Genomic DNA, 144,179 nt, shown 5'->3' on the forward strand with positions numbered 1-144,179 from the left:
CGTGAACACGAAAATACGAACCAGAACACACAAATACCGCGATTTCTTTCCATGCAACTGAAATTGTCGCGTGGATTTATTACAATAACGGAGATTGAAAAGGTGTCTTTCGAAATATACCGCTAGCGAACCTTTGTTTTATGTGCACTAGCCATATTCCTTGATTTTGCTTGTCCTGGCTCATATTTCCTTGTTCCCATTTCATTCGTCCTTGACTGTACTTAAAGCGGCCATGCAGAGAAAACACAAATTTGGTTCATTCGAAAGATCGCCTCGTTAGAATCATACTGACACCACTTTTAACGCACACTTCGCTCAAATAAGCTATATAATTAAGAAAAAAAGGAATGGCCATGCGACCCACCAGCTCAGTTCCCGAAACAGAACATATGATGTCACGTGTGTCCAAATGTGCGATTGGCTGAGGTCGGCAACGTATAGGCACCGCTTATGAGCTTGCCCGAACGGCCTATTTGCGTTTGAATGTAACGAATATTCATTGTACAGCGGTGAGAATGGTGCTGTAAACAATGAAAGTTACAAAAATACACGTAAGTATAGACATACCGATGCGCACTGCTGTTGGTACTGTGCGCACTATGCTTGTTTTAGCTGCACAGCAGTCCGTCGCTTTGGAATTATCTTGCACGTCACTGGCTGATTGGCGTTGGCGACGTTGTCTTACGTGACCTTGTTTGTCGAGCATACCCCATGTTTCACGAAATTATTACTTTCTACCGTAACAAAAGCCAGGTGTAAATACCGTCATCAACAAAGCAACGGCGGATAACGGTCCGCGGCTGAGCATGGTAGCGCCATCTGGGAGGACTGACAGCAAGCAAGGTTGCAGAGCCGAATGACGCAGTGGAATTTAGTTTGAATACGCGCACTTATGACTTCATCGCTGACGTCCTGAAAACACAGGATTTGGTGGGAGCAAAAATTTAACCTAAACTGATCAATTTCTCAGTGAATATGGCATCATTTGCTGCAAGAAAAGCGCTGGGGGCACTACAAAATACGAAATCTTGTGAATAAAACAAACTTTCTATTTGTCTGCATGGCCCCTTTAAAGAAGGACATCCTTGTAACGAGGCTCACTTTCTCTGCCTCGTAGTGGTTTTCGCTTGCGGCGGTCTATCGGGGATCATTCGCTGAAGTTGCGGTTTTATGGGTTGCTGACTGGGTAATTGCTCAATTCCAAAAAGAGTCGAAGAGATGATCAACATAAAACCTGGCTGCAGCAAGGCCAGTCCTTTCGTACCGAGGCACGCACGTCACCTTAGCTCTGACGTAGAACAACAGCCAGAACTCGATCTAACGAAACCCAATCTTACGAATTTCACGATATAACGTACAAATTTCCCCGCAAGTGACTTGTTAACTCGAACTAACGAAATCGATTGAGCGTCATTTCATAGTTAACGACCCGCCGTGGTGGCTCAGTGGCTAAGGCGTTGCGCTGCTGAGCACGAGGTCGCGGGTTCGATTCCTGGCCGCGGCGGCCGCTTTTCTGATGGAGGCGAGAAGCAAAAACGCCCGTGTGTACGAGATTTCGGCGCACGTTAAAGATCCCCATGTGATCAAAATTAATCCGGAGCCTTCACTACGGCATGCCTCATCGCCTGTTAAGTGTCGGCGCGTTAAACCCCGCAATCAATATATCATATTTAGCAAAGTATTTCGAGGTCCGCAAGCGCTCAGAAGAGTAAGTCCAGCCCAGTTCCAGCTTTGTCGGCTTAACGAGGTGGCCACAGATGTGAGCTTCCACGACTAACTGAGTGGCGACGCAGACGCGACACGACGGAGGGTTTGAACGATAAAGAAGTCCTACAGTTAATTTCCGACGCACAAGAGGTGTCAGAGGATACTGACGAACCAGAAACTACTGAACCTGCTGTGCCCGGCTCCAGGCCAGGCGATGAACGCTACTGACTTGCTGAGGCGCTAAATGTACTGGGACACACGAGGGATTCGAGGGCGCGTTGAACGCGCTTGCATGCTACAAAAAGGCTGTCCGCCCAATGCTAACGAAGCGCACGCTGGCGAAAATCACGGGCTGTCATGCCCGGGAAATAAATTTGTTGACCCTAGCGTTTTAGTGGTATTGTTTTCACCACGAACCTTTAGCCCTTCGCTAAATTATCGGAAGGTGAGCGCGGGAGCCGTCGCAACTGGGGCAGCTATTGGGATGTGCCTCCCTTTAGAAAGAGAATTTATGAAGTGCTCGTTAAATCAAGCTTGTTAAATGGCCGCCCCAATTTTACGAAGTTCTCGATTTAACGAAATAATTCGCGGTTCCTGCTGACTTCGTTAGACCGGGTTTTAACTGCACATGCACCCCCACTGCGGCATAGTGGCTGATGCGCGGGCCTTACACGCAAGATAGTGCAATTTTGATACAGACGCGCAGAGGCTGTATATTCGACGGAGGAAGAAATGAAGCACCCGCTTCTATGGGCGGAACTTCAAGGGCCACAGAAGACTGAAGTGATTCGGATATGCCTTGTAGGGTGGTCTTGTAACGGATGTGAAGGGTCGCAAGAAAAAAAAAAAAGGAAGAATTTTAGCAACCGGTCAAAATGAATTTGAAAGCATGATAGCTGACGAGCGTGAGGGAGGCAGCCTCTCTCGCAGTGTATAAAATCTGTGGTCGGCGTTTTTTTAATTACGTTAACTCACGGGAAGCTTAGCTCGACATTTATTTCACGTGCTCAGCCACTCCGGGACTGTTTGTTTTAGGAAAAACATTTATGGATGCTTCTCCATCGAGCTCTCGCCGTGCACAAATATTGTGACGTCACAAACCGTAGTCCCCGAAAGCGTGCGGGGCGTCGGCACCCGTTTTCACGTCTCTGACATTTCCTGTCTTACTCAACAACTACGAGTGGCGACAATGGGGAATTTGGACCACTGGAACCTTAATCTGGAGATACAAGCCAACTTATCTCCACAATTTAGTGTCCCCTTAAATAATATCGCGGGAGCCTCGACCATGTCGCGCAATGAACGGGGGTTATTGCACGCCAGTGGAAGCATCAAGTTTAAAGTTTCAAGTTTATTGCAGTAATTTGCACATGTTTACAGTTGGGTTGTAGTAGAGAAAAAGGTCCCAAGACCGAAGCCGCACGCTGGACCTTCATTGAAATACACAAAATAGAGAATACGAACGACATAGCAAAAAAAAAACATGTACATAACTATGTAGATAACCATAAGATGCACAAAACTATAGATACAAACATAACAGTACGCGACAAATTAAAGACAACCGAAAGGTAAACAACAAGATAAAAGTACACACACACACACACAAAAACTAAGCAACCCTATTACACTAAAAGGAAAGATTAGACTTCAAGCAGGTAGTTACTAAGTAAACTTTGAAACTTGTAGAAGGATTTCGTTATTATATTGGTAAGCAAGGAATTCCAAAATGATATATCAGAAAATTGTATTGTGTCTTTCCCATAATTGGTTTGAACGATAGGTAGCAAAAATTGTTTTGACTCGAAGAACGTGTTATTCGTATTAGTAATTAAACGAATCGGAAAGATGTCTGCTAAGCCGTTCTTCCAATCACGTTCCATACGCATGTCCCTCCCGCTGTCAATCGGTCGGCGGCATTTATTGCCCGACAATGACAGCAACAATAGGAGTGAGCTTCTGCATGGAATGTGTGCGACCTCTCTGTTTTCTTTTCACGATCTGCCGTCGTCCAGATGAGCATGTGTGCACACGCGTACACGGCCAACCGGCATTCTTCCTTGCTTTGTGTCGCCGAAATGCGAAACCATACTACGAGTGTCACGACAGTGCAGCGAGATAACAACGAACAAGGCGCACTCGAAATCGCAGTCACGGTTGGGCGATAAACGGAGCTGGCTGATTAACAGTGGAACGGTATGTGTCGTTCTTGCACGAACCAGTCTAGCAGGCAACGCTCGCAATGGCGTGATCGTTATGGTCATGCGACTATTCTCCCCAATTTCATCGCTTTTCATTCTGATATCGCGTCTACCCACCGATTCGCCGGTCGAAGCTCCCGTGAGTGGCAGGCTGTGCGACACCTTGAAGGTCATTTTGAAGAGCTTCCGCTTTTCAAAATAATCTTAATCGCATACAACAATGGTGTAAGATTTGGCTGACGTCCCTGAATGTCTCTAAAACTAGGCTAAGGTCCTTTCAGCGTCGCCGTAATTACGTCTGACCGAAATATACTATTAATAATAATTTTATCGACAGTACCGATTCAGTAAAATATCTTGGCGACCGTATCTCATGTGATTTGAGTTGGTCCACTCACACTAATACCATAGCCAATTCCGCTAACCGGGTGCTTGAATATCTTCGCCGAAATCTTGCCTTGGCGTCTCCGTCTGTTAAACTATTCGCTCACACAACTTTTGTCCGACCCAAGCTTGAGTAGGCTACTGCCGTCTTTGATCCACACCAAATTAACTTGATCAATGTTCTTGAATCTGTACAAAAACGCGCAACAAGGTTTATACTTTCCGAGTACTCCTGTGGTTGCAGAATTTCCGCCCTCAAAACCAAGCTTAACCTTCCCACTCTTGTTTCCCGCCGTAGAATCTCACATCTTTGTGTTTATCATGTTTTTTTTCCTTTTTTTTTGTCCATAGAAAACCAGCTCATCAAGAGAGAACATCTTATTTCACGCACAACACACTTCAATGCAGTGTATCCTGAGCATGCCCGCACCACTACTTTTCAGCAATCGTTTTTTCTGCGCACTGGTCGTGAGTGGAATGACTTGCCTGCTGAAACTGCCGTTATCATCGATTCGCAGTGTTTTAAGCGGACTATTGAAGCACACGCATGATGTTTCGTGACATTGTCATGTACCATATGCCGCATGTACGCCTACCCCTCATGCAATGCCCTAGTCGGGGCCCTTGAGGAACCAATAAATAAAAATAAATAAAGAACGTTTCCGTTAAGATTATTGTTGCATAAGCAGTGATACCTTCGAGTGTGTTTAGGTACATAGGTAAAGTGTACAAAACACATTCCTAGCGTTTCGTGTGAGAAAGCGGCGATAACTGCGAGACAAGATGCATACTTTGTGAACAGGTACATGGCGCACAAACTGTAACATTGACGACATTGTTATCAACTTCGGCATTTTTGTCTGAATGCCTACATCGAAGTCACTTTCCAATAATAAACTCGCCGAAGTGTTGTCGAGTACGTGCAACCTATTCTGCATTAGTTATGAGTCTTGTTGCTCCTTTTTGATCAAAGAGTTTGCATTTATTCTGGTCAGGAGTTGTTCTCCAAATGTTAAGGCAATATATCTAACAACTTTCACTATACATACGGTGCAGATTTGAAATTTAATTCACCTATAAAGAGTGTATCGGTGTTGACGTATCACGCAATGTATCCTATTCATTTCGGTATATACGCTGTCGATTCTAACCTACCAGCTTTGTTGCCGAGAATGTGATGATCAGGTGTTTCACACTGTGTGATATAAATCCTGTTGTTTCCAACTGAATATTGGCAGCGACAATTTATTTTCTGTTTAAAGTTTTGCAGGGCGTAATATCAGCATATTAAAAGCATTTACCGGATTATAAATCTAGAAGATGCATATTGCAATAAGGAACTCGAGAAACATTGTTAAGGACATCACGAGGGTTCAACATCGCATCGAACAATAACTCCCTAAGCTGTATTTTAGTTTGCTCATTTGACGCAACGGGTTTTACGTTTTAAGTTTGGAGAAAATATATCTACATAACGTCTGTTGTGCTTACTGCAGTTTCTTCGAATCCGTTTTTTTTTGTCTGACTACAAATGAGGTAATACTGGCCTACTGTTCGAAACGTTTCACCGTTTATTATGTTTTGTAACGCCCTTAATAATACGCTCCAGTTGCTGTTAGAACACATTACAACCAAGCAACGAAGAAATGATCAGTGGTGCACACCGTTGCGGCGCAACTATTGACGAAGAGCAAGCTGGGTATGGGGGTAGCCTGCCCTAGCTCCTTCACGGCCGCCTTCTAAATAGTGTGCAAATAGATCGCTCATCTTCTACAACGGTTTCTGACATGTTTGCACTGACACCACGTAACATCATTGGTGGAAGTGCGGGGTCGATCCTTATCCTGGCCACCAGCTTAGCCCCCGATCCTTAAGTAGTCTTCTCCAAGACTCGGGTCGTGCCGGCATTCCACAGCCCCGGCTTGTCGGAGACGACCATCCACAGGCTCGTGTCACCAGCCTTTGACCAACCTTTGACCAGCCGAGATGTAAAGGGCCGCGCCCTCCTGCACCGTTCTGCGATGCATCTCTAAGGGCTCTGGATGGTGCTTCATAGCGTCGGCTGGCATTCCAGTTCCGGAGGCGGGTGTTCAGCTCATAATTGTCATTTGTGGCTGCAAGGACACCTTTATTGTATGTTCTCATGTCATCTTTCCTATCACCACACTTTTTCACGGTCGCCTTCGACGAGGGAGGAGATGGGTGGGTGGGCGGCTGCTTTGTCACGAGGTGACGATGAAATGAACTGTGGTACATACCGTCGTGGTTCAGCTATATTGGCGTAGAAGCTGGGTGTAGGCTTAGCCTGCGCGAGCTCCTACATGGCCAACTTGTAAGAAGTGCGTAAATACATCGCTTATCATCTACCATGGTCCCTGGCATCTTTGTCGTGCCGCCACGTTACACTACGTCAGTAATCATAAAATATTATCTGAAATCCGGTGGTATTTCAAAATATTGTACGTCTTGTAACAAAAAAAAATTGTGGTTTTTTCTGGCCTCAGCAGCTCCACTGACAACGTTAAAATAGTTGAAAGAAATGTGTAAAAATACTTACTCTAAGCCTAGAGGGCGATATAAGCAACCTAGATTTAAATACTTGAGCATTCAGTCCAGTTCAGTACATGATTATAAATGCACTTGTTCTAAAATGGAAGGTTATAAACATAATTGATGATTTTCGGTAGACTCTTTCGCTTCATTTTACTATTGCGGAATAGCAACGTTAACATTAGTACATATCGGTGGACGCATATTGATCTTAGTACAAAAAAAAATATGACATCATTTGATTTGCGAACACCTAGTAAAAGTTCATGAACTTTTTTCACTTTAAAGCGCATACAAAAAGTCGAAGAAAAGGTTGGTGCTGCAATCAGTCTAGTGAAGTTCCTCAAAAATATTTAAAAAATAAATTACGAGACTTTATGGGGGCCCATTCAGCTACGCAATCAATAACACGAGGAAGGTGTGAACACATCTCACTTTAATATATAAGCTCTGATGCGGTATCAAGGATATAAGGAAGAAATACGACTAACAACTTAAAAAGGACAGAAACCATCTATGCACGTCTTTCCCGGGACCCTTTCAGCAAAACATTCTATTGCGAAATGTCGAAAGCATATCTTGGAAGCTTATGTAAGCAGAAGAGGTCTTATCAATCTTGTTGTTTTTCGAAGAATACCCGCGACGACACTATCTCTTCTTCCGAGCAGAGAGCGACAACGTGGGTTTTACCTATACTTATAGGCCAGGTCAAGAGTGCGCGTACACGGGCACGCGCAAGCACCACACGAAACTTCAACAGCGAATATAGATAACAAGCAATGCCGAATATCCAAAGGCAGTTTACATCCCCGAAACCTAACCAACTGGGTCGTGGAGGTAACACACCTTATCATTCCAAACAATAGCTTCCTGGATAACAGGATAGCAACAAAAAAAGTCTGCGCCTTCACATAAGTGTTTCAAGGGTGAACGTCTTAGCAAATGTACAAATTTCGAGCTCTAAATATGTAGCTTCCTGCTGGACCTCTTGCCCTTGTTGCAAAACCACGGCTGAGGTTTGCGTGTAATTTGTTTGTGAAGCTTTATTGCGTAAGCCCATCGCTGCGAAGGCAAGCCCCATTACTTGGCACACTTTCAAAAAGGTGTGGGTCTACGCGTGCCGTGCACTATGCAAGCTTCGCAGCCTTTATCAGGCAACACACGGTGCGCGTAAAAGCGCTTCCTTATCCCTTTGCGAGAACTCTTCAAGGAGTAATTGTTTCCTAAGCAATTTTTTCTCTTGTTGTGTACCATAGTGACAGGAAAGCTAAATTCAAAGTGTGGACTGTCATTTCTTTTTACCGCTGTGACCGACACCGACACAGTGGTTGTGAGTGTGGGCCGATAGCACCGCTGTAACGGTGCTATCGGCTCTGAAACATGTTCAATGATAATGTACGACGTAGTGCAAGAAGAGGCTAATTTTTTGCTCTTCATTGCGCAACCTCTTTTGACATGCTGCCTATTGTTAGCTTGATGGGCGTGTGTGAGTTTTTTTGTTGTTGTGTCGCATCCAGTTCACGACTGGTTATCCACGTTGTTCAGAGTGCGTTGACAACTGTCCTTTTGCGTTGTTTTGTTGGCGGCTTGGATCGTGCCGTATAAGCCCAGTGTGGCTTTGACGGAACCAGCTTCGTGCTGTGTTTTACAGGGACTCTGCAACACTTGCGATAATGGCTCTTTGCTTCTCATCTGGAAGCACTGGGACAGCTATAGTTATCGCCAGCACTGAGCGGCACCCCATGATTTGCTCTCCGCAGCCGATACGCCTTAAGTTTCTGCTTTGCTTTGGTGGCTCTATTATTAAATTGGTTATAGAAGGCGTTAATTGCTGCAACTATAGGAAAGGTGGCCAATAGCCGCTATATCGCTGTAATGACGTTATTTCAACAGTCGAAAAACACCAAGACCGTGAAAGAGACATTAATCTACTAAACAATTTTAAAAGTTATGTTATGGTCATAAAGCAGTGATTTATGGGCCAAAGTACAAAGACACACAAATGTTTGGTTGTGCAGCCATGTCTTAACAGCGCCATTCAAACAGAGTTAAGACCGTTTGGTATATGGACTTGAACACATATTCTGTGGGAGAAAGCTTCGTGTTTTAACTGTCTTTCTCCTTAATTAAGCTAGGGACTGACTTTTGTCTTGTGTATTTCGTCACTGAAAAAAACCCACCTCCCCCACCAGGAACAGGGTTGTACACGATGCTTGTGCTACTGAGCCAAAGGACGCGGGTTCGATTCCCGGCCGCGGCGGCTGCTTTTCTGATGGAGGTGAGAAGCAACAACGCCCGTGTGTACCAGATTTCGGCGCACGTTAAAGATCCCCAGGTGGTCAAAATTAACCCGTAGCCCTCCACTACGGCGCGCCTCATCGCCTGCGTTGCATCGGCGCGTTAAACCCTACAATCAATGAATCGGTGTACACAAAGCTTGTCCATCCATGTGAAATTGTAAACCAACCGCTTGTGAAATCCCTGTCAAACAAAATGCTCTCCACCTGCTTGCGCAGCTTCATCAGCGGCTTGTAAAACATGGCGCTAAAGTGACATTTACGAAGAGGACGGACGGCGGAACACAAGATGCACACGTACGTCCTTTGTCTTCATCAGTGTAAATTTAGCGCAGTGTTTTACAAGTAGTAATGCACCAACTATTCCAGAAGTAAGATCTCATTGGCCGAAGCCTTCAGCGGCCCGCCGTTCTTCCGGCTTTGCAATTGCCTAAACTCGGGATTAGCTCGCCGAGCACACTCACATTTACGGGCCCGCTGCCGTTGTCGTTCTTTCAGGGCTGCCTGCCAGCGGACCAAGCGCGGCCTACTCATGGCGCAGCTGGCCTTAAACTAACGAGAGTAAGAGGAGGAGCGATTCGGAGTGAGGAAAGAACAAAAGAGGTGGACTGGGGCAATTTTGAAATCATCTGGGTGTTCACCAGCGTACTACAACCCATTCGTGTAGAGGGGGAGTAAAGGGGTATAGATGAGAGTGAAAGAGGGAAGAGAATAGAGGAAAGAACATCAGAGCAAGGCCACCGCAGCAGCAGTGGCATAAGGCTGGCTGGAAGTCGTCCGGCTACAGCCGGAGGACGAGGCCGGTCTCCTTCAGGAAGCCAATGACAAGCCGGAAGGCTTCCTTCGGGATGGCGTGAACTGGCGAGAAACGGTGTGCGCAGAGCGAGCTAACTTGTTTTTTTCTTCTCCGGACAGAAGGAGCGCCTGTGGTTGGCTGGCAGTATGGCGTGGTCCGACCGCCAGCCGATGGCAAGGAGGGGTTTCCGGCCGCCAGCTGCGGGTGAGCACGGTGTTCTGGCGAACGACGCCAACAGCAACACCGACGGCGCCACGAGTGGGGCAATACAAGCTTCGCTTGAAAACGGCGATGCACGCGATTTTTTACGGCACCATCATTAAACCGGACATTGTGCTCAAAGGCAGGCGTATGCTTCCGTCTGGGACGGAAAAACGACTCCTTGAGACAGCTTCCACTGACGTCGTCGTAGCTGTCGTGTTGGTGCATGAAGTGCCCGGTCGAAGGAAGGCTGTGGACTTATCTGCCTCTCTTCTCTAAAGAATAGCGGGCAAATGAGAAAGGGATGCACCGGCAAGGGCGGAGGTGTCGGCATGGGCGAGGCTACAGCGTTGGCAATAATAATAATAATAAATCAATCAATCAATCAATCAACCTTTATTTTTGGTGCCCAGGAACAACCCTAGGGTCTTGGTACTGGTACACCATATACAAGCATTCATAAAAACAAACTAAAATCAAGACAACACAACACAGAAAACCATATATATGAAAGAAACAATAAAGTAAAAATAGTTACAGAGATCCCAGAAAGCAAAACAGCAAAAAAAAAGGAAGCCTAGTGTTAGAAGCCATGACACCCGGCCAGCAAAACGTTGAGGGCACGTGAAAAATTGAAAATACACAAGCAAATACTCAATGAACATGACGGAGATAGATTATACACATAAAACAAAGGTTTTGTAACAAGATCTTAGGAAGTTTCAAAATGGAAAAACGAATTTCAGCGTTACAAGCACTGACACTTAAACCGACAGAAATTCAAGCAACACAAAATCAGGAAAAGTGAAAACAAACAAGCAAGATTATGATTTGCATAGAATAAATACGGAACAGAAATACGGCACATAAATGACATAAAGGCACTTAAGCTACAACAGTTTTCAATTCATTAGAGAACAAAGACAAAGAGCTCTGGAATATATCAAGACGATCGGAATATTCATTATATGCACATTGTATTCTGCAGATGCACGAGCGTCGTCTACTTAAAGCATCTGTTCTGAACGTTCGAAATCTTCGGAAATGTTTGTTCGGCAAGTTGACATTGATAAGTGCAACCAAGTCATCACACAAAATATCACCATGAAGAAGTTTACAAAGAAAGATAATGTCAGCTCTCATTCGTCGACACTAAAGGGAAGGAATAGTTTTGAGACTAGACATGCTGCCATTTGCGTCTTCTTGTACATGACGGAAACGGTGCCTAAAGATAGAAAGGAACTTATTTTGAACCCTTTCGATGCGGTCACTATTGGACTTGCAAGTTCCATTCCAAACAACAGAACCGTATTCGAGAAGATGTAAGCAGAGAGCTGAATACAACTTTAAGAAAGGAAGAGGACTTTTAAACTCTCTAGAATACCTGCAAACAGCACCCAGACATCGAAGAGAGCGTCCGGTAATTTGTGTAACGTGGGAAGAGAAAGTCAGAGAAGAATCAAATAGTACTCCCAAGTCCCGAATTTCGGTCTCCCTCGGCAGTGCAGTGCTTGCTATTTTATAGGAGTATTGCAGCTGTTGAGTTTTCCTACTATAGGAAACAACTTTAGTTTTTGAGGGGTTCAAAATTAAATCGTTTTTGGTGCACCAACGATGGAATGACACGATATCAGCCTGAAGAGAATTACAGTCCTGAACATTACGCACTTCTCTGAAGATTTTCATATCATCAGCATACAACAAAAAAGATGAATTTTGAATGGCAGAAGCAACATCGTTAATGAAAATGGAAAAAAGAAGGGGGCCCAGAACGGAGCCCTGGGGTACACCACTTGTTGCTTTGTATCTAAATGATGTTTGACCGTTAACACTTACATAGCAATATCGCTCCTGGAGATAGCAACGTATAAGACCCACTAAAGAAGCGTGAACATCTAACAGAATGAGCTTGGCAAGCAATAACGAGTGGTTGACTACATCAAAGGCCTTGCTCATGTCACAGTAGACCGCATCAAGCTGGCTTCTACCAATGACTGCTGGGACAGCCTGCTCCATGAAGCATGCGAGATTTGTGGAAGTTGAGCGACCACGCATGAAGCCATGTTGATTAGGAATGAGGACGTGTTTTAGTGAGAAAGACAAGACCGCATGAAGAGATAACTCGAATATTTTAGAGGCAGAACAAAGGAGCGACACTGGCCTATAGTTCATGGGGTCAGTTTTTGGGCCTGGCTTGAAAACAGGGAATACACGAGAAATTTTCCATGAGCGAGGGTACGTGCCAGACCGGAGACAGTTATTAAATATTGAGGTGAACTCAGGAACGAATATATTTGCATACGTTTTTAGAATTGCAGCAGGAATACCATCTGGCCCAGAAGACAATGAGGGCTTTAGCCGCTTGATGCTGGTCCGCACGATGTTCTCATCCAATTGGAAACAAGCGGAGTTACCGTCCTGGTGACAAGAGACGCTGCCGTCATCACTACCACCGCTAAGCCCAAACAAAGAAGAAAACTGACAAGCAAAGCAGTCGGCCGCATCTGCAACCTCATCGCCGTTGGAATCCAGAAGACGAATAGGTTCTTTCGTTGTACTAAATCTAGAATGAATGTTTTTCCAGAAGGCACCCGGCTGATGAGTTGCTTTAGCTTCAACTGACGCCAGGTACAAAGCATGATCACGCTTGTGCTATATTTTCCATAGGGCACGTAGGCGCCGGAACTCCTGAGCGAACTGATTCGCACCAGAGCGCTTCATCTTTCTGTGCGCACGTTCTTTGAGTTTCAGGGCATCTCGCAATTCAAAAGAAAACCAGTGTGGGAACTTGAACTTCTTTGGTAAATATCGCGGGATGTATTTCTTCATACCCAAAAGCACAATCTCAGTAAAACGGTCAACTTGTTCATTGACATCAGAGAGGTCAATGACTGTTGACCAAGGGGCAGCAGAAAAGTTGCCATACAGCCCAACGTAATCTCCCCGGGCGAAAGCGTAGCGAGGTTGCGCATTGCTTGAAATTACAGAACGGTGGAGTATTGTAGGAAGGCAACAGGAAATAGAAAGAGGAGGATGATATTTGTCGGGTATTACTAAAGCACAATCAGAACGCGACACACTAACACCATCGAAGTTTGAAAAGCACAGGTCCAGAATGTTTCCACTGCAGTTTTTTATGTGATTACGCTGTGCCATGGAAGTGAAAGACGAAAAATCTAGTAACCTATTACTCTTCTGTTGAAAGTGGTGGTTGTAGTGGGAACAGGTGAGGTGGCTCCACTGAACGCCAGGAGCGTTAAAATCTCCAAGGAGGAGGACCTTGAGGTCGCAATGAGTAGTGAGCACCTGTTCAATAGAGGAGACTAACTTATTTAACGCGTCAGGGACTACATCAGGAGGAACGTAAAAAACACCAACTAGAAGTTTTTCAGTTTTAGAGATATGAATTTCGACCCATAAAGACTCACCTGCGTTTTCAATATCGCTACGTAGCACACACGGGAGAGATTTGTTAACTGTGAGAAGTACCCCGCCCCCCTTTTGTTTGCATCCCGTTAAGGCACGATCATTACGATATACATGGTAATTTTGGGGAAAATAATCACTGGATAGAATATCAGGGCACAACCAAGTTTCAGATATAGCTATTAACGGAAAGCAAGATGCCAGAACATTACCAAAAAATTCAGTCGCCTTAGTTCGTAGACCTCGCACAATCTGATAAAAAACATCTAAACTAGTCATTATTCTTTTTCTGATGTGTTGCGCTCAGAGCTGTGAAGCATGCCTTCGCGAAACATGCCTCGAAACTCCTTAAAGAGGCAGTCTTTCGGCCAAACAGCGGGTCATTCAAGCGCTCGAAAAACTCTTCATTGACGGAAATATAAAAGGATGCGTACGTGTCATATTTAGTCTTCAGTCGTCGGCAGTTCAAGGGCGAGACACCTAAGGTTGTCAGATGGGCATAAAGACTAGCAGAGGTCGTGGACGGAGAAAGCTTTGAAACGAACATTGCTTTGGGGCGCTTCGGCTGCGGAACGACAATCAATCAATCAATCAATCAATCAATCAATCAATCAATCAATCAATCAATCAATCAATCAATCAATCAATCAATCAATCAATCAATCAATCAATCAATCAATCAATCAATCAATCAATCAATCAATCAATCAATCAATCATTTATTTAACGTGCCCAGGAACAACCCAGGGGTCTTGATGCTGGCGCACACAAAAAAAAGAATAACACAATAGAACAAGATGACTGTTCAGAAGAAAACTATCAGAGACACAATGCGCACAGAAATATTAGGACGACAGGACAAAAGTAGATTAATACAGTATGAGAAATAGCCAATGATAATGACGAAAAGTCAGATAATATACATACATACATACATACATACATACATACATACATACATACATACATACATACATACATACATACATACAACAATGCGCCAGATAAAGTAAAAGAGAAGGATAGAAACAAATTGCACATGTGATGTTATCTTATAACGGTAGAAACCTTGGAGGAAAACGATAACTGTGACCCATCAAAAACATCGAGGTCAAGGAAATAAAAATTATAAAGACTTTGTATCCTGTTGAGGGTTGAGTGCTGAGAGAGGCGGGTAGTTACAAGAAACGGCCTGCTCTCTCTTGTTTGCTTCCCCGGGATCCGAAAATTAATACTGTTGAGCAGTATAGGACAGGATATAGTACCGTGAAGAAGCTTGAAAAGAAAGAAGAGATCGGCGCGATTTCGCCGGCAGCGAAGTGAAGGCAGTGACAATAGTTCAACGGTGTTAGAACACGAGCCAGAGTCATTTTTAGCGAAGCGATGGTTGTAAACGCTTTGAAATTTTTTCTGGACACGCTCAACTACGTTACTTAAGGAATTAGAGATGCCATTCCAGATCACAGATGCATACTGAAGTTGAGGAAGACATATTGCGGTGTACAATTTGCGGAGTGGCATAGGAGAATTGAATTCTCTCGATATTCTACAAACACAGCCGAGAGAACGAAGACCCCGCATAGCAACACGCTTAGTATGAGCTGAAAAATGCAAGGTGCTATCAAAGAGAACGCCGAGATCATTGATCTCACAAACCCTACATAAAGACACAGAATTGACAGAGTATAAAAAAGATGCGCTAGATGATTTGCGAGTGAAACTCATGACTTTTGTCTTTGAGATATTGAGAGAAAGGTTATTGTTTTTACACCATTCTGAAAAAGAACACAAATCAGACTGCAAGAAGCGACAGTCGTTAAATGAATGAATTTCCCTAAATATCTTTATATCATCTGCATACAAAAGGAAAGAAGAATTGCGAATGGCAGAAGAAACGTCGTTAACATACATAAAAAGAGGAGTGGGCCTAATACCGAACCCTGAGGTACACCACTGGTCACTTTGTAAAAGGAGGACGTTTGGCCATTGACGGCAACATAACATGATCTGTCACGAAGGTAGCTATGCAATAGATTCACAACAGCGGTGTCAACATCAAAATGAGCAAGTTTAACCATAAGCATTGAGTGATTGACTACATCGAACGCTTTGCTGAGGTCACAGTAAATGGTGTCGACCTGTCCTCTCTGGAATACAGGTGTAGATGTTTGCGTCATGAAACTGGCAAGATTAGTGACGGTTGAGCGGCCAGAAACAAATCCATGTTGATTATTATTCAACGAGTTTTTCACATTAAAAGACAGTATGTGGTGAAGGGCCAGCTCAAAAATCTTTGACATGGCACAGAGAAGAGAAATCGGTCGATAATTCGAGACATCAGTTTTAGAGCCAGACTTAAATACTGGAAAAACACGAGCAATTTTCCACATGCTAGGAAATGTGGAAGTAATCAGACAGTTATTAAATATGCTAGTCAGTACTGGGACCAATATACTGCTATAAGCTTTTAGTATGGCTGAGGGGATACCATCTGGACCACATGATAAGGATGGTTTGAAGCGCTTAATGCATTCGCTGATGAGATTTTCATCTAGTGACAGAGCATTGGGTGTGTTGATTTCCAAATGTTGTTCGATAGTAGGGCTAGAGTCAGAGGCTTTATAAACGGAAGAGAACTGCGTGGCAAAACAGTCAGCGACGGCTTGTAGTTCTGTTCCATCGGAGTCCAGTAGTATTAAAGGCACTTCACTTTTGTTAGACCGTTTGCGTATACTTCCAGAACTCAGCCGGCCTGTCAGAGGCGCTTTTTTTTAAGTGTGCAATATATGAACTGTGATCCCGTTTGTATAGGCGTTTACAGAGAGTTCGAAAGCATCGGAATTATTCCTTGCGCTCGAGAGATGGAGTGCTTTTAAGCTTTCTATGTGCGCGATCTTTATGCTTTAGAGCACTTATAAGTTCAGACGAGAACCAGGGGGGATATTAATGTGGTTTAGGAGAATATTGTGGAATATATTTGCGCATACTGCTTAAGATAAGTTCCGTAAGCTGATCTACTTGGTCATCAACATTGGTTTTTTCAGTTACCATAGACCAGTCAATGGAGGATAAGTCACGGTGTAAGCCAACGTAGTCGCCTTTTTTGAAAGCAAATCTGGGCGATTTGTCGATGTTATTTTGAAAGCTCTGTTTTTCCCCATTAACCTCTGCGAAGGTGTATGACTACCCAAGTTTGTTAGCACGCGACATAGAGCTGACACACAATTAATGTAAAAGTTGTAAGCGAATCTTACTTCCCTTGAGTGTGGACCGCGGTAGTTCTTGAGGAAGGCACACGCACACACGCACACACACGGAAACTTTTATGTTGACTCAACTTACCCTGAATTGATAACTAACCAACTAAAATGCATATCAAACTGTTGATACGTATACACTTACGGATTATGTCTTGTTTTGACCATTAAAGAATACTTATTATTCACTGATCGACTCAGCATGCGTATTCCAGTGAAGAGACGGGTAAACTTGAGGTCACAGTCATGTTCTGAGCGGCGTACATCTTTCGCGGTGACCGCGAGCGGTTAGCACAAACCGTTGGAGGTTCACTTTCCAACGCCTCTAACGCTTCCAACGCCTTGCTTGTGCTAACGCCAGTGGACAAGTGAAACCTCGGGAGGTTTTTTTAACGATCAAGCCCTATAAACTTCGTTAAAAAAAAGCAAGCGATCGAAAGCCAACAAGCCGACGAGGAATTAGAGCGATTACAAGCGTGTTTAGTTTGCAGATGCGCGCACGCATCGATATGCACGCGCGCAAGTACGAAAATTTGAATATCTATCTTTCGCGGTTTAGCCTGACCAACACTTTTCCTGGACACGCGGCAAGCATAGGTCAAGAGTCCATCCGCCGGCAAGGAAACAATTTACCTCTTCTGAAGTGGACATTGCGTTGGGCAATAAAGTAGGTGGTATCATCGACGGTCTCTCTTGGCAGCGACGAAAACATCCGCGACTCGTGATAGTTCAAGTTTTGCATGAATATGTAGGGCTAGTTGGACCTTCGCCAGAGGCGCAATATTGCAGCATCTACACTACAAACAAGGAGGGCACAATACTTGTGCCGTGGAAGTGCGCCAGAAATCGCGTAAACAAGGAGGCAAAGGGCGCTGTAGGCCATCTTTGGAGCACCCAGGTGTTGTGTTTGTCTGACAGCATACTTAACTCATTCCAATGAAGCTCTGGAGCTGGTTTCGACAGAGCGCTGAGCCAGCACTGAACGCTGATATTATGCGCCATTTAGTTATTAATATATGTTCATATGTTCATGTCCTAATAAAATATAGGTCTGATTAATTTCGCTACAGCTGCATGGCTCTGTCATGCTAACACCCAGAGAACACGCGGAATTGTACGTTGTTTAGAAGTAGGGTTCAACGAATAACGTTTAACCGGCTTCGGAAGAAGGCGCTAAGGGTACGTTGCTTTTACGGTATAAACGCAGGAACGCAAACGTGTGCCTATGGGAGGAAGCGTGAATTTTCCTCCATGAAAAATTGGTTTTTTATTTCAGGGGCAGTGACCTGCTTACACTTCTGTGCGATCTTCAACGTTACTTTCTGGTGGCGTTTGAGTTGATCATCTGACGGCACATTCTCCGGATGGGATACGTTGGCGAACCCTCGTGGTATATCTAGCATGACTTTTTTTTTTTGAGTTGAGGTAGCATACCTCTCACAACCCCCGAACTTTTTGTTTCATTCGCGGAAAACCTAAGCCCCTTCCATGCTCATACCATTTACGCAATATACCCTTCGAAGGCATTGACTAGGAATCCTCTGACTCAGACTTGGGCAGGATACATGTGGTTGGTATTGACAATGTATAACAGAGGTTCGAGGAGACACGCGAAAAATTCCCCATTTTCTCTTATACATAATATTCTAACATGAACTGGATAAACCACTTCTTGATTGGTTTGGAAAAATCTGACGTTTAAGTCACCGCCGACTAAAACCAGGGCGTGTTGATAACCTTTCAACCAGGAAAGGTGCGCAAGCACGAAGTTCTTGATGCCGAGTTTGGATGCATACGGAAAAGATCAAGATTGCATGCTTTCGTCATTACATCACATAGATAAACACAGTAGATGGCATTATTAAAGATAAAGCTGTCTTAGTGGGCCTGATAAGATCTCCGTACACAGGGGGCATGTGTGAAACCCGGGCTTCCATTGTGTCAAAAGGGTTGCTTTGAAATCGCGAAAAAGCAACGGCTCTAGATAAGACAATACACGCACCGTTCATGAAGAAGGAAGTACAATAGTATATCTTTATCCCACAAATCACTTATCGGTATACATTTAGATCGTTCGTAGATCCATTTACTCAGTGCCCGAACAATCTTCGCATGGATTGGTTCTTCGTTCGTGATTTGTGTCTTTGAATGTTTGACGGTGGGCCGGACGCACTTTCAGCGAAGGTTGGACGCACTTATAGCTTCAGCGTTTCTCCCAAATTTCTTCAGGAAGGGATGCTAAAGTTTTCTTTAGTCTAGAAGTAATTCGTAGTAGACTCAATGAACCACTCTTCGTCTCGTTTTAGAGACATCCGCATTGCAGTAACCGACTACTCCCACCGCGAAACTTTCCATCGGCAGTGGGAATGTGTGGGATGTATCGACGAGTGACGGGGCCTTGATCGTTACGTCTGCTCAATTACCGCTCACTCGAAAGCGGACATTGAGAAGTTGTTGCTCGAGCATTTTGTATGGTTGAGCCACGTAGGTGACATCTGTCGTCTTATTTTACTGACTTCAATGTGGGATGTTTGTTGTGTTACAATGTCCCCGGTCAGCCAACCACAGTGGAAAGACAAGCTACAGCTGTGGCTCAAACTACGAGTGTGCACCATTGCGACCTCAAGTCCATTGCCACTGTGGTGACCGTGATTTACGCGGTTGCTGCAGTTATGGCCGGCTTCCTTAGTTCATGAAGCCGTGGCGCCAGCGGCGTTTGCTGCAGGGTAGCCAGAGCTGAGCGCACAGGGTGTCGTTGCACAGCAGGTCATACCAGGGCGGTAAAGAAGGTGGCAGCAGCCCGGAGCTTGTCTGGACGTGTTCGAGATCTGAGTACTATGCGTTACGGAGAATTCGGTTCACACTGGCAGTATTGCCGCTTGCTCTCATAGAGATTTGCGTATAATGCAGCTGTGGAGGTACGTGTTGGTTTGAAAGTGGCGCCAGATGCTAGACTGTTCGCGGTCGAGCTTGGGATGTGACGTCGGGAACTGCTGGCGTTTCTTCCGTTAGTGTTCGAAGAGAGGTTACAATGTGAGTTGGGTATCGCCCGTGTGCCCTGAGTCGCTGGGGCTGGAAAGCGGGGGCATGGACGCCAGATGTGCTTGCGCGAGGGCTGCGGCGTGGGCCGTTTGGTTTCCGGGTATACCTCCGCGTGTCCTGCTGTTCAGGCAAAGTTGGTGTCTTCTGGACGCCCATAATGCCACATGAGTGGGTGCAATGTGGCGATGGTAATGACCTCCTTTTCATTGCGTAGAACTTTAGGGGCCTGGTTTTTCGCCGTAGCTCGTCCGGCGTCATGCACCCAAAAAAAGCTTCGTCAAGAAAACCGTTTCCCCTTGTCGGGATAGAACCTGGATTCCTCGCGTTACGAAGCTGCTGTCTATCCTATTGCGCCGAAGAGACCCACGTTACTCATGTGCAAAACGTTGGGTGTGAATCTTTCGCTGCGCCGCTGCCACGGGTGCTGCCGTTGCTAGGCCGTAAAGAAGTACACAAACAATAAGGGAAACATCATGAAATAACGCGTTAATTACCCCGACGCCCCCCCCCCCCGCAAAAAAAAAAAAAAAACACTCGAGCCAGTGTCTCCTTACAGGCCTTTTCAAAGGCTGCGTCGCCCTCTTCTTACTACTCTCGGTGTCAACTCGAAGCTGATACTGAAACCAGTCGAGACAGGGTGCGACAGGCCCTTTTGGCGGACTTCGCACTACCCGACAACTTTAACGTTAAGGAGAACTGCTTTAATTTTTTATAATTGCGGCATCTTGTTGCGAGTCTGTGCCTATTGTCAGTGGTCAATTGGCATGGTCATTGCAACTGCAGTAGTAACCCATCCGCAGCCGTCCTTTTTCGGGCTCGGGGTACGCTACCGTGACCTTTTCGCAGCGGGTGTCATGCACGCTGAAGGCGTAGCTGTTGGGCTGTTGGGCTGTTGGGGTTTTCAACCTTCGTGTAGCCTGTGTCTGTGGTGTGTGGTGTCTTTAGCTGTCGCTGTAGAAATTCGGCTTTTCTGTCGCGTCGCTATTGTCGTATTTTTAGTAGCATATCTGCCTTGGTGCTAGACATGTATTCGCATTTCCTGGTGTGGGGTATGAGTCGTTTTGGTTGATGTGGATGACCTTATATGGTTAGCCCAGTCGGCTGAGTAGAGTTATGCCAGCGGGTGTTGTTTGTAATGGTTCATGTGACCGTACTTGCTGCGCTTCTACGAGATCTTCTCAGGAGTTTTGAAAGCCATATTTAAGGGATTTGTCAGTATATATGTTGGAAATTTTCAGGGTGAATTTACATGTCTTGCGAAAGAATTTTAATTGCTATTAAATAAAACAACGTTTGCATAGTGTATTTTTTACCACTTCGTAAAAGATGAGTGGTGGAGCTACGCGGCTCCACTGGCGATCGACGTTTGCACGTTGGGGTGGCTGTTACAGTTTTCGGTTAAATCTCAAATCATTCCAGGGGCTGCCGCGTGCGCACCGTTGTTGGCGATACCACCGCGGAACCAAGCATACCCGTAAACACTGTATTCGTGAGAAGCCTATGATATTCTTTTGGGCCGAAAAGGCAGTGGGGATGTTCTTAGTGGGGGTTTACTGGCTAAGACGGTGGGCTGGTGAGCGCAAGTCCGGGGCATGATCTCAGCATCGGCGATCATCTTCCCGACTTGGCCACGACATAAAAAAAGCCGTGTCAGACGTCAGCACACGTTAACAATCGTTGGTTGGTCTGAATTATTCCGAGCACCCTCTAGTGCCGCATGGCTTGTACGGGTGCAGATTCGGATAAACTCCTGTTTTTTTTTTCACACACGTCACGTCTATCTGGTTTCAAGAGATTAACCGTGATTCATCATCATCATCATCATCATCACCACCACCACCACCACGAACAGTTTATCCCGGCAAACTTCTTGATCTCATCTGCCCACCCAACTTTCTGCCGCCCCCTGCCACTCTTGCCTTCTCTAGGGATCCATTCTGTCACCCTTAACGACCAACGGTTATCTTGCCTTCGCATTATATGCCCTGCCCACGTCCATTTCTTCTTAATGTCTACTAATGCGTCCTTAACACGCGTTTGTTCCGTCACCCACTACACTCTCGTTTTGTCCCTTAATGTTACACCTATCGTCTTCCGTTCTATTGCTCGCTGAGTCGTCCTCAATTTAAGTTGAACCCTCTTAGTGAGCCTCCAAGTTTCTGCCCCGTAGGTGAGTACCGGTAAGATGCAGCTGTCATACACTTTAATCTTCAGGGGCAATGGTAGGCTGCCATTTATTATCTGAGAATGCCTGCCGAATGCACTCCACCCCATTCTTATCCTTGTAATTATCTCTGCCTCATGGTTGGGATCCAGGGTCACAACTTGGCCTAAGTAGATATATTCGCTTACCACTTCCTCTGCCTCGCCACCTTTCTCAAATCGCTGTGCTCTTCCGAGGCTATTTGAAATAATGGTCATTATTTCAAGCCACACATTCGCCCATGCTATGGGTAAGCGTAAAGCTGTTAGGTGGCCACATATGGCTGTAAGACTCTCCGTTACTAAGATGATACATATTTAGTAGCTTTTTTGGCGTCTGCTGCGGTCACACGAAATGATTCGGAGAGAGGAAAACTCGCGTTGGACATTTCTGTCCCTAGCTTCAACGCCACTTTTTGGGATATAAAAGAGCGCCCCACAAATCGTGAGTGAGCAGCGCTGCAGGCAAACCGCCATGGCAGATAGCGACACAGAAGGCGTCTAAGTTCTGGGTAGTAAGTACGGAAAAAAAGAGTTTCATGGTGCGGGTATCAAGACGTCTGTGGGGTTTTTATTGATTGATTGATTGTAGGGTTTAACGCGCCGACGCAACGTAGGCGATGAGGCGCGCCGTAGTGGAGGGCTCCGGATTAATTTTGACCACCTGGGGATCTTTAATGTGCGCCGAAATCTCGTACACACGGGCGTTTTTGCTTTTCGCCTCCATCAGAAAAGCGGCCGCCGCGGCCGGGAATCGAACCCGCGACCTCGTGCTCAGCAGCGCAACGCCTTAGCCACTGAGCCACCGCGGCGGGTATCTGTGGGGTTTTCATCATGATCATGATTGCTCTTAGCTCAATGACTACGATGAAGAAAATTTTGAAGGCGTATTTCTTGAACGCTACAGGCTGCGCTTATGTTTAGTATACACAACGCTCAGGGTTTCAGCCAACTTACTGCTTGCCTTGTTACGTAGCACTGTGCCACAGTTTACATGTGCTTCATCACTAACGACCAAACTCCGGTATCTTTACATGCCAGACTTGCAAAAGAACAGAAACTGCAAGAGGCAATTTGTTACATCGACGAGTTAAGTAACGCATGAGGACGATAAAAAAAAACAAAAACAAAAAGCAAGAAATATCATTGATTTGTTGTTCAAGCAGGCATTTGGTTTAATGCGACGCCAAGTCATGCCCGACATCCCCTCATAAACTGACAGATATGACACTATATTACCAGGAGAATGATCGAGTTAGAAAACGTTCTGCAAAATCTTGATATCAGCATAAAAATAAAGGAATAATGAGTTATAGAACCCAAAATAATATTACCAACTGCAAGACTAAAGGACGGAAAACAGACGACTGGAACACGTGCCATGAGGAGCAGGAACGATCAAATTTCTGGTCGTTAACACTATAGTGTTGAAGTTTCGATTTCTAAACAACGGCGTAAGTTAACCAGACCTCACGACAAGATGGTGGCGGGAGGCCTCAAGTGCAGACGTGACCATGTGGGCAGAGATTGGTGTGGAGTTCTTGTGCAGCGAAAAAATCAGCGCAGATGGCCAATTTTCGGTACATACACCATTCGAAAGAAAGAATTTGTGTTCTTTCCCGCGCTGCCTACCCGAGATGCGGAAGCGGGAGGAGCGCGCTATTACGAAGAGCGAAAGGCACGACTGCTACGTGGAAGAGTGCCCGCGTCCAAAGCAGACGCAAACAATGCGCCGCAACGTTTATCGTCGCTTGCGAGTGTGACCTTATCGTAGCGTAGTGCCTCTTTCGATAAGCGTTCTTGTAGCGCATGCGAATCACATTTTACTGGATAAACATGCCCCAAAGAACGGGTTCGGCGTGAGTTTTTAGAGTGGAGGTGTTGCAAGCTAGGTTTTGACCAAATTTTGTTGCGTCGACAGGGGGAACAGAACATTTGCGTCGACAAAATTGAATCTTGGGGCAAAGCCAACCATCATACCCTTGCTCGGAGATTTCTATTATCCAGCAATCAGCTGGCCGTTGCTCTCACGCCGAATGGGTATACTTAAGCTTATCCAAAGCAATTGCCAACCGAAGTACTTAATTTTAACTTTCCCGGGACCACAAGCTGCCTTACGGGGGGTAATGATACCCTTGACCTCCTCCTAGCTTCGCGCCTTGACGATATAAAAACCCTTCATTGGCTTAGTGGCCATACTGACCACAGTTGAAGCTGTAATTGCATCATCACGCTGCCCAGAAAGAGGCGCCGTACGAGAGAGGTAATCACGGACCGCCACAGAGAAAATTGTGATGCCATTATCCATAAAATTGCCCTTTTCTTAAATGACTTCTGTAGTATCGACACAAGTCGATCTGACAACACTAATTGGGAAATATATTAGAATATGTTGCTCAATCTAGGCAAAAAATAGGCATCCCATCACAATCGTGAATTGCGTTGTTATCTTATTCATTGCTGATTCGACACCCACCGCGGTGGCTCAGTGGCTAAGGCGTTGTGCTGCTGAGCACGAGGTCGTGGGTTCGATTCCCGGGGCCGCGGCGGTCGCTTTTCTGATGGAGGCGAAAAGCAAAAACGCGCGTGTGTACGAGATTTCACCGCACGTTAAAGATCCCCAGGTGGTCAAGATTAACCCGGAGCCCTCCACTACGGCGCGCCTCATCACCTGCGTTGCGTCAGCGCATTAAACCCTACAATCAATCAATCATTGCTGATTCGGCGTCCTCGTAAAAACTGCCTAGGGCCTCATCATGGTAGCTAGCTGTTGGCGCATAGGCTTGTGATATCTTTACTCTGTATCTCATGATAGCTTGATCACAACAGCTCTGCCCTTTTGTTGATACTGAAGAATTCCTCCATGTTTCCGGACTCTGTATCGCATGATAACGTGATCACAACAGCTCTGCCGTTCTGTTGATACTGAAGAATTCCTCCATGTTTCCGGATATCTCCCTGCGGACCGAAATTCCCACCGCCTGCCTTTTCTTTTCCTGAGGTCTTCGGAAGCGCAGAATGTGCCAGATAATAAACTCCGTGAAGCCTTCTACTGTTCTTTTACTCTCATTTGGGAAGGCTAACCACTCCTAAGATGTGTCAGAAGTTCGCTATTATCGGTTAAGAGGACAGCACCTCACCTAAGTTATTTATAGCATCTTCATAAGGAGTGCTTACACAGCTTCGTAGGGAGAAGCCAGGCGTACGGGTAAAGGCAGAATACTGGAGCAACCTGAGATTTGCTGTGACGTCTTACGGTTCTGTAAACCGGGAGAAGAGCTGCAAAGAATCTTTTAGAGAAGATTTGTCTAGGGACTGAAAGCTTTGTCTAGGGATAAAGACAAATACGAATCAGTAGAAAGTAGCGCTTCATAAACATGCAAGAAGCACTGCCTTAACCACGGCGAATTAAGTACGAGAAGAATGTCATGACTATAACTGTTTTTGAACAAGTCAGGACCTATACAAGCAGCGAGAAGGAGATGAGGCGTAGACCTGGTATGGGCTAAGGATTATTCGGCAAGAACTCTAAAAACGCATAGTTCTCTGTATCACTAAGACGAAGAGTAGTTCTACAAATGGTAGCCGCAGTGAGAACTGACGGGGCATAAACCTAAACTTATACATACGTATCAAAATAGCTGAAGTAGGCCCAAATAGGCACTGAGTCAAGAATAATAGGAGTGAAGTTCAGGGATTGGAAATAGGCGTCATGTATTAGTGCGCGGACTCAGATAAAAAAATCCTACTTTAAGGTAAGAGAAATACATTAGTAAGTGGAATAAACAAAATTTATTTTTTAAATCAGGAAATAAATCATCTGCAACAAAATGGCCACAAGTCTTATTGACGTATCGCGTACGTCGGAATTTTTTAGGCCACCAGTACATACTTGACCGTACTTGCAAAGCTTAAACCATCTCAATGAAGTTGTATGTTTGGTTTTTGTTGTGTTGTAGCCCACGGGTGACAGCGCGAGGCGGTATATGTCGCTTTATTTCGTGAGAGGGCGAGGCAGCATCTTGTTTTGTATCTTTAGTTTGTGTTCCGGTTTTATCTCGGCTCTGTTGAACGCCGATTTCGACCCTGGAAGTCTTACTTATTTTCGTTAGAACAAATCCGACATAAAGTTTAACTACAAGCATGCTGCCATTTTTGTCTATGCAGCTGTGTCTACCTTAAATCTGCGCAACGTTACCTGTGACCTATACAGTTTTGTTATGAATGAGCCGTGCTACGTGTCGTAGTCTGCAAATATGTTGCAAATATTCTCCGTCTTCATACTCGCTATAATGTACATAGAGGGTGATAGAGTTCTTTAAAGCAAAGCTTTTTACCTCTACCCCCAAGGGTTCTTTCCCGACCGTTCGTGTCATCAGAGAACTCCCGCAAGCAAATAAAATAATTTACTGCACCACCAGGAATCGAACCTGGAACTAACAGAGTAACATAGCAAGAGCCCGTGGTCTTACCGATTTAGCTACGAGCCCACTTTTTTTTCTTTAATACATGAAAATATTAGATAAATGTCAGCCAAGACAATTGACACACAATACACTAACCGACAGCAAAGAGTAAGCACGTCAGTCTAACAAAGGTCGGCACCAATTCAAAACTCAGGCAAGCAAACGCACGCATCCAAAAGATGCAGCCACTCTGGTGGATCACTCTGCGCGACATAAACGCTCCGTACCAATGCCGCCTGTTATCGAAAAATGCACTTGGTCGGCCTAGGTGGTTCAGCATGCCGATAAGTCATGCGGCACTTCCACAAGACAAACAAACCTAGGAGCACAAAAACGTCATATGGCACCCGATTAACGTCCTCAAATGGAAAGAAGCGAATGGTGTATGGGGTGATGTCAATGTCTAAAGTTTTGCAACGGACACTTTAGCTACGAGCCCACGCGGAGACGGGGAAGACAAGTGGTGCACTGAACAAGCATATCTACAGGTTTAACCCCTGCATTCTCGCTAAATGCCACGCGATAGCGATTAAAAGAAGCTCACACAAACCCATGGCATCTCACTTCTAGCACGCCAATGGGCCTATGGCTTCCAGTGTTCACATAAAAAATCTCAGTTTCTTGTCATCCGCCCTCACGTCAGACGATACCTCAAGGAACACATTTAAATACTCCTTGGTGGCCAGGCCATCACTCCAAGCCCCAGCATCAAAATCCTGGGCCTACAGCTTAGGCCAACACCAAGAGTAACGTATCCGTGCAGTGCCTCAAACACAGCATCAATAAATCATACACATGATCAGGCGAGTTGCCACCAAGAAGCGAGGCCTCAAGGAGTCCGATACCTTTCGATTATTTCAAGCTTTCGTCCTCTCTAGAATCACTTACGTCAACCCCCCGCCTTCTTCTCGGCAAGGAGGACATAAAGATGCTTTATATAATGATTCTAAAGATCGTTTAGCAAGCCATTAATCTTCCCACGAGTGCGCCACAGAGAGGCTGCTTGGCACGGGGCTCTACAATACGGTGGAGGAGCTGATAGAGGGTCATCTTTCTATCCAGAAGCTCCGAATAAGCAGAACTGCGGCGGGTCGCCGCATCTTTCACCAGATTGGCTGGGCAGCACAGAATGTGACTCTGCTTGATGTACATCTGGGCTTTTGGCGGCAAAAAATAAATATGCTCTCTTTGCTTAGAAATATGAACTCCTCAGACGACGAGTGTGGCCGACAAGCAAGGGCTCAAGCGCTCAACACCACCTTTGGCGGGGCTCATGCACTTATCTACACAGACGCCTCCCAACATCGAGAGCAGCAGTACCCCATCATCGTGGCTACCTCCAGAACCAACCTCCTTGCTTGTGCCTCACTCAAGACCGAAGACATGATGGCAGCAGAAGAGGCAGCCATCGCCTTGGCTCTCAACCAGGGGTTCGTGACGTAGTCACCAATTCCCAACAAGCCTACCGGAACTACCTGTCGGGTTTAGCGTCCCGGCCTTCACTGCGTGTGCTAAAAAACACTCCCCAAATTGTTCCATTCAGCTCATCTGGACACACGCTCATACTTCCATGGAAGGCAACGAATACGCCCACCAAGCCTGCACTTTCGCCCCCCGTGCTGTGGAGCTGCACGAGGACAGTCACCAGCTTTTCTCGTTCAAAGACATTACCCATAATTATCGCCTTCTGAGGCAGAGCCTACCTTCGCCTTACCCTGACCTTTCCATAGAACAACAAACTACCCTACGGCTCATACAATCCGGCTCCTTCCCACACCGGACGCGTCTTCACTTGATGCACCCGAATCGCTACGACGCTGAATGTAAATTTTGCTCATAAGTAGGAACACTCTGCCACATAATCGGTGTGTGCGACTTAAGCCAAGAGCACCCTCCTCTCTTTCCGTCAACTACCGAACAGAAGCAATGGGAGATGCTGCTGTCCAGCCCCTCTCTGCCTACCCAGCTTCAGCCGGTGGACAGAGCACAGGCGGCGGGGACTGAATATGGGCTACAGTGAGAAAGGAACCACTGCCCTGGGCCACACTCTGGGCCGTTCAGAATTTCAATAGAGGTATTTCCACCTCCTGCGCTTCTTCCTCCTGCTCCTGCTCCTGCTCCGTCTCTGCCGCCGATCTCGTCGCCTCCGTCCGCGAAGGCAGAGAAGGAGAAGTGAGATCGTCTGACACCGGATTTAAGCTTTAATTTTATAAAAAAAGGTTTCCACTCATGTACTACACGAATACAACTCAATCAACCACCGTTAATGAATCATGCATTAATTTAACCTGAGCAAGAATACCTCTTTGAAGGAATAGAGGATGTGGTTTAATGCATTTCACTTTTCTCTGGTTTCACGATTTGTAGAGCGACGTGAGTGAATTTATGTGAAGTCGCATGGGTAATCGTTGTGGGTGCCGTTTACAGCTTTGCTTTCCAACCACATTCACAGAGTGGATTGGAGCTAATCTTTTTCTTTTTTTGACTCACAGTGGAGCACAACAAGAACAGATGAAGTTTAGGCCGAACCCCCCATTATTAAAAATTAGTAACCGCCGAGCGGTAGGCAATAATTCCAGACTAAACTAATTTTTGCTTCGAGGCTTGCGTAAGTGAAGAAAAAAACGGAGAACATTAACTGGTTTGAGGCCACTCGAAAGCTGGAGTTATTTGATTACTCCTAGAGTCTCACATTCCAGCCTGAAACACGTACCCGCAATATTCCGCCTCTAGCTCCCTTCTGGTTTGTCCCAACAGAACGCCGCGGACAGCTCACACGTGGCGGTAACTCCTCGCAACGCAGTTTGAAAACACGACAGTTACGTCACAGAGACGCCTTCCCAGCCACTTCCGCCCCGCAAGAGTTGTACGGAACGAGCGAAAAAGGAATACGCGAGGTCTCATATGTGCGGTCAGCCTCGTCGTAGTGGCAGATAAAAAGAGACAGACAATAGGGGAGCAAAAAAAAAAACAGAAAAAGGAAACCGGTTTTTACCACTCGGTAGGCTGGATGAATCGGTGTATACCTGCGTTTAGTATTACAATCGCGTCCACTTTTGTCCCACTGCGCTCCCCTGCTTTTTTGCCTGCGACGACGACGGTGAGCTGGCGAGCTTCAGCGGCAAGACAAAAACGAGAAAAACAAGCCGGGCTGGCCGGCATGCGGAACGAATCGGAGAACTCCGATCGTATTCTGCCCCGCGAAATAAATGACCGTCTTGCTGGCACTCTCTTCGCCCACCCCCTTTCTCCGCCCCTCCTCTCCCGCTGTGTTTGGCGTTCCACGGTTGTATTACTCTGGCACTATCGCATCGCGTGCCGAGATTTTCACGCTCGGTTAGGGCTGATTGCTCATGGGTTTTCTGGTCCCTATGAATGGGAATGAGAGAGGAGTCAAGAGTGGCGTGCGTCTCTCGTGAAGGGTACATCACTCGGGCGCGTGCGCCGGCCGTCAGTTCTTGCGGTGCCCCGCGTCGGGTACGGAGTTCACCCTGAAGTGCCACAAAGAAACGCGTGCGGCAGCCAGTTGCTTCCGGAACGTGAGTCTTTTCGTTTTCTGCAATAGTAGAGCCTATCAGATGTATCGATAGTGAATAGCGGGAGGCGAAAAAAAAGTACCATTCCTTTCCAGAGAAAGTTGACAGAAGCGTGAAAGCTAGAAGTGCGTCTAATCGATTGTCAAATCTTCAAAGACCCAAATCGCAAATGAAGTATGAACCCATGCGACGATTTTTCGCGTTCTAAATGTATATCAATGTATACCAATACGTGGTTTAGGAGATAAAGGTACATTATTTTACTCCTGTTTATGATCGACGCGTGCATTGTCTTATCTACAACCGTCCTTTTTTTGCGATTTTAAATTACTGTTTTGACACAACTGAAGCCCGGTTGCATACACGCACCGTGTGTCCAGAAATCGTATCAGAGCTTCTCGCTCGACTAACCGGTCTGTGGGGCAGAAGAGCAGATAAAGTTTTGGCCAAACCTCCCATGATTACAGATTAGTAAACGCAGAGTGGGAGACAATAATATCAGACAAAAGTAAGTTGTACTTCGAGGCATTTCGAAGTAAGTTGTACTTCGAGAAGATCAGATCAGATCAGATTAAACTTTATTGTTGCCACGGGTGGGACCGTTTTCAGGTCGACTTCAGTGTCCTTCCGGCGACGGCAGGATTCATGTAGATCTCTGCGGCGTCTTCAGCCACCTGGGCTAGTGAGACCTGGGTCATAGGGTCTGTGCTGAGCAGCGCGGCCTCCCACTGCTCCTCGTTCATAATTTGTAATAAAATGGGGTGCTTTTTAAGAGTTTGGAGGGGTTTTTCTTCACAGGACCAAATCACATGTGATAGGTCTGCGTATTTATGGCAAAGAGGGCATCGGTTAGAGTGTAACTCGGGGTAATAGAGTGATAGGAGGGCAGGGGTGGGAAATGTGGATGTTTGAAGTTGGCGCCATACAACAGCGTGGCGGCGGGAGAGGGAGGGGTCGGGTGGTGGGAAGCGAGCTCTGGACAGCCGGTAGTGATCGAGTACCGATCGGTAGGTCAGGAGGCGGTCCCTATGGGAGAATGGTTGAAGAGATTCTGCAGCGTCACTGGGCTCTCGGATTACCAGTTCTCGAGCAACCTCGAGTGCCAATTCATTTCCTGGGAGTTCGGAGTGGCCCGGTGCCCAAACAATGTATATTTTTCGTTTCGGGAATTGGCGTGCCTGCAGGAGTAGGCGTAAAGTTCGGGGGTCAACACGCCCGTTGAAGTAATTGGTAATTGCCGATTTGGAGTCGCTTATTATAGTAGTAACCTTAGGGCTGGAAATAATGGCAAGAGCGATAGCCATTTCTTCGCCTACGGTTGGACATTGAGTAGGGAAGGAGAGGGCGGCTAGTGTTCGGAGAGATGAATCAGCTACGACCGCTGCCATGGCTTCGCGTCCTGGGTATTCTGCAGCGTCCACGTAGGCTACTTGTGGGTTGGAGGAGTGTTGCTTGTGTAAAGCCTGTGCTCTCGCTCGGCGCCTTTCCTCGTTATGAATCGGGTGCATGTGTTTAGGGAGGGGGTGGATTACCAGTTGGTCTCGAATGACTGTGGGAATGTCGACGTGCGTGTCAGAGATAGTGGGGTGACTGAGACCAAGACTCTGAAGAATGTGGCGTCCAGTGTCACTCCTCGTGAGTCGCTCAAATTGCGAGACCCGTTGGGCTTCGATAATTTCGTCTAATGTATTGTGTAGACCGAGCGAGAGTAGTTTGTCTGTTGAGAGTGTAACGGGGAGACCTAGGGCCTGCTTGTAAGATTTACGTATCATAGCTTCAATTTTGTGCGTTTCGCTGACTTTGAGGTTTAGGAAGGGGGTGACGTATGCTATACGACTGATGACAAAGGCTTGTACGAGACGTATTAGATTGTTTTCGTTTACTCCTCGATGTTTGGTAGCTATGCGAGAGATGAGTCGTGTAGTCTGGTAAACCCCTTTTTCTAGGGCACGGAGAGTATCTACATTATATCCGTTTGCCTGTATACGGAGACCTAGAATCTTGATGCAGTCAACTATTGGGATGAGTTGGCCATTTGAGGTAGTGATTTGGATGAGGGAGAGTGGGGAAGGTGGTTGTTTTCCTGGTCTTTTAGGTCTGTATAGAAGAAGCTCTGATTTTGTTGGGGAGCAGGACAGACCACGAGAGGCAGCATACGCTTCGACGAGAAGAGAAAAAAAAAACCGGCCACATTTACTGCTTTGGGGCCGCTGGAGAGTTCAAGTTATTTGGTCACTATTATTTGGTTACTTGGTTACTATTTGGTTACTCCAGTGTTTTGACTGAATACCATGGTCCGGGTAAGAAATCTTTCGTTTTAGAAAAAGTGGCCGTCAGGTGCAGTCGTTTTGAAGTTGGCTTTGTTTTCGGCTAACGATGTTTTCGCTAATATTTTTCTTTTGTGGGCGTTTTATGCGCGGAAATTACACCTGGGCTATGGGTGCGCCGTAGTGGGGTCTCCGATTCGATTTTGAACACCTGGAGATCTGTAACGTGCGCCGAAATCTCTGCACACGGGCGTTACCGCTTTTCACATTTATAAGAAAAGCGGCCGCCGCTGCCGACAATCGAATCCTGCTTCTGGTTGGGCTCATCAGTTCAGTTCAGTTCAGTTTTCATTTCTTAGAAACTGGTGTGGTTTTCCGAGCAACAGCTGCCTTCGCCGCTTGACAGAGCCTTGGAAACCACAAACAAGGCAATAGCGGCAAGCACATGAAAGTGTAATCAAATTCAAATTACTTGATCATGTAGAGGACACAAGAAGCACATCATACAAACTTTAAGCAAGTACCACGGACAATGAAGTCAAGGGTTTGAAGGACGCCCGTCTGGTCCGGAGGGTACATTTGAGAGCGAAATAGGGCACCGACCAAGTAGTGAAAATGAAAAACTCAAAACACATTTCGGCTCCCGCACGGGAGCCTTGTTCACGGGAGCCTTGTTCGCAGATTGTGAACAAGGCTCCCGTGCGGGAGCCGAAACGTCTTTTAAGTTTATCAATTTCACTACTTGGTCGGTGCCCTATTTCTCTCTCAAAAATACCGCGGACGATGAAGCCTAAGGTATACAAGTTAACAAAATGTGCACAGAAAACAGTGCATCTACATTCTGCATACACGTACAGTATAAAAAGTAACAAGCGCCTCAGCCACTGAGCCACCGCGGCAGGTTTTTTTCGCAAATAAGAGCTTCTCTAATTTCAGGTGATTGTGGATTGGCCTGTTCGCGCGCCCTTATGCTTACAAATACAGCACGCATTTCTAGCTTTATGTGCGCGAGCTGTATTGTGCTTGCAAAGGTCAGCGTGCAAAGAAGATTGTACACACAAGAATGGATAACGATAAACGCAAAAAAGCAAAACTTTCTTCGGGCATAAAACAATCTATGGAAAAGCAATTTTGTCTGACGAGATATTTCCAGCAGTGAGGTGGAAGTATAAGATTTCACTTTCTCCGGTTGCAGGGATGTGTGCGTGTACTACCGAAACCCCACAGAGCTAGCCATGCATGACCGGTTTATCTGAAGTGTCTTTGGTGTACAAACGCATTTGCGTTTAGCGCCTTAAAATCATGACCATTGAAGCGGACTGTATTCATTCAATCATGTAAAGCTCAATACAGCGTCAGTGTTGTACTCCCATAGCGCATCCTACAGAAGTGTTGTTGTGGTGTCAATCTGTGTCAAAATAGGGTATGTTCTTTGGGCTTGCATGATACGAAAGTCTTGATTTCAGAAAGCGTACTCCACTGTGTTACTATATTACTAAAAAAAAACACGCGAGAAGGGGAAAAGTCGAAGGCGACATCAAATGGCACAAATAGGCCGCTTTGAAAGAAATGCTCCTCCCTGAAAATTATAATTTGTACCCTTTTAACGGCTGCCTTACTGTGGAGCTACAAAATTCAACTCGAGAGTGTGGTTATGCGCGCGGTATGCACGCTGTAATAGCCCTATTGCAGCTTTGGCTGTAGCAGGTAGTTAAGGTGACAAGCACCAACACCCACGATAGAGTTTCCACACCATTTCTTCTCAGAACCATGCAGTTCTCTTAGCAACTTGACCCATCAAATAATCCATGCCCACAATTTCGTAGCGGATGTTTATGTTCAACGTGTTCACCATCGTTACACATGTGTTCTATCTATCCAAGCCTCCTCCAGGAGCAGCTATCTTTATTAGAAAAATATGAGGTACATTGACAGAAACACCTCAAATTTAGCATAAAAAGAACTTGAAATTGTAGTTTCCACGCGTTCTATAAAATTACTAGATGCGCGCGTTTCGTAGACTGGCCAGTTGCGATTTTGGTCCTAGCAGTTCATTTAGGCTATGTTACCGACGCAGCATTTGTCATGTTTTTATGCCTCATCTTTACGGAAACACCGTCGCAATATAATCGCAACTTGTACAACAAAAAGTAGCTACAACACGAACTGGAACACAGGAAGTAGACGCGGCAGGACAGGCCCTGACTTCTAACTCAACATTATTGCGGGCGCTTGCACCTTGTACATTAACCTACCACAAATAGCAAAGCGAAAATGCACGGCATGCGTAGAGCCCAAGCCGGCGACGTTCACACATTTTGCACAAACTGGATGTACTGAAGATAACGTCTCGATTTTTATTCCTGTCATACCTTCCCGTTGGGCAGCAACTCAATCTGTTTGGAGGCAACACGACGGACGCCTTTGTAACACCCTACGATGTTATCGCGCAATTGTATGCGCTCTTATAATCTCACGCATTGTTTGATTTCGGCTTCTTCCTGCAACAATACACTTATATAGCTGCGGGACAACGTGCAATACTTGTAATGGGTGGCGAGAAAGCCGCTGTTTCTATTACTGGCGTCATTATCGGGTTGAATGTCGTCATTATCGGACGTCTTTATCGTATCGGTCGTCAAATAACCTTGTGGTGTGACCGAGGTATGTGTATTCGCAAGGTTGCGGAACGCAATGTACAACGTGGACGGCGAACGACACACGATACCTTGGGTTACCAGCACTTTTATTCGCACCTGCCTTGATTTTGTGACCGCTTTATAGCAAACATCACATGATTGTGGGGACACCCATGGATACCCTGGCTTTCTCTCGGCGTGTCATGATTTAAAATTGGGATGTTGGCGTTATTATCTTTGGACACTTTTCTTAGTGTCAGCGTCACTGGGCTTCGAAGCTGTGAGTATAGTCGATTTTAACTTTTTGGTTCTGGTCATTTTATATATACATTGCAATTCTCACAATAAATTTACATTCGGTAGTCGGCGCTTAGGCCGTCACCCCTCTTGTTGTGTTCCTGTTCGCACTGTAGCTATTCAGTAGGACATTGAAACTCTCCCAGTAGTATACATTACTTGCACAATATGTCATGCCTATCGGATACGTGATAGATCGTATGTTACCTTAGGTCATGAGCACATAGTTGGAAGGTCATGTGTAGTTTGCAATCACCATTTCCACTGTGAACGCGCACACGTTCAGGCCGCTGATAAGGCGGTCCAGACCAGGCATCACTACTACGAAAGTAAAAGCAAGAGTAAGAGCAAGAAGTAAGAACACCACAGCTTCGGCACATCAACACAAGTGGTCACAAGTGTCCAAAGAAAATAACTGTGGTCTCGGAAACGAATGTCTGGCAACGCTGTCGACTACTCCAGTTTTGTGATCTCTTTTCTTAGCAAGGGGACCAGCCTTCTTAGCAGCAGATGCTTTCTTATAAGACTTTTAGGAGCCGATTAAGGAAAAAAAACGAAATAAAAAGCGAAAATCTATTTTTCAGCAGTTGCTTGACCAGTTTTGCTGTATATAAAGCCGGCGCGAATGCCTTTACGAAGTGTTTTGGTACTCCACAGAACACTCAGAAGCATTCAATATAATTTCCTTAGCACAAAAATTATGTCCAGTATTTGCCCATTTTTCTTACATAGAAACTTTCTACTCGATAAAATTGTATGATAATCATTTACAGGGCTGATACTGGAAGAGATCGAACAAGTACTTTCATTTTCAATCGATTTTTCATGTTGTTTTTATGACTTACATGCACACCACTTCATAGTACAAGGGAACTTAATTTTTCTCTAAAATCGTACTACGTTAAATACGGAACTGAAACTAAAGCGTGGCAAACTGTTCGCATGGCGACGCAGTGAAACATCCCCCTCGCGAGGGGCACGATCAAATACAGAGCATTTCCGGGGGCGCACGACGTTAAGTAGTTTGCGTTACGTTAATGTTGTTGCACTTGTGGCAACTGCTGACGAGAGAGCGCTCGTCAGCAGTAATTTGAATGAGTCAAGGATATAAGGCGCGTTCGTAGCCTCCCATTCTGTGACGGCTTTGTGGCGCAGTGGGTAGAGCACCATGTACATTGCGTTCCGCCCGCAGGGTCGAGGGATCGAAACCAGGCGCCGAATAGTATTTTTTTTTATATAGTGTAGGGGGAGGGGTGCGGACTACGACTACGGACGTCAACGCGGGTGACATCGTGAGTTACTGAAATGCTCTGCATTTAATAACATTTTTAGCGCTTTACAGGGGGACCCCTCCACAACTCGGTCTGAGTAACGTTTTATGTCGTGCCTCATCAAGAACAACATTGTGTTGTGCTCGGTATGGAACGATATAAAATTCCATTACGACCAAGATTTGAAATGATTCGCCTACCTATACTACCTATACTTAGGCTCTATGCTCGTTGGTACTCAGAACAGCCATGGCCTTCCTGCGAACCCACGGATTGTCCACGTGGCGGTGACACAAGTTGCATGGGCCAACGGCTGTATGTAAGAGAAATCTTCTGAGGAGCTTCTTACAAACACATGATAGTGTTTGTTGCAGCAAAAATGCAAACAACACACTTGAAGGGCAACCGTTGCGCCAGCGATAGCGCAATGCATTGATAGCGGCAGCGGCGCAGTTGGCACCTTACTTCTTCCAATAAAGAAGTTAGAACGAAGTGACTGCTACTCGAAGAAACTACGCATCACTTTTAGTATAAAAATGACATTCAATTGAGAGTCTTGTCAATGCTTATATTGTTAAAGTTTAGCTGGGACACCGTGAATAAGCCGTTTGAATTAGTACGTAACAACAAAATCGCGAGACACATTATGAACTTAACATAACAGAAGTAAAATCTGGTATAATAACCATCATTGTTTAAAACATTGCTGCAGCTTACAGGTAACTGGCTACCTTTCCTTTCCCACTTTTATCTCACTAAAAATGATGATTAAAATGCCTCACTTGATTACCAATGTAAGAGGAACGAAGTTCAATACTTGAGATTAAGTTTTTTAAACATTGCAAGGTACGTTTTCACGTTTCTATAAAAGAGTCGCTCCCATAAACACTTTCTCCGTCTCCGGAACAATAATTAGGTTCTCGCCTCTTCTCCAAAATGCAACAATTTATTTTTTTGGGTACAGTCGTTGTCTATATTATACTGTCCCACGTAACACATTATTGTCCTTGACTATTATTCGGGGAATTGAGTTGGAGGCAAAGCATCGATTAATGCTTTTTTGTGCCATTTTGAGCACACAGTTTTGAAGAAAAGGTGCAGCAATACAAGTGTCACTGTTGTAGCGTTTGTTCATTTTCGTACATGCAAGCATTAAATCTGCCGCGTATTGCGATATGATCTTTCACGTGGAAAATGGGAACCTGCAAGAGGCAAAATCAATTTTTTTGTAGAGGTACAGATCGGTTACATGAAAATACCTGGACCTGAATCTAAGTGATAATGAAAATAAAATACAGGGTCTGAACTACCATTTTGATTTAGTGTGTTGTGCTTGTTCCGCGTTCTTACAACTTCCATGGCGTCGAAGTACCGAAATATGAAAGCCAACAATTACATTTCTGTACTGGTCTGCTCCGGAGTAGCCGCTGGGTTAAAACTAAATAGACGAATAGGGCGTTGAACGGACGAAGACGAAGGAAGACAAGAAAGACACAAACATGCGCTTTCGTTTTGGTCCGTTTGGCGCCTTATTCGTCTATTGATTGATTGATTGCAGGGTTTAACGCGCCGACGCAACGCAGGCGATGAGGCACGCCGTAGTGAAGGGCTCCGGATTAATTTTGACCACCTGGGGATCTTTAACGTGCGCCGAAATCTGCCCTATTCGTCTATCTACTACAACCATGAACAAACTAGCTCAAGAGGTTTTGTTATTACTAACGTACGACAAAATCGCCCTAAATGTTCCTGTCGAAACGCGAAAATGCTGCCTTCTAAAAAAAATGCGTTAGAAAAGTGATTTGTGAATACGGGAAACCACCAGGGGGACAATAACGCTGACTACTATTTTTCGACACTCTTGCTTTATCGTTCTGCTTTATCGTTCCGCGGGAATAACTGCTTTATCAGTTATTCCCAGAGCCCAGACGGCTCCCATAAAAGAGAAATGGCTCCTGAAAATTTCAACTTCTGTGAAAAAAAAAATAACAACAAACAAATGTTCCAGAGCAATACGCAGACTAAAAAGCCCGAAATACAGCGCTAATGTCCATGGCATGTTTCGTCCGGTTTTTCACGTACGGAATCAAACTTTACTATTTTAGATGCTTCGGTACTAGGGAAGTATTTTTAGCTACCTTTTTGTTTGCCGTTTTGAGCGGTATTGTTTGTTTACGTGTATTTAAAAAAGTAGCGGCGTTAGTAGGATAAATATTATGGTAGCCGGCCTTGAAAAACACACCGGAAAAATCTAAAGGCTTTAAGTAGACATTAGCACAAAGGGTCACTATTGTGCGATTCAAGTGCTTGCTTAATGGCCGTCGCATCGTGCACCCATGAAGTGTGTAGGCGCGACATAAGAGGTCGCGGAAAACTACTTGCTGCATCATTTCACCTACATTTGCAATTGCCTGTCGGAGTCTAGGCACCTGCATGAAACTACACGCTTTTGCCGATCACAATTTTATCTCTCTGCGGGAATTGTTTCACAACAGCAAGCGGGGACCCCGAGACTCGGGTCCGGAGATATTCATCTACGGCTAACTGCGGCATTTGTTTCAGCGGAGCTTTTTCTGTTGATATTTTTAGTTTATTTATGTTCAAGTTAGCAGTTTACTCCCAGAAATATTTATGGCCTGTTCCGCAAGAATCATTTTTTGTGTTTTTTTTGCGACAGTCATGATTGGTATAGCGGGTACTTTTTCACCACGTAGCTCTCATCGCAGGCAGGAGTCCCAAAGGGTTCTCTCAACGGGCGAGAGCGGCGGCCTCGACCGATGGGGTCCCGAATATCGAATCCAGCTGTGCAGAGGGCCACAGTCCGTAACACTCTTATATTGTTTTTGTAGAATGAATTAATGACAACGAGAAGCTTTTTTTCATGCAACCTGAGCCAAAGTCAAAGTTTAAAGTCTAAACTGCTTTGGCCGTGTCGAAATGGCGCAATCGGATAGACGTCGGCTTCTTAACGCGAGGAACCCATTGTCGATTCTGACCATGGGTGCGCGACCATACCGAGCTACTTTGAACACGTGCAATTAAGGGGCGATGTTTTTACGGGGCTTGGAACTTCACCATGGAGATTTTACAGGGGTACGCTAGTAGTCCGGATAATTAAATTTCCACAAGGAAACCTTGAGTGCAGTTGGCGTCTCAAACAAGGCAGTTCTGCTTTGCTGGCCATTTTTGCTGCGCATTCAGTTCGAATGTGTGTATTCCCAACTTTTTTTGAACCATGCAATGTAACCAATGATTATACTTTGGTCCACGTGAAAAAATGTAAGTCATAATGGAAGAAATCGCGCAACTTGTTCCTTCCCATTTGCATTTTTATTTCGTGCTTTATTTGTCCATAGCAGTACCAAATGTGAAGTGCACACAGCATCCTTGTTAGGCTTTGCAGAGAACAGGCAGTCCGGTGTTACTGGCGCTGGTCTCGTCAGATTTGACAGAAAATGTATGGGCAACGTTTTATCAGCGACAGCAAGACTGTTCACTGCTCAGTTGGTGAGCTCACTCTAAATATAGATGGACGTTGTATCATCGGCGGATGTTGCCCCCGGGGATTCTTCTGTTTGTTCCTCATTTAGGCAATTCTACCCAGGCACGAGGGATTACCCAGCCGCGGGGCAACTCGAAATCTTTATTGTATTTTGTGTTTCTGAATGCGCGCAAGTGTATGCACACAACGTGCCCAATAACAATGCGCGAGACGATTACTGAAGTGCGCCGTTTCCGCAGATACCATAAAACACACATAACGTATCTTCATGTCAGTGACCCTCCCCCAAAAACTCTTGGTGATTGCACCTTGCTACGCGTAATATAATTCCGCGCTGCAGCTTGCAAAAGTCACATTTAACCACAGGACACGCTGGGACTCTCCTGCCTGGAGCAGATGGGGTTCTCCACGCCTCCATCGGTACGTATACGCTGCTGTCAGTAGCATTATTCTATGCTAATGTTAAGACAAACTAATGAAATATTAACAAAATTGCTCCCGAAAATGCGGGGACCTGAAATATCTTATACGGGGCATACTAAAACGCTGGCCCAGCACAAATTGCGATTATGGGTGAAAACGACGGTGTGGGAAGAAAATCTGTTCCTAGGTTGGTGATCAGCATTGCGCAAGGTACTAATATTAGCTTAAGTGTTTAGCTTAAAGGAAGCTACAGAGATGTAACCTTCAGAATGAACGCAGTGCGAAGCTCTGGCTTCCCGTATTAAACTCATTGTTTTGTTGCTCCTTCACGTCCAGTATGCGTGGATAAGCGAACACACTTTCACACTTGGTTGATACTGAGGCTTTCATTCTGCGTCGCCGGTGACCGTTCCGTGCGTGAGCGGTTTGACCAGTTATCACGGTCTACCAGCCCACTTAAACCCTATCCGACTTTTCTGACTAACGCTCCCAGGTTGAGGATCGCACGCGTGGAAACCATATGATAACTTTAAACCACTATGTTGTTTTGAAGGGAGTTAGCCGGCAGTGCGCAAAAATATTTTTACATTCATGCAGTATTATCAACGCGGCCCTTGCTTCCTTCATTTTGACGCGTGTACGTACGCTCTTCGTAGTAGAGGGCCCTTATTTCTTCCATGCCACTTTGTATCCTGTCAGATGCAAATTGATCTTCTTCCGCAAGTGCATGAGCTATTCTCGCTTTCGTTTACAAATAATTCCTTATACGATGCAAAATACAAGCAAAACGACGCCATCTTACACTGCTCGTAGCTAGCCAGGCAAGCGCTGCTACATTTTCCTCTGTGCATTAGAATGAGAGACAGCGGGGCGAGTTGGAAGGGGTTCATATTCAAAATTTAACTGCGCGAAAGACGGATACAAGAAAGGACACGGACATGCGCTCGTCCGTGTCTTTTTTGTATCCGTCTTTCGCGCAGTTAAATTTTGAATATGTACATTTTTCTCGCCTTGCATCCTTGTTTTATTGATGTGTTTTATCGTTTTTATGCTTTCAATGTGTTCTAGTTTGTCGTTTCTGGCGTTATTTATCGTTTGTTGACGCTTTTGTTGTCGTTGATAGGCAAAAAATGTAGAGGAACGTAGCCACGGGTACCTGCTTCTCTGCGGTGGTAGCTGGCAGACCTTCGAAGTTGCCACGGCGCTTCGCTTATAACTGTCAAAGGGCCGATTGCATGGATGCGTGATTAACGACGTACTCGCGCATCGACATAAGCGCGGAGAAGAACGCTGTCGGGCACTATGCCGACGAGGACGGCAACCTTAACCCTTTCCGCCCTGGCGGTGTCAATTGACGCCATGAGATAAAAGCTCATCTAGCGCATAGAAAACGCAACCAAAACTGCTAGTTTTCTGGAAAATTTGTCTTCAATGATGACTATTGCGATATACATCACCGTTGTTGCGTTTTAGCGGAGCTGGAGGCTACAAAGAAGAAGAAGCTCCGGTGAAGACAAAATTTCGACATTAAGACAAAAAAAAAAAAAAAAAGGAGAGGCCCTAGCTTCGTTCCCAAGCTCGTAAATCTATAAGTATGCGTTCAATACGAAGCTCAATTTTTGTGTGTAGGCTCATGTGGTCCTCACGTTTAGGAAGACATGCAAAAGAGATGTTTGTGCTGAATATGCAATTTTTAATTGCCAGATGTGTAAATAACTGCCTCATTAATAAATCAGTTATTACTTTCACTACTAGCTCTATTTTTCGTTCGTGGTTTACGGGACCCCAAATTTATGAAATTACACAAAAAACATTGTTTCGCATAAAAAAAATCAGGGCTGAAAGGTTTGATGCAGCCTCCTCCAGACGGCATTTCCGTCCATAATACGCCAAAGGTGGTTCTTATGGCGGCAGCCAGACGACTGCGATACTGGTGAAATATCCATTGCGCTGTCAAACTGTCTAGGACTAGGCATGCGCCAACAGACCAAAATCGCACATATCGTTCCGTGATACATTAGCGCAATTTGGCAGAAAGCGAGTTGTTTTGTTGAAGCTGACACAATTGCGTTTATGAAAAAAAAATCAGTGCTGAGAACACGATGACAGTTCGAGGAAAAGTCTAAGCGCGGTCGCTTCACACTTTAGATTGGCTTCAAGCTTTAGCACAACTATACGTTTATTCTGAGTACTGATTGATAACGTTGGTGTCACCATTTTCACCATTCTCTGTGCATCTAAGTAGGCCATTACGCCACGTGGTTCTTTTAACACGCAGATCGGTGCTTTGTTGCGACATTTCACGAATCACCCATTATGATATTTCCCATTTTCGTATGAATGGCCGATTCCGCATCCTTGTAGAAGCCCTCGACGGCCTCATCACCGCAGCTAGACGTTGGAGCATTGGCTTTTACCACCTCTCACTGCTACCTCCTACATACTTTCATGCCAGTGGAAAGGGCGCCATCTCAAATCGTGTAGAATGTTTCAGCGTCCCCTGCAGTCTCGTGTATATCAAAAATCCCATATCGAACTCCTTCCTTTCTTTATGTCTTCCTATTTACAGATGATGCACGCTATGTAACCCCTTAACCCCCCCCCCCTCTCCCCCACCCCCCTCTACACAATGCACACTCATACGCACGCGCACGGACGCATGTACACGCATATGTGGAGCACCTTACATGGCTAGGGTTTTATGTATTTCTGATGCCCGAGAACAAAACCTCCCGATCTTCCATTTACCCTTGAAGCTCGCGCGTTTATTGAACGAGGCGTTGGGAAATGAAGGTCCCGGCGCGTGTGCTAATAGCACGTGGTCGGGACCGAAGTCGCCCACCGTTCAAAGCATGATTTGGACCTGAAGCTTATGCGTGTAATCTCTAAAATATACATCTTAAGTAGATTAGGTAATAATAGGCAGTATTTCCAAGATCGAAACATGCAGAGTCCCGTGTTTTCAAAACTGTAGCGAACGGCTTGCGACCTTGACGCGCTCAGTCCTGCTGTATCTGTAGACCTTACAGGATTTCTACCTTACACCGGTAAAAACCATAGTTCACGACAATAAAGGGATATTCTCAGCCTTCTCCAGTGCTTCAAAAAGTGATGGGAATGTGAAAGAAACACAGCTTCTAGTGTGCAAGTACACCTCGTACCACCTCTCGCATTGCTACTGCTGCCGCAGTTGTACAACCCGTCACCCGCAGAACACCACGTTATCGATGGATACCTGGACATGTCAAAATGTGATGCCATTTGGCGCTCCCCAAACCTCCGGGGCTTCTGTCCTTGTACTTGAGTCAAAGATTGATCAATCAGGTGTTGCACAAATTACTTCCGGATAAGTATGGTCATGGGTACAGACGTCTACCCACTTCCCTGAATCCTTGATACGCTTGAGTGGTTGCAGCGTGTCGAGTTTTCTTCATTGTTTTGAACTGTTCGCAAGAAACTGGTGAGTACGTGTGGCCGATGCTTATTGCATAAAAACTGATTTATTTGCGGGCGGGGGTTTCGATTAGTTTGAGGGCTGACATCATTCGGAATGTACAATGTCCTGACTAGTGGCTCGCACGTGGGATTCGTTTTCTTCGGACGTTTCAAGTTGGAATTTTTCTAGATGGGCATCTACGTGCAGAGCCAATAAATTTTTTGACTTCAGGTGGCAGTTGCCATTTCATTGGCCAGTCCCCCTGAGTGTCTGTAAACAGATTCAGGAGACGGTGAAGTGGCCCGTTGCACACTAGTGTCAGGCGCGTGGGAATATGTCCCACCATCTTGAGCTGGAATTTTTAGGAACTGCCACCCACATCTACCGGAAAGAAGTCACTCCTCCTTAATAGGCACATCACTTCGGTGAGGAGCGATTCAATGGGTCGTCCTTGTCTTCTGAGGAGTGATTATATTCTTGTACAACTTCTGATGGCCGCAATCATCATTATCGGCCGATCTCCCCCTGTTGTTATGGGTGGATTGCTGGGCGGTGTGTATTTAGAGTTTATGAACAGATCATTAATTACATAGTTACGGTTATCCAGCTACGGGGTGACGTAATTTCTGCTAGTAAAATACCACCTAAATCAGTTGCTCCCTCAAATGAAAAGCGAAATGTTGTCCTTTGCCAGCGCAAATGAGGTCTTTCTGGATCAATTTTTTTACAGGAGAGCTGTTAAAACTTCTGACTCCGCCGTCGAGCGTTACCAGAAAATTCAGCCCAGATGAGCGCACGTGAGCGTGCGCCTTGTGGGTAGCGCCCGGCGTCATATAGGCTTGCGCCACGTGAGGAACTCGCAAAAAATACCGAGAAAAAATACCACCCATACATGAACATGCGCCTCGCGAGGAGCGCCCGGCGTCGGCCAGCTCGACCTTTAAGAGCACTCTACCTCGCGTTCGTGGCGTGATCTCTAGCGTGCTTTTCTCCTCCCCGCCAAGTCACGTACAGCCATGATCAAAAGTTTACGGACCACGAAAATGGCAATTTTAGGTTATTTCTCTTCCTATAGCAGCCCGACAGACTGTCGAACGCATGCGAGATGTCGTATAAGTACGGAACTAATGAAAAATACCGCACATAGTACTCTGGGCTGCCGTGCGGCAGAGAAATAACTCAAAATTGCTGCTTCGTTGGTCCGTAAACTTCTGCTCTTGGGTGTACGTTCGTGCCTGCAAGGGGAGCGCAGATGCAGAGTTCGCGCTACAGACGCCGAGTTAGCGAAGCCGGTTGCCGCGGCCTCTACCACGTGCTAAGGCGGTTTACTTTGGGAGAGATGTGAAAGCCTTCGGACAAAACGATCCAAGCCTGCCAGTAGTCATGGAGAACTTTCAGCGGCAATTTCGAACATCCATGTGATGCGCAACAGCCAGCTCTCCGACGAAAAGACAGGGACAGCGAGCTCGGAGGTTTCTCCAATCTTGCACCACTAGTACAAGCAATCTCAATATATTCCGGGAAAGGTTATACTGATAGCTCCGCTATAAAATCCATCGAGTATTCGTTCTCGATCTCGGTTGCTCTTATAGAAAGTATTGATCCGGAATTTTTTTTTTCGCCGGGAATCTGAGAAGCGCAAGGTTGCGGGAGACTTTCACCGAAGCAACTGAAAATGTTTCAGCCTCCCATCTCTTTTTTTTGCGTGAATTGTACAAGGCCTTTTTTGCCCTCTCTTAAGCCATATTTTTCAGACCCAGCTTAGTACGCTTGTTGCTTGTGCTGTATATTTTTCTACTTCACTTTTTATTTCCCCAACCCCGTGCGGCAACACATCTTTTGTGATTCTTCAAATAAATCTAAGGCGTGAGTTTAGCGCTTTTTCTGTCCATTGCCGTGCCAAAAAAAGTGGAGAGATGATGTGTCTTCGTTGTAATTTGACACCATTCTGTCATGTGGGATGGTAAGCGGACGAGTTAATTTGGGACGCCCAACAGCGCTCACTTACACCGATCGCATCGTGGGCGGAAATCCCGGATCTGTGTGGCCCACTTAAGGCACCAATCGGAAACACTGGGCGTTTGACTATGCTGGTGACGCGACGGATTGTAACAGAACTGACGTCACGGGCACCAAGCCACCTGTGCCCTCAAAAAAGAAAAAAAGAAAACACAGGCGAGGAGTGGGGCTTCAAACGAGCGTTGAGAACGCGGCGGGGAGGATATCAACCACACTACTGCTGTCTGACTCAACACTTCATGCTGAAGCGACGTAGTGTTCTGCGGGCCATATGCCTCAGGCTGAGCGTGAGTATGTAACGTCAGGTGTTTGACGCTCTGTTATGTTTGTTTCAGTAACGTTTGCGATATCGAAGAACTAAATTATGCTTAACACACTGGTTGAATGCAAGACGTCTCTTTGGACATTTTTTTTTCATTTCTCTTGGCACAACTCGAGGAAATGTTTTTTGTGCCATTTTCTTTTACGCCGCTTGTATTTGACACCGTGTTATACCGCATTGTTTGCTCTTAAAATATCGAAACCCAACGGTATTCTATATTAAACGGGTGCTGCTACTACTTATGTTTCGCTTCAAGCAGGCCTAATGTGTTTTTTTTCTGAGCACTATTAATAAGTACGAGGGATACTACCTATTTATGTTGTTAGGAACAGTAGTTCCTAGCTATATTGCTGTTTAAGCATTCTTTTTTTCAATTTTTGCCGGGGCGTCTGAAGTGAGTAACATACAGGCAGTGCTAAACTATCTCTTTTTGGCAACGCAAAAAGGACCATAGTCATAAAAATGACGTGGTAATGAGCCATGGTGAATTAATGATTGAGATCATTCGGGGAAGTTAATGCCCTGGACTTGCGTGGCGCAATTTATTTGGAAACGTTTGCGTAATTTCCTCTTTGCAGACCTCGAGCCTCATGAATTTTAAACGTCCAGGACACTGGTGCTACTGGTGCGAATACATTTTTACCTATTGACGTCCGTGAAATAAAAAAAAAGCTGGTTTACAATTTGGCGTCACAAAAATGCGGTGATTGCGGCGGGGGTAGATATTGCAATTAAATTAACAAAAACGCACAAGAATTAAGCACAGCGACGGTAACAATTATAACAAGTCAAAAGATATAGAACAACAAAAATATCAAGCCAGGCATTGCGATGGCAGTTGAAAGTTTCAATAGCGGGGCGCCCTGAGGCCCCGAAATTGTGGAAGTGAAGCTTTCCGCCAATCCAAGCTTTTATCCCTTGTGCACAACCGCGGGCAAAATGACAGCCAGAAAACCAGCTTGAATGTTGTTGGGGTAGGGCTGACTGGCTAGGCTAGCAACACGACACATTTTTAGAAGTCGCAAAAGCTCATGATGATAGCGTCTCACAGCCTCAGGATGTTCCATTTAGGCGAAACCCCCCTCGTAGAAACAATTACACCAACATGCTTTCTGTTTCATTGTTTTCACCCGTCCTTGAGTTACGGCGGCCGGCACGCTGTGTTGACGCTGTTATCACAACCGGACACCATGAAATAAACAAGCAGGAAAGAGCAGAACAAAAATGTGGGGGTTTATTGCATAAGCTCACGCACTCGCATGCTGCATCCTACCCCGGCGGTGGCCGGGCTGCCGGGTGGCAATTGGCTGGCTCGGGTGACAGATCGACAAACGGACTGACGGACGGTCGGACGGACAGCAGAACACACAGACAAACAGACAGACACACATACATACAGACAGACATCAAAAGTTTCTTGTTTAAAAGACAAAGAAAGACTACAGTCTTAAAGAAATGAGACAAACATTTTTGGAGAACGATTAACTAGATAAATTGATTAATACTGTATTAGTGCTTGTGGCTCCGGAAAATTGCCGGTGTTACTCCTGCTTGCCCACTGGCCGTTTTGGAATCGTGTGTATCCTTTCTTGTGTTTCCTGTTTACGTGTACCGCGGTCTACCGGGCAGGAACTTGAGTACGACCACCGAGGCATGCACCACCCCGAACGTAGTCGTGAGGCTCCAAAGCCACGCGTGAGACTATATGATGCCTGCTTGTGTGGCTCATTTGCATTGAATCATTAGGAGAAGACACGCTTCGCTGTCGCGCAACCGCGCCACGACTTACCTCTAGCTTGCTCCCCCATACAGCGGGATTACCAGCGCTTGTTGTGGCTAGTGATCCCGAAGGATTTGCAATTAGTAAGCACGCATCTTGTTTGTGTACTTGGTAGCTAACGGGATAAGCCAAGATAAACACAGTAGCTGGAAGAGAACATGTCGCAAACCAAAAGTGTTTATTTGAAAGCGTTGTAATGTCATCAGAGAAAAGCTTTGTAATAAATCACGGATTTGTCTAGCATTTATTGGTAGCACTGTTCTTATGTGTCACACTTGTGCAGATGCTAGATTGTGGGATCACTCTGGCCGGAAACAAAAAAAGTTTATTTGTATGAGATAATGTGTGTGCTTTGCGGTTGATCCTGAACTTAAACTCTGGGTAGATATATAATTTTAGGAGTTGCAAAAACAACGTGTGTATATAAAAAAATGTGCGATGGGTGCACACTGAGCCCATAATTATAAGTACAACTGCAAACACGATAAGGCAGCCAGCCCCGTAATGCCATAGAAAAGAATTCGACTCCATTGTGTAATATTTGGCCCATCCATGTTTGTGATTGTAAGGGCGATTGAAGTCGGTTCAAACTTTTTAAAAAGTCAGAAAAACATCTAAGGCCCCTTACGTGTGTTGAAGGGCCTATAACTTTGTAAGCTTGGTACGTTTGGTTTTTGCCTCGCGCTCGTTACGTTCTCCATCCTGTTCGCGCTTGCGGCACTGAGCTTCAGCCTTGCGTTGCCTTAATTCTTGGAGCGCCTGCCGCCGTGCACGTCGTATACGCTTACCTTGTGCTCCTTTGTGGCCTTTTTCGTAGTGGTGGTTTTCGGTTTAGGCGTGCCCAAGTCCTGCCTCTTTTAAAGATTCGTCGTGAAGCACATTCGCGTTCTCTCACTTTTTTTCCGCGATGCATACTGTTACAAAATGTGATCTGGTTGGAAGGAAGACGAGGAGAAGGAATGTGCCCAGTAGCAGTAGCACGGGCAGCGAGGCTCGTGACATCTTCTTCCTTTACCGAATCTCCCGCTCAAAGGTCATAATAAACCGGTGCTCCTTTGACCGCGTCTGCTCCCTGGTCTTCAACAATTTGGCGCCGTGACCAGTCGACCGATTTAGCTATGGCATTCTGACACATACTTCCACGAATGTACACGTTTCTAGGGGCCGGTAACGTAGACTCCGAAGAGTTCATCACACGCTAATGAACAGTGATACGCATGATGCTATGCGCTACTTTGATGGTAATGGGTATGATGACATCGCATCCAATTGGGAATTAATAAGACGTCGGGAATGGGCCCTTGAGCTGGCTAACGCCGTGAAGCAAATATTTTCAAACTGCAATCCAGGTGTTTTCCTTAAATCGTAGGCCCACACGTCGCCGAATTTTCGCAGAACAGGCCGTATCAGGCGTTCTCCTCAATATTCAAACAATCGCGCATAGACAGCGTTCGACAATCATTTTGTCCACCGGTGGTCCCTGCGGTTCACGCGTTCACTGTTTTAGAAATGGGGAAGAAAGCGTGGGAAAACATATATGAACTTTGGTATAACGAATTCGTCGGTGTGGATACAAAATATCTCTTCGCAGCATTTCGACATTCGTGGTAGTGATGCATACAGGGGTACGTGAGGAGTTGGGACTGGGAATTACTTGTGGGAAAAGTGCAGTATATTGGATAAACAGTGACTTCGTTACATGGGCATTAGTGTTATCTATTCATCGATGTCTTGGGGGTTCAATTCCATCTTGTCCCCTTTTGCATGTCATTTTTAAAAGCTACCGCAGTTGGGTAATGCAGCGCGAAATATTTCTGTTTGAAATTTTTATTTTTACGAAAAGGAGTGTTATACCCCTGTCACACGGGCACTTTCAATCGCGATTGAAGTGAATCGCGATCGAGTTTTCGAGCGCGCTCGACGTACTGCCGCTGCTACACGGCACGTTTCAATCGCGATTGAGAAGTTGCACGGGTTGCGCTCGTGTTCGCCAGATGGCGCTAACCATGTACTTGCGGCCGGCGTCTGGTAACTTCGCGCGGTCGTAGGTATACGTAACTATGTAAATATTACCTCACGGTTATTTGGGTCAAGTTATTTGACACAATTTGTGGCGTTAGTTGAAGTTGTCACATTCTGTGCCATTACTGAGCGGGGACGAGAGTATCGTCGCTTTCGTTCGATCGCGCTTGGAATCCTCGATCGCGCTTGAGAAACCAGGATTGAGTTCGAGCGGGATCGAGCTCGATCGCGATTGAAACTGCCGTGTAGCAGGTGCCCGATCCGGATTGAGCTCGATCCGGATCGACTCAATCGCGATTGAAAGTGCCCGTGTGACAGGGGTATTAAATTATACTTATGTTTGCATACTGTTCAGTGTGTATTTGTAATAACCCGAACAACATTGGCTATGCCCTTGCGGCCACCCGAAGCGATTTTTCGGCCTGCCAAGTGTAGCTGTCAAGCGTTCACATTTTCCAACATAGTATAGATACAATAGAAGAGTAATTCGTGCTGATGTTTAAAGAGCCACAGTATTATCGAGTTTTGTTTATACGCTATGACGCCATTTTTATGAATCGTAAGCCAGCCCCAACAAACATTCAAAATTACGAAAGATCGCTGCGACAGCTGTTCAAGCTGTCAATTCAGTTTCCTAAATCTCAAGGCAGGTGTGCGCACGCGCGCACGCACGCACACGCACACAAAACAAAAATCATAATACAGTCCAATCTGGAGAGGTGGATGAGCAGCAGAACGTTTCAGCCCACGGGGTAGAGGTGTCGGAATTTAAATGGAAGGCGTAATCAAATTTTATTTCTCTTGATCTCTGATGGAGGTCATCCTTGAGATAGAGACATACATACATACACGTAAAAACTTTTATTTCGACGCTGCTGATCTTGAAAACGGTGCATTCATTTCGATAACTTATCCACTAAAAATGCCTATCCATGTGATAAAACGTATAAGCTTTACGTCTGTCATGTTCTAAGGAGAAGGCCTTAGATCTCACGTTTCAAGAACGCGCTTCGTGGGGTAGAAAAAAATGGGTGGTACGAAAAAAATTACACCATCTTCCCGGAGGGGAACCCTAAGTAGTATGCGAAGCAGCCATGGGGTCGACTGAAGTTCCCATTAGTTTTCAGTTCGTCGTTTCCGTTGACGTTCAGCTTCGCGTGCCTTCGTTGTATCAGTAGCTTCTTGACGTAGTTTGAATGAGTGAAAGACATAAGGCGCGTTCGTAGCACATGCTCCAGTCTCGGTTTGTAGCGCAGTGGGAAGAGCGCCACGTACCTCCCGTTGCGGCCGGAGCGTCGTGGGATCGAAACCGGGCGCCGCCTAACTATTTCTTTTTATAGTGGACTGTGCTGACGTCAGCCCAAACGCTGACGGGGCTGAAGAGACGCGCATGCGCAGTAGAGTGCGGATGGCGGACAACGACAACGAGGGAGGGGAGGGACACAGCCCCGAGCATGAGATGCTTCGCATCTAAAAGTTCGAGTTCGGGTTGGAGTGAGCGTGAGGCGGGAATCGCGTTCGGGAAAGGAGAAAGATCAGTGTGGGAAGACGGTCGGAGGATGGTTCTGAGAACGGGCGACGCAGCGCGCGACAGTAAAGGAGAACAGCAGCTTTGAAGGACAGTAGGCCGCTTCCGCACGTGCAATACCAGCTGCCTTGAGAGGGGAAGGAAGTGACGGGGGCTTCACAGAATGCTCCTGGTGAGGGCTAGTGAGTGGATGGAGCTTCGGAAGGGGCCGTCGAGCGGGATGGGCAAGCGGTGACGGGCGCAGGTGCAAAGTTCAACAGAAGGTTTAAAAAAAAACATCAGCGGAATGTACAGGTAGTTTAAGCGTCCTCCGTAGTTTTTGGTCTTGCAAATGGCGGCTGTTATAACTAATCTACTCAGGATGCATATCCACGTGATCAGACGTATAAGCTTTAGGTCTAAATCATGCTTTGACTGGCGTGCAACTTCGTTGGTGAACGCGTGCTGATAGCACACGCACCGGGAAGCTCGTTTTCCACCGTCACGCGTTCCGTACTTCAAGAGACGTGCGGCCTCGGGAGTATTTTAGTGCAGTACACACGAAAAACAGACGAAAGCCTCGCCATATAAGCTTCGCTTAAAATTCGCAGAACTCTTCTGGTATACGCGAGTGTTCCACAAATGTCACAAATATGGCTATCGCCACGAAATCTAAAATTTAGGGGTTGCTGTACCCGGCGCCGTTTTCTTCACCACGGTACAGTATATGTTTGACCCAAATTTGTGAACAGCCACAATGGCACCAGGTGTGATACAGCTGTGTGATACTTCCGCCCAGGAAGTTCAAAGCATGCGGTTTTAATGTAGGGCACGGGCGCAACCTCGCGCTGACTGAACGCCTTCGTCGCTTCGTAATGACTGCCACGAACACGGCATACGACTGCGAAAAAAATATGTAACAAAGAATGGTTCCAGGTTATCAATTCCAGCCGGGAAGCATGCCGAATTGAAAAGGAACACCAAATGTTTTTATTTAGGCCCCTGAAGCGGAAAGACAAGCATGGTTCCTCGCCATTGTTACACTTAGTGGAGACACTGGCAATGTCAGGTAATTTTATGCGGAAACAAAAGGGAACGACGCACACGTTTTGTTTGAAAGGGGTGGAGGGGCGTTGGCGATAACATTTCGCTGCCATTTCTATACCATTCAATAACAAATTTTCCATATCCTATTTCACCATTTGATTAAAACTTGCAACTTTTCTGCGTGGTTTTCTACTCGTTTTGCTATGCTATGCAGATGTCACGTTTTTCACGACATCAGGTGATTTCCAATATGTATGGTGATTCGGCCGCCGTTCACACCCAAAAAGTTTCGCGATGTACGAAAGTGCAGATAGTTATGCCAACAATTTCTCTCCGAACGATAACTAGTAGTCTCTTCACTCATATGAGGCGTGATGACGTGTGGGATACTCAAAACTAATGTTAACAGAAAAAGTTGTATTGCAGGGCCTGGGAATAGAAGCAACTTGATGAATGCCTACAGGGGTGACTGCCACGTATATATATATATATATATATATATATATATATATATATAAATTGGAAATGAGGGGCTCTGTGATTTAAGACAGCATAAGCGTTGGCAGTCAAGACAACCTCAGAAAGCAAAGAGGGGAGTGCGCTAGGTCATAGAAACACATGAAGAATTTTTTGATTCAGAAAGAAACTGGTGAAAAAATGCCCGCCGGGTGGAAACCGAAACCACGACCTCCACAATACCGGTCTGGTGCGATAACCACTACGCTACCGGCGGGGCTATTTCCCCAGCACTTTCTCGGGTATTTATGTTAAGGTATTTTTGTTTCCTGCACTTGGGGGTGGTAGCCAGCGCCACTCGGACTACTCGGGGTGAAGGGGACCTTCTTTTTAACCCCCGGGCCGTGACTCGATGGTCCACGACATGTCGAGAGTGGTCGACCAGCGTTGAACCCTCTTAAGCTACCTTTGGCACCAAGACTGCTAGAGCAGAGGCCCTCGCTGTGCATGTAGCGAATCAGAAAATGGGAAATGAGGATTCTGTTGATACCTAACATAAATGGCCAGAAAGTGGAGGGGAAAAATAGCCCCGCCGGTAGCGCAGTGGTTATCGCACCAGACCGCTATTCTGGAGGTCGTAGGTTCGGATCCAACCTGGCGGGCGTTTTAGATGCGACTGCATCTCATTCACTCGCCTTGTCCCTCCATACGGCGTTGTTGTTGTCCGTCCACACCCCTCCCCCATTCTCGCCGCGCGAGCTGCGCTCTCCGCCGCTCACCCCCTCTCCTCTCCGATAGCGAACACTCTCTCGCGAGGTGCATTGGGTTGGATTCAATTGGCTTGGCTTGGACTGGATTGGATTAAAGTGAATTGAGTTGCGTCATAGCCGCGGCAGGGGGTTCACGGCACGTTTCACGCGATGGGAGAATCAACCTAACGGAAACAACAACGGAACCCCCTATGCGTCGCATCTACACAGGGGTTCCCGTGAGGGGAGGTGGGAGAAACTTTTTCTGCACTCTCTTTTTTTCGAAATTTTTATATCTGTTTCAATGACCTACCACATCCCCCCCTTTGCTTTCCAAGGTTTTGTTGACGGCCAACCCTTATTGTCTGTCGTATTTCAAGCCCCCCCCCCCTCATTTTCTATTCTGATTAGCTATATATACATATATACAAGAGAAGAAAAACTTCGAACAAGGTAAAAGCACGATTGTGGCCTACGTTTCAGCAAAGAGAACTTGCTTTCCTCAGGGCAATCTCTCGCCTGGCAGGCAGGGTTTATATAGGGGTAGGACCCCAGGTGAAAGGAGAGGGAAAGATGGAAGGGAATTTGAGCAAGCTGATTGGTTTCGGAGTGTGTCGGGGGAGAGATTGAGGGGCCAAGAAGGTTGTCTAGTTTAAGCCGCGAAGTAGGTCACACGGAAGTCAGCTGGTGGTTGATATTCGTGGAATTTTTGGACAGAAAGGATAAGAGGGTGCTTATTGACCCGCCGCGGGGTATAGGAAAAGGATCTCAGAACCGCCGGAAGCAGACCAGGCGGTGAGGGTGGGGTCCTTATCAGAAACTATCTGCAAGCCTCAGGTCAAAAGAAAAGATAGAGACGGGGGAAAAACTAACTAGGTCAAGAAAAAAATAAAAAAGGAGAAAAAAACAGGGAGGGAAACCACATAAACCCACACACAAAAGAAAAAGCAATGGCCCGGCAACTGAAATGGCACGTGTCACCCACGGCAACATTCCTGGTACAGGCCTGTCCTGAAACTCAAAAACGAAAAGATAAAGTTAGAGTGACATATGGGGCACGAGACCACGCGGAGTAAAAAAAAAAAGAGAAATTAAATAAATAAAATTGAATTCCAAAAGCAAAGGTTGGAGGCATGAGGGCGAGTATTAAGCTAGACACTAAGGAATAAAAAAAACAAAAAAAAAGAAAAAAAAATTATTAGGTGACCAGGTACAGAGCAGAGTGAACGGTCATAGTCTTTGGATGAGGTATATGCACGAAAATGCCTAATGCTGTATTCCCGGTGAATATCGCAAGGATTCCAAGTTGCCCTTAGACGCATTAATTCCAGCAGGTTCCATGGAGTTGAATTTGTGAATTAAGTAGGATTCTCGGTATTTCCTGTCCCTAGGGGACTTAAAATTTGACTGAAGTATATATAACTTAAGGTCATGAAAATTGTGGCCTGGTTGGTTGAAATGCTGCGCTACAGCTATGGAGGATTTGCTAAGAGTATCTGCCCGGTGACCATTAAGTCGTAGGCTCATAGGTTGGCTCGTTTCGCCTATATACTGTTTGTGGCACATTGAGCATTCCAACATATACACAATGTTGGATGAAGTGCACGTAAAACTTGAATTAATCTTGTGGACATAATTACTGGCTGTGCTTTTTACAACGCAGTCTGTTTGCAGGTGCCGACAAGTCTTGCATCTGGGGCGGGAGCAGCTGGCTATGACTGGTTGCTTTGAAGGCCCAGTTTTAGCATGCACTAAAATATCTTTTAGATTCCTGTTTCTCCGGTAGGTAACCCTTGGTGCTTCCGGGAAAGTCTTTTTAAGTCGGTCGTTACTGGCTAAAATGGGGTAGTACTTCCGCAGTATATTTACGTTTGGGAGGACGTTTGAAAATTTAGTTATTAGGGCAGGTGGCCTGGCGCTTTCGTTTTGCCGCTGTTTCTTGAGAACGTCATCCCTTTTGAGATTAGACACACGTTGGTACGCCTGATCGAGCGAGCTTTCGGGGTGGTTCCTGTTCATAAGGGTGGCCTTTAGTTCGTCTAGGTGCTCTACGTAGTCACTGTCATCACTGCAGACTCTTCTAAGCCTGGTGGCTTGTCCTACAAAGATCCCTTGTTTGCAGTGTCTGGGGTGATGGCTTTTATAATCTAGGTACTGCTGCCTGTCTGTTGGCTTTCTAAAAAGCGTGGTTTTAAGTTTACCGTTGTCTAGAATGACGGTAGTATCTAGGAAGTTCACTTCTTTTTCAGAATACTGGCAGGAGAATTTAATAGTCGGATGCGAAGAATTGAGATGGGATATAAACGTTTCTAGAGTCGCGCGACCGTGTTCCCAAATCATAAAGATGTCGTCTATGTAGCGGAGGTAAACCTGAGGTTTATGCGGAAAAGAGCTTAATAGGGTAGCTTCAAGTTGCCCCATGAAAATGTTGGCATAGGTCGGTGCGAATATATATATATATATATATATATATATATATATATATATATATATATATATATATATATATATATATATATATATATATATATATATATATATATATATATATATACACACTTGCGGCACTCGTGATGTTGATCCCAAAACTTCTCAGGCAAAAACTGAACTGGACTTTGTGGATCGGAACAAGCTGCTCGTCCAAATTATATTGATCTTTTAGTGTTGCCGCGACAGATAACGTGTGTTAAGGAAATGTCCATGTAACGTAACTGCAAAATTTGTTAGCTACAAAGAGAGTTTTCTGGTGATTTCCGTAAGTTCAATTTCCCTCAAAAACGCCTCAAACCTGTACAGCTAGAAAACAGCACCCAGGTTGAACAGCTTTTACGCGTGCACCATGAGTGACAAGGTCACCGCGGCCACGACCACGTGATGCGCTCGTGCGATTGCTTGGCGGAGGTGGGTGCTGTGAATACCGTGGTGAAGGTTGTTGTTTGTTGTTCAGTTCAACGGGGACGATTACCGCTAGCAGCTGCGTTGTAAAATGGAGCCTTAAGCGCTTCTGGAATTGCAATTGTCTAGCTATAACCACGCATTTCTTTGTACCGCTTGCTAAACATTTCGGCAAAGTTCCAGGGACACCTGGGAAACAAAGAAAGATGTTTTTGTGCAATTGCAAATGTCCGTTTGTTTTTAAAGTTGACCCATTTTTATCTGCACTACGGCTTGCTTTGAATAACTTGTGTCGCTCAAATAATATATTGAAAAAGGCATAAGATTGGTTGGCCATTCGTGCCCAGTCGGCTATGCGAAATGGAGTTGGGTACTGCGGACACGCACACTGCCACATTATCGAAATTCCACTTCAGCCAGGAAACAAAAGAGTTGAGGCTGGCTGTTCGAGCACGCTCGCGAAACTGGATATCTCGGAAAACATGCGGTAGCACGAATATAACCCGGATGAGATAACACCAGGCTCGTATCCATGAGTCACAGGTGCCGCAGCTGGAGGAAACAGGTGGAAAGACTGCCGTGTGCCTAAGAATAAAGTTTGCCAGGTATTTCGACAACTTGTCGCACGGTTCTCTATGCTGTCTTGTTAAGCTTCGCAGGCTTTCCATGTGCGTTTGTGTCCTCGACGGGCGCGAAATCGTGCAAAAACTATCAGCGTGGCTCTATATGCCGCAGCACATAGCTGAGGACGGCAGACTTTTGCGTCGTCAGCAGTCCCTACCGGAAGGTTTTCGGTTTCACTCAGAAACGCACGTTTTTGTGCGACACGACGCAACGAGGCCGAACGTCACTCCGCAATACGACGACCCGTTGGAAGACTTCGAGCTTTCGAAAAGGACCACCGCAATAGACATGCTGGATGCGCCAGAAGTGCTGGCACCCGGCCGAGTCAAGCCCGCACCTATCGAGGCTTCCGCTCCTGCAGTCTGTCACGTACGTTTTGAGTGCAAACCGTGCATCTTTTACTGCAAATAAATTATTAGCCTATTAGTGTGTTTTGGCGATTGCGAAGCCGGGCAAAGATTTGAAAGCATCGCGTATTTTACAGTGTATAACGCGCTTTTGCAAACATTGGTGGCTACCTGAAGGAGGGGTCAATGCCGTTATGCGATTGTCCAACGTTAAGCCCAACATAACGTTTTGATGTCCAACTTTGTCAACCGGTACCTTCGGCAAGTTCAGCGCAAAAATCGCTTCGTAAGCCCTAACGTCATGTTTCAAGCTAAAGCATCGTACGTCGGTGCCCATTGGAAAATTATGCGGTGTAGTTAGGTGACTTGAGGCGGTGGGTACCAGTTGACGTCTTAAGTCCTCGAAGCGAAATGGTTGACTTAAGCTCCTTCCTTTGAGCACATCAGCGTTACTGCAGCCGCTCTTGAAGATCAATCAATCAATCAATCAATCAATCAATCAATCAATCAATCAATCAATCAATCAATCAATCAATCAATCAATCAATCAATCAATCAATCAATCAATCAATCAATCAATCAATCAATCAATCAATCAATCAATCAATCAATCAATCAATCAATCAATCAATCAATCAATCAATCAATCAATCAATCAATTTTGTTGCCTATCAAACCGTGAGAACTACTAACCAACTAGGCCAGCAGGAAGTTCTAAATGAATCAGTTGCTTACAGCGGAAGCCTGGGAGGGCCGAGAACGACAAATCTGTGCCCGTACTTTAAAAATTGTGTTCGTACTCTGAAGCTTAGAAACCTGTTATACAACGTTGCACGTGCCTGCAATAAGGTATTGCTACGGGTACGACCACTCAACTTGCGTGCCCACCACATCACTGCCTGTTTAACGCATTGTGGCGCTGGAATCGTGGGGGTGGTCCATAAAGAAGTTTTCTTGCTCCAACAAACTTCTAAACGCTGCGCGCGTACATCCGGCTTGTAAACTTCCACTGGCGGTTCATTCCATTGTTGGTGCAAATACATCAGTCACCGACTGACCTGGCGCGCCACGGCCCCCGAAAGTCACCAGAGGTTACTTCGTCAGACGCACATTATAGCGCCTTCAGAAGAGGTAAGGACGAGCTGGCCACACCGTACCCTTTTTATTCATCCGCTGCCCGACGCCCCAGCGAGTCTCATAGCTAATGTCTCCTTTAGGTCTGTCGGAGGTGTGCTGCAGTGACAGGAATGTACACAGTGAGCCACGCTCGCAGCGAAACTCGATCGCCAACACTGGGTGGAAAGGCTCCCACTTGTTCGTGTCGTCCACCGGCTAATAGTGAAATAACATGGTTTCGGCGCAGGCTAAATGGAGCCACGCTCAATGGTGCGGCTGCTTGGGTTTTTAAAGCGAAGCTTTCTATTCCTCACTGGTGACGTCATGCATCCGAGCAAGACGCACTGGAGGAAAGCGAACTTCAAACACAATGCAGGAAAAAGATTGTGATGATGATCATGATGAATACATTCCTTAAGCAGGGTTGGACTTAAGCTGTGGACTTTGGTGGTGTGGGGTTGAAGGTTGGCTTGAGCTTTGGCATAATTGAAGTGGAGTTTGTCTTCGGACATTGGCAGTTTGGGTTTTGGACTTTGGGAGAGCGAATTTTTGACGTTGGCTTTGACTGAGGTCGCATGAGAGAAAGCTTCACTTTTTAACCATCTTTCGCTTCAGAAAACGGGCTAAGAGTTTTACCGACCAAATACTGCCCACCTTAGTCTCCTCTGACCACATCGAGAAGCTGCGCTCCTGGCTAGCACAGCTCAGGCTGGCTAGCCCCTCGCATTGGTTGCAGTTTGAACGATTTCGCTTTCTGAACTCAGCCACACATGACATTGGGCGACACTGCGCGATGATGCCGACGCTGACTCCGCCATACGACGGCCCGTTCATAGTACTGGGACGTTCGGACAAGATCGATGTGTGGAACAAGCGAAAAGTCTTAGTGGTCGACCGAGTCAGCCCTTCTGATTTTGAGTCTTCCATGCCCGCTGTTCCTCCACGTACGTTTTAAGCGGCAACAGTTAATGTTTTTTGTTGGATATGACCTGATACATTGAGCCATTTGCTGCGCACTTCCTTTTCAAGCTCGACACTGTAGGGTTGGGGAGCGTGTGTTGTAGATAGCGTGCGGGCAGTGTTTTTACTAGTTGGCCTTGATGCGTGCTCCTACCCTGTGTGCCCGGGGACAGGTGTAAGGAGATAGGTGAAAATCATGACTAGATAGTTGGACAGTGATTTAAGAACTACAAAGTTTACTTAGTTGCTTTTTCTTCTGAAGCAATCCCCATCAAGGGCTTACGGCCGCCTTCTGAATAAAGCCATTCATTCATTCATTAAATGGCCCCAATTTGACGTGCAGCTTTCTAAAATCGCTTCGGTCACTCTCCTACCACTCGTCGGTGAACGCGCGACTCGCTATTCTCGCCTGAGACAATAAACAGTCTGCCTTTTAAACTGCAAGAGAGCTAGGCGTTTCTTTTTCGCTTTCTTTAGCTTCCGTGATGTCACGAGCTGCTACAGCTGCGCATGTTGCACGGATTCTAGACGCACTGTACGTTCCTCACACAGCATTCCTATTTCCCGCTAGGCTGTTTCGTTTAGCTTATTTCTTCTTTACATTTTATGGGGTTTCATCAACACCGTAGGCGGCCAGCGTTTCTGTGCCCTGGCAGCACCTTTGAAAAAGCCACCGGTTAGCATTCGAAAGTTCTTGATACTCGGTACCAAGACGCCTGCTTTGGTATTGTCCTGCGGGTACTGGATTCATGTGAAGATTGCACTTTTATAAGTTGTGCATACACATGCGGTTACATTTATCTGCCCGAATATTCTTGTTTTATTTCTGTTATTTCAATTACAAAGGGTTGCTCTTGATTTTTGTTATGGGGATTGATTATGACATGCGTTTAAGCGATGTTGCTTCAGTTTCTTTTGTATTTTCTGATATTTTCATGCACGTTTGTATGTAATTGTGAACTGCAACCGACATGTACTGCTGCCGACGCAGACATATCTATAAGGCTTTGGGACTTAGACAGGTACTGCTATGTATACATATTCGATCCTCACCCTCAGTTTTTGTGTGATTGAAAAGTTGAAATGAAGACTAAACATTTTACGTTATAAGCAGAATGTGGCGATTTGTAGATGACAGCGTTGCCCTGATATCATATGGTGTGTTTATGGCATTTTATGACGCTATGTGCTATGACGTATGAAAGCAAGCACCATAATCGAGTTCACATCTAAAGGATGTCTCCCACAGCCAGCTGTATCATTTAATTTGAACTAGGGTCGGAGTTACGGCCACACACCTGTCCGAATGTTGATACGCACGTTTTGCTGAACGTTTCTACTAAAACCATTTCGGAGATGAAGAACGGCAGTGAATGCACGTGCTGTTCTAGAAAACGCAAAGCTTTAAAGTGTGTGCTCAGATGTTACCACTATCATTTTTCTCAAAGTTTGTGTCATCGTAAATTTTAGTATTTATCCGCCGCGGTGGCTCAGTGACTAAGGCGTTGTTCTGCTGAGCCCAAGGACTCGGGTTTGGGTTTTTTTCTGACAGAGGCGAAAGGCGGAACGCCCGTGCGTCGAGATTTCAGCACACGTTAAAGATCCCCAGGTGGTCAAAATTAATCCGAGGCCCTCCACTACGGCTCGCCTCACAGCCCCGGTGTAGTTTCGGTGCGTCCCCACAATCAATCAAATTCTAGCATTACCCCAGATTTTCTTTTCTATTCAGAGAGGACGCGATCTGACTGTTGTACGACCTACGGTATTGGTTACCGAAGTTTTTTCGTTAACGTATCGGAATTCCAAACGGGGGCACAACTTTGTTCTGGTGTTCTGGAGCTGCAAACAGCAACAACAAAAAAAAGAGAACGCGAAAAAACTAAAACCCTAATGTAATGCACCCACGTCAACGACATTCACAATTATATTCTTGTCAACGTAAGAAAGGCAAACCTACGTGTACAGTTTCAAGCCAACGAAAGCCTGTTATTTACCTAGTGAGCCTACGTCAGCTGCAAGTTGGTTTCGTTGTATTGGGCAAGTGCAGGCTGGCGTGCGGTGTTTCAGTCTTCGCGAACCTTCAGTTTAGAGGCGAACACGTGCAAGAATGGGTGGAGGGGCCGACTGCGGTGTCAGTGCTGGCAAGAGCAAGATGCCTTCTAACCATTCATCCCTGGCTTCCTCGTTTGGCTGGCCGCAGTATGGACCGGACAGCGTTCACAGCTGGCTCACCGCTGGTGCCTGCGCCCTCTCCGGCTTCTTCGCGCTGGCGCCACTCCGGTCCTTTGGAGTGCTCTTCGTGGCCATCATGCAGGAGTTCGGCGCCAATCGCGAAGAGGCCTCCTGGACTCTCATGATGCTGGGCGGCGCGCGCGTGCTCTCAGGTGAGCCACATGGGCAACAAACCTCTTTCCATGTTGCCGCACTGTTTGAAGAGTGCTGAGCGTAGCTGGGATGACGTCTTTCCTGTAAAATATAGGTCGAAAGTGTTCTGTGCAAGTTGGGGGCCCACTTAGAACGCAAAGCTGGGAGTGGTGCACATTAGCTCTTCTGTGTGATTGGAGAGCAATGCTCGCGTTTACAACTTCCGTGAACCTACCGGAAACAGCACTAACATTATGTTTAAAGAATGTTCACCGGTCTCGGCGTCCTCCTCGGAAAGCTTCTTAAAACCCGTCAGTATTCGGTTGAGGCTTCCGGCCGCTTCCCAGCAACACCGCTACCCTTACGCGGCGGGAAAATTGTTAAAGGTACTCCTGCGAAGTTTTGTTGCAGAGGAATTTGCCCGCTCCTTAATGCCATTTACGCTTTCGCAGTTATTTTGAAAACCGAACTTATGGCAGTTTTCCTTTTAGAGGTAAACGAAATATTGCGAGGTTATCACGCCGCAACGAATTTTAAAGAGCCTGTACGAGTACAAAAATAAGGATCTATGATGCTTGTAGGACCTTCGCAGCAGATAGAAGGTCAAGGAGTGGTTTATACAGACACACCCAGTGTTGAACTGCTTGGGAATGCCATTTTCAGATGTAATATAAGTGCAGCAGGTAGGAATGTCAACAACAGCGTCACCATCTGCTATCTTTGCCACACCGGTTTTCGTGAAGCTACCTGAGCCAGTGCGGATGCTGATAAGAGAGTCAATGCTGGTTAGTTCCACCTTCAGACGACGGATACCCTAATGGCAAACCTGAAGGAGTAGCTGGCCGCATCGAGCTAAGGTTGAACCTTTGCGGTGATTGCCTTGGAGCTTAAAGCTGCTCCAAATTCAGAAGGTTCAAAACTGTTCCGGGAGGTAGCGAAGGGTGTAAAAAAATTGCGGGCAACAAACCCCACACATGCTGAATGAGGTCTGCATCGTGCAGAAGGGACGAAGCAGGGCGTGCACGGCAAGCAGTACCAGATACTAAGTGAGAATACGAGGCGCGGTAATCGTCTTTGCTTTGAAGTGATAGACATAATTAGGGTGGTGGACATCATTGTATACGGACCAACTTTTCAGTTGCATAGGATTTTTTTCATTCTCAGACCAGGCCGCAAGGCATCGGGGCGCTTAGGGGGACGAGCGGTAGCTTTTTTACGGGGCCCAGGAAAACTGAGGAAGCCAAAACAGGCGACAAATGTAAAGAAAGGGACCTGCGCACAATGAACTCTGCGGTTCAGATGTAGATACAGTTAACAGAAGATCCAGTAGATATAGCTGACAACGTAGAAAAAGCCGATTCACGTGGAAATAGCACAAAGAACAATTAAGATTCGAAAATGGACCGGATAAGTGGAAAGTGAAAGGGAAACAAAACAAATGCAATAACTATTTAGTTAGTTAATAAATACGCGGGCCTATAAAAACGTGAAAAATAAGTAAATCACAAACGAAACTTGCACTATGCCGTGCTCTGCACTATGGAAGTGGCACCCGAGCGCATTCTGAGGCATGCGCAGCAGTACGGCCTAGTCCAAACAATGAACAGCTAAATGCTATCGTTAGTACGGTGGAAGGTGAAATTAATAAGTACGCAGACAAAAATTGCGGTTACGACAAAATACTCTATTCACCGAAACAAAGATGGAGGAATACAAGCAACGAAACTGATCGAAAGGACAGAGCAAACTGAGTTGTTGTTGAAAAAAAAAACGCAGTGCTATTGACTAATGAAAAAAGGTGTTGAGAGATTGCACGGAGGCAAGAAACACTTGTATGGAAGCAGATGAAGCAAAAAATGACAGCTATCGGGAGAAAAAACTGCTAAGTGCAAAAGTTTTGCTATCTAAAATAAAGAAAAAAGTGACTCATAGGCGACAATAATAAGGGCAAAAACGCGTCCAAAAAGCGTTGGAGCCATAGAAAAGCACATGGCTCAAGGACCGATATCCAACAAAAATTTTGAGTGGATAACAAACGCAAGTATATAGAAGGTGAGTAAGCGTTGAAGTATATGCAAAAACTGGTTACTAACAAGTTTAGGAAATTAGAGGAATCGATGGCTGCAGTGGCGCAGAATACTGCTAAAAGAAAAATAACTGTGAGAAGTCATGACTGAAAAAAAACCAGAGCTTAAGGTTTTCTATCAAGCTGTTGATGGTCAAGACGGAATGACATTGAAACTGATAACCCGTGCCCTGACCAAAATGTAAGGCTTCATTGTTCTGGGCACTAGATAAGGAAATGTATAGGCAGCAAGTACCTCAGGATTGGGTGAAGACTAGAAAAGATTTAATGTGTAAAGCCAAAGACGACAAAATCAGTTTTGGATCATGCGGCTCACCTAAAATAACATCAGTTGTGTGCTGATCTGTGTTGCAGGCAATGAAATGAGAAATTAAGACATGGATATAGGAAAATGGGGTGCAGGGAAACTGCACAGTAGATTTGGATACTTTTTTTTGTACAACGTGTTGTATAAAATTTGGAAAACTGCGGATACGCTATTTTGGGTAACATTCTTGGAAGTTAAAAGGCACGTGACAACTTGAATAGGTAATTGCTGTGTATATAGCGTGCTGAAACGTTCGGGCTGAGACGACAAAGTAATACCGTTGCTCATAGAAATTTATTCAAATAATTGTGTGCGCCGAGCATGGGGGGACGGCAGGCGCCTACAGCAGATCAACATCTCCCAAGAAATGATACAGAGATGCCCTTTGAGGCCACTGCAGTTTACGTTGCACGTGGCAGGGTTCGGAACGAAAGTAAAAGGTTGTCGGGTAGAGTTAAACTTAATGCACACTTAGCAAGACAAAGTGAATGAATGACGTATTCCGGTAATGCTATACTCAAAAGCAGTTGTTCTTTTAGCTGATGATCAGACAGATATGCAAATTTTCATTAATTTTGGGGTCGGGAAGCTACCACCACGGTTTAAAGTTTAGCTCTGAAAAGTCGGGAATTTTAGATTTTAAGGAAAGTCTCCGGCGCAAAACAAGCTAGCATGGGGAAGTACCCAGAGTCAAGAAATCATCATATATGCTTGCATTGATACACGAGAGGGGAAAAAAGCGTACCTTGCATTATCGCATGGGGAACAACTTTAAATTACGGAAAGACGCAAAACTGCTAACTGGACAGTGGATAAATATACAGGCTGGGGATTCCCTGAAGTCTGAGGGCCTTAGCGTAAAGTAAGTTTTAACGAGGAGCTATGAACAATGCATCCACGTAGGTGGACAGTGAAAATGTCCGGTAGCTCTCCACCGAAAGCGTGTGTGCACGTCGATGAAGAAAGACTCTAACGTTAGCTGCCAAAAAAGCAAAGAACAGTAGAGAATGCAATATTTCTAAGGTAAACAAAAAAACAACGCGGCTCAAATTCCCGCTGTGAAGGTGGTTGGACTGCGAAGCTGTAAACGACACCCACAACAATTACCGATGTGATGCCACTTGAATTCTCGCACGTGGCTCTACAAAGAGTGAAGCCAGAGACACGGAAACTACGCTTTCTATTACTGCACCGGCGACATTCACGACTGCGTTATGTTCTTCTTTTTCTTGCTGTTCTTCTGGCGTCTTTACTTTCCGTTGTACATCCAAGGTAGCCTGGAAGGAACGAAATAAGGGGCTATACCGGTCTTCCTTTTTATATATGAAAGCGTGGTGACGTCACAACGTGATTTCTATGCTGTTAGGTACCTTTGCACTCGGAGTAGCTTACGCAACCGTAATCTGTACCGATAAGACCGGCCCCCCTGTGTAGGTATGTGCCTGGCTTCTTAAGGATGATAGTTTTGTGCTTATATGCCACAAAATTGTGCTCGGATAATAGAGGTATACTGCTTCGCATTAAAACAAAGCAAGCCAGGCACAAATAATATAATGACGGCAAAAATGGCATCAGCAAGGTCTTTAGAGATATACAGGCTCCGAGGCGTTAGATAACGTAAAGAAAAATCCAGTATAGTCATCGGGAGAATTTCTTCGTTTTGGAGGCGTAGAGCAGGTTGCTTGAGAATGAAGAGTGTGGCGGGGAAGTGCACCCAAACTAAAAAAAAAAACGATTTGGCACAGTGTGTAATTATTGGTTTGTATCCATCCAAATTCATGAAAGGGCAATATTCGTCTTTCTAAGGTGTAGGTTTTAAAGAGACCCCGCGGCAGTTTCTTCAACTTTTTTGAAATATAAATGCTTGCAGCACGTAGTCAAACAACACATGCAATACTTAGATTAGGGGGTAGCAAGGTACCTCAGCTAAAAAGTATTGCTCTGTGCCCATCAGAGACCTTAGAAACTTGAAGATTTTTCTCTCTTTCCTGGTCTTGGCGTTTTTCGACCGCTGAAATTACGTCACTACAGCGGTGTAGCGGCTAGTGGAGATCTTTTTTTCACTGCAGCAGTGGACGCATTGGATAGCGTTTTAGAAAACAAATAGCCACAAAGCAAGGCAGAAACTGAATGTCGATAGTTCTGCTGCGACGAGGAAATCACGCAGCGCCGCTCCGTGCTGGCGATAACTGTAGCGTTCGCAGTGCTGCCAGACGCGAAGGAAAGAGTGGAAGCGCTTATCAGAAGTGTTCCAGAGGCCCTTTAAAGATAGTACCAAGAAAGTAAGCTACCAGACCTTTAGAGGTAACTTAAAAGGAGATTTGTACACTGGTAGAAGCACAGAAAAATTATTATAGCATAGGGCAGCTACCACCTTCACTGGCCAAATTCGATTGTAGCCTGCCATTAAAAGGAAAGGAGGAGTACAAGATAAATACGTTACTTTTTTGGTTAGATGGCTCACGTCATCACCGCTGATAAAAAGATTGCCACAATCAATCAATCAATCAATCAATCAATCAATCAATCAATCAATCAATCAATCAATCAATCAATCAATCAATCAATCAATCAATCAATCAATCAATCAATCAATCAATCAATCAATCAATCAGTCAGTCAGTCAGTCAACCAATCGATCGATCAATCAATCAATCGATCGATCAATGAATGATTGAATGAATGAATGAATGAATGAATGAAATCATTCACTTTAGCAATGTAAATTAAAATTTTCTGAACCATCGTTCGTTAGGTCCGAATTTAGAACTGTGGCTTTGTTTTTTACGAGCTGGTCTTTTAGTTGCAGTAAACATCGTCGAAAAGGTGGTATCATCTTAGAAAAGTACTCCTAGAACTGAATATTGAACCCGAGTCCCTGTGCGCGCAAGTCGTATTCAGCGACACACAATTAACGCAGACGAATGGCCCAGTACAGTGTTAGTGTATAGTACCACGTTGCCCACGCATTACGTGTGACGGTTCTGGGTTTAGTTAACAGAAGCGACGATAGGGCGTCTCTTGAGTAAAATAACTGTTAGTAAGGCGTAGGCACGCAAAATGTTCGTTGCATCATTTTGTGCTGCCAAAGCTTATTCGCAAATTCCACCGCGTGGTGAGGGGTTGCAACAAGCTCTGCAGTCAGCGGAGTTGCACTGCAGGCATGCTCTTTCCGCTAGGCAGAAACCGTTCAGCTGTATCCGTGCTCAGCGGCGCGAATACCACGTGGCACTCGTCACGCCTCGAAGAACCTGGAACGCATGGACGTGATGAAACGAGTTCGCCCGCAAATAGAAAAAAGAATTGGTACGCTCAGCTAGAGGACGTAGCCACACGGGAAGCGTCTTCGCGCGTTTAGTAAGCGCAGATGCTTCCTCGAGAATCGAGAAGAACGCCGATTTAAGCATTGCGGTTTGTACAGCGCAGAAAGTCAACGGGCGTGACTGGGTGTGATTTGACAACGCAAGAAAGAAACGAAAAAACACATTCAGGAAGACTCAAGTGTCTGCCGGTTTACAAAGACGCCACTTTCTCTGACGGAGTAGCTATCAGGAATACTAACTGTAATTATATATTTACCACTGTATGATCGATACCATGATTAGGTGCTGGAGGAAGCAGCTGTATAAGCGTCAAAAATCCTTGTTAGCACGAGACCCGTGCAACAGCGCGCTAGTAAGAAGTTGGAGGAGGAGGAATAAACGTAATTATGGAGCAGTTAGTCTTGTTCAGGGCCTCTTGAGACCGTCCGGCTTCCTGTGCCCTCTTTAACAGCCCAAGCTGGTCGTCGGGGTCCGAGTTGGACAGGGCTCTATCCTCTCCCAGTGCTTAGGGGAGGAGAAGGGCAGGGGGGAGGGGTAGATTGGGGTTTTTATCACAGCCCCACATGATAAGGTAAAGCGTGCTCGGAGCCTCGCGAAGGTGACATTGCGAGTAGTACACGGCGGGGGCCAGAATGTGGGCTCTAGTTAGGTGGGGAAAGGTGCTGAATGTGGATGCCTCGAAGGTGGTGTTCTTGTTCTTTTGTGAGGTTTTGGTGTGGAGGAGGGTACATTGTTCGCTGCAGGCCGTAGTTCTGCGTGAGTTCTTTGAAGGAAACGAGAGGACAGACACGCCACTGCTCGCCGAACTGATTAGTCCGGTGTGTGAGATCTCGGGAATGCTGGTGGGCAGCTTCGTTGCCGGGCACGTCGGCATGGGCTGGAGCCCAAATAATCCTTACGCGGTGTTGTGGAGGATGCTGCAGCAGAATTTGTGTGGCGGGCCTTGAGATGAAGCCGCTCTTGAAAGTTGTACATGCTTGTTGGGTTCAATAGAAGTGGGTTCAGAGGGCCCCATCATGTCCTTTACCAGAAGCGTTCGCGAGTAATCCAATTTCCTCGTTGCAGCTCAATGAATTTCGATGTGAGGAGGGTATTACATGGCCCTGTTTAAGGGTTAGTTGAAGCAAAGTTCCCAATGAATGAGGTAACAAGCAATGTAAGATTTATTTACTGCAATAAGTTTCGATGCGAGTAGAAGCGTTCTCATACGTTTTTACCTAAGCACGGGACAAAGACTGGTAGCACAAAAGGAACCACTCATTAAAACTGAATTTATAACGGATGGGCTTATGGAGGAAGGGGGGAGTTAAGGGTGTGCTAACGCTCGCATATTTCGAGATTCCTATCACGAACTATATACTTTGTTTGTACTAATTGTAACGTTACCCCCTTACCCCCCCTCTACACACACGGGGCGGGACCTAACGCTAAAGTGATCAGGCGAACGAAAGATGAGTAAAGATAAAAGACAGTCTGATGTTATACTTTTGCTGAAGTTTAACCATTGTGTAACTTTTTCCAGAAGGGCTAGCTGGAACAGGAGGAGCTGCTTGGCGACTTATAGTTTTATATAAATTTTGCCTAGAGGGCTGGGTGGTACACACTTGGGCACCAAATCTATGGGCAGAATTATTGGCGCGATTGTTGAGGAGTGTGTCTAAAAAAAACGCCCGAAGTCATAAGTAGACGTGCGAGAATATACCTGTCATCCTTTCTCGTCTTTCGTTTAAAGTTTGCATATTTGTGCAGTTTTGCACAATTTTACACGTCTAGAATGCAGTACCAACTTTCCCAAAACTTTCTGTCATATTATCGATTCACCTTATTCGGTGCTATTTCAGATCCCCTATTTTGCAGTTCATAACGCGCATAAAGCGACGCTGCACATGTTTTTTCCAGGCGTGCTGGCAGGTCCCCTGGCTCACCGCTTCACCGCGAGGCCTGTCATTCTACTCGGCACCATCATTTCTTCGGGAGGAGTCATGCTTGCTTACTTCGCGACAAACATGTGGTCTCTCCACCTCACTCTTGGGATGATGCATGGTAAGTGTTAAAATGTTGCGCGTTGTAAAACTCCCCATTTATTGGAGTACGCGTGAACGCCGCAGCCACAGAAATACCCTAGCCACAGTTTTCGGATGGCAGCAAATAAGTCCAGGTGCCATGCGTAACAATAGGACGCGGGTCGTACTTGTTAAAAAAATGCACGCGAGCTGCGTATACGGCTAGAGGCACATCAGCAGAGGCAGCCTATGAAGCTCTAACGCCATATTCAATATTAATGTAGACAGCATAGAACTGCGCACAACTACAATAATTAGCACTTTACCATATCTCTGTAATTCTAAACGTGACAACAGAAAACTACTGCGATTTAATGGCACTACAGAAAGGAAAGAAATTGATATGATCCCGTATTTTATGCAATTTTCACCGTTTTAAACAAGTATTCACACAGGGACTGTCAGGTAACCAAGTTGCAATTTGGAAGCTATACAAGATGGTGTAAAAATACAGTAGATTTACTTCGCGGAATAAAAAGGCGATTGTTGTAAGAGTTCACAAAGTAGCCGGATAATATATAGAACGCTTAACTGTGTTACATTGCTTTCATTTATTCCCGCAGGCATCCTGTAATATCGACACTGCGCTTACACGATCTGGCGGAAAAAAATATGGATGCAACAGACAAAAAGTGACGCGCAATGTAGTTCTTAAATAATGTTATGATGAAGAAATACATTTTTACGTCTGCTCGCAAGCGTTTAGGTTGTTTTGAATCTTCGGAGGTTACCGTGCCCTATCTAGCTATTATTTCCTGAACAAAATAGCGCTGATCGATTACTTCGCTTTTGTATGCTATTCCGGGTTTCGATAGTTAATGTTGGCCTAATATTCGCTGAATTCACTCGCACCAATTCACTCAGTGGCTTGAGCGCTATCTGGGGTGGTCTTCATACATTGGAAAATCAGCCGCATGCACTTACCGTTCACTTCAGCAATTTCGAGCTCCGTAAATAAAAAAATCCACGTTTACATTTGGCGTGCGTTAGAAACAACAGACATCATAATTATTACGTGGTCATTTGAAAACAGCGCCACTCAAAGCCCAGAGGTAAATTTGAGATGGAAACCCTAATTGAAACATTTGAAACGCCGAATGAGTATAAATGTTTTTGAAGGTGCTGCCTGGGGAATAATTTTTTCGCTGGGTCTGTTTGCTTGAGTACTCGAGATATAGCTAGTATTGAAAGTATTTCCCCTATAGTTTTCTTTGCAGATCGAAAGCAATAATTCCCTGCGCTTTTTTGGAACATACGACGTGCCAAGACTTAAATATAAACTTGCATTTACGCATAGGAGTAAGGAGCCACAGGAATTACACCGAGAGAAAAAAACTTGTGCAGATCAGAAGCATATGGGAAGGTTTGCATAAAAAAAAATCGCACCAATCCAAATTTACAGTGCAAAAAACACTGGCGTTCCTATAGTGTTCACAATAAACATCTTGTAATTATAAAAAAGGTAATATTCCTATACAACTTTAATTGGAACTGTATCTGAATTATCAAAGGGGACAGTTTCTGAAACCCAAATAGGAGTCGTTCTCCCACCCAGATGCAAAAATTATCCCTGTATGGCACCTGGTTTACTTACGGCGAAAGGGCATGCGGCGCAATGGGAGCAATGAAAACGGCATACACACTGCACGTGCATTTGACAGAAATTTGTGTAAAACGCGTAGGTTGACAGCTTTTATTTATTTATTTATTTATTTATTTATTTATTTATTTATTTATTTATTTATTTATTTATTTATTTATTTCAGGATACGCTCAGTTCCCGAAAGAATTATAAAAGAAGGGGCATGCCAATAATTCAGTGTCATTTTAAACAACAGCAAATAAGTGATACACAACAATCATATGTGCATAATGCGCTTGCCCACAGTTGGGGCTGAATTTTTCTCATTTGATTGTAGCGTACATCAAGTGTGCTACCCGTCGCTCAACTTGAAATTATTTGTGACAAAAACACGCGCGTTCCGAGATGAAAAAGGGCGCGAACTTCCAATTGCAACAGGGGTGACGCATGTTTAAGGGCTTCGACATCACTAAAATACGGCAGCAGCGGAGAACGTTTGTTAGCAGGTCCCCCACAAGCGCCACAATATCAGTGTAGAACAATTCCCAAGGCATGCCCGAACCACTTCTCCCGAACGCGAAAAAAAAAAAAAAAAAACGCTGGTCGCAGTCGGGTATCTAAACATTTTTAAAACAAGTGTCCCACTTGCTCGAATTTCGAGGTATATTATGTCTTGTAAATGTCAGCACTTAGTTTCTTTTTACACGTGGTGCCAATAATTAGTGTTACAAATTGTTCCAACTTAATGAACATGCTATTCATTTCATTGAAGCAAGTTTGCATATTTGTCTGAGGGAAATGACGTTCAAGACCGTTGCCAGGTGGGGTGTTTCGGTGTCAGAACACCCCTCGAAATTTTCTGAGTGGTGCATTCCCCCTCTTTCCCCTCCTTATTTCGGCCTTCTTTTCGTCCACGCTGCTCGCACTCCGCATCTGAATAATGGTATGTAAATCCAAAAATAAGGAAATTAGATAACAAACTGAAAACGAAGCAATGCTTGTGCGGGGGCTGTTTTTTCTTTTATTTTTTGCCAGTGCTTATAACACCCCCCGAAGTATACTTCTGGCTATCCCACTGATGACATAACCTTTAGCCTAACCAAGTATTGCCGTCTCGTGCAGGCTTTGGTTCGGGAATCGTGTACGCCATGTGTCCCGTGCTCATAAGTGAGCACTTTATAAAGTACCAGGCCTTCGCCACGGGGGTCTGTTTCGCCGGATCTACGCTGGGAAGCTTCGTGTTCCCCAAGCTCCTGGAGCTGCTCATAGACCAGTACGGCTTCCAGGAGTCTATGCTCTTGTTCGGAGTGCTGATATTGAACGCCGCTGCCTTCAGCCTCTTCCTCCGACAACCGCGTTGGCTCCGGCGGTGCAGCAGTTCAGAAGAAGCCCTTTTCTCCCAGGCGAACTCTGAGGAAAATGGGCTGCCGCCATGTCCCTACGTCATTCCTACCGGCAAGGACAAAGGTGAGATTTCCGTATTTCTGCAAACTACGCTGTACGGACAGAAGAAGAGCACGCGACAAAAGGACACGCAACAAAAAAAACTAAGCGACAAAAGCGAAAAGTCAAAACAGCACGCTACAAACGAACACGGCACAGAACAAATCTCAAGGTAATCACGTGGGAATGACCCGACATCTTTTGTAGCGTAAATGATGCGGTGTATAAAACCAATGCCACCATAAACAGTAGCAAAGAGACTTTATACGGGCGTGATGATGCTCTACCAAAGCCAGCACGTGAAAAAACAGATAGCAACTAACTACAAAAATAACGACGCCATTCTGTACTGGAAACACGGTGATAGCTGTCGTCACTGTGCTTGGAACTCCGCCAAGGTAGAGCGCTGACACTGCGGCACTATGGGAAATCAGCTGTCCCGCCCGCCGTTGTCGGTTTCGGTTTAGCAGCATGCTAGCAAAGTCCACACTACTATGGTCATGCTCATGTGCGCAAAAGTACTCCTTTGTATTGATGAAAATCATCGTGAAACGCGAGCCCAGAATTGCAGCAAGCTTCATTTCTGGCACTGTGACTCTGCTGAAATCAGTCAGACGCGGATACACACGTTTGTTCGTTTGAGCTTGGCCGTGTGATAAAAACTACCCCCACTACTCAGTTATGGACTGTTCACGAAGCAGAATTTAGTCGGGGTCGAGAGAAAATTTGTTTAAGATGCAACAACGCAAGTCAAATTGTGACTTCATGAATAATTTTTTGCTGTTTAAGGTGGGCTACATAATGCGGCGAACATATTTGCCCAAAACACGATAGCCTGAGCATCCGTAGTGTGCACAACGTTTTGACACACTACCTTTTATATGATGCAAATATTATCCACTGAAGGACACTAATAATCTGAAGTGGGCTCATGTCAAGCCGGTCGACTTGCAAAATTTAGCCCGATTTGAAGAAAGTCTTGCAATGCTTTACGCGATTCTAAAAAAAATAACCGCTGATGTCTTTCCTTTCCCTAGGATCGACGGAAAAACAACCGGGAGCTGCTTTGGGACCATGCCCGTATCTTCCCGAGCCGAAGAAGAATACCACATTCCTCCAGTCTGGGATTGAGGTGTTCAAGATTCCCAAGTTTTACCTGGTCATCTACTCATTCGTCGCCTTCAACCTCAGCTACGACTGCTACAGCTCGCTTTTGGTCGACTTCGCCGTCGACAAGGGCATACCGCAGAGCAAAGCCGTGACCATGACATCTCTGAGTTCTCTGGCTGACCTCGTCGGCCGACTGGGGCTTCCGATTGTCGCCGACCGTCAGCTCATCAGAAGACGGACGCTGATGGCGATGGTGCTGGCACTACTCGGTGCTTTGTACGTGGTGTTGCCGTGGTGCATAGACTATTGGACGCTATTCGCGCTGTCGTCCGCGGTAGCATTTCTTCTGGGCAGTGGTGTCGTTCTCTTCCCCGTGGTGCTCATAGACTGCGTCGGCATGGACAGGATTGCCATGGCCACCGGAATGCTGACAGCGGTTTCATCGAGCTTCTCCTTCGCGAAGCCACCCCTCATAGGTAAGGACAAAGAAATTGCGCGTAATGCCATCTCGCGAGAAATTGCGCGTTATGCCAGTGTATGGCTTCAACGTGGAATACGCTGAAGAGAGCGGTATTCGTGCTGACGGATGCTCACGCGCACCTTCGTTCTTATAAGTCTTCGCTGAAACGTTGGCAACAATCGTGCTTTTACCTTGTTCAAAGTTTTCTTTTCTTATATATATATATATATATATATATATATATATATATATATATATATATATATATATATATATATATATATATATATATATATATATATATATATATATATATATATATATATATATATATATATATATATATATTATATATATATATATACGGACGCGCATGCAACCATTGCGACTACGCGGTGTAACTACTGTTTTATCGCAACTTGGGAAAAAGCGCGAAAAACGACTACACGTAGAAAAGAACACAGGACGGCGCGCTCTTTCTACGTGTAGTCGTTTTTCGCGCTTTTCCCCAAGATGTATCACCAACTCGCCCAACTTTCAATTGTGCTATAGCAACTACCCGGTAAAAAAATGCGATTAGCTGTAACAAGACTCTAGTTTACGGCGAGGTTCGTTTATTTCCCATTGTTCGGTAGCTCATATGTTACTCATGTGCTGTCAATAGATGCGTTTGTACAAAAGCGAAACGGAAAGCCTGATGCTTGTTTTCAGGGGAAAAAAATTTCTTCTTCCACGTTTAATACGCTAATTAACTCAAAAGAATGCTGTGCCACAAATTGCAATGAAACGTTTTTTTGTGAGCTCCTTTGGGGTGCGTCCCGGTTGATGGTCGTCTGGCTGTGCTGCCCGACTAAGTTCACATCACTGTCGGGGGCAAATGTGGCAGCACATCGACGGAGTGGCTGCGTTTCACTGGCAGAGAATAGAATAAATAATAGAATAGAGAGCTTATTGAATAGAGATTCCGCAAAGCCACCCAAAAATTGACGGCCAAACATTACGGGGCGTGCAGTGTCGACGCGAAGGCATGGCTCGGTCGTCGAATGAATATACGACACAAACAAGCATGCGCGCGTCAACTGCGCAGTTGCACGCAAGGTGCCCGTCGCCAGAACTCTCCGGTCCGGATCACACGCCAGGCCGCATCTGCTGCACGCAATGTTTCGCTTGAGAGGACGCTGAGAAGAGAGCTCCCTTTGAAGGTTCTTTTCCTCTGTGACGCACCGACTATGTAAATCAGATAATTCTCGCTCGACACAATGCTGTTTTCCCTGTTTTTGTTGTTTCATTGCTTCGTTGGGCACCGATTCAGAGCTTCAACGTCGGCCTATTGGAACAAAAAAGGTAACCTTACGTGTGAAATACGTGAGTAGATTCGTAAACTTTAGTACGGCGTCAATCGTGTTTACGGTAACGTACCGTAAACACTTTGTATACCTTCAGAGTAAGGCTCCGATGAAATGCTCACCGGAGAATTTGCGTCGAAGGAGGTACGCAGCTATTCCTACGGGGTTTATTTCACTAGAGATTGGGATCTGTTTGTTAGTAAGGAGAACGTAAAATTCCGAAAGAAAATGAAGTTTGAGAAGGGAATTGAATTCGTGTCACAAATGCTGATAACAGTTGTGCCAGTGAAGAGACCATCGCGTGTTTGCATTTAAATGAGCCCTTGCGAAGTCTGGGTTAGTAAATCAGAAATTTTTGGGAAATATAATACAGTAGCTTACCGTTTTTTTGGACTCCGAAAATTCGGACTTGCTGGGTATTCCGGAATTTCCCGAGGAACTTCCAGCTGTCCCATAGGAACTGAAAAAGCGTGGTAGTGCGGGCTTGTTGGTACATACTTGACAGAAAATAACAGCGCTTAAACGGGACGAAAGCAGGAGTGACAAGACAAGGCGCTGTCCTATAGACAAGACAAGACAAGTCTCATAAGAGTAATGGCTCGCGGATTTTTCGGATTTCTCTTTTAACCGTACTATTTTTCGCCCCCCTCCAGGTCTGAAAATTCGGTCGGCTAGTGTACCGAACATATATAGTGCATACTGGAACCAAACGCAAGGCCACCAAATGAGGTCGTGCAGTTTAGTGACTGACCTAGGGAATCGCATTCTGTGAAATGAAGTAAACTTCGCGACTGCTCACGCAATGGGTTTGAAGCTAGGAAGAAAGGGCCACACTCAAATAAATATCAGTGTGCACAAAGCTAAGAACACTCCTTAGCTTTTACCATAGTCCTTAGCTTTGTTCTGAGCAGGCCGAAGGTTGTAGACCCCTTTAAATCGTTTAGGAACAGGTACCTAGCTATTCCATTGCGAAACAAGCCCATCGTATGCACAAACCATTACATGTACGACTAATACCAGCGTTCCCACACTGCGAGGTGCTCGAAATTCTGCAGGACATGATCTCCTAATGTCGCAACAAGTGACAGAGCGAGCCGCCCTGCGACACGTTCCCAAAACCGTGCTTGTAGCAGTTGTATGGCGCCTCCGACAAGTGGCTGCACGGTCCAACCCGAGTAAAGTTCCTGTATATCGAGTACCACCAGACTTGCGCGTCTGTTTGACACATACCGCGGGTTCCACTTTACGACAGGGAAGCCCGCTTCTAGGGCTGCGCAGAAGACACCGTTTTCAATCACTTCTGCTCAAGTGAACGGAGACGGATGCGGTGGCGGCGGCAGCGGAAGCCGCTCAGCTGATAAGCAGCCGATAAGCGCTGCCCCGCTGCTGCTGCCACACGCGTGCGCCTGCTCCTCCCCGCCTCCGCCACTGACGCTGTGGCGGCTCCTGCACGCGTCACGGGTGGCTTTCTTGCATGAATTTAGAACTCATGGCGGATGGACGCGCAACGCTGCTCCCAATGGGGAGCTATGATTGATTGATTGTAGGGTTTCACAAGCCGACGCAACGCTGGCGATGACGCACGCCGTAGTGGAGGGCTGCGGATTAATTTTTACCACGTGGGGATCTTTAACGTGCGCCGAAATCTCGCACACACGGGCGTTTTTGCTCTTCGCCTCCATCAGAAAAGCGGCCGCCGCGGCCGGGAATCGAACCCGCGTCCTCGTTCTCAGCAGCACAACGGCCTAAACGCGAGACACATGCACGACTACAGCGTGCGATGGGCATGCCACTGATTGTTACGACTGTCGCGACGACTGTACGCGTGAATTTGAGACACATGCGCGTGTGCGAAGCGGCGTCGGCGTCGGCTCCGCCCGCTGTTTTTGCTCCATGGTTGCGTCCCTGTTTAGGCGCAAGCAGGAAAACAAAACATTTATCAACTTGAAGGGAAAATGTATAGTGATATTACGTAATACACTGCTTTTATATATGTTCAGTACAGCGGTGCGGGAACATTTAGCACCAACGATTCCGCTAGTCCATGCTGTAGGGACGGCTGGCAACATGTGGCTACCAGGCTGAGAGCGCACGGGTCGGCGGCGACGGCAGCGGAGACCTGCTCCACGCGAAATACTCGGAAGTTCCACTGGCGCCTCCTCGGGGCTTTGAAAGAAACTTTCTTAGCGATGACAACTTCGGGTTCTCATTTGCTGTGACCACACGACGATCGCAACGATGGCACGACTGCATCTGGCTTCCCAGTCGCACGTCGTGAGCCCCTTCCGACCAGCGAACGACGCCGTCCTAATGATCAGTCGTAACAGTCAGTCGCATGCGAAACTCATGGACCAGTCGTCCATGTGTCTTGCGCTTTAACCACTGAGGCACAGCGGCGGATGGGGGAGGGGGGGCTATGAATAGGTACTTACTCTACTCCCGAGCGCGGCAAGGCAAAGCTACGGTGAAGCAGTGGCGACGCGGGCGTTGACGTGATCGCTGTGCGAGGTTTTCCTGCGCGCGTTCCTCGGCCCAACCACCAGCCTAAGGAGCAGCGCTGTTAATATCACTCAGTGTGCATCAACCTCTTAAACATCATCGCCATCTTCGTTATCATCGTCGCCAAATCCATCTGTCGTAACAAGGTTGACGTGGTAGCTTCGCTAACATCGCCAGACTCATTAAACACCGTTTTCTTTCTTTCTTTGTCTCTCTAAAAAGTTAGGCCGTATGCTTGAAGGGAAGCACAGTGCTTCCTTTGTGTGCAGCATGATCCTGCAAGGTCATGGAGATATGTGAGCCAGTCATACATTGTAGCATCTTAGAACGAGTAATCTTGCGAAGTTTTCTCGCGCAGTTAGTTATATTGTATGAGAAACATAGCCTGCATAAAACGTTTCCCAACTGGATTTAAAATTTCTCAGTACAAGAAAGAAAGCGAAGAACGCGCGCAGTGCTACCTTGGCTCCAGGCATCTATGCACTAGTGCACAGGTTTCTGAAAAAGCTGTGCTAAGCTCGAAAAGACAGGGAGTGGGAAGTTCTTAGAAATTTTGTGTAGTCTATTAGGAAGCAATAAACTCAAGTAAGAAGAATTATATATCCGCAAATACCAACCGGAGAATAGACAAAGCGAAGAAACTAAAAAAAAGAAAGAAATATTTATTGGTGGTTCTTCACGAATTTGTGGGCACTTATTCCTTCTCCCTCCGGAAGGTTTAATACCAGTCCGATGCCCATGCCTTGGTCAAACTTTTGAAGCTCGCAACTTGGCGGTTGAAACACCCCTCACAGTCTCTCGTTTATGCAGTTTCTTACTATATACGCAAGAGAGGAAGTTTTCGCTAGCGTCTATGCGGCTCAAACCAGGGCTGCCTGTGTCGTTATGGCTATCCATCAGGCGTTAGCTTCGTCATTGGCTTGGATTGAAGTGTTTAAGTGGCTGTAAATTCATATACAGTGCCACAAAAGCACAAAGAATAGTGTGTAATTGTGTAAGTATAAAAAACACGCCATTTGAAAGCTAAGAAAACTTAAAGTAAAGCCTATTCCTTTTGCTGAGAGTCTGCCAGGACGGGTGTGCTAGTATAATGCGGAACAAGCTGGAAATTATATGAATTTCAAATTTTGGGAGGAACTGACTGAGGTTTTTATTTTTCTTATTTTGCCATTTCAAATAATACATTGCTTGAAAAGCCCAGAAAGGTTTTATACGCGTACGTATGAAAATATCGTCTTCGCGGTGAACCGGCGCACAAACCGTCTGCTACGTCTTTTGCGGCGGCAAATTATCCACTCAGTAAAGATGTCCACGCGTTGTTAACATATCCCCTGCTAGTGCAAAAAAGAACCTGGAAGCGCAATTTCCTTACTACAAACTAACGTACCTCATGGTGGGTTTGTAATTATATAAATATGTACCGATGGTCACTCGCCGGCAGTAATCCTTCCACTTGATTATAACGAAGCCCATCTGTCTGAGCATGAACTAATGGAGCGAATTTCGAATTTCCAAGCGGAGTGAGTTTAGGCCATTTCGGCTACCTCGCAGACATAGCAATGCATAGGGAAGAAAGCAAACCCAAGAACATGCTTAAGACCCCGAGAGACATGCGTAGCCAGCAGTACTACTCTTTTCAATACCCCCACGCCGACGTGGATTCCCAGGCTCAGTTTCCTCTCTAGTACACTTCATAAGAAACTCTATGCTGTCAAATGAGCTTTGCGTACTAACCGTCTCAGTGGTCCCATTTGCCCACTTTAGAAGCTGCATTGGTTGCCTGTCACTCCTCTGGTCGTCCGTCAGGATCAAAAATGCGCCGGCGTCATTGCCATTCCATCCTGTTTGGCCGCCTGCTCGGCCCTTCATTCACGTCACTCTGTTTAACAACGCTTACCTAGGCGGCAGGAGCGTAGGAACGCAGCGTCGCCGCAGTCAATGTCGCTCCGGCGCGTTGCTCGACTTGCGTCTTCTGCAGATGCGTTCCGAGATCTTCTGTTCTTCTGTCTCTCTGTGTCCACAGATTGACGGTGTATATTTTTTCCGACAGGCCTCACTGATTGCTCACGCAGTAATAAATAAGCAAAGTAAACAAGCAAACAAACTATTAAGACAACTGGCTTCACATTTTGCGTACAGGGCGCAAAGCCCATATTTGGCGTGTCTCAAGAATTGTAGTCGCAGCGAGAGAATGGCTGCTTTCTTCATTTTAAAGCAACTAGATCTGTCTGATATGACCAGCAGTTCATTAGAGCGACTGTGCAGGGTTCGTGCACTTTCTACGGACATGTCTGATGAAAAATAAAGCATTTTTAAGCGGACGTTAATGGCATTTTTGATACTATGTACCTCATAGAATTTGCTATCCTTACGGCCTAGTTCTGGCGTTAAGCTCTAAGGAAAGATTCTGTACCTTGGGCGGGTTAAAATGATAGCCACGGCTGATTTTGAGAACAAAAACAATTATTCTCGTTACAGAACGAGGTAAGACTTAGTGAGGTGAACCTCGGCCTAGTTTCCCAATAAAAAAGCGCGGGTGGTTTAGGATGCCTACCTTCTGCCGAGTAAGTGCTCTAGAGCAGATGTTGTTATCGGGTTATAATGTGATTCATCCAGTCACGGGAATGTGTGATCGTCACTTCGAGGTACACAGGGAGAGGAAATCTAATGGGAAGCGTCGGTATTGTCATGAAGAGCACAAAACTAGAAAGCGCTGAGTGACATTCTTATCCAAAGCTGTCTGGTATCCAGCGATGGCAGCAAATGTTTCAGGGTAAGGCTTGATTGCGTGAGCATGACCTTCGTAGTTTTTGCAGGTTCCATGTAGGTCTACTCCCGGAACCACTCGTCACATGCTCTCAATTATCTTTCCGCAGTGGTTTGCAAATTTCGCGTTTGTAGTGATTACCTTCCGTTATAAAACTTGAAGATATTACCTTCTTAAAGGCAGCAGGCGTAATTACATTTCGAGGACAGGTTATTTCCGCACAGAAGACAGCCTGTAGCAAAGTGTAAAGCGATAGCCTAATATTTAGGGTCGTTCCCGTCGTTTGCTCGTAATAGAAGGTAATCGTCTGTAACTTTATGTGCATGTAACATTTTTCTGCCTTTTATTACAAACTTTTCTTATGCATTCATTTTTGCACGTTTTGCAGGCTTCTTTAGGGACACCCTGGGTGCATACGACCTCCTGTTCATAGCGTGTGGTTCTGTTGCCGTGTCTACTTCCCTGGCCTGGATGGTCGTCAACCTTGCCAAGAGGAAGAGGCACAACAAATGGACACTGGACAGCGTCCTCAGGAATACGGAAGACGGAATTGCGGCACTTTATTACACTCGGCCGATCTCTATCGGTGACGGCCAGTTCGTGGAAAGGAGATCGCGGAGGTCGAGTGTGCTGACAGTTCTTTACTGATACACTTACCCTCCCCGCTTTGCACAGCTTGGATGAGCTCTCGGCCTCTACGAATCGTAAGCAGTTAAAAAAGCTCAAACTCTAGCGTGCTTTATCCGTAGAGTGAAGAAGGAATCTTGAAGGACGACCACAGAAATTTAGCCAGATAATTTCTCAATGAAATCTGATTGCCTTAGAATAGTTTACTACCAAACTGCCGTGTGGAGCGGTCGTGGTTTCGCTTTTTGCACCTTTTTGTGTGAGATTCATCCATATCGCTAAATTATTTTCATTGTATTGTGTCCTGCTTTCGTTATCAACAGCCATATATTTGATATTTGTCATCATCATGATCACCAGCCTGTCTACGCCCTCCGCAGTGCAAACGCGCCTCCCATAGCTCTCCAATTATCTCCGTCCTGTGCTAACTGATACCAATTTATCTTCGCAAAGTTCTTGATCTCCTCTGCCCATATAACTTTCGGCCGCCCCCTGCCACGCTTGCCTTCTCTAGGGATCCAGTCTGTTACCGTGAATGACCAACGGTTATCTTGCCTTCGCATTACATGCCATGCCCACATCCAGTTCTTCTTCCTAATTGCTACTATTTCCCTAACACGTGTTTGTTCCCTGGCCCACTCCGCTCTCTTCTTGTTCCTTAAAGTTACACCGATAATGTTCTGTTCTATTGCTCGCTGGGTAGTCCTATACTTACGTTTAACCGTTTTAGAGAGCCTCCAAGTCAGTCCCGTAGGTGAGTACCGGCAGGATGCAGCTGTTTTACACTTTCTTCTTCAGGGACAATGGCAGGCTGCCATTCATTATATGAGAATGCCTGCCGATTGCACTCCATCCCATTCTTATCCTACTAATTATCTATGCCTCACGGTTGGGATCCGGGGTCACTACTTGGCCTATGGAGATATATTCGCTTACCACTTCCACTGCCTCGCCACCTATCTCAAACAGCTCTGCTCTCCGTGTCAAATCACAGTGATCACAAATGTCGCTGCGCGACATTTGTGATCAATGCTAATTTTTGTAGTAGCATGTAGAGTACTTTCTTGAGGACAACTGAGGCAAGAAGAAACTTAGTCAGGATGAGTAACGAGCGCCGCGAGCACACTTGTAAAATTGTGTTTTAATAGCCTTTTACGCTGACTCCACAAAGTTACAAATTTTGTTTTCTCCCTGTGTTTCGCGTGTGCACATTTCAATGGCAGGCTCCCATTCTCCCTCTGCTTCGCGTGTGGAACGTACACTTTTGCATTCATCCGCTATTTTCTGGAACAATGTACTTCAGTTCTTTTAGACATTGGATAAAGGGTTTGCTCGAGAATGCAAGCCAATTCTAGACTTAATACGGACGTGTCTGGGTACGGCACTTCCGCTTGAATGGCCTGGCTGACAGCATGGTTAAATTGCACCGTTCAAGGGTTCATTTACACCGTTGTCGTTTCCTCCGCGATACAGGCCTTTTCTCGTATTGCTTGGCTTTTATTATTTCTTCTTGGAATGCTGAGGGGAACATCTACCTACCTAACATGTGATGATCGAACCAAAATGAACGTGATTGTATTGAAACAAAAACTCTTTGGGTCTGTTTGTAAATGTTTTTTTGTAAATATTCCAGCGGACTATGTAACCTACGATGTGAACGGACTGGTAATGTATAAATGTATCGATTGGGAGGCGGTGATGATACTGGGGCGAGCGGTGGGAGTGGGGTGGTCTGCTGGTTTCACAAAAATAGAGGGTCACCGGAAAAGTTGGCTATTTGTGGGTTCCCCTTCACTTTTGTAGGTATGCATCTCTAAAGGAGGTGTACCACGGTGTAGGGTGCAAAGTACACAAGTGTGGGATCTGGCTAAGCTTGAAACATAGCTAAGCTTGACATATAACTGTTTATGGGCATTAAGTTTTCAAGTCCTGCTAATGACATCGCTCACAATGCAAGTCGTTAGTAGAATGAAAGTGGCATTTTTGTACAGATCATTTGCGACAGAATGTATTTTGCAGTGAATCGTCATATCATCGTGTTCGTGGTGTGTAAATATGTACTTAATTTTCTGAAGTAGTAAAACCAGCTCAGAACATGCACCTACAATTGAATGTACGAGAAGAGTTCGTCGGTTTCAGTGACTTGACGCGTTGTGATAAAACAGATTTTAAGTGACACCAAAAGATTATGCAACCCCCAATATCACAACTGTATCGTTGCGGTGTATTTAACTGTTGCATGCGTGCTATTTTCGGAGTGAATTTAGAGCCTACTATTAAACGGTTTGAGTAAAAAAAAACACGAACCGCAAAATAAGCAAAATAATTGTCAGCTGGATAATTGTGTTGCTTTTATTTTCCTATATTCGTGTAGCATATTCTGATGTTGTTGTAAATAAATCATTATGCTCACAGTTTTTTTGAGTTTCTGCGGTTGCTTCTTTCCTGGTCATAAGCTTATGGACAATCTATATCGAAAGGTTGAACAATAAAGTAATTGTACACATTTCTGCGCTTTCGTGGACTGTTAGCTCTTTTATGAGCTCTGCAAGTGCTTGTTTCATGTTTGTGGTAACTGTGGCTGCCAAGTTACTTGTCTTGAGCATCAGGACATGTTTAAACCGTTTTCAAAGCTTAGAAGCAAATATTTCTCAGCAACGTTATTAAGATTTTTACATCGTAGCTTCAAAAAATAAATGTCATCATTTCACTTGTACATCAAGATTGTTCAATTGAGAAACTCTGAAGTGGTTAAAAATGGCTGGTATTTCCTTCTATAATGTGTTTTATGAGTTTACTAAAACGTGGTAATTTCACATTTTTTATTTATAATTGAATGATTAATTTAAAAATAAGGTAAGACATATTCATTTGTACTGGGCCCATAGCCAAAATCTAATGTCGGGCTCATCGTAGAAGATGCATACAGTTCAATTGAGGTGAGTAGAGACGAACGTGTCTCGCGTTCGTAATAAAATTACAAGAATGACACCAGCAATTAATAATCTATTCACCCAGTTAACAACGTTATAATTGAGATTCACAAACTCAGAATCGATGTTTACAAATTCATGCTGAGAAATGAAAGTATGTGTACACACATTTTACGACTCTTGATATACACGAGAATTCAAAGCAAGGTCACATCTTGTTGACCTATAATAAAAATACGTTTCTCGTGAATATTTCGGAGCCAGGGAATAAGATTTCAGTTATTATATGAAAATGGTTTTATTTTTCACATCTTTAGGAATCTTATTTTAAAAATCCAATCAACCTTTGACCATAAGTATGGTGACACACGGGTAAATTGAAAAGGTTGTCACTTGCAGCTGTGGTATCCTTTTTCGGGAGTATAAAAATAGCACCAGGTAACGGCTTATTCACTTTCAGTATTTCAAGAATTGTTTGAGCACTTTTGAACATATTGATTGAAATAAGTAGTAGAATACGGGCTGCTCGAAAAAGTGGTTTAATGGGTTCCGTGAATTTAGAAAAGGTGATAGTCCTTAGAAATCTCTTGCAATCGTTCCACAGGTTGAAGATAAGTTGGGTATGTATTTTCCAAAGACTCAATGTAATAACTCAACTGACTATGAAGGAAAGCAAAACGCTGCATACGGAGAATAGAAAAATTGACGCATTCCCTCGCCTTCAAAAGAATATGGTAACCGTTAGCTAGTTTTAACAAACGTGTTTTACTTTGTTTTTGCAGTGCATGTCAGATTCAAAATATATACCTGGATACTGCGAGGAGCTTTCATGTAGCTGGAGCTTATTATACAAACGTAAGTGTATTTAATTGTCGTTTAATGTTTTCCTCAGGAACTGAACACTGTGTATTTTGTTTCAATAATAATGACGAGTTGGCTGTTAGTTAACCATGCTAGGGCCCTTTCTATCTGCTCGTTTATTTTACTGTGTAGCTCGTTTAATGCATCTCCTGCAAATATTACACCCATGCCATCGGCGTATATTAATGCTTCGAAATATTTTAGAATATATGGAAAGTCATTTACGTACATCGAATAAATTATGGGCCCCACTATTGAGCACTGTGGTACCCCAGTCAATACGGTTTCGGGTTCAGAGATCAAGTGTTGCATTATTACGTACTGTTCGCGGTTTTTAAGATAACTATTAAAATTTATAATATTTTACCTCTAAATCCCCACATTGAGAGCTTATCAAGTATAATTTTATGATTGAGAGAGTGAAACGCCTTCCTGATGTGTAACTAAATAACTATAGCAATTTATCATTGTCAAGGGCTTTATTGATCACTTGTGTTAGGACAAGGACTACAGACCCTGGTGACCTTTCTGGTATGAAACCGTGCTGACTGGAACAGACGATAACCATACTTGGCCATAAATTCCTGATGTGTCAACATAATATTTGTTCGAAAATGGTAGCTCTGGTACCTAGTACAGAGACCTGTGTATAATTAAAAGGTAAACATTGTTCTTCTTTTTAAATAGTAACAACCTCAGCTAACTTTAGTTATACAGGGAATACTGACCTCTCGATAGAGTCGTTCGGGGTCGAAACCAGCGCTCATATTTATTTCGCCGAAACGTTTGCGGAATGAACGACAGTAGAACGTGTCGAAATGAAATTTATCACAATACAAGCTACGCCATCAATGACGTTAGGTCCATGGATCGATATGTAATGAGTGAAGGCGCATCACTTTCTTCTTCCATATCATCGGTAGCGGTCCAAGTTCTTCTCTTCAAGTATGCTGCTAAAAGGCGCACGCACAACCAGACTAGTGCGCTGAAGAACATCAGGGAACTGGACAGCTGGTAAATGTGGCTGTAGGTGTTGTGCACATCTTTAAAATAACCTGCAAAATGAAAGCAGCAGGCCCAACAATGTATGCACAAAAACCGAGAACAAAACCCGCGAGAGTTGAATCAGGCAGCTGCAGCAAATTCTCTTATGTTATTTCGTCTAACGTTTGTATGGGTGTTTCTAATGCTCGCCTACCGAATATTTACCAGTTTTGTGAAGAGATCTGTTGGTAAAGAGTGAACATCAAACTTTTTTTATTGGAATTTTGTTGGATGCGAGCGCCTTGTCTCGCGGTAAGAAAGTTATCAGAAATGTACAATCATGCACTATTAAAACGCGATAAAAGGCAATAAAAATCAGGACACATATTTTGGGATTACAGTTAAACGAAATAATTGATGCGCTTGGAATTCCGGTTTTGGATTTTACTAGCCAAGGCTGCAGCTGGCCAGGGGTGCGCCGAGAGTGGAGACTACTTCCTCTAATTTTGGGAATGCCGGGTAGAACCTATAGAAAATGCTCCGAAATTTTCGCTTTTCGCCCCAACGCCTATAATTATTGACAGCTCACATAAACGTACAAATGGGGGTACAAGAACACACATTCAGTGTGCCGAAAGCATGCCTTTGAGTCGTTTAACAACCGTTATCTTTAAAATTGTCTCTTATTTGACCTTTTTGTACTCGCGTTTGATTTTTACGGGGTTTGATACAATTCGTAAAGTGTTCACTAACGCTTGTGATGTCCCTCACGTCGCATTTTCCTAAATTAATAAAATGCCTTAACACTTATGCTTTCGGTTCCTCTACACGGCGGCGGTTTTTTAGGGTACAGAAATTGTGCAACAGCAACGCTTACCCAAAGCAAAAAAGTGAACTCAGAAAAACCACACTCGAAAATACAAAAATAGGCGCACAATGCAGCGACCCGAGCCTTTCATAGCTATTAGAAAGAACGATTATAACGTTTGTAAAACTGCAATAAAATGCCGTGGCGACTGTGAGGCTGCATACGAAGCCGTGTTGACGATTGCTTACAAGCATTTGTAGCGTCAGGCTAATGACTTGTATTAGATAATGAAGGGGAAAATGTTGCGTGCTTTGTAACCCAACACAAAAGAGAAGAAATGTGAAACAGTTGGCCGTACCGATCAGTATTGGCTTCGTGAGAAATGCCAGCGATGTGACGCAAGTCACAATGTTGTTGCTCCGTCGGAGTTGGCTCGTCCCGACGGCATCTGCCATCAGGGTACTGTGCACAGCCGTTGCGTGGCCATTGAACATGCCCACAATACTGGCTGTAACGAGTAACTTCGGGAAGTCTCGCAGAAAGGACAGAATGAGGAGCCCCACTCCGATCGCAGCGTAGTCAATCGTTATAAGCGTTGAACGGCTGACGTATCCGGCCTCCGTGGCCATGGGCACGACCACTCGTCCCAGGCAGTCAAAAACTGATGCCACCGGAGCAATGGCGACCGTTAACTTGATTGGAACGCCCTTCCCCAGAACTGCATCGACGGCTACGTTCGAGATCAAGTTGAAGACGTAGAAAAAGAACAAGTGGGTCACTGCTGTGACGTAGAACAGCGGCCTCTTGTACATGGACCCGGTTTCCCAAGCCCTCGAAGGCCTCACTGAGGGCTTCACCAACGGCTCCCATGATTTCGGCGTGGTAGATGAATTAGAAGAGTGCTTTGTATCCGAGCTGGCTTTGTTCGCTTGCAGGCTTTCATACATCCTAGAAAAAAGTGCAAAGATAATGTCAGGACTATGCTAGGCCGTGCGCTATGGCTTGTTTCAGGCATTTGAGCCGTTTTTACTGCCTTAATGTACTGTAACCTATTCTAGCCGGACGGCAATGCACCGCACATAATAAATGCAGCCCACTCTGACCACAGGAAACTTTTGGTCAACAATGATGTGAGCGTTTTAGTGTAATGCAATGTAAGTGTGGCATTTTACCCTTAATATAGTACCATAGTGCGAGTGACTTGTTTAAAGAATATATTTTCCTTGCCCTTCTTACAGTTGAAATTCACTGGCTGCGGAAGAACATAATTTAAAACTCAGAATCTTGTCAAAATCCCTGAATATATTGTGCTGGAGCCAAACGTAACAGCTATGCGTTCATAGCAAGATTGTCTTGAATTAAAGGAAGAGTCAACTGCGTCAAGAAAACTTGCTTTGTAGCCAGCCGAGCTAAGAAAGCCAGTAGTGGTGCCAGTCAGCCTATCCATAAAAAATCGCAATCGAGTTTAAATGCAACAAAAAACATAAATTCTTTCGAACTTGCCGATATATCGTCTTTTGAATTTAGTTACTTCTACGTGTCATTTTTCATTCTTTGAAATGCTTTTCAAGTTGCGTGTAAACTAAGAATGTGCATTCCGGATTTGAAGAGCTCCGTGATTACTTCACTAGACACGACCTCAACAAAGAACAAGTCAGGGTTTCTTGTTCTCCAAATGAGCCAAATCCACAAACTGAAACTAGGCCAGATAAAACTAAAGTGACAAGAAAAACTCGGCAACTTCCTCCTAAAAAAGACGTGTCAAGAAAATAGGTGGGATCACGCCCTGGAAACGTGTACGCAGATCGTAGTTCGTATCGAAATTGAGCCATATCCTTCTGTTTCACGGATCAAAATGAGGCAAATCTATTTTCCCAATGGGAGTTTGGTTTTGGCTGGACTATTCGGACTGTTTCGTGGGTGTTTTCGGAAGTTTTTTTTTTCTTTTCAGAGCTGCCTTATGATGAATTAAAACGGAAATTAGTAGATCGGTGTAAGATCTGTCCTCAGACTTCGATGACGAAGTGAACGGAAGATGTGACAGAAATGAAACTGAGGGACGTAAAACAATCACTTCACCTCGTCCCCCCAGTAACTACGGGGTAACTCTGGTTAAATTTATTTTTTTACTCCCCTATCAGTACTTAGAGAGACACCACAGGTTGGAAACAAGTTGGCCTGTACCGATGGATTACGGTGCCGAGAATCTAAATACCCCATTCTCGCAAGTAGCAGTTGTTTAATAAGGCAGAAAACGCCAGAAACGTGAAAATAGGAGACGACGCCGAGCGCGTATTTGGGTACTATGGTTTGTGACGTCACAATAGTGGTGTACAGGGAAAGCTCATTGGAAGATCATCTACAGGTGTTTTCCTGAAATTAACGGTTCCTAAGGGGTTAAGCAGGTGAAGTAAACGCAAATGAAAGCTTTCCGTGAGCTCAACGTATCTAAAAAACTGATACTACAGCGTTTATATGCTGCCAGGTAGGGTGCTTCCCTCACTACTCAGTCAGCCATTAACAGTTTCGTTTTCAAAACACATTGGGGCACAATTAGCGAATTCAATAACCTACGGCGGTGGGCGTCCGAATTTATGCAGCAATATACCCGGAAGGAAGCAGCTAAAGCCCCTTCATTTGAAGGGACAGAAGGAACAAGATGCCCTGCAGGTGTTAAAGGGACAGACAACCGATTTTTGTCGAGTATGTGCTCTCTATTCCAAATGAAAGGGCATCCCCTAACTCAGCTTAACGAGGAACAGTTCTGCTGACAACGCACTAGACTTTTCAAATCGAAATTTGTAGATCTACGAGCCGTATGTGTCCCCCCCAAAATTATGCTGGCAACCATGACATACAGTAGCGCGGCAACATACTTTTGTCTGTTTGCGAGATGAAAAGCGACATTTAAAAACTTGTCCCCGGGTAAAGAAAGCATGAAACGCAGCCTTTCTTATTCCTTTATGTGTTTTTAAAATTTACTAGTCTATTTTGCACGAAGGCGCCGTCTGTTGGGATGGACGATAGGTAGAATCCGGCTTCACATTGCGGAGGTCGGCAGTTCGATTCTCCCCGGGCGCGTCCTGTTTTTTTTTTAAAGCTGCCGTTTGCGTATTTCGAAACTGAAATCGAATATTTCGGCAGAAGAAATGCCCCTGACTCAATCAGAATCACCAAAGAGGTCGGTTTATTGAACGCTGCCGTTGATTCTGGGCATGGAGGCTCAGTTAGCCACACTGAGAGCAACCCATCGGCGGCGGGCGGCGTGTCTTAGAAATTTTCAAAATATCTGATGGAGGCGAAAAGCAAAAACGCCCGTGTGTGCGAGATTTCGGCGCACGTTAAAGATCCCCAGCTGGTCAAAATCAATCCGGAGCCCTCCACTACGGCGCGCCTCATCGCCTGCGTTGCGTCGGCGCGTTAAACCCCAACAATCAATCAATCAATCAATTTTCAAAATAGTGTTAAAAAATACATATACAATTTAACCTATACAAATATTTGTTTTCAAAGGTTTTCAATAGGGAATAAACGTTTCAGCAGTCACAGTAGCTGCTAGGTTATCAGGTCACGGGACTGGGACACATATCAGTGTCAAGTTTCTGCACTACGAATCGCCACCCTTGCGATTTCAGAAAGTTTGGTGGCAAATTAAAAAATATTTCCGCCAATTTGTTTATAAATTACTTGTGGTTACCGGGTTATATAAAATGCTGGCCTTCCTTTGGTATAGAGAACATCTACTAGACAAAAATCGGTTGTGTGTCCCTTTGCGCGGCCCGCCTGACCGTCTAATCTCCCGTTCTCCGCGCGAGGAGTAGGTGGAGTAGGAAGAGGAGTAACACTTTATTTTAGATGTTACTACGGGTAACGCGCGCCCTGTTAGAACATCATCGCCCGTGAAATGAACTTACTGCTAGTAGTAAGCTTACCGGGCCGCCCTTGTACATTTCCGTTCGCCTCGAGTAGCCGTTGATAATCCGTAAAACGTGCGTCACTCGGCCATTGTTATGTTTAAGCCAGGAGGAGCACGGGCAACGAACGACGACTACTGCACATGGCTGCCGTTAAGAGTAGTTATTTCACGCTCGGTTTGCGCCGCACAGGATAAGATAATCTGATACGGCTATGATCACCAGATGAGGTGAAGTGAAGGCGCCCTTTTGAATGGTGCCAGCCGGGAGACCCACACGCCGCGATTGGTATTCGAAACGGCGCCTCGTGCTTCAAACGCGGCTTCACCACAGCCCTCCATGCTCGCAGCCGGGGATGCCTGATTAAGCGGGCACACCGGCATCTCGAGCGTCTAAACGAGTTTCTCATTCCGTCGATGAAAACTCATAAAATTTGTCCAAGCCAACCTCCCCGGCCAGAGAAACGTTACCGTAGTCGGCCACGGCTTGGATACATTAAATATATAGATGCCAGCTTTTACGCTCTAGAGCGCACCGCGTCTTCAGTTCTATTTTGCGACACAATGGCTACCGTACGAGAAAAATGAAAGAGAAGCAGGTGAAAGAAACGCCAGATTGGTTAGCTTATTTCTCAGCAAATAACGCATCATTGCCGGCCGAACAAAAGCCGAGAGAGCTACGAAACATACGATCTTTCAGTTGAAACAAAATTTCATTCAGCCTTTGTTGTCTTGTTAATTATATAGCCGCTGATTATAAGCCCTGGCTAATCTGTGCCCATTCCACTCTGGGGGTACGAACCACTCCATTAAGGTGAAGAAGAGGATATAAGCATTCTTTCTGCGAATCAATTTGGAAATTCATTACAAGGCAATGTAGAGTTTGCTTACTTCGTGAGTGCCTTCAGGCGTTACCCAGAATATTATCCTTCGGAGGAATTCGAACAGAGCTGATGTATATTTTCACTGTTATTGAAAGCCTGTTACATGTGTTTAATTGCTTTCCCCCAAAACTGTATCACATCATTCTTGAAAGTCAATTTGAATGGAGTTTTCATACGAAATCCGCATCAACCTGAGTGTTTCAATTCAATATGAGTCACATCCAAAATTATCGTACTAATATTGCTCAAATTTACTCCATAGCTTTTAATCTCATGTGGCCATGCCATGTACTTCCCCTAGCTGACATGTAGCAGATATCATATAATAGCTTTGACAGCGTTGCATTTAAGTCCGGTGACCAATTTCCGCTTTTTGGTACAATTCAGTTTACGAGGATTTGGCTCATTTAGAAACAAAAATTAGAGCCGTTCCACTCAATGTGGAAGTTGTCAGAAGTGCAGAGCAGTTATTCGCCATAATGGCCTGCAGCGCCATGATTCGCTCTGTGTTCTATCACCCAATGCAATTCAAATTTCCCGGCTTAGCAGTGCTCGCAGTCCCCCTACCAGAAACTGCGCCAGCGGGAGTTCTGTTCTTTCGGTGCTTGCTTTTCCTCCCCCACGTGCCGGCGTCGCGCTGCCACTTTTTTTTGCTTACTATCGTAAAAACCAGATCAACGATCGTTCCTAACTAAATGAACGCGGGCACTGCCGTTTAACGACGTATATTTTGCCTCAAACGTACCTACAGTTTTCATTGCGCTAAACAACGGGGAGATGTATGGCAATTAAGCGCCAGCGGTTCACGTGTTTCGAATGCGAATGACTATATAAACCGATTGGCTTTCGAGGCCTCTGGGTTATGCCGCTACAATGGAACGCTGTGTGGCTCTACTTGGTTCCAGCGAGCGTTCTACGATGCCAAGGAGAGCCCCCAAAGTGCTCTGCACTTCACAAAGCGCCTCATGTGTTCAAGCATAAATATAGAATAATCCGCGATCCGGAGATATTAACCGCAGGAAATGAAAGTGGTTGACAATTACATTCTACATCAAGACCACGTAACTGCGATAGAAAGAGAGCATTGCGTTATATCCACAATGCACCTCTCCTCAAAGCAGCTCTAGTATTTGCAAAAGAGGAAACACTGTACTTGTGTTGTATAAATGAATTTTGTCGTGTTGCAATGAGTAAAACAACTTACGCAATAAAAACGCAGAGGGCCAGTGCGGGAAGGAGGAGTCCTCCAGCAAACAGGAGAATTCCATTGCCACCAAACATTCCGGTGACGTAGAGTATTATTTCAGGAAATACGACGCCTGCTGCACAGAAGGCCGCAATGTTGAAGTTCATCAATAGCCGCCGCTTAGTGGTGAATGTTTTGTCGATGAAAAATCCAGTGAGCACAAACACTAGTCCGGACCCAGTGCCTGAAATATAAAAGGTATTTAGAAATTTGCCTCCTTCCTTGGCTTTGCTTTGCTCCTGACTATTTCAAAAGGCATTTCTTCCATTAGCACATACTGGCAACATTTCTTAAATATACTGCCGATTTCGCCCTTTCGCAGGCCATTCAAGATCAGAAATTATGTAGAACTCGTTGCTCTACTTATCAGCCATACACTGTGCTGCCGAACCGACTGTATTGCCCAAAGATAATCAGCGCATTTTTCAGAGAATATCTTTTCTGATACACGCATTCTCTTATTACGTAACTGGCCAGCAGCTGTTTCCGTGCATTTATAGGTGCGTGTTACCATAACTAACCGACAAATATTGAAAAGTGACTTTTACAACACCGGGCATTGCTTTGTACTTTTACAGACTTCCAAAATAAAAAGCAATGATTTCGCCGAATTTCGTCGTGACTACAAACCTGGGTGTAGAGAAGTGCCCTCAAAAACGGGGACAAGAACGTTCCAGTCTGACGGCCGTACTTGTCGCTTCGCTGTGTCTTTTTTGTCACCCTACAGTTATCGGCCACTCAGACCCGAAATACTAGTGTTCTATTCTCTCGCATAAAGTGTCGTTTTTATTCAAACCAATGCCTGTTCTGCATTTATTAAGGCGAAAGCCTTCGATGTCTAATCAACACGAAAGGTCATAGTCATCTTCGTCATCGTCAACACGAATGGTGCCGAAATCACCGACGCTGCGAAGAGAAAAATAAGTAAAAAAATGGTGGCGTGTCTGCTCCTTTCGTTGCAAATGTCGACGAAAGACGATGTTCGACTGGCTCCCCTGTTAAGTAATCGCCTCCCTTCTGTTTCCCGCTCACTTCTCATGGTGTTTCTCTGCCGTCTCGTTCATCCCAAGATAAAACGCAAGAAGGTGGCTGATGTCAATTTAAATTTACCACATTCCATTGCCCCAAGTCGGGTGCCTAAATGCCAGCCCTGCCGTACGGTGGAGACGCGTGTGAATCGAGGCACCCTACTACAGCATTTATAGAACCACGTTGCCCTTTCTCCACGAGTGTTCCAAACAGAACGTGGAACCCATCTAGTGGAACGTTTCGTTGCTGTTGCGGATTGATTTTTAAATGCCGCCAGGTAGCGCGGGCAACAGCAGGCGACGGTGTTCTGCCGTTGATGTAGTATTTCATTTGTTATTGCAAGAACCAATCATTAATGAAATTTTTAATAAAGGAACACTGCAAATACCACTGATGGGTTGATTTTCTGCCTTATATTTGCGTAACATCGTGTTCCTCTTCAACAAAGTTGACGAGTAGGAATATTAGCACCAGACGTAGGTGTTTAATTTGGCTGTGGGTGTATGAGACAATCGCGCAGTCGTTGTTTCACTTTGGCCGGGTGGCTGAGTTGAGTCACAGACAGATATGTGAATTATAATAAACTCTCTTTTCAGACAGACGTACTGTCAGACCAAAATTTGTGCGTTTAAGTAGCCCAAGAAAGACTACCATCTTTAATGAATAAAAACACATTTCGTTTCGTGTGGCATTATGCCAGTGGGGGAACAAGATTTAGTCTGGTGTGTAATGCGTCACAGTTGGACATGATGGCACGTGAGTTGAACAGGCGACGGAGAGCAGAGCTCGGCCTTCAATGTGGCTGGCGCGTAAATAGCGGCCAGTCTGACTGTCCGATGAATTGACGTCAGAAGACCCCACTAACGAAAGCAAAGAAGGAGACGCAAACATGATGTAGCCGTAAAAAAATAGCCGCGTATCTGCTCCTTTCGTTGCAAATGTCGACGAAAGACGATAGTCGACTAGCGCCCCTGTTAAGAAAACGTCTTCCTTCTCTTTCCCGCTCACCTCCCATGCTGTTCCTCTCCCATCTCGTTCCTCCTAAGATGAAATACCTGAGGTTTGCTCTAGTCAATTTGAATTTACTGCATTCCAGTGTTCCATGCCGGGTGGCTTGATGTCAGCGCTGCAGCACGGTGGAGGTGAGCGTGAATCGAAGTACCCTACCACAACTTTTATAGAACCACACTGTCCTACTCCACGCGCGTTCTAGCCGGAACGTAGAACCAATCTGGTGAAAACGTCTGTCACTGTTGCCGTTTGATTTCTTATAATGCCGCCAGGAGCTATGGTAGCGCAGGTGACAGAAGGCGACAGAGGGAATCTATTCGCAGCAGTGGATGTATTTCATTTGCTATCACCAAATTCAAGTATACAGAATTTTTAAATTAAATAACACTGCAAATATTACTATGTAGTGATTTGCGACTTGCGTAATGTTTGCGTAATATTTTTTTGTTCTTAAATAATATTGACAAGTACGAACATTTACACTGGACGTAGACGTTTAGACTTGGGTGTGGGTATATAAGACTCTTGCGCAGCTTATGTTTCACTTTGGCCAGGTGTCTGAATCGAGTCACAGACAGACAGACAGACAGACAGACAGACAGACAGACAGACAGACAGACAGACAGACAGACAGACAGACAGACAGACAGACAGACTGGCTGACCAAAAGTTGTGCGTTTAAGTAGCTTAAGAGAGACCATCACTTTAAAAAACCCAATAATTCATAGGCTTTCGCCTGTGAAGTACGTAAGCAGACTAAATTTCCGGAAGAATTGTTCTGGTAGTTTTATAAATATTTTGTTTTTCACTTGCGATTGGGATGGCGTGCAGACAGAGAGCATAAATGTCTGGTTTATCCCTGCCGATAAAGACTTTTTTTTCATAATATACAAAGCACATGTTTTTTCCCGGACAACTCCCTGATCGTGATGCTTACACAGATGATACAATTCGGCGCCGAAGCAGTGAGTGGCGCACGGCGCTGTGGAGGTCTGAGAGAAGACGACGAATTGAACGTAGCATAGCCTTGGCCCACTCGCGCTATCATGGCCGCTCAATAAATCATCGCTTCATCAACCATGGTTCCAGCATTTATCCTGCCGCCGCCTCACATTTTGGTGGAGGTTGCGTTGTCTTCATTCCCATCCTGGCCCTTAGCGGAGCACCGTATCGGCCTCGATGTAACCGCAGTGGTTACGTGAGCCGTTCCTGGCCGCCTCAGCACCGCCGCAAGAAACAACAGCACGACGATGTCCCCCGCCTTGTGAACCCAGACCGTGCGTGAATCGAGACCACAAGACGAGTCCAGCTGAGGCGACAACGAGAACAGGCGAGGCCAGTTTGCCATGAGTCCCCTGCCCTTTCGTCTGGTGCAGCTCTAAGCACTTCAATGGTTCTTCTTGACGACGGCAGGCATCACTGTTCTGAGGCCACTATTCACCCAACTCTTTATCTTTCTCCGCAGGGGAAAGTACTTCGTGACTCATCACAATCATGTCGTCTCTCATCCGTGTGCCCACGTCCATGGTATGCGGCCTCGACCAGGACGGTCGCCTTCGACGGGGGGTATATGTTTCGAGACAACGAAAAAGTAGGCAGTGGTACACGGCGCAATGGAGGTCTGATTGAAAGCGATGACGAACTGAAGGTAGCATCCCGTTGGTTCACTCGTGGCATCATGGCCGCTCACTAAATCAGCGCTTCATGAACCACGGTTCGTGAATTTCGCCCTGTCGCCGTGTAACAGCTATTATATTCACTGCCATACCTAAGCGTGATACCGCTTGTTGGCTTTTCACTGCGCCAAAGATGACTTCGTCATGTTGAACAAGCGCGGATTGAACTGTCACCAGTGCAGAAATTGTTTTACGATTTCTTCATAAACACAGCACTTATCGACATGACCGCTCAAAACGGGTAGCTCGCGTCGTTTTCAGAAGTTTTGGTTACCTACAGCAGTATGTTCATATTCACAAAGATTGAGATACACCGAATGTCTTTCTTAACGTTAAAGAATTGTGGCGCTGTATAGTTGTTGGCCTAATTAGTGGGCTTATTGCAAACATGACAGCCAGACGCTAGCTGCGTTGCCACTGTTGACGGTATGATATTGCCTTCAACTTTGAGGAGTGCCACATAGGCCATTGACTTACACCTTGTTCCAGCTTCAAATGCACACACGTACGCACTTTACAAGATTTCTGCCGTTTAAGTATACGGTGGTTGTCATCTGTGGACGAGCGGTATTAATAGCGAGTAATTCTGCCAACCTAAAACATGATTCGCATTATAAATACTCATTGACCCGCCGCGGTGGCTCAGTGGCTAAGGCGTTGCGCTGCTGAGCACGAGGTCGCGGGTTCGATTCCCGGCCTCGGCGGCCGCTTTTCTGATGGAGGCGAAAAGCAAAAACCCCCGTGTGTGCGAGATTTCGGCGCACGTTAAAGATCCCTAGGTGGTCAAAATTAATCCGGAGTCCTCCACTACGGCGCGCCTCATCGCGTGCGTTGCGTCGGCGCGTTAAACCCTAGAATAAAAAAATATATATACATACTCATTGGCGTGAAGTGCTGTGCGGAAGCAATTAATTGCTCATTGAAACGAAAATCTTGAATCTGAAGCAAAGATGCGGTTCCCAGAATGGGCATTAGAGCAGAGAGAATGACAGAAAGATACTGAGTCAAAAATCAACATACACGATTTGGGAGTGCACGGGAACCAAACTTAACCAGCCAGGATGCTGTTCCGGCACAGATTCTAACACACGTGCTCGACATTTTACTACACACAAGAGATGACGAAGTATTTGGACAGATTGCTATTAACAACAGCGGATTGATGGCAATTGTCGTTAGTAGTCTAAAACGTGTCGGTAACATGCAAAACTAACCTAAACTTGCCAGCTGCTCGGGAAGGCATGCGTTGGGCTCTTTACAGCTCTGTTATCTTGACATACACTCTATGATTTACGTCACTAGTGGCCGCGCATCTACACCTGCATGCCGCACTCAACGCCGCGTTCGCCAGATACTGCGCAAGCTCAACACCAATGCCATATTACTTTGTCTTGCTTCTAGGCTTGACTGGAGCTTAGTATAAGTCAACATGTATTGTCGACTTTCACCTAGAACACGTTTACAACCTGTATACGCGCAACCACTTTGCACTTATTGATCACGTTTCCTGCAGGTATAAAAGGGCAAAAACATCCTTGTGTACCCCGTTCGGAAATAGGGTAAAATTCTCGAGGAACAATTGTTTCCCATAGCCAATAATTACGGCCCGCATTCCACCCGAGAACGAGAATTGCGGTGCGCAAACTATATGGTGAATCATATGGGAACTAAATTCCGCACCGAATTCTGATAACTGAATTAAAATCCTAGGCTTGTGGTGTCCAATTTTGTAGCTGAAATTTTTTTGCCGCTCCTGAAATAGAAGTTCCGTTACCACTCGTAATAAAAGTCATCGTATAGTGACACTGCTTTTTCTCATTAGTCACAAATGGTCTGGATAACAACAGCGACGTTTGCACCACTTGTAAAACAGTACTGAAGCATCGCCACTTTGTTTCGTTAGGCTTTATAGCAGCATGCACTGAAGTTAAAGACAAAAATTGTTTCTGACATATTTTAGATTCGACCCACTTGACAAAATAAGCTAATTCAAAGTGTCCAACTGTGTAAATAATTTTCTTGAATTTAGAGCGTAACAAACAAGAACAAGAGTCAGAACAAGGCACACGGGGGCTGAAATTTTTGCCATTCCTGCATGTTTCGTCAAGTTTAACATGTTGCATAGCTTCTTCGCTTGAAACGTTACTTTTGGAAGCGAAATGTTATAGCGGCGGTAAAGAACAGCGTCAGTTTCTTCTAAATCATTTTACTTGAACGCGGTATTCTGAAGTGCGGCAAATACCCCTTTGCGTTTCGGTAGGTAAGAGTGCTATGGAGCTCTGCTTAAGGTATGACGCTGCAAGTTTTAAGCGTAGGTGACTGGTTGCTAGTTCAAATCGGGTAAGCATGTCAACGCACTCGAAGACACTAGCATCCCTTTAGTTTTATGCACACTTGACCGATAGCAGCCTTACAAGACTGAACTTGTGGTGCACCTTTTCTGGAGGCACCACAAGCTTGGGTACGCAGCTGAGAACACGGTGTACCTGGTCTGGCAGGTTTACATCAGCAACAGTGTGGACTTTGCTTCGTAAAGTCTTATGTTTGGCTGGAGCTCTGGCACAAACCTCTTTAAAGGTTGCCTGCTGAGGAACTCAGCCATTCTGTCAGCAGTGGTAAAAGACTTTCTGCACTTTCTTTTTGCCACTGGGTCACCGTTTGCCTGGGGAGCCTATTATCTAAGAAGTACCGAAGGAGAGGAACCTGTCGTACCCCCCGTGTGCAGATTCCTTTATACAAATAAGGCGTGGCCTACAGAAACGGTCTATTAAAGGGTTATTACTTGTTACAGGTGCATAACAACGAAGCACGACTTTGACAAATTGCGATGGCGATGAACATGATGAGAAGCCTGGGCCCGTAAGTAGAACAGGTAGAACCGCCGATTGTATTAGAAATTTACCTTAACAGGTTTTATGATTTGGCAAACTAGTGTTTCATATTTTTCGATGAAAGCCACGAACCTATATTATACATCTAAAAAAAAGACCGTTGGGGGACTAAAGTAGAACGGATTAGCTCTTTTTCTTGCCGATAAGCAAAGGTATTCAAAGTTTTTTATCGAGGCATGTATAAATCATAAGCACTAGAAGCAGTTGTTAGTGGTCTTTTCCGCACGGGTAATCGTGACCTTCCAAAATAAAGGACTTAAACCAATAAGGTATGCAACAAGTCACATTGATAAAACTTTCAATAACGGTTGAAAAGGATGCGCCTGTGGGTGTCGTTTTTTCTCTCGTCCTTTTTGTTGCGATGTGAAATCAAGAATATGAAAAACTATCTCACCCCAGCGTCAACCTCGACGAGCCCCCACAAACGTACTTTTGTACAATTCCCAGTAGTAATTAAAATAGTTGTGTGTAACTTGCACTCGAGAGTAGATATATTACAGCTGTTCTGCACTAAAATTCTCCAGCTCTGTTTCACTGCCATCACTCCGCTTCTTTAGCGATTAACGATTTTTTGCTTAAATGAGCGTACGTACCATGCACGAGGCCGAAGAGTGTAGCGAGAATGAGTATATTTGAGGCGTAGTAGGCTCCAATTAGGCCGGCCACCTGTATTACACTCGCCCCCAGTAATATGCACCATGGTGGAAACCACAGAAGGAGCCCTTGGCATAGCACACCTGAAAGACATTAGGAAATCGACAGCCTTGAGATTACTTGAAAACCGACATAGTAGCAGTGTTCGATTTTATGCATAGATGGGGTTCCATGTTCAATAAGTAGAAATTTGCGGTTGAAGCTGTTTAGGTAACGTCTGAAGTTGCTTTCGACCTGCTAGCTTGTGTCTCAGCCTTGAATGAAAAGCTGGAGTGTGTTACGTGGATTCTTACTTTTGCAATTAGGTTCTGACTGCCGAGGATCTGACCACAAAGGAAGACACTGGTTTTCTTTGGAAAAATATCCCGGGTCACCTGAAACTTGGGGAGGCAGGGCAAAGCAAGAAGCGCATAAGTGCATTCAAAGATTGCAAGTCTCTCCCTTGCCACACGGCGCGCGCTGATGTGGCGCCGGTGGAAGGAGCAATCGCGCGCTTGCTGAGGCGGTGGCGCCCTCTCGCCGTATGAGACCTTGGTGCCTTGGCGTTCTTGCCCATGGAGTAGAAACCGTTGTGGGTAGATGTATACGTCTTTGCTGTGGAAGTCTCGTGTCTTTGAAGCACAAAACGTTATAGCGCGAGGCATTGGAAAATGAGTGTCCCGCTGTGTTCTTTAAGGACGCGTTTTTTGCCTACGGAGATGAAACGTCCTAGCGCGAGGCGTTGGAAAACAATTGTCCCGGTGTGTTCTTTTAGTACGCGTGGCGTCCTAGCGCGAAGCGTTGGAAAACCAGTGTCCTGCTGTTTTAGTACACGAGAAGACGACGACAGGAGGCGCCTACAGCCCGAGATCCTATGGTGCTTCCCCCTTAAAAGTAACAGAATGAAAAACATCTGCACTTTTTGTTGCTGTAGTGGTGTCAATGCACTCACAGATAATTTGCGGGCATGACATGCTGCTCACCACGGTATTTGTGGGCGCACCACCAGTTTCAAAGGAAAAAAAAATTAAACTCTTGCATGGTTCCACTTAGCATTACGCAGGGCGAAAGGCGCCCTACCACTGCTGGCGTCATCATTAGGTTCAACTTGCACTCCTAAAATTCCCCGCTTTGTGTTCTCCCGTAGAAGACCGAATGACAAAGCAATGCTGTCGGTTTGAATAGTACGCCATCAAGAGACGTGACATGCAATACTCTTGTTCCTGCAGTGACGTTATATAATCTACACGGCGTTTTGAGGATTGTCATGTCGGAGCGGCGGTCTTTTTCGGATTGCGTTTCGCTACCCCGTCATGCAACGACAATCTCGTAGAGTTGCAAACCGTCATGGAGGCGCTTGCAGCCTCTATTTCGCAGAGTTACGCCTATTCCCATACGAAGCAACCGTGTCAACCTAAAAAATTTCCCTCACGTGTCTCCGCGGGTTTTTACAAACTGGAGAGCAAGATCCTACGGTTTACCTGTTGTACAGAGATCGTAGGGTGTCGGATCGGCGATGCTCAGCGTGATGAATGCGTATACTCTGCGAAAATCAACTGTACCTTATTATAAAAATCAAGCAGTCCCGGGCGTCGTCGTTGTCTACGTAAAAACCGCGCAATGCACATCAACCGCTCCAACAAGGATTCATAATTGTAGCAGTACGTGTAAAAAAACTTTGGAAGGTATAGACAGGACGTCCTTTAAGTGCTAGTGCAGAACCTTTGAATGTCACGTTTATGTTGGGGCATAGCGGCATCATCACGTGGTTCGATTTTTATTCGGTTAACAAATACCGTGTTTTCCACTTCCAACCACGAAGAACGAGAAAGAGTAGAGTTTGGTGAATCTACCGGTGCCCCAGATGTCTGTGTTATTTATTTATTTATTTATTTATTTACACAATACTGTCCATTGGGGATTTTTGCAGGAGTGAGAATATACCTGCGTCGGTGCAGAAAAGATCCGCAGGGGCGCAGGTACAGATCCACATATTATTGTTGCGTTATAAGTACTGTCGGCCCCAAAATACATCGGAACAAGGGAACGGTGTGCGATAACTATCGGTGCGACGCCTTCCGGCCGAGTGCTGGATGGCTGAGGGCGCATGCGCGTTCCAGTCTCGTCAGTGAAGAACGCGCGCGATAGCAAAAACTGTGGAGAATGCGCAGTTGATATCAAGCACTGAAAACAACTGCGGTGGCCTAATCGCTTCCTTAAAGACTATAGGCGATACAGCGAGTGATTCACTACCAGCCGATTAGGTGTGCGCAGAGTTATCGTCATTCTTGATCACCTCGCGGATGTGTCGCGGAAGCGACTCATAAAGAGGCCTTACGATTTCTGGACGGTAGCGAAGGAACTCGCATTCCTCTCTGACTGGACTGTATACAACTCGTCAGCCGTGAGCCCACAGGCATTCCTTTCAGGAATGGTAATTTTCATTATTTCTCGGAGATTATCGATGGGGCTCAGGCCTGCCCAGCACGGAGGCCACTGCAGCTGACGCACGGCGCAGTCCCCGAGGCGAGCACTCACTGCTGGTGCTGTATTACTGTGCACAGGGCTTGAAAGTACTGAAACACCTCATGGCCTTTCAAGAGCACTTTACTTATTTTCAGCACAACTCTGTGTTTTGTTCGGTTTTTCCCAAGCGAAATAACTGCCGCGGTTGTTTCCAGTGCTTGATATCAACAGCACGCTCGTCACAAAATCAGCACGGGCGCAGTTGTGTGTGAATCTTTATCGCAGACTTGCTTGAACGCCAGTTTTTCTTACAGCCATTAAGATGACAATAAAATGAGCGTCGGAAAATATATCGCAAAGATGCATGAGCGGCATTGTTGCACGCGTTAAACGCATGCCACGCCCTTCGTCCACTGCCACAAATGATGCCGTTTGCTCGGAGCACCGCGCAAGGCGGCACCGTGTTCCACAATCCAGCGACAGGAAACGCTGCGGCGGAGATCGAGAAAAGTGACATGCAATGAGGAGACTAGAACGCGCATGCGCCCTCAGCTACAGCGTTAGCAGGCGCTCGGCCGGAAGCCGACCGTACATATTCAGAGAAAGCATAATCAGACAATACAGGCACACAGATGGATGAATGCAAAGCAGAGTTGGAGCTCGTCAGGCATTTCACACAGTTATAACGCACACCGGTTGCGTACGAAATAAATACAAACAGCAGCCATCACGTTACTCAACTTAGAACACTTTTTTCAGTAAGTTGCAGAAGTTTCTCAATACTTGGCTGTTGATAGGAAAGGGCATGGTGCATTCTATTCACAAATTCTGCGGCGATGTGTGTAAAAAAAGAATAATTAATATATTGTTAATACTTGTGCTATTCGATCTACATCCTAGTACTCGTCGCAGACTCCCCGATAAGAAGGCCGGCATTCGTTTTTCCCATACATCGCTATGGCGTGTGGAATCGTCGGACTCACTGCAGACTTTGTGTGCAGGGCCTGAGACTTGCATCCCGAATTCTCTAAAATTCTCTAAAATCGCCAAAAAAGAATCAGGGTTTATTCGCAACGATTTGTGGAATAACTGAAAGATTTTACTGCCGACTAAACTGCGCGGGAGTTATGAGTGTAGCTAAACCTGCTCGATGTGTACAGCTCAGTTGGCTAGGCAGTACCACCATAAGTGTTGTAGATAAAGCGCACTGCTTTGCGTTGAACTCTCTCTAGAGTTGTAATGCAAGACCACCACCGGCGTTATTGGTAGTGACCTGTACCTAGCAGCCAGCGACAATGGGTGTCAGCGTGCCCAGAATTGCTGCATGGGGATGGCGCTCTCCGTCAGTTGGTTCTAAATTTAATGCTCAACTTCGTCAGCCTCGCTTCTCCGGTAGTGCGCTTTGCGACTGCTCGTATAAAATTTAGCGGTCGTACGAATAAATACAGGAAGTTTTAGTGAGTATACGTATATTACCGATCAGCACCAAGAATATACGGTTCAGTCTAGACAGCCTTCTCAGTTATAGCTATGCAAACTTCAACGTTCACAAGTACAGCACACTGCGACCATATCTGCCTGCTCGTCTGGCATTTTTCATTTTGGAATGTTTGCGTTCATTGAAATCTTCGGAAACTGTATCGTTTTTAGCTTTGCGCCGTAAAGATTTCCTTGCACGTGAAGCTTGTCTATGCACGCGCAAAAGTTCCCAGAAGACCGAAATATGTATAAAGCAGCTCCAACAGGTTCATTTGTGAGTGGAAGCGCCGCCACTCTTGCGCGAAAACAGAAAGCTTTTCCAGCCAAGGGAGCACTAGTCGACGGCAACCTCTTCGACGGGTGCGGTGTTCTCACCATAACTGGACCCACGGATTTTGCAGAAGCCACCTCGAGGTGGCTTCCGAGCCCAAGAAATGGCAAAGTTGGGATGACAGCCATCTTTGGTTAATCACAGAGTTTTCGACCATATACACTATAGAAGAATCTGGCGTCAGCGTCTATGCGGCCCACAACAAGATCGTCTGCGTCGTCACTGTACTCCATCAGGCCGAACACTAGCCTTAGCTTCGTCAATAGCTTGGATTGAAACGTTGAAATCGCCGTAAATTCACATACAGTGACACAGAAAAGCAAAGAAGATTGTATAATTGTCATAATCATCATTGTCACCAGCCAACTCAGGTCCACTGCAGGACCAGGCCTCTCCCATTGACCTCCAACCGCTCCTGTCCTGCGCTGCTCGAGGCCAAATTTAACACCAAAATTTCTTTAGTTCATCCCTCCATCGGGTTAATGGCGTTCCCCTTCTTCTAAACCCATCTCTTGGTGTCCACTCTGCTACCCTAATTGTCCACCGGTTGTCGGTTCGCCTCACAACATGGCCAGCCCAAGTCCGTTTTTTTATTTGAAATGTATCTTTTACTCCGGTTTGTTCTTTGATAAACGTGGCTCGTTATCTGTTCCTGAGTGTTAACCTAACATTATTAGTTCCTTGGACTGTTACGTCGACCTAAGTTCTCTTTTTGGTTGTTGAGTACTGCGCGAAGTTTCAGCTCCGTGTGTCATAACCAGTACTATGCACTGGTTGAAGATTTTGCTTATGAGGGACTGAGGTAGCTTACTTTTCATTATTTGGCAGTGCTTGCCGAGTGCTCCCCAGCCCATACCTATTCTGTACCGGATTTCGCTCTCGTGGTTGGGGGTTAGCACTAACCATGTGTACGAGGTGGTTATATTTTTTTATGTGCAGAGCACTTTAGGCGCTCGCCTTGTCGTCGTTGCTCACTCGCTGGACCCAAGTAAAGCAACAGCGCGTTCCGTTGTAGCGCTGTCGTCGCGGCGTTCTCGAAAGCCAAGCGAGCGCAAAGAAAGCTACACGTACATTCAGGGCAAAATATACGTAATTAACCGGAAGCGCCCGCGTTCATTTAGTTAGGAACGCTCGTTGGGTTGGTTTTTACGATAGTAAGCAAAAAAAGCGGCCGCGCAAGAAAAAAATGACGTGTTCGAAATGCCGCAGAAAGGGTCTAGCCGCGCAGGAAAACCATTACGCGTTCGAAACAACGCAAAACAGCTCCAGCATACGAAATTAAAGCAAGCACAAAAAATAACAGAACTCACGCTGGCGCAGTTTCAGGCAGGGGGTGCGGGAGCGCTGCGAAGGCGGGAAATTTGAATTGCATGTGGTCGTAGCAGTAAGCGGATAACGGCGGTACAGTCCACTATAGCAAATCACTGCTTTGCACTTCCGACAGCTTTCACATTGAGTGGAACGTCTTTAATTTGTACTGCTTCTAGCGTTTCCTTTCCTGAGCAGGACATTTCTGGCATGTTTATTCCTCATTACTTTAGATTTATTCATCCTGCTATCCTATTGCTCCATTTCGAGATGGCCAAAGCGGTTTCGAATACTCAGACGACAACCAAAACATCCGTAACAAGAAAGCTTCGTGTTCAACCATCGTCGTCGTTTGACGGAGGGGTGCATCATTTTTTCCCGACATTTAAAGTATTAAACTGTTTGAAAATCTCAGAAAGGTTTTATACGCGTACCTATAAAAACATCGCCTGTGCGATGAACTGGCACACTGACCATCTGATACGATTTTTGCGGCGGCAAATTACCCGCTCAGTCGAGATGTCCTGGCGCTGTTAACATATGTACGGCTACTGCAAAAAAAGCCTGGTAGCAAGCTTTCCTTATCACAGACTAACGTACCTACATTGTGGGTGTGTGCCGGTTTACTGACGGCGCTCGCCGGCACTACTTCTACCACTTGCTTAATGAAGCGCAGCTGTATTAGCATGAACTAATGCAGCGAATTTCGAATTTCCAAGCGTAGCGAGTTTAGGCCATTTCGGCTACCTCGTTCACATAGCAATGCACAGTGAAGAAAGCAGACTCAGGAAGACGCTTAAGGCCGCGAGAGACATGCCTAGCCAGCAGCTGTGCTCTTCTGACAACCCCGACGCCGACATGAATTCCCAGGCTCAGTTTCGTCTCTGGTGCACTTCCTAAGAAACTCTATGTGGTCAATGCGTGCCGTGGGAACCCCTACTACTTAGAGATATTTTGTGAACCACTGCCGCTGCACCGAAGTGGTGAAAACCTGGTGAAAGAAAATAACCGTTACCGTGCGGCTGCTGGTCTTGTTCAACCTGTATGCAACAAATATCATCACGAACGATCTCTTCACTGAAAGTAGGGTGCAAAAAGTTGCGGATGATCTTTCAGCATATTCTTTTTCGAAGGCGTTGTTTTGGTTAGATTTGCCGCGGAAAGAGAGAGAGAGAGAGAGAGAGAGAGAGAGACAGAGAGAGAGAGAGAGCTCTAATGTGAACTGCTGATGTCAGCCCTGTTAGTGCCAGGGCCAGGACTTGCTACGCCCTCCAGGATGGGGAATCACCACTCCGTCTAATCCGTCACTAACAACGATGGTGGTTGAATGCGCAGCTTTCTAGTGATGGATTCTTTGGTTGGCCAAACCAACTCTTTGAGTATGTGCTACTCTGGAGGTACTCCCCACTTTTCTAGAATACCCACAGCAACTCTCGAATGTGAACTCGATAGGCTTAACGTTTGGGGTTGGTGTGTACGGCGCGAATCGGTACAGGTCTGCTGCTTGGCGTTCGCTTCAACCATATTGAAATGGAGTAGTCGGAGAGACACCGGCTTCATGACGCGAAAGAGCCAGGTTGAATTCCGGACGTGGGAAGCGTTTTTAGGGGGCGAAACACCGTAGGGGCTCGGGCTGTCGGCGTCTCACGTCGTCGTATTGTCATGTGGTCACGGTGCTAAAACGCCGCAGTACTAGTTCTCCAGCGGCTCGTGCTAGAACGTTTTAGCTCCATTGGCAAAAAGGCGTACTAAAAAAACGCACCGGAACACTCGTTTTTCGCTCTCCCTTGCTTGGTTTCTTCTATTTCACACCGTACTCGCTGTAACCTTAAAATTTCCCGGTCTTCATTTCGAATTTCGCTGCTGCTCCGTCTCTGTATTTGGATGTCGCGCCGTGTGGCAAGGGAGAGCCTTACAATCTTTTAATACACGTATTCACTGCATGCTTCGCCGCTCCCTAGCTTTCACGTTAGTGAAGACAGCCCGGTTTTCGTGAAAGTACAAGTGCTCTCATACGTTTTTGCCTAAGCACGTGATGAAGACTGCTAAAACAAAGTTAATCACTCATTAAAACTGAAGCGTGAACGCATAAGCTTACTAAGGAAGGGCTATGGGGGCACTTATCGTCGCAGATCTCAAAATCTTTGCCATCAGCAACTATGGATTTTGTTCGACTGATTGGGGCGGTAGCCCCCAGGGGGCGAAGGGGGGGGGGGGAGAGGTGATAACGCTGCAGTGATCAGCCGTGAGAAGGATGCGTAAAAGGATAAAGGGAAGTCTGGCCCTATATTTTTGGTGCGTCTTGATTATTGCGTAACATTTTCAAAAGCTCTTGCTGGGACAGTGTAAGCTTCTTCGCTATTCATAATTTCACATAAATTTCGACTAGAAAGTGGGACGATGAATACTTGGAGACGCAAATTTATGGGCCGAATTTTTTTGCGCGACTCAGGAAATATGTGCTTAAAATAACGCCCGAAGTCAGAAGTACATGTGCGTGAACTGCCCTGTTGTCCTTCTTCGTCATTCGCTTAAATTTTGTGCACTTGACACATGTACGACGGAGCACGGACTTACTCAAACGTTTTAATGCGATTACCGATTCGCCTTATTTGGTGCTCTTGCTGATAACGTACTTTGGAGTTCTTATCGGGCTTGGAAGTGACCATCAATGCGTTTCTTGCGGGTGTTCTGACAGGCACCTTGGCTCACCGCTTCACCGTGAGGCTGTGCTTTTACTTGGCACCATTGCACCATTATTTTTTCGGTAGGAGGCATGCTTGCTTATTTCGCCAAAAACACGTGGTCTCTGTACCTAACCCTGGGGATGACGCACGGTACGTGCTAAAATGTTGCGCTTTGCAAAATTCCCATTTTGTCTGTCACATCTGCAATCATTCATCATTATTGTCAGAGAAAGTTGGCTTTCCTACCGGGCGTATTGACGCACAACGGCAACCGTTAGGACACTATAGCTTCGCTTTAAAATACAAAGTAAACGGGCCACGGGGCCTTCTGCCGATGTCAATTATATGTAGTCAACATTCGGCAAAATTGACGTTTTAGGCTTTAGCCCAAATCGTCATTGAGGTTTTGGCTATAGCGTAGAACTTCGACATGAGACACACGGCAACTAGGTTATTCAGAAGCACTATCCATGCTGCTGCGGCACTAACTCAAATAAGGTGGAGGCCAAAAAAGGCTGCAGGTGAAATTTCTTATGCACTCTTGTTTTTTATATGCTCTTGTTGCGAGACAACTGGAATTCACCTCGTTCCATGTGGTTCCTTCTGGTTTTTTTCTGATGCACTATATAAAACAGTGTTCAGCAAGTGCTGCTTCATGTTTATTTTTTTATCCGTGCTACGGAATAGAATGTGCTGAATATTTCTTTGTCTTTTATTCTTTCTTGTGCACGCGTGCTAGGAAAAGCGTGGAACGGTACGGAACGCGTTAGCAAAGGGTTAGCAGCTGTGGAAGCTTTTGACGGACGATATCCGGTTGTGTGCAGGCGCAGTGGAGACCAGCCGAGTGCGTGCTTTCGCCAAACTAGCGAAGTAACGATTTCGCGTTAAAAACTCCATTTAGGCACACCTTCGAGCTAACAGAAGATGTTCATTTGCCCCAGGGTGAACCGGCAAAGACTGAGCACAACGGGCCGAGAAAAAGGCAAAGTAGCAACGACGCAATGCCGAGCAAACGTGTGCACACCGTAGAAATGGGGATAAGTTGCAGCGTTACCCGGTGCAGTGGCGTTGAAAAGAACTAAAAAAACCAAACAATAGCAAATTGGGCACGTGAAAGCGCCAAACATGGAAAGGTGTGTGCTATTTTAGGTGTAGAGGAACCAGACGAGAGTTGCATATTCCAAGAGATGTCCTTCGCTACGTGTTGGGCCCGCGAGGGGAAGAAATTTGTTTGGAGAAAGCGTTTAGAAATACTTCGCATACGACAGGGCTCTCACGCGCAAAGGAAGGAAGAGCTGTGAACCCTTTACAGTTCCGTGCGCCCTTAAGAATATTCATATATAAAAAAAAGATCATATGGGTGTAAACACTCAATTATTTCATTTTATATATTACAGGCAACAAGTTTCAACGCAGACCTGATTATATGAATTACCGCATGGGTCAAATTGTGTCTCGGCTAAACTGCTGGGTCCACTTTATTGTCCCGTATACCAGGTTCTCAGGGTCAGTTAACGCCGATAGAAAAAAAGACATTTTCAAAATGAGGGTAGGTATATATTGCACGACAAGATTATATTTGGGAAGGAAAGTATAACGAAGCATTACTTGACTGCAATGTATTTGAAGTCAGGCGGAGACAAGTTAATCCCCGAACATTTTTCATTCTTGAAGGTACGACAAAATTTATATACACGCTGCCAGTACCGGAAACGGCTACTTTTTCATGCGGATAACACTTTAAAAACCGAAATATTGTTTGTAGAAGCCAAAATTTGTTGCAAATAAGAAGACAACTCATAACCTAGCGAAGACAGAGGAACGATACACGAAAAGGCTGAGTTGTTGAATTTATTGCGAACTTGTTCCTTGTGTCTGCATGTGTTAGCTATGGCTATGAAGACAACTGAAAAAATCCAGTTCCCAGCTTCCTTTCAGCTCTGTGAAGGAGGATGACCAGCGACTCTGCGCTCAGTGTTGGAGTGCACTAAAAAAACACTTTCGTTTATAATTTGCAATGGAGCATACTTTCTATCTACTTAGCCGAATTAAACTTGGAAGGACTGGAGTTTTACTCTAGAGGACAGACATAGGGCTGCCTGTTTCCTGCCCTCTTCGCAGGCATCTTAATGACTGTGTAACACCCTAACCCAAACCGCTCGACCACGGAGGACAGCAGTCAAGTAGCGTCGGGCCGTGAGACGTCCACGTTGAAATCTCCACCTGGTGAACGGCTATGTCAACAGTGAGCGCGGGAAGCCTGCCTGCGTGTCCACGTCCCTTTATATGCACGCATAAATATGGCAGGGGGGAGAGGAACGCCCGGCGTGGCGAGCAGTACACGAGAGTTGGGAAAGAGGGAGGAGCAGCGGTGGAGATGAGTCTTAAAGGGGCACTGACACAAAATTTTGAAGGCGAGATAACTTCGGAGATAGATTGTTGTGAACACATATACATAATCTGCAAAATATCAGCGGCGAATACAGCCTAGAAAATATTTAAAATCAATTTTAAAGTGTGCGAAACGCAACCGCGCAGCCAGCAGAGGACCACGCGCAATCGACATCCCGTGGATATTGTGTAAATAAACAACATCCAAACACGTCACGAGTTCGTGTTTGCCGCTTCCGCACTGCCGGCGTTTTTCGCCGGCTCGCCGGGCTCACCGCTCCAATAGGAGGGCCGGAGGGCGGAGCTTCTGCTCTCGAGAACACACGACCCGATCGTTGGCGGTGGAGGCGCCGTGATTTTGTCAGCTAGTAGGCTGCAGCTGGCCGCGACCAAAGTTCTACAGAGATTCCGGGCACTCTGTTTCTATTACTTTTTATTTACATTATATGCGAAAACGCGCCGGAGACACGAAAAGCCCACTGAGCGAGCCGCACGGTCGCTGTGCAGGCGGCGGCCACGGCCGCGAAGTGGCCCAGGCCAGCGCAAGTAGCTCGAGTGATAGCTTGTTACCGCTGCACGAAAATGTCCCCCAAGTCCCATCTATGACAGCTTATATGAGAAAGGAGTTAATTATGCTATGGTGGGTTGCATTAAAAATTGTCATCTGCACCGCTTACGAGAGCGGCAATCGAATATCCGCCGAAGAGCTACGCCGAACACATCTGTAGGCGGACCTGTAGGCAGACCGGCCGGCTGCTCCCAGCGCGCCTCTTGCCACCCACTGTCTCGAGCCTCGCGCGTCGTTCTTTAGCCGCGGTAGCATTTGCACTCGCAGTGCCTGCGTGACGTTGACGGTCGCATTTTAATTAGGCGGATTGCGAGATCAGTACGGGGGGGGGGGGGGGTGTATTCGCAGAAACTGCTGGCGATGCGGATTCGACAGTGCTACGGCATATCTGCTTTGTAATATCCATCCGACGGTCACGTGGTCAGCTTTGTTCACACAAAATACATCGTTTCGCAGCACCCGCTTAAACCGAAACTGCGACCGGCCGCAATGAAAATGCCTCTGATTAAAGAACCGTCGCACACTGAAGCAAATGAGATTTCTACAGGTTATGAGTAGGTCAATAGCTACTTATCGCACCAAAAAAAAAAACAAGATGCAAAGTTTTTGCGTGAGTGCCCCTTTAAGTGGGGCTGTAACCTTACTTCCTCCGTACCTTGCCGTGCCTCACTCCGAAAGTGCGTAAGCCATCTCACAAAGACCAAGCTTACTGCGGTCTCGTCGAAATTGGCTTTACCTCTAAATACAAATGAGGCGTTTTTTTCCCGAAGTGAGCCAGATCCAGAAACCGAAACTAAGTCATATAAAACTGCAGTCGCAAGAAAAACTCGGCAACTATCCCCTAAAAAAGGGGTGACAAGAAAATGGGTAAAACAACACCCTTCATACGTTTACTCAAATCGTTGTTCGTATCGAAGATCAGACAGATCCAACTGTTTCAGGGATCAAAATAAGCCAAATCTATTTGTCCATTGGGAGTTTGCTTCAGCTTGACTGTTACGACTGTTTCGTCGGTGTATTAAGATGCTTTTTTTGCTTTTCGGAGCTGGCTTATTATGAAGCCAGGCGGAAATTATGAGATCGGCGAAAGATTTGTCCCCAGATGTCACCGACGAAGTGAACGGAAGAAGTAAATGAAATGAAACTCAGAGATGTGAAACAATGATTTCATCTCTGCTATCTCTTACACTAATTTTTTAAACCATATTTGCCATTTTAGTACTTAACTAAATTGCCGCCGCTTACAACCCCTGGCAAACCCCCCACCCCCCGCCTCTGAGAGTAGTAACCACTTCCTTAAGGTTAACAAGAAGATATGAACAGCCCTCTGCTGTAGCGTTTTAAAAATTCATGGCAAGCCAATTAAGAGCTTGCTTATTTTGTGAGTGCCTTCAAGCGTGCCAAAAAAGATTATCCTAGAATTCGAAAACGGCTGCTAATGGGGCCAAGGGGACTTATCTGCTCTCTATGTAGTGTTCTAGTCTTCTTGAAGCCCTTTTGCTTATGTTTGATGCCTTTCCCGCCAAAAATAAATCCCACCATTGAAAGTCAATTTAAATAAAGTTTTCATAAGGATACCCCATCAACTGGAGTGTTTCAACTCGATATGAACCAAATCCAAACCTATCACTCTAATACTGCTCGAATTGCTAACATGTAACATGTAAAATACATCACATAATAGCTTCGACAGCGTTTCATTTAGGCACGGAAAGAAACTTAGGTTATTTCTCAAATTTGCGTTTGGTGGATCGGGCTCATTTCGAAAAAAAAACAAACAACCAAAAACGCCTCAACTGCATTTCTGCAAGACATTTTTAAGGACAATATAAGACATCATATCAAAATAGGGTGGCCCTCACTCCTGTTCTTTATTTCGCGTAAATTTTTCCATTCGCTGAAAGCAAGCCCCCGAGTTTTCGTTCCGCACGCGAAATTTTTGTTTCACGCGGGCGCGAGAAGTGGACGGATATTCGATATATACAGCTTCGCTGTAATCAGGGTAAATGCTTATACAATTTGGAAATACGGGTAATACAGGTAAAGCAAATACACTTAGCTCAGTAGCAGCTTGCACTCAGCTATTCCCACCCTGCGAGGAAACATACGGAACAGGTGCCCCAAACACTAGGGGGCAGGGTAAGCTGATTGTACGAAGGGCTGCTTAAATGGAGCTCTCTCTTATCGGTCGGCACAATTTTGTCACAAACTGCAGATACTATTTCAAAATTAAATGCGCTGGTAGTTTCCAGAGAATGCATAGTAAAGATTGCAAACGCCGAAATAGAGCTGGGCTGCCAAATGGTACTACTACTACTGCTACTAGCTAGTGTTACTACTACTACTACTGCTACTACTACTGCTACTACTACTACTACTACTACTACTACTACTACTACTACTACTACTACTACTACTACTACTACTAAAACTACAACAAAAACAACATTTACTACTACTACTATTACTAGGACGACTACTACTACAATACTATTAGTACTACTGCTACTCGTACTACTACTAATGAGAATAATACTAGTTTATTCATAGCCAGTAGAGACATAGTTCCTCGTCGGGTCAACACAACCCAAAATGAATTGTTGGACATTGAAATAACCAGGGAGCATGGTAAGCTGATTGTATCAAGGCTGTTATATTTGCGATTACCCCGTATATCGCAAGGGACTGTACAAATAAATAGAAACATCGGCTTCCGTTGCTTTTCGTGTCAATGGGCGAGGTTTTGCAACAAGCGCAAAATCATAGGCTGACAATCCAATTAAGTAACACATCAAATCACTGCGGCCTCGCAATAGCCAATGAGGGTGATCGCTAGTCAATGTCGCCGTCCATATCACCGCCACGGAAGGTCATTGCCTATTTGTCAGAAGCGACGAGGTCGCACAGCAGTCACGGAGAAAGCGATACCGCATTTTCCGTAAATACTCTCTATGCAATGTCCTTGTGTCATCGCACATGTTGTGCGAAGCAATGAAAAATTTTTTTGTTTTCTTCTTTCGTCTCAAACTTAGTCTTTTGTGAGTGTATTTTATCGTCCGGTATTCGCTGCAAAACGTAGGCGGAAGTCAGCGTTTCTGAGCGTCGTTTTGTATTTTTGTTTGTGCCTTGTCATTTTTGGGCTGTTTTAATGAACATTTACCCAGCAGCGGGAGAAGTTGTACCACTGTGGTAAAGAACAATGGTATATAATGTTGACAGCAACGTTTCCCTTTGAAACCTCACTTCAGCTTCTGTTTTCTTTTGTTATGTTGATTGATAAGTGGGTGGGGGTCTCAAATGGATGAATCAGTTTATCCCGCCTCTTCCATGTCCTAGATCACTTACACTGAGGTCGATACACATACGCAATAGCTGATCAGCCTACATTTATGTTTATGAAATAAATAAATATTGAAGGCATTGCGTTTACTGATCATTACGCCTGTAACTTGAAACGACGGGTATAGCACTTTAAAAGTCAAATTCTCACAAGTGGCATGTTGCTAATCACTGAGGTCCCACAGCCAGGTTTAAGAGAGTGGGGCAGTTGAAAGTACTCGCAATACGCTCACCTGAAAAAGCCACAGCGGCCGATGTAACACTCAAGGGCCAAGCTGCTTGCTGTCTGCTCACGCCGAACTCTTCAAGGAATATGACGAAGAAAAGCCCAGTGGTGCGGAGCGTCATGCCCGTGAGGAAAGTGATAGCAATGCATGCGGCTCCCAGGAATCCCTTGACTTCGAATATTGTGGTCCCACAGAAAACCTGCACGGCCTTGTGGTAGGATTGACTCGTGTTAGGTGTACAGTTACCCGACAGAATCAGTCAGAACAAATTGTATGACTACATTGAAGATGACGTCTTGGCCTTAGCAATTGCGGGTTTGATAAGATTCTAATAAAGTAATAAAGAAACGTTTACTGGCTTATTACTAAACACTAAAAATGGAGGAAGCCCGGCACTGAGGGTTGATATCTTGGGCCGGAACAAGGAGCACCGAAGTAATTTGGTGCAGGCTTATGTAGTTCAGGTTGGTTTGCAGGCATTTCTTAGGAATCGGGAGGTGCTAGCCTTGCTAGAGTTGCCGGCAATTGCTCCTCCCAAGCGAGAACAACTGCGTTTTAAGTAAGACTCCTCTTCGAGTATAGTCTCCAGAAGGGAACTAACAAGGCGCGACATCTTTGTACGCACAATCCAAACGGTCTAAAGCAAGCCATCCATAGTATTTCTGCTATCACTAAAACTAGGTTTCAAAATTCGGCTTGATCTGAAGGCTAAGAACACAACTAATGCGTCAATAAGAAACAAATACAAATACACAAATTCATGACGAAGAAACAAATAAAATTTTGCCCACTCAGAAAAATGCAGTGGGATTATTGCAAAGAGATGCAGCCTGGGCGTCGTACTACAGTTCGTGGCTTGGTCTTATCTCCGAAAAGTAAGCTAACAGAACGAGGGCCGATCAAAAAGTCCCGCTTTCGGATAGTCACCTGCTCAAGAATAAAGCTTTATAATTGTGGTCCGCAAAGTTGGCATATGGAATTATTGAGCTCTAATCGACTTATAAAGCCTCAACAGTCAGCAAAAAATGCAAAAACAAAGTAACTATTGGTTTAACTACGCCTTATAGTCGTAGCGGGTAGAGCCAGAGTACAAAGTAACGTCACAACGAGAACTGTTTCGGGATCCAGCCGTCGTAAGTCAGAGAGTTGGCGTAATGAAGAATAGTTAGGTTACCTCGCAGAAGTTGTCTTAGGAGTTTTGATGACTTTATTAGAAAACCAAATGTCATAATTTTGCATTTTCTCGGGAACCCATGTTTAGAGCGAATTAGTATTATTGCTTGCCGATGACAACGAAGCTACTTTCGCTAATGGAAATATCTTAAAATCAGTTGATATATATGCAAAACAGGTACGCATATTGGCCTTTTTAAGCACCTGCACCATTGCGGTTAGGAGTGCGAAAACGTTTCTGAAGAACCTGAATTTGGAAACATGTGCATAGCGCTTGCAAAAAAAAGACCCTGCTTTTTTATGAACTGCAAAAGCACTGTTTGCACGCCTTTTTTTTTTGCGACAAAGAAACTTTTCTTGTGATATAGTTAAAAAGTGAAAAAAACTGGTACTCACCAGGGACAGCTCGGATCTAGTCATTTCTATTTTCCTTTTGAAGGCGATTTGTGTGGCCAGGTTAACGCCATTCAAGCGGGGTTGGTAAACTGCATCTCAGGTAGCGGTTTCATTCGCGTTAGCGGAAAACAGCTTTGAAATCGGCCGGCGTAAGGAACTGCACTTCGACAAGGGAAAACTATTTACTCAGCACACTGCGCAGCATTTGCTCGGCGAACGCAACAGCTGCGAAAACGCCCCACCCGCTGGGACCCGTCTGCCATAGAAAGACAGTTGGAATGTGCGTCACCGGTAAACTCATTTTATTAGTTTTTTGTTTGTACAACCCCCAGTAGAGTAGGGTTACCGTAAGTTGCGGAGTGACAGTGAAGTACAGCAGTGAACAGGAAAGCCTAGAGACTTTCGTGACAACACAGACTAATGACATATAGCTGAGAAAAGCAGAAATATTGCAAGCCTCTTAAAAAATGGCACGAAACGGGAGGAAACGGGCAGCACATGCTAGTCAACTTCAACTCCCCATGGTACGGAAAAACAACTTTAACTGAATACGCTAGTACATGCGAAATGGGACCTTCGCTGCAGTTTGGGCACTAGGACGTCTGCCGAACGTTCGTCTCCTCACTCTCCCGGCTCCTTTCAGTGCGATCAGGCGCAGAGGATACCGAAGAAAGGGAAAATTGGGCTGGTCAATTGCGTGGGCTGTGGAATTGTAGTGCGGCAGGTGGAGCTTAAGCTGAGCCGAACACCGAACTGCGCTGCCGTGGTCATGCTAAAAGCTCCAGCCTTCAAGAAGGAAAGAAGATCGGAGCAGATCTGCGAACAGATAAAAGAAGAGGCTGTTAACGAAAGGCAGCGCGGAAGACGAATGGCGGGCCAAGTTTGTTCGGCTGGTTTTGAGCAATAAACACTCACTTACCACCTGAGCGGTTCACTACACTATGTTATGTGTGTGGTTGCTTCTCCCGATTTTTGACCGCGTTAACTTGATAATGTTCTCTGTCAGAGAGGTGATGAAAAGAATTCGTATGAATCTGGGGAAATTGCCAATACGAATGTACGTTATGTCAGTGACTAAGTTTGGAAAATCAGAACTGATGGAGGGAAAAAAACCCATTTATGGCAGCAAAAAGTATATCTGGTCGCTTTTTCTGAGTAGTAATAAAAGGAGAGTTTTTATTTAGTCTGGTTAGCTCACTCCCGGAGTGTGGTGCCCTTATCCGGGGTGTCATTTGCTGGTTGAACAAGGCTTGTCTCATAGATCAGTCCACGCTTGTCGTTAAGCGCTGCGCTTTAAAGAGCAGTTTTCCAGTGGAAGGCGTAAAACTTGTATGGGCGGTTCTGGTAATTCCCATGTGAAGTTATTAAGGTTTGTATGTCTTCCACAGGTGCGTTGTTGGTCCAGGCGCCTGGTACGGTTGAGGATTGGCTACAGCGTGGTGCTTGGGAAGCTATTAATTTAGAGCTGACACTTTATGCCAGCTTGTGCGCTTGTGAGTTGCAGCAAGGGGGAGAACGTGTTCTATGCACACAGAATACAAATAAGCCGGAATGGGAGTAAATGGCTTGTCGCATAACTCACTACCAATTCGGAGTTTTCAAAACTCCTTCCTATGGGAGTATCGCCTTACTCCCATTATTTCCGCAGTTTTTTCAGTAGCATATTGGAGTTTCGTTTTACTGCCACTACAACGGGAGTTTTCAGGGTTACCATTGGGAATTTATTATGTCCTCCAACTGGGAGTTTTCAGGGGGCGCGTTTGGAGCAGTGTTGACCTGCATTCGAGGTACTGTTGTCTGTTTTGGGGCGTTTGATATAAGCGCTGTAGAGAAATTTATTACTGAGTATTTGAGTATTTGATTTTTATTTCTTGGCGAAATCAAGGGGAGGCTGAGACTAAAAGGCGGACGTGGCCTGACAAGGGCCTCAGCCACCCGATTTACAGCGTACATAATAACACGCCTGTTCACAAATGTAAGCATAATAGCAGAATCGTAATAGAGAAATAGCGCTAAACAAAGTCATTACTACATTTCCTATGTATTATACAAAGCATAGGTCTAAAATTCACAGAAGGATCACAGTGTACACATAAACGCACTAATTCGTACTCATGTAGTTTCATAGTTACTCTAATATGTCACAATTACGTATGAATGTATTTTTGTTTGTAATTGTTTTTAATTTCTACATTTAAGGGAACATGTAGACATATAATTCAAATCCTTACTTATATATCACTATTGCAAGCGTTTTGCTTAAATAATACTTATTTGACCTGTTTTTTACACATACGTTCACTGGCGTCGAAGTTTAATATTTCTCCCAATTTATTTAATATTTCAGTTGACTGGTACAGGAAAGATTGCTCGCCATAGTTTGTTCTTATTTTTGGAGTGTGCCGTATCGTATGCCTTAGATGGTAGCCAGAAGATTTATTGTTAACTGTATTGTGGGTCTCTTGCTTATAAATGGTGTGCAGAAACTTCATGTAATAGATTTGGTCAGTTCGAAGCATTTAATATTCAGTAAATGAACGACTTGTCCTCAAATCTGCGTAACAGCTATGATAATCTAAATATATGCGCAAAATTGCTTTTTGCAATACAATGAGCCTTTTATAATTAGTTTTAGTTGTGGTCCCCCACACTAATATCCCTTAGCATAGTTTCATTATATAAGTTTAGTTTCACCCATAGTGGTATCAAATGGCCAACTCTATATATGAGACCTATACTTTTAGAGAGTTCCGTGGACAGGTGAGCAATATGCGTATTCCACGAAAGTTGTTCTTGAAACCAAACACCTAAGAACTTCTGTTCTGTTACTTGGTTTAACTTGGTTCCGTTGAATATAATCGGGATTTCTTTCTGGACATTTTTATTGTACGGCATAAATATCATGTAAGTTGTCGTAGCGTTAGGTTGCAATTTATTATATAATAATAATTAGATAATTGTTCCAAGGAAACATTTACCATTGAGTCAAGTTTAGTTATTTTATCAGATGTGAAGAATACGTTCGTGTCATCCGCATGCATTACAAGTTCTTGCTGACCTTCTATATTTCTGATGTCATCACATACACTATAAACAGTAGCGGGCCTAAGTTGGAGCCTTGCGGGACACATTGTTTTAGCTCTAATATGTCTGATGCAATAGAGTGTAGTTGAACAAACTTCTTTCTTCGAGTCAAATAGCTTTTTAAAAGGTCACCTGCCACGCCACGTATTCCATATCTCTCCAATTTATTTAGCAAAATATTATGATTTATCGAATCAAATGTTTTTTAAGGTCTAAAAACAGTCCAATTGTGAACTGCCTGTTTTCAATGTTTGCAACCATTTTATCTTTAATGTACATTATTGCTTGCTCTGTCGATTTAGATTTTTGGGAACCAAATTGATACTTCGAAATTACATTGTGTTTAGAACAGAAATTCGATAGTTTATTATAGATTACTCCCTCAAATACCTTGGAAAAAAACTGTCAGGACAGATATTGGCCTGCAATTTGATACATTGTCGTGTGCTTCCCCTTTATAAATCGGCGTCACTCTAGCAACTTTAAGTTCCTCAAAAAAACACCGGTGGACAGACATAGATTAATAATGTACGCTAACACGTCACTTACTTCTAATGCCACGCGATTAATCACACTCAATAAAAACCCATCAACTTCTGCCGCTGCAAAATTATTTATTTTTCCGATAAGGTCCCGTACTTTGGCATCATTCGTAGGTTCAAAAAAGATAGAGCTGGACAATCGTGGAATGCCAGTCGCGTCGCGGCCGCCGTTATCAGTGTGTGTTGGGTGCACACCAGCATCAATAAAATGAGTATTCATACAGTTGGCTAGCTGAAGGCTCTCTACCGGTTCTTCATCTAAATGCGTGAATTGCGGCTGTGCTATTGCTTTTCTACTTGTTATTTTTTTAAGAGTGTCCCATATCTTTAGCGGCTGGCCTCGTATGTGAAAAAACAGCCGATCGTAATATTTTCTTTTCGCTCTCTTTAAATCGCTCTGTAGCTTGTTTCGAAACTTTTTGTGCGCCTTGCGTATTTTGGGATCCTTCATTTTTATAAAATTGTGGAACATAGATTTTTTCTTTTTTATGCGTTTATACAGATCTGGATCTACCCAGGGTTTCCGCACCTTTTTGGTTCTTTTACTTGAAGGTTGTAGAGGAAAAGCTGCATCGTAGCATTCTCCCATGAATTGCAGGAAAACATTACAAGCGATATTTACATCGCTCTCCCGATAGACGATTTCCCAATCTAACGATTCCACTAGTTCTCGGAAATGTTCGATTGTGCTGTTGTTGACCTTACGGAATAAGCGCGGTTGTGGGGATAGATCATCTATAACAGACGAGTCCCGATAAAAAAGAAAACTGGAAAATGATCACTGATATCCACAGTCAGAACTGCTGTCGATATATCACCATCACAAAAATTCGATATACAGACATCCAAAAGTGTGGCACTGTTAGTGTCAATTTTAGTTGGTATACTCGGTTACAACTCAAGAACGGCACCAACTCATGTAGTGTATCACTCCGCCAAAAAGCCGGACCCGTGACGTCAGTGCGCGCGCGTTTTGAAAGGGGTTTGCTATGAATGCGTGATATCGTCTGCCTTGTCTCACGCAGTTTGTTTGTCGTCACTGGAGTCGTTTATAGGCATATTAAGTCCAAAAAATTACGGGAACGGCTCACGCCATGTTCAAAATATTCCCAGTAACGCCCTACTTGCGCCGCGCGGAGAAACATCCGGCTACGGTGATAAGGCACAGCGGCTACTTCTGGTGCCGTTCTTGAGTTGTCACCAAGCATAGCATTATGTGATTACACAACCATGACAAGATAACAAGGTTTTCAGTTCAAGAGGCGCTCCTTCTTCCAAGGTTATATCGATGTTCAAATCACCCATTATTGTGCTCGATTGATTGCGCGAACAAGCATATGTCAATAATCACTCCAAGAAGGTGTAAAATGTTCTTTTGTTACCCGTAGGAGGTCTATAGATTACACACACAGTCATTTTCCGTACGTGAAAAGTTAAGCACTCGAAATCATTGGTAATGTTCGAAAATTCTTCAATACCCACGAAACTAATGTCGTCTTTTATGTATACACTGACGCCTCCGGCTCTTTTCTTTTCCCTTTCAGGTGCATTGAACGGTACCCGTCTAGCAGTGGTATTGGGTCACTCCCAGTTAACCAAGTTTGAGTAAGAAATAAGATGTCGAATTCACATGTAATTGAGTGTAACAACATATCCAGTTCATCTATCTTATTTCTACGACTTCTCATATTATTGTGCATACCAGAAAATGAGTTATGGTTGAAAAATTCTGGGTTAAAACTGTTAATGGCTTAATAATTACCGGTTTCTTTTGAGCTTGTCATACCAGATTGTTGAGTCAGATGCTCAGCTAGAAATTTGCACGCCATTACTTACTTGTTGCAGGGAATTGATTTTGGACTCAAGAACTATGCGTATTAAAGGCACCAGTCCTAATATAGGGCAGAGTTCGGCGACAGTTATACGTAGAAAACAGTTGGAATATCCTGGGAAACCAAGTTTGAAGGATCGCTTTGTAACAAAACGAACATTTCCAAGTACTGCTACGTACGTATGTTGTTTCTGTAGATAGGTGTGCACAGGTGAATATGAGGATTTGAGGTGGGTTTCACAGCTAGTTCTAGTCAGTTCTTCGCAAGGGGTGCTCCATTTGAAGCAGAATACGCTGAAGAATCTATTTCTTCTTCTGGAGGTACAATGGGCACTGAAAAGGCATCATGGTATGGTAGGCGTCCTCATCAGTCCCATCTGGCAGCTCAAGGCAGGAGGCACAGCACTCTTCCGCTGCATTGCAGTGTTTAGAGTAGTGTCTCCTTGTGCACCGCACCCAGCGAAACTCTGCCTTGTCGGCCGGGCAGTAGATTTCCGTGTGTCCGATCCTTGCACACTTCACACATATTGGTACAAACGTATAATCGAAGACCGGACAGCGTGCCCAACCGACGTAGGGATGCTTCTTTTCATTCATTTGCTCGAATGCTTTCTTTCCAGTTTTTATGACTGCTGTTTCCCGGCTTTTCCCTTCCACGACTTCACGAGCTCGATGTCTTCTTTTCCAGCATTGATGTTGCTTTGTCCCATTATCCTTTCGACGATTTCTTCGTCTTTAAGGTTACCCTCTATACCAACGATCTTGAATTCCGGTAGTTGCATCCGTGGCTTTCTTGCTGCGACGTCTCTTAAGTTCTTGTCCTTGGTTATGTGCTCTTCAAGTCGTTTAAGCCCTTCTGCGATATAGAGGACACAATCAACCCTTCCTTGCTCTGGCGGAGCTTGACATTCCTAAGACCAAGCTCCAAGGGTCGACGTTCCTTTTAATCACGTTTTCTAGTGCATCTGGTTTTAGTTTGGCTGCCATTAGAATGAGTGCTCCTGTGGGTAGCTCTTCTGTCGTTTTTGCTGTTTCGAAATATTCAACTGTGGGGGCTTTTTGTAATGCCTTGTCGTAGTCCACAGTGTGTCTTTGACCTTATGTTGCCAGTGCCTCAGTAAGTCCATCCACTTTGCCTTGAAGTCGACAATTCTCCTCCACCATGTCGAGACACACCTTTCCCACGCTGAGGAAGTCATCTAATAACGAGTCTGTTAAAGATGACATTCTTGTGTTTTTGTTGCATTGGACTACAAGATAAATAAATTTCTTTATGACTCTCCTTTCTACTTCTTGAAGTCGTTCCCTCAGAGTGGAAACCTGGTGGGAACCCCTTCACCCTTTCCTGAGCTGTCCAAGGGTGGGTAGCCCTCTGCCGTGTTTTGTCCACCGTCCTAGTTTCCTAGTTTTCTGGTTCTCCTTGTCCTGGGCCGTGGCCGTAGCACAGTGAGACAGCTCGTTCGTTTTGTTGTCGTTTTGTATTTCGAGCAGTTGGTTTTCTGTCCCGCATCTTCTCTATCTGTTGTGCCTCCGTTGATCTTGCTTGGGGTGTCGAAGCATGATGGAGTGGACTCACTGTTCCCATCCTCGTAATCTATGACTGTTGGCATCGTCATTTCTTCACTTTCTTGGTTGTCTTCGTTTCCCTTGTTTTTTCTTTTGCTTCTTTTCATTTTGCAAAGCCTTCCTAGTTTCCTTCAGGTGGTTTAATTCCTGCCTCCTTAAGTCGCTTTTTTTTCTGCCAAATTTGGCGGAACCGTATTTCTGGTCTAGCCAAGTTGTTTCTCAGAAATGGCTGCGCCCATGTTTGTTTATTTTTCGTTTTTCTCTCAAGCGTGCACGACGACGTTTTGGGCTTTTTCTCGATTTCTGAGGCCGTTTTCCGTCCAATAAACGCCCACAGACTGTCTTCGAGCTCTACAATTCCTCATTACACCATTTCGCAACGTTTGCATGCAGTTTTCAGCTTCGAAAATACGTTCTCTGTCGAGTAGACGGCGGTATGAGACAGAACCTAGGTTGAGTTTGCTCTTCATGCAATATACCACTCTATTGGGCGAAAATTGCCGCTCACCGCCTGCTGTTCTTGTATTCTTCACCTTTGGAGAGTCTTCTCCCGGTGTGTTGTCGTTGTTTCCTTGTTCCGCAGGCGATTTGTGGTCTCTTGTTGTACGCGAATCGCCCACGGCTGTCAAGCCCTTCGATGCCTGTTTCGCGAGTAAGTCAAGTCCGTAGTGTCTGAAACTTCACTCAGGGATTCTCGAAAGGTGACACTCACGATTAGCTACTTCAAGTTTTGAATAATCAACGGTGAAATTGCTGAAAGCTCACTTTTCCGCTCAAAATCGGTTGTCCGTCCCTTTAACGAGCCACTCACCGTTACCGATCACTGCATTTAGGCCTCGAGTCGGCTCGCTGGCGTACTCCGTCGGCTCGAAGGTCGGTGACTCGGAGGCGACGTTGCAGTGTGTCGCACGTTAGTCTAGGCTGGTTCCACAGTGTTCGCAACGAGCTTCGGTTGTCGGGAAGCACTTCACATCCATTCGTGCGGCTGCAAGTTCACACCGACAATAAATTTTCCGAGACGCTAGAGCTCACACGACACACCACACCAACCGGCAGCCATTTTGTAAGGAGGCGTACAGGAGGAAGGGGTGAAGGCGGAAAAGGAGAAGGCGTGCGAGTTTTTAATACTCCCATTAGGACAAACGTAGTATCCACAGCTAGATACTGCGTTTTGTGGGGAGGTACAAGTGTGGTAAACGCGCCTATTTCCGACGGCTCGTTGCTACCGGTGTAATCTGGCAGTTTTTCCAGCATCATACTACCACACGTGGGAGCAGGCCGCCTGCCGTAAGGAGTTTGAAAGACGTATTTCAGCCAAAGAAAACTCCCATTCTGGCTAATTTCTGTTTAGTTTGTGGGGTCTGTGGCGTGGCCAAATGGGTGTTCAAAAGAGTGGGATGCTTTCTGTATTTTCTGGGTTAGCCTCTGGCTGGTTCCCGGGCGCTGAGGCCTCGGTCTGTCTAAAAAATGCGGTCATCGCTTGGAAGAGACGCATGACGAAGTGTCCATTTAGGAAGGAATGTTTTGGTTTAAGAGCTGGTGGCAAGCGTGGTCTTAGAGGCGCGTTTTTAGACAGAGTTTTGGCATACTTATTGGGAGTCTGATGTAATATTTGTTAGTTCGCATGCTGTGCGAGTGTGTGGGGCGAGGGGGAGGGCCCGATGTTCCACTGATGCCCTGTTACAGGTACGTACTGTGGCTGAGGTAAGCGCCTTTTTCTTCCTGCGGATTACCTGTTCTGCCTTTTTTGTTTGTCTATGTGTATTCCTCAGCGTTCGTATTGAGGTGTTCGAGGTCGTAACCGTATCTTCTATGCGCGTGCGCGTGCGAGAGAGAGAGAGAGAGAGAGAGAGAGAGAGAGAGAGAGAGAGAGAGAGAGAAGTAACTTTATTAAGAGAACGTGTTCCTAGTTCGGTGCTCCGGGTATGGAGCTGATGGCCAACTCTGGCCAGACGGTCGGCTGTAGCTGGCCGAGAGCGCTTGAGTCGGCCTGCCACTCCTCCCTTCCACTTAGAGAGGGTGGCCTAAGGAATGGGCAAGAGGGCGGTATTCTGGGCGGAAGTCCAAAGTGCGGGTATTCCTGCAGAGTGCACATTGCGGACTGCCCTCCATCTTTGAGAATTTATGTATCCTGTGATTAGTGGGAAGGGACCGGGACCCTACTTGCCTTTGTATAGCTTAACACCGCGTGTCAGCATACTGTGAGGTGTCGGGAAGAGCTGCTTGGAAAGTCGTGCCTACAGAAGTACTTGTATCCAGTTCAGTTCGGTTCAGTTGTTCTTATTACTTTCAACGGTACTAGAATATAGTCATGCTAATACGCAGACAAGGGTCCCAAACTCGACAGACTGCAACGGGACACTTGATTAATTATTACAAAAAAGGAAATGCACCCAACGCAGCAAAAACCAAGCCAGAAGTAGAGTCGGTCACCGTAAGCTTGGGAGGGGAAGGGAGAAGCGTTTTCACCAAGGGCTGCGCTTTGCTGTGTGGTCGTTGCAGGTATCACTGCACATGCGCTGAAGGCCAAAAATTTTAAAAATATCTGAGCAAAGATCTCGCTATTGGAAGGAAAAGTGCAAGAAGAATAGAGTCACGCTAATAAACAGAGAATGGTCCCAAACTCGACAGACGGCAAAGGGACGCTTGAGTAATTATTACAAAATAAAAAAAATGCACCCAACTCAGCAAAAACCAAGCCAGAACTAAGTAAAAACATGTATTAAAACGCTCGGGAAACACACCAGTGAAATATACGCCACAGAAGAGGAGCCACAAGACACAGGGATAGTCACTGGACTTACAATAAAATTTTATTTAAAGAACTCCCATAAATCGTTTTTTTTCGCAAAACGACGCATGAGCATGTGAATCACCCCTCACACCTTGAAAAACCCGAGATCGCCAGAGCACTCCCTCGTGCACACTTGCCACCCCAACCCCGAATTAAGACACGCTATTTCTTTATCAGTTTATGCCACTGAATGTTCACCTACGCGTTTTTCTCTTGCTTTCTTGATCAAAAAGCTTCTATCAGTTCTCGTTCGTTTCCAGATGCACCCCGCCCCACAATGGACACACTTCCCCGATCCGGGGTGCACTGACACACACGCACCTGTTACACTATGTTACTGCCTGCACCAATATTGAGGCTCCTACGGTGCTCGCGCATATGGTCGTGAATACGGCCCTACGGTTCTCGCGCATACGGCAACATACGGAAGAATGTTGCCAGCAACATTCTTCCGTCACAATGGCCTCGTACGGGCATTCCTGCTTGTGGGTCTTCCCAGCGAAAACTTTGACCGCATGCTGCAAGTGGCACTTCATGGCGCACATGTTATCACAGTTTTAAGTGCGATGCACTTTATAAGCGACCCTGAATCCGCCGTCCGCATTGCTCCTCCTCCTCTACCCTAGCAACGGCGCGAGGAGCGGAGAGGAGCGTCTGTAGCAACGGCGCAGCGACGTCACACCCCACGTGACCCGCGCGCGCTCCGCCTCCCGCGCCGTGGCTGCGCGCGCCCGCGCCGGCTCCCGCACCGCTCCTCGCGCCGTGACGTCACACTCCCACGTGACCGCGCGCTGGCGCCTTTGCGTCTGCTCCCCCTCTCCTCGCGCCGTGACGTCACATGCTCTGCAGCTGGCGCGCCCATCCCCCCGTTAGGTTTGCACTCACCCTCGGCGCGCGCCTCTCCCCTCGCCTGACAGCTCCCCCTCGCCGGTACTGCGCCTCTCAAGGCGATGGCACAATTACTACGCCGTGTACTCTCGGCGTAAGAAATGCATTCGCACTTCCTCACGATTCCCTTCGGGGAGGTGGGGGCAATTTTTTTAGCTACGTTGACGACTTTTTGGTTATTTTAAAACAAGTCCAAGAAACTGCTCCGCCCTGTTGCAGTTAATGTAATGACCATTTTTAAAGAGCAAAAGACTCGAAAACACCATACGGTTTCTGGATTTAAAACTAACTTTTGGCAATGAAGGACGCCTTAGTTTTGTGTACAAAACGCATTCCAAGAAAGGACTTTTGGCATTCTACTCAGCGCACTCGAAAGTTGCAGAACGCAGCATTGAAAACACATGTTTCTGTAATGCTGTGAAGAAGAGCCGTGTTAACACAGTTGAACAGAGCTTCGGCCAAAAAGGTGAAATGCCAGACCGCTGCCGGGTTTCCCACCCAGCTTTTGCAAGAAGTGGCAGAAACGCTATCTAGAAAGTAAGAACATCTCCTCAGAAACCCAAGAATGCTCGAGTCTCTTGAGAATGTAGAAAAGAAAACAGTAGTAATGCCTTACTACTGTGCTGTGTCATCCAACCTAAAACAGGTAGCACTAAGGTACGGCGTTCGTTTTGTATTCTGGGCCCTCATAAAGCTTTGAGACTTGTGTACTCACATTGATAAGGATGCCAAGAAAGTTTTTGTCACAAGCAGCACCGCACCGAACTCGCTGAAATCTCCGAGGGTGCGGTAAATTGGATTCCCTTCTCATGCAAAAGGGTTTACATCGGCCAGACGGTCCGATGTGTCAACGACCATATGCGAGAGCACTGTAGGGGCCTCAATAATGGCACAGGGAGTAACTTGACGCAGAAAGTGCGTGAATGAAAGTGCACCCCGGATTTGAAAAGTGTGTCCGTTGTGGAGCGGGGCGTGTCGAAAGAGTGACGATATCTGACAAAATATTCTTTAGATTAGGAAAGGAGGACAGAAATGTGTCAGTGAACCTTCAAAGTCATTAACTGATAAAGCAATAGCGTTTCTTGAAGTGGCTGTAAGAGGTCGTTATTTCAAGCGCACTATCGCCAGATAAGCGTTCTTTTCTTTCTTCATTTATATGTGAAGTCTTGCCATCGATAAGCGGAGCTTTGACGTAGCTTTTTTTGTCTCCGACGAGCCTCTATGACGCAGCTTGCGCTAAAGACTACGGCGACACCATTGGCGGGTTCTATCTAATGCTACAGCCAACCAGCGTTGTAGCGTAAGCTACACTGGCCGAGGTTGAGCAGTGGCGCGTGTGCCGTGAAGGGCCGTTCTGCGCAAGCGCGAGGAACATTGGATTGGATTGGCTTGGCTTGGCTTGGATTGGATTTGATTAAAGTGAATTGTTTTGGATTGTGTTGCATCATAGCCGCAGCAGATGCACTGGCGCCGGCGGGTTCCCAGGTATGCGCCTCAATAGCGCAGTAGCCAAGTCTGACGTTGCAACGGAGCCGCTTGATAGCCGTTTCGCGTGGCTTGTGAAGAGCCGTGCTCAGCATGCGTGAGGAGCAGTGACTGGGCTGGACTGGACTGGACTGTATTGTACTGGACAGGGCTGGATTGGACTGGATTGCTGAACCTTAGCTCACGCTATGTATATCCTGGCATAGCAGAGCTAAGCCACTACTAATTTTTTTATGGCCATGGGGGAAGCGGTAGGTGGTTTCGGCGGCTTGGGTGACGTCTGCGAGAGCCACACTCCGTCCTGGGTATCCTTGTAGGGAGGAATGTCGATCGTCGCCACCCGTCACACTGTTTTAGCTGAGCTTGTTGATATTATGCGTCGTTTGAAGATATGAATAACGCTTACAGGCAGGGGGCGTCAACTATAGGTAGAAACGCGACGCACGCTGCCGCGGCGGCAACCATCTGCCTTCACGGTGGACATAAACTGCGCACGAGTCGGCATCCACCGCAGCATCTAAACTTGTCCCCGCCTGCCAGATACAGACTATTGGAGTAAATCAGTTGAAAATGCCTGAAAAGGGATGATTGTGCGGTGAAACACTGTGCTGGGAATCGGCGTCGGCGGGGCTTCATAAAGCGGGTGCCGAATAACTGTGGCTAAGTCTTTTTTGTGCGACCCGACCTCGAAAGACCTGTTCGCAGCGACAGCACCTCAGGCAAGAAACGCTAGCGGGCCGCTAGTCATAGGTGGAAATCTTCAATTATTGTCGTGAGCGAGCATGTTGTTTTTGGAGCCCTCCTCTCTGGCTTTCGAACTCCAGTTTTCCCCATGCTAGAACTGGTGTGCCATCACTAGCACGACTGACGAGAAAAGCAGTGCCACGCAGCCAGTAGTAGGCAAAGCATGCGCACCGGCGGTTAGGAATCAAAAACCGGGCGAACCGCTGAGCGGAGCCAATGGCTGCGCGCAAGTCGGAGGGCACGCGCCCGGACAAGTGTCGCTAGGTTGTTTTGCTCGAGCTTATCAGCTCGTAGTATCCACAGTGCTTTGGAGCGCGAAGAAATGGCAAAATATTCAGGCCTTTAGCCTTCGCCACCCTAGGTGGGGCACAGACACGAGCGCTGACTATCAACCGAGCCAGGCAGTACTTATTGCTTGCGCAAGTAATATTTATTGCTTGCGGAAATATAAAGGGAAATTTATGATGACGTCAAATCCATGCGTAAAAAAAGAAACAGAAACAAATTTACAAAATGCAGGCGCATCTGGTAAGCCATCCTCACTAATCACAGGTTCAGGCTACCGAAGGGATGCTCACGCAATATTCGCCCGCAATGTTCGTTTAAGCGCTGTTTCACTGTTTTATGCAACGAAAGGTTCCACTAGATAGGTTCCACGTTCCGCTTGGAACTCTCGTGGAGTAGGGCAACGTGGTTGTACAAACGTTGTAGTAGGGTGCCTCGATTCACACTCGTCTCCACCAAACGCAGCACTGGCATCGAGGCACTCGACTTGGAGCAGTGGAAGTCGGTAAGTTCAAATTGACTTGAGCAAACGTCTGTCGTGTTGTCTTGGGAGTAATGAGACGGGAAATGAACAGTCTGAGAGGTGAGCGGGACAGAGAAGGGAGGCATTTAATAGGCAGCGCCTCCAGTCGGCTATCGCCTTTCGTCAACATTTGTCTCGAGCATTGTACTAACTGTTGCGTTACATGTGCACGCGATTTGCTCGGGTATTTGCAGATTTTTACATTTAATTGCAGTAGAACGGAAAGTTGAGCTAGTTGGATCTGATTCATGTTTGAAGCGTGGACAGACGCAACAGAAGTCACATATAATTATGAGTCAATTTCACAGTTATTGCGTCAATATAGCGGCTGCATCAGAAGGGAATTGTCATCGCGAGGAGAGAGCATGCGACGTGTTTCGTCCGGTCTAATATTGGGGGTGGGTGCGCATTTCGGGGAATAATTGCTACTTTATTGAGCTATCAATGCTTCTTTAATTATCGCTAATAGTTTTGGCGCTATGAGAGTACCTTCATTGTCGTTGACTTCATATTGTGTAAACGAGACGGACACATGATACGCGGTCTGAGGTAGCAAACGAATGAGTGTTTCACATTTAAAATACTTAGTTTTACTTCAACCTACTGTTATTGTTAGCCACAAATAAGCAATTTTGTTATATATGTAACAAACCAAAAGTCAGTATGCTTCTACTAATACCGCTTAGGTCTAAATAGCTGACAAATGACGTTTACTTTAGATTCACCTGTAATGTAACAGCGTAAGTGCTTGTTTAGACAATCGAACTGTCTAGATAGTTGGAGGCGCTGGTAAAACAACTTTCATAAAGTGATACATTTAACAAAGTAAGTCAGAAAAGATTACTACAGTTTATTTCAATGCGCTATCTGTCATGGAAAATGATTCGATGTAAAACCACGACAGCAACGTTGCTGTCCTTGCCTACAGGTGCACGTCCCTATGCCTAGGGCTTTTGACCTATTGAGGCCTGCGTCATTCTCTTCGTCTGATCGATAACGAGCCGAAGCAAATTGCTGCCTTTGATAAGACAGTTAATTCATGAGACGATAAATATAGCTGGAAGCACACCAGAGGTATAGAAAGGAGGAATATTACTCTTTTGATCGGGTGCTGATGAAAGCCACCAGTTTAGCATGGCACTAGCACTGTGTGTCAGCGATGTTCCATACATGGCATGCGGAAGCGTTCGGCAGCGGACACCTTTAACGCACTGCAAGTGATGAGAATGGGCAGTATACGGAGTCAATTAGTCTTCAAAATTAACCACGAGCTCTAGATGACCCCAAGAGAAACGCTAAAGTATTCTGTAGTTAAAACTTATAGACCTATAAAGTGCATTTGTTTTGAAACCGAGGAAATCACAAGGAAAGCCTCCAAAAGAGAAGTCATCATCATCATCATCAGCTTATCTAAGCCCACTGCAGGGTAAAAGCCCCTCCCATTAATCTCCAATTATCCCGGTCCTGAATAACTGCGACCCAATTATCCCGCAAACTTATTGGTCTCATCTACCCATCTAACTTTCTGCCTCCCCCTGCCATGCTTGCCTTCTCTAGGGATCCACTTTGTTACCCTTAATGACCAACGGTTATCTTGTCTTCGCATTACATGCCCCGCCCACGTCCATTTCTTCTTGTTAATTTCTACTAATATGCTCTTAACACGCGTTTGTTCCCTGACCCACTCCGCTCTCTTCATGTCTCTTAACGTTACACCTATCATCTTCCGTCCCATTGCTCGCTGAGTCGTCCTCCATTTAAGTTAAACCCTCTTAATAAGCCTCCAAGTTTCTACCCCGTAGGTGAGTACCGGTAAGATGCAGCTGTCATATACTTTCTTCTTCAGGTACAATGGTAGGCTGCCATTCATTCTCGATAATTCTTGCCGAATGCACTCCACCCCATTCTTATCCTTCTAATTATCTGTGCCTCATGGTTGGGATGCGGGGACACAATCTGCCCTAAGCAGGTATATTCGAATTCCACTTCCACTGCCTCGCCACCTATCTGAAACCGTTGTGCTGTCCCGAGGTTATTAATCTATAATTTACATTTACGCATAATATTTTCAGGCCCACGGTTCTACTCTGTTTGTGTAGTGCGGTAAGCATGCTTTGCAATGCGTCCCCCGAGTTACTTAGCAAGGCAAAGTCATCAGTAAATCTCAGGTTACTGAGGTATCATCCATTAACCCTTACCCCCACCTGTTCCCAATCCAATGTTCTCAATACTTCTTGTAAACATGCTGTGAATAACATTGGAGAGATTATGTCTCCTTGTCTGACGCCCTTCTTTATAGGTATTTTACTACTATCCCTATGGAGGATGATGGTAGCTGTGGCCCCACTGCAAATATCCTATAGTATTCGTACATAATGCTCATCTACACCCTGGTTCCCTAGTGCCTGAATGACTGCTGAGGTATCGACGGAGTCAAATGCTTTCTCATAATCTATGAAGGCTATATATAGGGGTTCAGTATACTCCGCGCACTTCTCTGTCACCTGACTGATGGTATGGATATTGTCACGAGTGCGTCTGCTATGAGGCGGAGCCACGACGACGACGACGATAAAAGGTTCCTCCGCGCAGCGCTTGTAGGAGGACGAGCGTGTAGCTCGTGCTTTAGAACGCTGATTTGGCTGATCGGCGCTTCGTGTGAAACCACATCTTTTTGGTGGGTTTCTTCCTAGAGGCACACGTTTACCTAAGTAAACCTCCATTTGTGTTTGCCCCCAACTTCGCCTGTTGCCCTTCTTGCAACGAAACAATATCGTATATTGTTGAATAGCCTTTATGGAAGCCCGCTTGTTCTTTAGGTTGACTGAAATCTAAGGTGGAAGAAATTCTGTTAGCGATTACCTTAGTAAGTGCCTTGTAAACGACTGACAGTAAGGTAATCGGCCTTTAATTTTCAACTTCTTCATGTCACCTTTCTTATGGATTAAGATGATGTCCGCGTTCTTGCAAGATTCCGGTACACTTCCGGTCATTAGGAATTGCGTGTACAGGTTTGCCAGTTTTACTAGTACGATTGCCGCGCCATCCTGTAGGAGGTCTGCTGTTATCTGATCTCAACCAGGTGCTTTGCCCTCTATTATTTCTTTCAAAGCCTTCTCTTCTTCTTCTGCCATTACTGGCGGGATGTCTATCTCCTTTGAACTACGTTCTTGTTCGGCATTATCCAGTATGGCCTGGCTTGTTTACAGATCTCTATAAAACTCCGCGGCTACTATGACTATTTTATCCCTATTTGTGATGAAATTGCCTTGCCTGCCTTTAAGCGCATGCATCCTGTTTTTCTCTACGCCTAGACGCCTCTTTACTGCTTTCAGGCTGCCTCCGTTCTTTACAGCGTATTCGACCCTCTCCATAATATACTTCCTTAAGTCAGCTGTCTTACGCCTATTGATTAACTTCGAAAGAACTGCTAGTTCTATTCTGTCAGCTAGGGTAAAGATTGTCATGGTTTGCCGTTTCCTAATTAGATCTTTCGTCTCCTGGTAAAGTGTACCCGTATCCTGTCTAGCCATCGTGCCCCCGACTTCCACTGCAAACTCCGTGATAATGACTGTAAGGTTGTCACTGGCTTCCTGTCTCGTAAATCCCGCTTCCTCTGTAAGAGCTGAATATCGGTTCTGCTGCGCGATCCTGAATTATTAAACTTTACGTCTTTATTTTAGCTCATTAACTGGCCTCTTTTGTACTAGATTGTTATGGTATCTCCTCAAATCTATCCTAATTCGAGATCTTACCATACGGTGGTCATTACACTGTACCCTTCCGAGCACTTACACATCCTGCACGACGCCAGGGTTATCGCATAATAGGAAGTCTATTTCATTTTTATGCTCCCCATTCGGGCTCCTCCACGTCTACGTCCAGCTCTCCCGTTTGCAGAAGAAGGTATTCATGATGCGTATATTATTCCGTTCTGCGAAATCAACTAGTAGGTCCCCCCTACTATTTGTACAGCGCAGACCATAGTTCCCAAGTGCCTTGTCTCTACCCTGATTCTTACCTACTTTAGCATTGAGGTCTCCCACAACTACGGTATACTGTGTTTTTACTAATCGCCATTGCCGATTCGACATCTTCATAAAAGCATTCAACTAGCTAATCGTCGTGGCTGGATGTGGGGGCGTAGCCCTGTACCACCTTGAGCTTGTACCTCTTATTGATCCTAATTACAAGACCTGTTATCCTTTCGTTCATGCTATAGTATTTTTCCATGTTGCCAGCCATGATTTTATTGACTAGAAATCCCACTCCCAGTTATCTTCTGTCCACTAGACCACGGTAACATAGGACGTGTCCATGTTTCAGAACCGTAAAGGCTTCACCTCCCCTCCTAACCTCACTGAGCCGTATGACATCTCATTTAGTGCCCTCTAATTCCTCGGACACCTCTAGGCACACTTCGCTAGATAAAGTTCTCGTGTTAAACGTTGCCAGGTTCAAATTCCAATGGCAGCCTATCCGGCTCCAGGGATTCTTAGCACCCTCTACTGCGTCACAGGTCTGACCACCGCCCTGTTCAGTTGCTTCGCAGCCGCTGGATACCGAGGGCCGTGGGTTAATTGGCGTATTTATGGGAAGTTGTGGCCATTACAAGACCAGGCTGGCCAATCCTGCACTGGTGAGAGAGTGCGTTACCGGCAATGGTCGTCGGGGTCAGGCCGCACCCCAAGCACCATTCTGCGCTTCCATCAACTCGCGGATTTTTTTACAACCCGGTGGGAATTGTCCAGCACCGGGATTCGAGCCACGGTCCTTCTGCACGCGAGAGGGATGCTCTACCTCTACGCCGCCGCTGCACCCCAAGCTCCACAGAGTACCCTGCGCCCTTAGGGGCCTAGTTTTGAGCTACACAGCCGGTAGAGGTGGTTGAGACACGAGAAGCTCCGAGCACTTGAAGAGAGAAGTAGTCAGTGACTTTCATCATGAACGTGGCACAATGACAGTAATTGAGAGGATAGCAAAGTCTTAGGTTAATGAACTGTTACCTACAAATAAACAAATATTGTGACTACAACATCTGATTAGAAGTTATTTCTTCTGCGTAGCAGTTTCTGTACGTGTCTTTTACGAGTAACCTCGCAAAAAATGACAAGCTACGCGTATTTTTTTTAGGTGTACAAGTTTAAAGACGAACGATTCGTGTGAGCTGTATAAGAACCCGAAACAAGTCATCGTTTTTTAGCATTACTAGCAGTTTCCATCAAAATATACCCTGGTGGTGATGAAGTGTGCCATTTAATGGTTTGCAGAGGGAAAGGTTGATTTGCACTCTGTATCAACTTGGACAATTATATGTTACATGAAAGCGAGGTGCGGCTTCATGGCCAGATGTTTTTGCGAAGGATTACTGAAGTCATTAGTGCATTGTCAGGCTTCAAGATAAATATAAGAAGATTGCTGCACGAAAATAAAGGGTTCAAATAAACATTTTAGTATGTTTTAAAAACGTGCATGTTTAAGGTGAATGTCTAGGTACGTGTTTGTGGAAGTTTTTTTGTTGTATCTCCGCTACATTTGGCAAGAAGTGTGGGGATCCTGACGCCCAAGCCATTGCGCGATCACTGGGTTTGTGGCGTCGCGCGGCACCTTTCCCCTCTCTCCCCGAAATTCCGGCTCGTCTTGGTGCCACTGTGTAGAGCCGAGCCGCCTCTCAAACTCTTGCGTGAGGTGAAGCCTGCAGAGACCGTTGCGGCGATAAAACACTGTCAAGCAGCGGGCGCTCCGCCCTGGTAGCGGAGCTAACCTCACCTCATTGGTCCGTTTGAATGAGGCCCGAACCCGACTCTCGCCGAGGACGCGAACGCGCGCCCTGCGCGGGGGTCCGTTCGGGGAGACGCTTCCAGGACGCCGAAGGCGTTGGCCGAAGGTATGTGACGCTTTCTTTACCAGCCGGCGGCAACTCTGTTGCGCCGGCGAAAGCCCACCAGCCTTCCGGCTGCGGCCCGTGCCCAAGGCTGCTCCTGTTGTCCCTACGCTTGCATATAGTAAGGCCGTACCTACCACTCGACGAACACGCCGTGCGGTACGCGCCTGTGAGCGAATGGGCCCCGTCTCCCTCGCTGCTGCGAGCCGATCCGGCCAGCACGGCGATGCGCGCGCGCACAACGTGCGAGCACCCCGGAATTTGCCCTGACAGAAGAGCCCACTGGCTCTGCGCCGACGAAATGTGCGCACTTGCGCGTGGCGCCCCATCGCCCCTTTCACCTAACGGGAAGTACGTACCTGTACTGTAAATCGTGTAATTGGGACTGTAAAATATGTGGCTAGAATGCTAGTATAAAATAAACGTCTTCCCTCCGTACCCTGGGCATATTCCTTTGTCGCCCCTTTCTCCACCTGCCCAACAGAGGCGGTGTTAAGTTGGCGCGACGGCGTTTCAGTATCGTGAGCGTGCTCAACTAGCTCGAACCCACGGTGGTTCCTCGCGGTTTGCATGAATGCCTGCCTTGTTCAAAGCTAGCGTTATGCATATTGCGAGGTAGAGAGACCAAAAACTGGCGCCCAACGTGGGGCCATTGGCTCATTAGCCTTTGGCCGCTAATTAAGCTGAGTACGCAACCGGAATCAGTCTTAACGCTTATCCGCTATCGGTAGCTGCTACGGGGACGAGGCGACTGCCCCTCCGTACGCGAGTGTGCGTGCACCCCTCGTTAACGCAGCCCCACGGGGCAGTGCGACGGCGCAACCGCGCCCCACTGGAGCGGCGGTATACGTATTCTGGGAGAAAGGCCACAGCCGCCACTCGGAGTAGTGCACGCGAGATATATGCTTGTTGCCGTCCCCTGAGAGTAGAGCACGAACGTGGTAGTTGACGCGCTATCTCGTGCTTCGTAATATATCGGGATTCATTGTCCAAGTGTGACTTTAGCCGGCGGCGCAAAAGCGTGTGCCCGTAAAGGAGGCGAAATTGACAGCCGTTGGGTGGAGGAAGAAGGCCCAGAGTTGAGAAAGGGCGCGCGGACACCCCGCAGAGAGGGGCAGGCGCTTTTCGCGAACTCCATTCCGCCGGAAAGCGGACGGGCCTCGGCTGTAAAATCAGGAGGGGGAAGCGATGCCCGTTGCAAGGCGGTTGTATTGAGCCGAAAGAGCTAGTAGCCGGCCAGCAGAATGTCCCGTTTTGTCGCCGGATTTGCGACGGTCTCTGGGAGACAATTTTTTTTAATTTGATTTTTTTTAGACGCCGAGACGTAGCTTGTCCTGCTGCGGGCGTGCGCCGAGATGCTACCTGTCTTGTAGCAGGCGCGGGAGGGGGGCTGAAGTCAGCGTGTGTCGCCGACGCCCCGGGGGACTCATTTCTGCTGGACGGTGAAGGACTCGTGCTTAAGTACGTAGCCACCGATGATGAGGCAATTGAACCATTCAATGTGGTAACCCCTTAAGTCTGAGCTGCGCACTGCTGCGCTAAACTCATGACGAACCATTGACCGGTCATTTAGGCGGCTCCAACGTTTTTGGTAAACTGAGTCGCTTCGTGACTTGGCCCGGCACGAAGCGAGATAATTTAGCTGTTGCCGGTCCTGCCATGTCTGTCAAACGGCGAGGGCGCACGGTGGGAAGCCGGCTGGAATTGTGAAGCCATTTGACAGTGTGCGTCCATGGCAGGTAGTTGCTTGCGACTTGAAGGGACCTTTGCCGAGAAGCAAGCAGAGCTTTACTTATATGGTGTCACGGGCTGACTATTTGGCGCTTGAGCACAGTGGCTCTGCGCGGTAATGACACGGCACCCACGTTAATCCAGGCTTCTGTCGGCCGACTCATCAATATAACGTCACGAAGAGGTCACCTCAGTGATCATAGCACACTAAACGGCAGGCGCTTTCGCCCCCGTGCTGACTTCGCTTCTCTCAGTCTCAGTCAGCGCGGCCGCCCCGGCCGCCCCAGCCCAATCTGTGTGGTCAGTTGTCTCTCCCCTCCAGCAAAGCTGTAAGCGCATGTTTTCTCTTTTTACTCGGTTTGTAAGAGTGTGCATGTTACGTGGCACTGTCTGTATTAGTGTGTCCCCATTTGGGCGTTGATGACTGCACATAATGTATCTTGTCCTAATTTGTTTTGTTATTGTTTAGAGCACTGGTTTAATGCACAGGGTGAGGAAGTGTTCCGCTTAGTATTTTGAGCGTTGTACCGCGTGATGTAGCATGAACCCATTTTGTTGGCTTAGTTTCTGGGTTCGGTACGGTTCGTGTGTTAGCCTCGTTGAAGGCGTTAGGGTTGTTTTCTTTTTTATGTGTGTGTGTGTTGTCGGTGCACGATGTAGTGTTTTCTTTTTCCAGTGCTTTAACTTTATTTATTTGGTACAGGAACCCCCTTAGTCTGCGCATGCGGGACGAAGTGCTGTGTACGTTTCTTTTCTTTTTTTAACCAGTTTAGCAGTGAGCAGGGCTAGTTTACTTCTCTTCTGTTTTTTTTACTCGGGCGCAGTCTTGAAGAAAGAGCGAATGCCGAAAAGCGGCGGCTAGGTCGGTCGCGGGAGTGCCCTTCGAAGACTGTCATTGGCTTTCGCGCGCAGCCAGGGTCGAGAGTTATGGGCTTGTTTTGAAGGTGTCGGATTTCGGCCGTCCACGGCCCCGGTGTTCGGGGCGAGCAGCGCCCACTGGAGGCCGTTGCGTGAACTGTGCGCGGTTGGGAGAGCAGGCCAGACTTTGGGGGACCATATACTCAATGCCAACGGGAGGTTGTGTTTTCCTGGAAAACGCGGGCCGGGCGTACGCTACGAGTGGGGCGCACCGTGTTGTGGCGAAGGAACTTGGCCCCGGTGGCACGAACGCTGTAACGCGCATAGGATGTTCGTGAGTGCGTGTGGTGTGTGCCTCTGCCGGCTTCAGCGAACCCAACGGTGCATTCGTGAGTGGTGTCTGCCTCATCCCGTGCGCCCGCGGTCACGTGGTGCCTCGTCAGTGTGGTGAAGGGTCCGTGTGCATAGACACCGATGGATGAGGAGGGGGTTTTCCGCACAGTGAACTTGACCGGGCCATTAACAGCTGTGCTGACTCGGGGGTCAACGGCATGTACCCCCTGCGCGCCGCCTTCAGCGGGCGAACGTGGCCGGGCTGCCCTGCACCGACGAGGGCGGGACTGGCGGCCAGTTGCGCGTTGCGGCATAGGTGCCTTCTCCAGATGCGGACAATATGGTAGTGTCGTCGGAACTGCACCATGCGTCATCGGCACCACGGCTGTCGTCAGGCAGCTGCCTCGCTCGCTCTGGGCGGCAGCCACCGCCAGCGACGGGTCATCGCTCTTTGGCGGGGATCTCATCGGGTGCCACGCGAGGTCTACACCTGAGCAGCGCCCTCGCGGTCATCATACCTGCCGGCTGGCTGCTCAAGCCGCATTTCCTCCTGGCTGGTACCCCCCCTCACGGAGCTGCTGTCTCGACGCTACGGTGAGGTCGTTCCGGCACTGGTGCCCACCATCTTCATTTTCTTGATTGACCACAACGGACGTTCCCCCTTAAAAAACTTTCGTGCTCCCAACCGCGGAACTTTGCACAAGCCCCTCAGATCCGCGTCTCCTGAATTTGTAGAAATATTATTTTCGTAGCTCAGCGTAGTTTCTAGCATGCTTGTGTCTTCTCTTTTGCCCTGATTCTTTATAGTCGTAGTGTGTGCTCTTTTTGTAACCCTATGTAGCATTGTAGCATAGTATCGCCCTGCCTGTATATATTATTACCATTATTGTTTTAATATATATAGTGTCGCGTTCATTCTAATTGTATATTTCAATAGCTTCATTTTGTGCATGCATGTGGAACCAATTACTATGTATTATGTATCTCAGTGTCGCGTGTAGTTTTCCGGTATGTATCATTTGTGCTGGAGGGAGGGTAGTGTTGGTAGTGTAGTTTGTAAATATTTTGTATGGGCTGGGGACTGAGACTGCCCTGTGCATGCATACTTTTCTACTCTTCGCCGTCTTTTGCATGCCTGGGCGATGGCCGGTCAACTCTTCTCAGACCGGCGAGGGCATTTAAGGAGAGGGGAGTGTGGGGATCCTGACGCCCAAGCCATTGCGCGATCACTGGGTTTGTGGCGTCGCGCGGCACCTTTCCCCTCTGTCCCCGAAATTCTGGCTCGTCTTGGTGCCACTGTGTAGAGCCGAGCCGCCTCTCAAACTCTTGCGTGAGGTGAAGCCTGCAGAGACCGTTGCGGCGATAAAACACTGTCAAGCAGCGGGCGCTCCGCCCTGGTAGCGGAGCGAACCTCACCTCATTGGTCCGTTTGAATGAGGCCCGAACCCGACTCTCGCCGAGGACGCGAACGCGCGCCCTGCGCGGGGGTCCGTTCGGGGAGACGCTTCCAGGACGCCGAAGGCGTTGGCCGAAGGTATGTGACGCTTTCTTTACCAGCCGGCGGCAACTCTGTTGCGTCGGCGAAAGCCCACCAGCCTTCCGGCTGCGGCCCGTGCCCAAGGCTGCTCCTGTTGTCCCTACGCTTGCATATAGTAAGGCCGTACCTACCACTCGACGAACACGCCGTGCGGTACGCGCCTGTGAGCGAATGGGCCCCGTCTCCCTCGCTGCTGCGAGCCGATCCGGCCAGCACGGCGATGCGCGCGCGCACAACGTGCGAGCACCCCGGAATTTGCCCTGACAGAAGAGCCCACTGGCTCTGCGCCGACGAAACGTGCGCACTTGCGCGTGGCGCCCCATCGCCCCTTTCACCTAACGGGAAGTACGTACCTGTACTGTAAATCGTGTAATTGGGACTGTAAAATATGTGGCTAGAATGCTAGTATAAAATAAACGTCTTCCCTCCGTACCCTGGGCATATTCCTTTGTCGCCCCTTTCTCCACCTGCCGAACAGAGGCGGTGTTAAGTTGGCGCGACGGCGTTTCAGTATCGTGAGCGTGCTCAACTAGCTCGAACCCACGGTGGTTCCTCGCGGTGTGCATGAATGCCTGCCTTGTTCAAAGCTAGCGTTATGCATATTGCGAGGTAGAGAGACCACAGAAGTTACAAATGTAGTTGCTTCATTGTAAACGGTTTCTACCTACTGCAAAGGCTTTCTTGACATGCCGAAAGGGAGCAACGTTTTCGATATAGATATGTTGACAACTTTGTTGTGCTTTATAGTAACAAAAAATGTAAAATTACACGTGTTTGTGATACGCATTTCACAAAAGGAGTGAACGAGCTAATAAGCACCATTTCGGTGGGGTGCCTCCTCGCGTCCGTGAAGCCCTGGTTTGCGCTGTCTGCGCGGGCCCTTACTACCAGGCGGCGCTAGATTGAGGTATCGGTGCTGGCCAGCTGCCGCACACACTGTTCGTAGGTTGGGTGAGGATTGGGTGTAAGGAATGCGGTTTTACGACACTGCCACCCCCTTGGTACAGGCTGCCAGGTTGGGGACAGAAATTACAGGTAGCAAAGAGAAAAAAAATCTTGAAACAGCTTTTCACGCCACCCCCCCCCCCCTCCAAAAACACAACAACGTGTACGTAATTGAGATTACAGTCGCGGTGCTATGCACAGGGATCTGAAAGCGGGCTAAAATAAGTCGTTGTTATTTATACAGCAGAAACAAGTTGGATAAGATGGGTAGCACGGTTAATAACGTTACATTAAAAAAACCTTTTTTTTATAGTAGGAAAGCATGTCGGTGAAGAATGATAGAGCAGGCCAGTAACTTATCTTTATGGGACAATGTTTTGACAAAAGCCCTAAATATACACGAGGACAAATTTATTGTAGTTCAGCTTTACTCACGAAGTCTCGAAAGCCCTGGGTAACGAGAGAACACATCCGAATAATAAATGAGAAATTAAGACTTTATCGATCCTATATTCAATCACGTAACCCGACTCAAGTGAAAAAGTTTAAGGCGTTCGGAAACAAGTTAAATAAAACTTCAAAACAACCTAAAATTGAATACTACAACCGCGTTTTTGATAGCACTTGCTTACGGAATTCTGAAGTTGTATGAAAAAAACTAAACAACATTATTTACCCCAACAAAGTCAATGATCCGATTTATAGCCTTGTTAATGACAACGAAGAGATATGCGGTAAAGAACTTGCAGATCGTTTTAATGACTTTTTATTTTAAATATGAAAAGGCGTACACTCTCCCGAAGCTGCGGCGGACATTTCAAGTTTAAGAGAAAGTTTATTTTTCTGACCAACCCAGCCTTAAGAAATAATAACGTTGTTTCAAAAGTTTAAAAACAGTCATTGTTGCGATGCTGATGATTTGGAAATCAGACCAATTAAGCATGTGTTGGACTTGATCGCCCCCACACTAACGCACGTTTTTAACGCGGCACTTTTGACAGGGGTCTTTCCTAACAAAATGAAGACTGCGAAGGTCGTAATTATCAACAAAGGGGGAGACAAAAACATGCTTAGCAACTATCGTACGGTCTCAATTTTGCCAGTTTTCTCGAAATGTTTAGAACACATCATTAATGTTCGCATTGACAGTTTTTTAGGTACTCATAAACTCATAAACGATTCTCAATCGGCTTCAGAAAAGGCCTCGCCACAGAAAGCGCTCTACTGGCCCAAACGGAAATATTATTAGAAAATTTCGAAAATAAACTTCTGATACTTGGATGTACCTTGACTTCAGTAAAGCATTCGATCGTGTGGATCATTTAACTCTAGTTGCAAAATATAAAACTACGGTTTTCTTGGATTAGCTCAGAACCTAATTCAATCTTATCTCTCAAACCGTTACCAGTTTGTAGAAATGGACAAATGCAAATCAGAGTTGAGAACTATCCAATAAGGTGTCCCTCAAAACAGTATTCTTGGACCGATCCTTTTTCGTTTTTATAATAATGATATTGTCATTTTAGGTAAAACTTGCAATTGCAAATTTGTTATCTACGTAAGAACGGCTGGTAATTTCTGCCACCAGCTGCAAGAATGGTGCAGAAAAAATAGCCTAAATCTAAATGAAGCAAAAACAAAATGCGTATTGTATAGGACCCAAAATACGGATGTATCTTATTCAGACACAATTACTCTAGGCGCCTTCAGTATTGCGGTAAAAAAATCCGTAAAACACTGGGCGTTACCTTTACCCAGCACATGTCGTAGAATGATCACGTTGGAAATTGTTTGATAACGCTCAGCAAAATAATCGGCATGTTAAACCGCAATAGCAACACGCTACCATGTAAGATTAACAAGCACCTGTACAACGCGCTTTTTTACTCACAACTCTGTTACTGCGCATAAGTGTTGGCTAAAACCACTTCATCTAACCTACACAAAATTTATTTACTCCAGAGAAAAGCTATTCGTATTATAGAAAATATTGCATACCTACAGCACACAGCGCCACTCTTTAAAAAAAAAAATTCCCCCGCATTTCCCCGAGGGGGAGAATGTGAAAGTGCGAATGCACGGTTGTCGGCCCGCTTGCGGCGCTTGCGCTCGGCCCCCGCAGCCCACCGCCTCGCCGCCTTCTCTTCCATCTCTTCCATCGGGTTTGTAGTATCACGTGTACACCACGCAGTTA

At 45.8% G+C, this 144,179-nt stretch overlaps 2 protein-coding genes across 4 annotated transcripts; one reads left to right on the plus strand and one right to left on the minus strand.

Annotated features, from left to right (window-relative positions):
* Positions 1 to 29,833: 29,833 nt before the first annotated feature.
* Positions 29,834 to 84,364, plus strand: LOC144146854 (monocarboxylate transporter 12-like). 2 transcript variants are annotated; one of them, XM_077678808.1, is made up of 7 exons: positions 29,956 to 30,068; positions 40,408 to 40,461; positions 61,945 to 62,128; positions 69,724 to 69,867; positions 72,592 to 72,936; positions 73,950 to 74,498; positions 81,483 to 84,364. In XM_077678808.1, exons 2-7 carry the CDS (start codon positions 40,438 to 40,440, stop codon positions 81,740 to 81,742), a joined length of 1,506 nt encoding a protein of 501 aa, XP_077534934.1. In that variant the 5' UTR covers positions 29,956 to 30,068; positions 40,408 to 40,437; the 3' UTR covers positions 81,743 to 84,364. The 2 variants fall into 2 exon arrangements, with proteins under 2 accessions (XP_077534933.1, XP_077534934.1); XM_077678807.1 differs by lacking the exon at positions 40,408 to 40,461 and having other exon boundaries at positions 29,834 to 30,068; positions 81,483 to 84,361.
* Positions 84,365 to 86,328: 1,964 nt separating this feature from the next.
* Positions 86,329 to 119,622, minus strand: LOC144146853 (monocarboxylate transporter 13-like). Of its 2 annotated transcripts, XM_077678805.1 has the most exons (6): positions 116,956 to 119,622; positions 115,393 to 115,594; positions 100,551 to 100,694; positions 93,309 to 93,534; positions 87,666 to 88,255; positions 86,329 to 86,570 (listed from the first exon to the last, which is right to left on the minus strand). In XM_077678805.1, the coding sequence occupies exons 1-6, from the start codon at positions 116,977 to 116,979 to the stop codon at positions 86,356 to 86,358; spliced, it is 1,401 nt and encodes a 466-aa protein (XP_077534931.1). In that variant the 5' UTR covers positions 116,980 to 119,622; the 3' UTR covers positions 86,329 to 86,355. The 2 variants fall into 2 exon arrangements, with proteins under 2 accessions (XP_077534931.1, XP_077534932.1); XM_077678806.1 differs by lacking the exon at positions 100,551 to 100,694.
* Positions 119,623 to 144,179: the final 24,557 nt, after the last annotated feature.

The sequence above is a fragment of the Haemaphysalis longicornis genome, unplaced genomic scaffold (assembly GCF_048455015.1).
Source record: "Haemaphysalis longicornis isolate Haplotype H1 unplaced genomic scaffold, Haemaphysalis longicornis Haplotype H1 scaffold_7, whole genome shotgun sequence".
Taxonomy (NCBI): Eukaryota; Metazoa; Arthropoda; class Arachnida; order Ixodida; family Ixodidae; genus Haemaphysalis; species Haemaphysalis longicornis.

Excerpts from the sequence above, each read along its gene's own strand:
- LOC144146854 (XM_077678808.1), top strand. The coding sequence starts at position 40,438 with ATGGGGTTCTCCACGCCTCCATCG. Across the intron at positions 40,462-61,944 it reads GGTTCTCCACGCCTCCATCG|TATGGACCGGACAGCGTTCA; the intron begins GTACGTATACGC and ends GGCTGGCCGCAG. Across the intron at positions 62,129-69,723 it reads CGGCGCGCGCGTGCTCTCAG|GCGTGCTGGCAGGTCCCCTG; the intron begins GTGAGCCACATG and ends TGTTTTTTCCAG.
- LOC144146853 (XM_077678805.1), bottom strand. The coding sequence starts at position 116,979 with ATGACTAGATCCGAGCTGTCCCTG. Across the intron at positions 115,595-116,955 it reads CTAGATCCGAGCTGTCCCTG|GCCGTGCAGGTTTTCTGTGG; the intron begins GTGAGTACCAGT and ends TCCTACCACAAG. Across the intron at positions 93,535-100,550 it reads ACTCTTCGGCCTCGTGCATG|GCACTGGGTCCGGACTAGTG; the intron begins GTACGTACGCTC and ends TTTATATTTCAG.